This window comes from Pinus tabuliformis, chromosome 9 (assembly GCF_031772625.1).
Source record: "Pinus tabuliformis cultivar Carrire ecotype Pingquan chromosome 9, CPIR1, whole genome shotgun sequence".
Classification (NCBI taxonomy): Eukaryota; Viridiplantae; Streptophyta; class Pinopsida; order Pinales; family Pinaceae; genus Pinus; species Pinus tabuliformis.
In genome coordinates this window covers 158056020-158200198 of record NC_142307.1, presented here as the reverse complement: position 1 = coordinate 158200198, position 144179 = coordinate 158056020, and the positions used below count along the sequence as shown (strand labels likewise).

Sequence of the window (144179 nt, the reverse complement as noted above, 5' to 3'; positions counted from 1 at the left end):
TTTATGTAATTGCTACAATTTTAGTGTATACAGAAACTCTGTTTTAAAGCTGCTGTTTCAGCACTTTTTACTGTAATTTCTGCATATGAGTTAATAGAAGACTGTACTGTTTTGACTTCAAGTAGCTGATCTTTCCTTGGGTTTTGTGGATGGAGGCCCCCCATTCATAACAGCCTTTGTACAGTAAATTTACCTTTATGTTCTTGCCATTTTCTTCTTTTGAATTCAGCAATTTTCCTTTTCTTTAACACATGTACAGTTTTGATTTACTTTCATTTCCAACATTTACTTTAACTGATCAGGATTGTTTTCTGCAGGTGTTAGCCCGGGATTGTGTGTCTTTGTTGTATTTGCTTTATCTCTAATGGTATTTTCAGTTGTCATATTCATAGTTGCTGCCTTTACTCTGTTTTTCTAGCTTGATTTCTAGTTTAGTTTCTCAAGTTGTATGCTAACATATTGATGGTCTCCTTATCATAAGTTGTTCATCTTTAAGAGATCAGAATACTAATAAAGTACAACTTGCTTTGAGTAGTTTTTGACTTATATCACTAACTCTTTCTTCACTTGTTACACATTACAATGTATGTTGGAAGCAGAATGTTGGAGAAAGGCACAGTGGTGTTATAATTTGTCATCCTAGAGCTCGATTACTTTTTAGACTTATATCTAACTACTTCTTAATCGTGTTTCACATAGTATTATATGTTGGAAGCAGAGTGTTAGGAAGAGATGAACATTATAATTGGTCTTTAAAGTGGTTTTTCTTAACTTTTTATTGCAGCAGCATGAGTAGTGACTAGTGCCATTAGAAAGTGGTTCTTTGCTTTCAGTTTCATTTCAATTTCTTTCAAGCTCTTTCTTTGCAAGTTTAGAAGGTAGTTAGAAATCACCAGTAACACACACTCACTCATTTAGAAATCACCTTACACACACTATCTCTCATCTGTTTATAAAACCTCCATTCCATCTTAGGAAGATAAATTGACCACAAACAACACCCCCAAACGACAAAAAGATCTAAGAGGTTGCTTAAGTACATATAGTACACCTTCACTTCATCAGCTTACGAGCCCCGGGTTGACAATTTATGATAGCAATTTAGACAACACTAAATTGACTAAACAGTACTCCTCTTTCAACAAGAACAAGTACAGGGTCAGTCTAGGTCTTGGCTTCAATGGAAACAAGTGCAGGATCAGTTTGAAATTATGCTTCAGTGGAAATAGGTGCAATATCATTCTAAATCTCGGCTTTTTGGACCTTAAAAAGTTCCTCCCCGCCATCAATTCCAAGTTGTCCTGCAACTTTCTTCTCATGACTCTCATAAGATTTTATGCTTGTTTGTAACCATTTTTCAACTGTTGTTCTTTCCTTTGTACCCTTTCATTTTCTTTCCTCAATGTAATAACTTCCCTAAAAATTTTACCTTTTATTTTATTCTTCACAATTATTGTACCTTTAGCTTTTTGAGCAAATTTTCTGGATAAAACTTTTGAAGTAGTAGTAGGAGAAACAAAAATTGTTATTTCAAAATCTTTGACAGTAGTCTTTTAGGCAGAATCAACTATTAGGGGATGAATAGGTAAGTTACAAATTATCGATCAAAGGTTTTAATGAAACATTAACTAAAATATCAGTCTGAGGTCCACTTGTTATGTATGAAAGAGTAACATTAATCCCTTGACTTACATCAATCAAATTATTCAAAGGAAATTGTGGAGCCATATCTTCTGGATAAGAGGGTTCTAGTATAGTGGCAACAGGATCCATGGAGTGATCTTGATTTTAAATAGATTTAGAATCAATGGATGGATCTAAAATGGCAGTGGTTGGGGATTCAATAGAAGGAGTTGCAACTATGGAATAAGGTAAATTATATTGATTAGAATTAAGATACCTACTTATATGAGTTGCAGGCTCTTGTATTGTGGTAGGTGGTAGTTCCCCTAGGTTCATTGTTTCTAATAAAATTTCCAATACTTCCCATGCTTGAGCCACCTCTGGTTCCTATTCTTCATGGAAAAAAATTGTTTGTTCAGGAGCTAATGAATTTTGAGCCATATTTTCTTCAAGGGTTTCCTACATTTTTTCAGAATATTGTGTTCCTTCCACATCAGAAATTTCTTGGATTAAATTTTATTTATCTGACTATTTAGGGGATTTTAAGGAGATTTGTCCATGATGTAATTTAACTAATCTAACTAAACTTCTCCTCTTTTTGGGCAAAGAGATCAAAAATGATGCCACTCGTTTTTTTGCTCTGCTAGGTTTATGAGGAGTTTAAGTTTCAAGTTTCATAGCTTCTTGTGAGACATATCTTATCATATAGGCTTCATTTTGATTGGTTTCATTGCCTTTATCTTCTTTCTCATTGTCAGCTAAAGTATTTCTGGGTGTTTCAACAATTCCTTCACTTCCTAAGGGAATTTCTTGCTCATCCCTAAGGTTCCCTAAAAATCCTTCCCAACTCTATTGCATTTGGTTCAAATTATTCATGGCTATAAATTTAATGATTCCATGATGGCTAACCACTAAAACTTGATCTTTAGACCTTCTTAATCTACAAGAAGTTTCATGTAAAAGAGAATACAAAAAATAAGGGAGGTTTAGGACTACCTTTTGTCTCAAATGCGCCATTATCTTAAGGTGGCAACCTCGAACTACATCATACCTTTCGTAATAAGTGATGTATCGTTGAATAATGCCTGCTAGTTATTTCCAATGTTCTAGAAGTGAATTGGTGTTATACCCTCTCACTTTCATAACTAGTTCTTCCCCTAGATTCGATAATAGAAGGGTCACATTTTGTAGCAAGGTATGTACTTTGTACCATTTCTCCCCTTCTGACAAGAGGCATGTTACTTTTGCTATTATTTCTTCATTGACCTATATATGCACATTCTTTACCATCATTACCCTTTCATTCAAATTATGCATGAATTCAAGTGCAACTTCATTGTCAAATCCTTGCAAATGTCCAAAATAGTCTAGCCATCCTACACAATTGAAAATGCTACTCGCTTCTTGTGTGGCTTGCAATTGGGTCAGCTCATGTTGCACTAAATGTTTGCCTATCATTATCCATTCAAAAAGGAATGACTACAATTGGAAACAACAGAGCACAAAGTATAATATGGTAGTTGCAATGTACAGAGTATGGGAATTCAACAAAATTCAAGGCATAGCCTGTAATAAATGCCTTCTCACCCCCCAATAAAATTTGAAGGTCACTCGCAACCTTTGATCAACTTAATAAATTCACAATATTTTTTCATAATTAAAAGATAAAGCCACATTTATTAATCAAGGGAAACAATCGTAAAAAATGATTGCGTAGGATGAGAAAGGTTTATAACACATCAAATAATCATTAGGTTTAACATTCAATCATAAATGAAATAATAATGAAAACAATTATGACAACAACAATGACAATGTCAAAATGAATAAAGGGCATGGGAAGATGATGATTTGAAATCAATGGATGATTGCAAACTATTTTTAGTTAAGGAATGTCACATACATAAAATAAATGGAGTTAATAAGGGAAGATGATAGAAAATGTTAGATTTTCGAATGTCCCATAAATTTTGTCCCTGATATGTAGAATTACCATTAGTTCTCATTAACAATCAACATCATCACTTTATAAGAGCTATTTTAAATGGTACCCCATGGTATATTTTAGCAAATATAACAATTTTCCCTTGTTGATTATTTTTTTTTATCAGACAAGATAGTTAACTAAATTGTTGTCATTAAGTTAACTTTAATACAATAGGCATGGACACTGCTGCCAATAGATGTCCATAGCCTCGACAGATTTTTATTTTAACCCATTGATATGGCAGTGTCCGGACTATTAGAAATATATTCTGAGCTATCAGGTCATTTACATTTTCTTAAATGTCTGCGTAAGGCCATTTTTCTGGCATGGTGACTAGTTAATAACAATGCCATTCAAGGGAACTAATAAAGTGAAAAAGTTGTCTCATGATGAGACCTCATGTCCTTTGGCCTTAAGACCGAAGACCATTATCCTGGCTTGGTAGCCAGAACTAGTAATTTCACTTCACTAGGTCTTATGATCATGGTAGGTCGGCTCATGATGAGACCTCCTATCCTCTAGTGAATTTTTGTTATTATTATTTTTCTAATCATAAAATATTACTTAATAAATGGGGTGGAAAATCAACTCCTTAAGAGTTAGGGATGGCGTAAAAATATTTGTGATAACTACTCTTTAGCTAGCTCATCTTGCTTCCAAAAATTAATTTCTTCAAAATAATTGTAGAATTGTTTTAAAATTAGAGTAAAAAGATGTCTCCTTAGGTGGTGATAAAATAAATGTTTAATGAATACTTATGAATTTCTTACAAAATCAAGGAATTGGGTATTTTAGGAAATTAAAAAATCTAAATGATAAAATCATCTTAAGAGAATTATTCTTTTTAAAATAAATTTCTATGTGATAAACATTTAACAAACCAATTACCCAACCATCGTATTAAAGAGGGTCTTGAAAATGTTTCGTATCCCAATAAAAACAAAGATATTTACAATTACTACAACAAACAACCCATAAGTCATAGACGTGTATAAGGAAACAACAATCACTTCTAAGGAAATGACAATTGAAGAAACAACAATTGTGACTTAAAAAAACGGTGATGTGACTAATGTAACATCAACTAAAGAAACAATAGTTGTGACCTAAGAAAATGGTGTTGTGACTAAAGGAAAAATGATTGAGAAAACAACAATTGTGGAAATGGTGTTGTGACTAAGGAAACAACAATTGAAGAAATAAGATTGTAACTTAGGCAACAATGGTTGTAGTAGCATTGTAACAACAATGTTTTCAACAGTGATTGCAATGTTTTCCCAACAAAAGAAAATATGCACACCACAAAAAATTATTTACATTATGTACATGGAAATAAAATATTTTGAAGAAAATTTACATAATTGTTCTTGTGGGGAGATGCTCGGCTAAAACCTGCAAATTTTCATCATTAATGACTTCATGAAGAAAATACTCTTTTGTAAGTGGTTGATGGTACAAGTAAAGTCGGTGACCATTAACAAGAAAAGAAATATCAAAATCATCAATCGTAGTAAGGCACACTATCCAATTCTTGTAAACTTCAATGACTTCTTAAGAACCCAACCACCTCATTTGAATCTTACTTGGGAAGTCATGAAATATGGAATCATATAATAGCACCCAATATCCCTTTTGAAAGGTCTTCTTTTTAATCAAATGATCATGCCACTTGGCTCTTTGTTGTTGAATTATAGTTGTACGTTGGAGAGCGGCAAGGCGCATTTCATCCATTTCATTGAGTTATTGAAGGCATTGTTTTTGTGCTTCCAAAAGGTCCAGGCAAACTTCCTGGGAAGTTCTAAGAGTCTTAACTTCAAATTCAATTGAGAAAATAGGATCCTTACCAAAAACAAGTTGATAAGGTGAAAAGTCAGTAGTAATATGCCAGTTTGTTTGATAAATCCACAAGGCTTCAAGGAGTTTAGAGGCCCAGTCATAACGATTTGTAGATATTGTCTTAGTTAGGATTCCTTCCAAGACTTTATTTGTGCTTTCCACTTAATTATTTCCTTGTGGATGGTAGGGTGAAGTAATTCTATGCTTAATGTGATAATTTTGCACAGTTGTATATATTTTAATGGTTATGAACTGTGATCCATCGTTAGTTAAAATTTCTTCAGGCAGACCATATCGAAAAAAAAATCAAATAGAAAATTAGTGACTACCTCTTATGTGGATTTAAAGACGGCAACTACCTCAACCCATTTTGTTACATAGTCCGTGTAGACTAAAATGTATGATTTTTGGTTTGAAGGTAGAGTTATGGGACCTACAAAGTCCATTTCCAATTTCTCGAATGGTTCCAATACAAGCTATGGCTAGACATTCATTTCATTGAACTAAATGGGGTGCCCTATTATTTGACAACTACCAAAGATATCGGCATATATCTTTGCATCTTTGAATTTTATGGGCCAAAATCAACCCATTTGTAATACTTTATGCCCAATCATGCGGTCACCAAAATGGCCTCCACATGGTTTATCATGGTAAGCTTTGAGTATTCCGTAGATTTATTCCTCTATAATGTATGTACAAACTTGGAGATACACCCCTGTATGAAAAGGATAGCTATCTATCCACCAGAATTGAGCACTTCATTGAATAATGTGCTTCTTTTCCTGGGGTGATAAATGTTATGGCAATTTCCCAACCACCAAATAGTTTCCAACATTAGTGTACCATGGTGTTTTGATTGTCACACTAAACATATGTTCATTCTAAAAGTGATCTTCCATAGGTGAGGATTCAATCATGGGTGGAATTATAAACAAACAATTTGCAACATGGTTCTCCTTTCTTTGTCGATCCTTTATACTGATGTCAAATTCCTATAACAAAAGTAGCCAATGAGTCATTCTACCATTAGTAATAGGATTTTTGGTCAAATATCAAATAAAGGAATGATCAGTATACAAGGAAACTAGATAGCTTGTTATGTAATGAAAATTTTATTTATAACATAGACAACAACCAAAAATTATTTCTCTATCGTAGTGTAATTTAGTCCTACAGTTGTTAATTTTTTGTTGATATAATAAATTTCGTAATGTTTCTTATCCTATTCCTGCCCGATAATTTCTCCTATCACCACGTCAAATGCATCTAAAGATATGTGGAATGGAAGCCTACAATTTAGTCCCTACAACACAGGTGTTGTTGACACCAGCTTCTTCAGCTCTGCAAAAGCAATATCACACTTATCAATCCATTCGAATTCCACATGTCCAGTTAGTGCATATAACGACACTACAATTTTTGAAAAATGTGTTATAAAACGATGATAGTATCTATCATATCCTAGGAAACTACATATCTCTATTGGTGTACAAGGAATAATAAGTTTAAGGATTACCTCAATTTTAGTTGGATCTACTTGACTACCCACAACAAAAATAAAGTGTCCCAAAATACATCTTTTGTCATCGGCATATGGATTTTTTCATTACTAAGGCATAGTCTAGTAGCTATACATATTATAAAAACCTTTTCCAGAGTATTCAAAGTTTCATAAAATTCATTACCATAAGAGTAAATTCATCCATATAAAGCTCAATTACACCATTAATTAAATAAAAAAATATACTTGGAATTGCTATTTTAAAAGTATTTGGTGCATTACAAATCCTGAATGGTAAGACTCGGTATGCAAACATTCCCGATGAACATTTTTACTTAGTTTTATCTTGATCCTTTGGAGCAATCTGAATCTGATTTTATCTACTAAATCAATCTAGGAAAGAAAAGTATTTCTTCCCAACAAGGGTATCAAGGACTTGATCTACAAATGGAAGAGGAAAATGGTCTTTCTGTGTGCCCTTATTTAATTCCCATTAATCTGCACAAATCCTCCATTTTCCATTCTTTTTAGGAACTACAACCAACTATGAAACCAATGACTATTAGATATAGGATTTCTGGAGTTTTTGTTTGAGTATGTCCCTAAGATGTGGGTTCAAACTCCTTTTTGGTTGATGAATAACATGAGCATGTTTTTCAATATAAATGTGATGCATACATCACTATGGATCGATTCCTTTCATATATGCGTAATCCTAGGAAGAAACTTGTTTATATTATTAAAGGACTTGTATCAATTTCTCATGCTGAAGGTTATCAAGATTGGCATTAATATTCAGTTTTTTTTCTGGTTCAGTCTCAATAGGAATTATTTGATGGACTAATTTTGTGGGTATGTGATAATTGTTTGGCCCTTCCGTTAGATCACCTTGGGCTTCATTATCGAGTACAACTTTCAACATTTGACATTTTGGATGTCCTACAGTGGAGGGTTGATAAATAAAACTATTGATTGTGTCATCCTCAATTCGTCTCTTGAAATTAATAGCCTTGTCAGTGGTAAGAGTAGAAATCAATATACCTTCTTTGTACTTAGGAGGAAGCCATTTAAGATTGTCAAGTGGTGTGTTGGGTTTATCAAGTGGATATAGAATAAGACTCTTAAAGGAAATTCCATTAGAAATATTATTTTTACTAGTTTGACACCCAATGTATGCATCAGTAGTGGCAAGCTAAGGTCTTCCCAATATAAGATGGTGTCCTTCCAGCTTGTTCTTAGTATTAAGAACCAAGAAATCTGTAGGATACTCCTAAGAATCCACTGAAAAAATAATATCATCCAGGAATCCTTCTATATTTATCATGGATCTATCAGCTAACTTGAACATAATTGGTGTTGGTATTAATGTGTTTATTCGAAGGAGGGCACATGTTTAAAGTGTTATGATGTTTATAGCATATCCTAAGTCCACTAAAGTATTTGGAAATCTGAGGCCTTGAATCTAGATACTAACCATGGGGTTTCCAAGATCATTGTACTTCATGGATATCTTCCTTCCTAAATAAGGTTATAAATTTTTCCAATTACATGTACTATAAGAGGGGCTTTTAGTTTTCTTCCAGGTTTATTGGCACATAAATCTTTGATATTTTTAGCGTAAATGGGTATGTCTCTAATAACGCAGAGGAGAGGAATTTTAACACACAAGTTTCATAATTCCCCTACAAGATCGAATTTGGGATATGTTTATGGTTTTAGTATGGCTAATCTCTTTGGAAATGGAGGAGCAACATTTGTAACTTTACTGGGTTCCTGATTCCTAGGGAGTTTACCAAGTGATTCTATCTTAGCAATACTCATGACCAAAGGGGGTTTTTCTAACTGATGTTGCTCTCTGGAACAATTTTCATCTTTTGATTGCTCTAATTTCCTTAGGGGCTCCTCTAGAAAAATGGTTCGCCTGGATATTAAGTGAATGTCATTAAATTCTAAGGAGGGAGGACAACAGTTAGAATTGTCAAGGATTTCTAGAAGCTACACAGGCCTATTATTTGGATTTGCATTTGGCTATGCAGGTAGCTGAGGGTGTAACAGAGGTGGAGCGTTTGGAGGTAACTGAAGCAGTGGTTGTAGGGGTTGTAATGATGGTTGTCATTTAGGAAACATACATAATGATTGATTTATAGGACCAGAGGGGTGCTACTAGTTTTGGGGTCACATTGGCCCTTGAGTAGGTTGGTTTGACCATTGTGAGGGATATGAATTTCTTTGCAAATTTTGCCATGGTGGTGTAGAATATTGTTGATTGAACTGAGAAGATCTAAGAAATAGTTGATTTTACCAAGGCCATGGGGGGTATGGTTGAGTTTTCCAAGCAATATTGTAATGTTGTTGACCCTTCCAAGTTAGTCCAGGAAATTATTGTTAATTATATTTTCTAGAAAAAAAAAACATGGAAGGGTCCTCAAATGTAACTATAGGGCGGGCTTACCACTATCGTCATTGTGCCACAAAATACAAGGTTTTGTCTCTTCTTCGGCTTCCTTAAATACAACCTTAAATCCAAGAAGATATGGACAATGATTAGTGTTTTGGGCAAATTTAGTGTTTTATTAAATGCCTAACCCTCTAGACTTAGTAGCTAGTCTAGAAACAACAACCAAAGTAATTCACTGCCTTTTCTTTAAATAACATATAAGAGAGGTAAGAGGAGAAACAAACTTATAGCTTTCACTTGCTCCCTCTCTCCTTTGACCAATTCCGCCACTCCTTTCTGTACTTAACTCGCTCGGAAAGTACCTACACACAAACCAAGACAGAAACCCATCAAAGCATACAATAAAGATCTGTTAATTAAACATATCACAAAATCGAGAATACGATGTACATCATATAAGAACATGAATGGAAAAAGCTTTGAATCATTTATTGATAAAAGGAAAGATTACAAGCCATGAATGTTCATGCTTGATTCAATGTCTTCCTTCCAGTTTCAATCCCTTCTCGCCTCATAAAGCAACAATTCGACATCATTACAATACTCTTACTAATCTCATTCAAATAGCATTTCCTTAGCTCAAGACATTCCAACCTCCACAAGCCTTTGAATTCTTGATCAATTTATAGCTGAATGGAGGAGGTTAAGCCATTAATGGCCTTCATGAATGCTCTGCCAAATTTAGGAAGTGGTTCCATGGAGGAAGGGATAATGGATTGAGGTTCATTCATCCTCTTCCTCATCCAAATGCGAGCTCAACCAACCTGGAAACTTCCAGAAGTATCCATTGGATGAGGAATCCAATGGATTCATTTAAAAAATTCAATGAATCTCGCTTAGCGTAGGTGAAACAAAGACTAAGTGTGTTGCAGTGCACCCAGTCAATGCAGTTTTTGCATTGCAATGTAGCCTGATAGAAGGCTACCTGCATTGATCTCCTTAGGGACACTTTTTGGATGAATGGTATCATGGAAACTCTTAAGAGGTAAATATGATGTAGGTTGACCTCATTAGGGAATGAAAACAACTGAATTAGGGCTTGATGGACCCTAATAATACGGATCTGGAAGTCGGGATTGATGTGCCCAAATTGACCTGTAACAGTTTCCCCCTAAAGCATGAAGTTGAAAATAAACATGTCGAGTGAGATGCTTTACCATTTGGAGAGAAGGTTTCGAAGTGGAAGGTTACCTGCATCAGTTACAATACAAATATTATGATAATTTGATTTTTTCTCACTAACTAGCTGAGGGAAGGCATACCCATGCTCAGCATCTAAACTTTCATTACATGTACAAATATAGTCGTATACAGATATAGACCCATGAATGGATGACCATGAATGTAAGGCCATTTGTACATTTGATATAGTACTCCTGAAAATATATCGCAGCACAGATGGATGAAACTAGATCCGGGGTCTTCAATCTTGTTCAATCTTCACTCAATGTACTAGTCTAAAAATGTGAATAGATGATCTGAGGTCAAAAATGGAGAGACATCATTTGATTACCATCCAATGAAGTAATTCGTTAACAGATGCGAGAGGAATCACCGATAATGATAATGACCCTCAAAGTAATGCAGTACATTTCGTAAGGTGTGAATAAATGATTTGATGTCGAACACCATACAAAGTCTTTCAGTCAAAGGCCAATGATGTCAACCTATCGCCGAAAGCGAGAAACCTGCCATTGACGTATGCAAGCCTCAAGGTACTGAAGGGGTGTTTCTAAGTCAACTTCTTGGATGATGTGCTGGTGTCGACAAGAAGTGACTCATCGCAGGAGGGCCTTGATGTATCCCACATCAACGACACGAAACAAGGTAAATGATTTTGGAGATTTAATATCGACTAATGACACAAGGTTCAGGAATGGTGGGCATGAAAATGAAGGTTTATTGTATTGTAAAGGATGAATTTTTGAACTGAATGACTTCGCTTGAACATATCGATGACACTGAAGTGAATTGGTAGCATTGACCTAAAACAAAGTAGTGGATGGTATGATATGCCAATGGTGTGATAAGCATCAAACTAAATGACCCAACCCACATAGTCACAGTGATGAGGTGAAAGTGTCATGTTCAAGAGCGACCTGCTACCATAAATGATTCTCGGCTTTTTCCCATTTTCCCCAGTCATTTCTGACCAATACCTCTTTATTTTTAATCAATCTTGAGGAGGATAACATATGCTTGTTGTATAATTCCTCCCTTCGGGTGAATCCATCTCTATTTTATGTTTTAACGAGTCTGGCGAAGGTGAAACTCGGTCTTGTCTAGATGGATAAGTTTGTCGCTATTTAATGTTTTTAATGATTTTAACGATAAAGATAACTCGGTCCTTTTCATATTTAGAGAGTCTGAAAAGGACTAAAAGGAAACTCTGCAAGTTCCTTTTCGTAAATTTTTCTCTCAAGTCCGAAAAAGCATAAAATAATACAAGAGAGAACCTATTGATCATGTTTGATCAACGAGTACCTTTTTCGTAGTTAATCTAACTCAACCTAAAGAAGGGGTAAAAATATACTAAGTAGATATTGATTCTAATCCATTAACGAGCTAGAAATGACAAGCGCTCGACAATATTTTCATGTTTAGAGAGTCTGAAAAGAGCTTAAAGAAGACTCCATTTTGAGGAATGGGTGGTGTCTAGGATAGCAACTAGTTCCGATGATGTCAGAACTTCTCAAAACATGATGATTTCTGTGAAGAGGCTAGCTAATAAGGCCACTCATTGCAATTGTTCCTCAAAAAAGGTAAAACAACCAAGTGAAAGTGTATGATTGGCCAAAGGGATGGTGGCGATGGTATGAAAACAACCAAGGCTCATCTGATGAAAGAGGCTAATAAAATGGCAATCACAAAGGTTAAAATGGAAATGGGTTCATTTTTACGCAAGCTTGAGCCATAAGGAACTATGCTTGGATTCAATTTCATTTTTACACAAGCTTAAAATGAAAAACTATGCTTGAATTGGTTTACATGCCCCCAGCATGATGAAAGGGAGAGTCTCCTATAACCAGATGGAAGTCGCTGCGGTGAAGCAGGACAGTTATCCAAAACCTTTTTGGCTTCGTCCAGATAGGGACAAAGGTGAATGGGGTGATTCCCTTCACATAACCTATAGGAAAAGTTAACTTTACCACTAGGTGCATACCCCCCAAGCTTCATTACATTCACCTAGGTAGGCTACTCATGGCTATCAGGTGGATGGAATGAAGGTTCTTTTACGAGATCAAGTGATTTGATAATCACCCTATGAGTGATCTCAATTAAGAATTATTAAATGGAGGTATTACAGACTCATGTGTTGGTGTGTGTCTAGGTTATTTAAGTAGCGGATTGATCAGATTGCAAATACATAGACACTTGAAATGGAAGACAACAGAGAAATACAGTAAGAAAATATAAGAACACAAGAAATTAATAAGGAGTTCACCCTATCCTCCAGGGCTACATCTCCGGTCCAGCTTTCAGTGGTGGCCTTCTTTTATTGTGTCTTAAAGCGGAGAATTACAAAGAAGGAGCTCAATATGAGTCTCCTGTCACAGGATAGCTTGGCAGGGTGGTTCTTGGATTTCCCAAGCCCTCTAGAGTACACAGACTCTTGGCCTTACTAGCTTTCTTACCTCTCAGGTCTATAATGGAAGGAGCCCAATGTGGTGCTCGGTCCTGACAGATCCCCTTCAGCGATGGCTCGAATTTCTCAAGCCCTCTGGTGCTCAATGCTGCCTTTGGTCAGCTCAGCATTCTTTCTTCCCAGTGCTTTTTGCTTTTTTCTATCTTCTTTCTCTGTTCTTCCGTGTATATGTGTTCTATTGGTATGTGCATGTCTTTAAAGCCACTCGAGCTCATGGCAGTTCGATTCCTCTTTCAACTCTATCCAATCGCCTGTTACGGCTTCGCTTGGAGTTCCTTGTCTCAGCGTCATCATCAGACTCATAGGGGGCAGCCACTTGTTCTCTTGCGAATTATGCTAGCTTTCTTCGTCGATTCGTTTCTTCAGTTACGTCATGGAATGAGTCATCCACCACCTTGGCAGTCAAAGCGGACCTCAAATTCTTCTAAATCGCAGCTTAATCCCTCATTACATCCAGTTTTATCATCGGGCATGATATCAATCATTAGATCTAGATTCCCCAGATCCAACGCCATCCGCTCATTTCGCGCGATTGACTTGCTCGACCGTTAGGATGCGATGAGCAGCTATTTTCTCTCTCCTCTGCTTGCCACACATCGGGTGCTGAGTGGAATCGCTACGTTTTCACCAATTCTACTTACTGCCCAAGGATGCCCTTGATGAATACCGCCGATTGTTAGAGCGTGGATCCCGCCTTAGCCTTTAGCCTTTTTCCCCTCGGCTTCCATGCAACCAAGCGCTCGAGGCCCCTCCATTTCGAGGGTTTTTTCCCAGCAATGCGCGATTAGCGCTAGGCGCATCAAAAACTCCCTCTGTTTCCCAATCTGGGCTCCCCAGGGGCTAATTTCGCCTCCTGCACAGTCTCAATGGGTCTCAGTCAACGCGCTCTGACCGAGGTCCTCGTCGTTCCACACTGGCTGCCAACTGCCACTATTTTAGAGGTGTTTTTGATCACTACTCTTAATTCTTTACAGTATGTCCCGACCTAGTACAACCATGGTTCTTTTGATCATTCTTTATGGATCTAATTCGGATCACGACCTTCCCATTGAAAAGCTTTTGGACCACCAAAAGTTGGTCTTTCAAGCATCGACTAAGTGAGGATACTACTGTCTCACTTGCCCAATCTCAATCCAATTTGCATTGCTCGACTTCGAACCTTTGAGTCTGATTCTGAGGTACTCAACATTTCCTTTGTGCGTTGTCCTCACCTTCCTATCCATGATTGTGTCTTCCTACAATTCATTCAAATATTCAGGTAGCAGGTCATCAATAGAAGGCAATTGACTTTGCTCTTTAGGATCCTCAATCATTTAAGGTTCAAACAATCTCAAGCAATTTGCATTTACGATTGAGTATATGTGCATGTAAGCTGGTAGATCAAGGCGAAAATCATTTTCACCGATCCTCTCAAGTATCTTGAAGGGTCAATACCTGATAGGCTTTAGCTTTTTACCTTCACCTTGCATCTTGTCCTTGCTGATATATAGCAAGACCTAGTCACCAACTTGGAAACTATGCTCCACCCGATGCTTGTCATGCCTTGCCTTGTATTTGGCTTGGCTCCTTTCCAGTTGTTCCTGTACTACCTGGTGGATCTCCTGGATCTGTTCAATGAACCTAGTTGCCTTGTCCACATCACTGTGTCCATCAACGGTGGTATTTTTACCAAAGACAAAATCCAAAGGAGACCTTGGTGTGAAACCAAAACAAGTTTCAAAAGGAGATCTCTGTGTAGAATAATGTTTTGCTCTATTGTAAGCATGTTGCACATAACACAAGTGTTCATCCCAAAGCTTAGGATGTTTGCTGCAATATCCTCTAAGTAGCTGGATCACTATCCTGTTAACTACTTCTGTTTGGCCATCGGTTTGTGGATGAAAAGTTGTGCTTTTCTTCAGTTGGGTGTCCATCAGCTCCCACAGACTTGACCAAAAATTCCCCACAAATCGAGTGTCTCGATCAGATACAATAGAATTGGGTAACCCAAAATGAATCCATACATGTTCAAAGAATAGTTTTGTAGTTTGTTCAGCTGTAATCTGCTTATTACACGGTATCAAAATGCATATTTTGTTGAACCTATCCACAACCACATACAGATAATCATGACCCTTTCTAGACTTAGGCAGTCCCCCAACAAAATCCATGGAAACACTTTCCCAAGGGTGAGAAGGAACTGGTAATGGAGTGTACAATCCTAGTTTTCTACTGCTGGGATTGTTTTTGGCACACATAGTACACCCTCTCACTTATCTAGAAACTCTCTCATTCATTTTTGGCCAATAACAAAATCTTTGTAGCTTTGCAACTATTTTACTTACCCCAAAGTGACCTGATATCATAGAAGTGTGTTCCTCTCTGATTATCTTTACTCTCTCTATTTGTGGAATGCAGAGTTTCCCACAATGGTATAAGAGTCAGTCCTTCACATGATAATCCAATTCTTCTACCCTTTTGCCTTGAATCAAAGTTTCATATACATCTTTAAAGTCTATATCTTGAGCATATTGTTCAATGTAGCTTTCATGTAGTATAGAATTATGCTTAAGTATAGTAGATGCATTTATAATGGGTCTAGATAACATGTCTGCAACTTTGTTATGTATGCCCTTTTTATATCTGATGACTAAATGAAACTGTTGCAGAAAACACATCCATATGTAGTGCCTTGATTGCTACAATTTAGTTTGAGAGTGTAGATATTGAAGTGGCTGATGATCAGTATGTATTACTATCTCTTTGCCCATTAAGTAATCTTTCCACTTTTTCACACTCTGAACTAATGCATACAATTCTTTATCATATGTAAGATAGTTAACTATTGCAGGATTAAAATTCTCAGAATGATAACATATGGGTTTACCGTGCTATCTCAACACTGCTCCCATGGCATAGTCATTGGCATCTATTTGGATCTCAAATGGTCTTTGTAGATCAGGCAATGCTAGTACAGGTGTTGTACTAATCTTTTCCTTCAAGGTGTCAAAGGCTTTCTGATGTTTGCCTCCACACTTAAACATCTTGTTCAATCCTATCAAAGCATGTAAGGGAGCTGCAATTGAGGAAAGTTAGAGATGAACTTCCTCTAATATTGTGCTACTCCTAAGAAGCTTCTCACTTCTATAGCAGACTTGGGTTTAGGCTAGTTTACAATCACTGCCACTTTAGAGGGATCTATTTTCAATTCACCACCCCCTATTATGTGACCCAAATAATTTAGAATGGTTTTTCCAAATTCGCATTTGGAGAGTTTAACATAAAAATTTTCTCTTTTCATAACATCTAATGTTTGCTTAACATGCTTTAAGTGCTCCTCCCACGTTTTACTAAAAATCAGAATGTCATCCAGATACACAATAACAAAATCATCAAGAAAAGGCCTGAGTACATCATTCATTAATCTCATGAAAGTAGCAGCGGCATTGGTCAAGCCAAAAGGCATAACCAGCCACTCATACAATCCCTGCTTTGTTTTGGAAGCAGTCTTCCATTCATCTTGCTCTGCAAATCTGACCTGATGGTATCCACTGTGCAAATCCAGCTTGGTGAAATAAACAACTTCCTTTAATTGATCTAAAAGATCATCTATGCAAGGAAGGGGATAACGATTTTTTATTGTTATCTTATTCAATGCTTAGTAGTCAATGCACATTCTCCATGAACCATCTTTCTTTCTCACCAAAACAATTGGTGACCCACATGGTGATGTGCTAGGCCTGATAAAACCCTTCTCGAGCAACTCCTGCACCTGCTTCTTGATTTCAACATTCTCTAAAGCAGACAACCTATACATTCCAATGTTAGGCAATGGAACAGCTTGCTGCAAAATAATATCATGTACTATTTCCTTTTTGGGTGGCAGACCTTTAGGTTCTTGGAACAGGACATCATACTCTGAAACAATCTTTTCTATATTAGCTTGCTTCTTAGAATTACAGCCCTCAAATACATTGGTATTATCAGGTTTCTTTTCCTTTACAACCATTAGTAAGAATTATTTGCACGAATTTATCATTCTTTTCATCTACCCTGAGTTTATGAGAGTATAATTATTCTTGAGCTTATGAGCTCTTACAAAGTATTTGATTCCATCTTTAACAAGTAGATACTTATTCTCAGCCCTATAGAAAATAGCCTTTCTATCATACAAGTAAGGACTCCCTAAAACAATTCCACATATATCCAAAGGAATTATTTCTAACTCAACCTCATCTACAAACGCTGACCCAAAAGAAAACTTGAGTTTGCACTGTCTAGTCACTTGTAGTTGTGCTTTATCATTCAACCATCCTAATGGGTATGGTCTCTTGTGAGATGTAGTTGTTAATCCCAATTTCTTTACAATTGCTTCAGAAATCAAATTTACTTGTGACACACTATCAAACAAAGTATCAATCTTTTGATGTTTGGAAACAACTTGAATATGGAAAAGCTCATGTCCTTTTCTCTCATGTTCTTCATCAATAATAGATTGAGCAGAATTACTAGTAGATGCTTTAGAACTCTTACCTTTTATACCTGTGGCTGCAATGATTGTTTCATATCCCGAGTCTGACCCCAAATCTTTCTGAATAGCTACAGCAGTCTTCTTCTTCTTGCCCTCGGACTTCTTAGGTTTCAGCTCTGGATGCAGAATCCAACAGTGCTCATCATCATGCCCATCCTTTTTACAGTGAGTGCATGAAGCTTTGTTTTTCTGTGCAGTGTTAGCCTTCCATGCTTTCCACTTCTGCTTTATTTTCTCCTTGATCTTGCTTGCAATGGGTTGGGATGGTCCCCCAACTTCTGGATTTCCATTCTTTCCTCTAGCCTCTAGATGAGTAGCTTGTACAAATACCTCATCTATACTAGTGGGATTAAACATGAGGATGGTATGCCTCATGTAGCTATCTAGACCACCAATGTACTTCAAAAGAGTCTCTGGTAAGTCTAATGAAATCCATAGAATCAATGCTCTCTTTCTAAATTCTTGAGTGTACCCTTGCACACTTTTCCCTTTCAACTGCTGAAGAGTTTGCCAACTCATCATGGCTTGTTGCATGTAGGCCAATGGATAGAATTGCTTCTTGATGGCAGAAACAAATTCACTCTAGATAGAGATAGTCTTACCATGTCTTTTCATGTCAGCTTGGGTTTTTCATTCCCACCAAACCAGGGTAGTGCCTCCTAGGCATAGGCTTACCAGCTGAATTTTACTCTTGTCTGAGTCGATGTTCTTCACTCTGACATACACATCAATTTGTCTAATCCAATTGTCCAACTTTTCAGTATTTAGCTCTCCATCATATATAGGCAAGTCGAATTTAACATCTAGCTTGATCAAAGATGCTTTCTTATTATGCACAGGGCTATTAGGAGGTGTGAGAAAGTTTTCCTCTTTCCATTTTCCTTTTGAGTGGTCATGGGTATGAGACTCATCTTCTTCTTTATCTTGTTTAGAGCCTGATGAATCTTCATCCTTATGCTTTCTAAAGTCCCTATACATTTCTTCTACCATAGACTTTATATCTAGGAAACTCTCTATGAATTGAGGATCTCGCCTCGCAGAACCTTCCTCTGTCATGGTCTTCCGAGGATAGACTCTCCCAATTTTAGGATTAGTTTCGACCAACTCTCCTTCTCCTAATTTTAGCTTTGATCTAGTGAGCATTCAACAGCTAAACCAACACAATCTTGTCTAACCTTACAGCCTAAAGCTCTGATACCACTTGATCTGATAATCACCCTATGAGTGACCTCAGTTAAGAATTATTAAATGAAGGTATTACAGACTCATGTTCTGGTGTGTGTCTAGGTTATTTAAGCAACGTATCGATCAGATTGAAAATACATAGACACTTGAAATGGAAGATAGCAGAGAAATACAGTAAGCAAATATAAGAACACAAGAAATTAATAAGGAGTTCACCCTATCCTCCAGGGCTACATCTCCGGTCCAAATTTCAGTGGTGGCCTTCTTTTATTGTGTCTTAAAGCAGAGAATTAAAAAGAAGGAGCTCAATATGAGTCTCCTGTCACAGGATAGCTTGGCAATGTGGTTTTTGGATTTCCCAAGCCCTCTAGAGTACACAGACTCTTGGCCTTACCATCTTTCTGACCTCTCGGATCTATAATGGAAGGAGCCCAATGTGGTGCTCGGTCCTGATAGATCCCCTTTAAGGATGGCTCTAATTTCTCAAGCCCTCTAGTGCTCGATGCTGCCTTTGGTCAGCTCGACCCTCTATCTTCCCATTGCTTTTTTCTTTTCTTCTGTCTGCTTTCTCTGTTCTTCCGTTTATATGTGTTCTGCTAGTCTTTGCATGGCTTTAAAGCCACTCCAGCTCATGGAAATTCGATTCCTCTTCCAACTCCATCCAATCGCCTGATACGACTTCGCTTGGAGTTCCCTGTATCGACGTCATCATCAAAATCGCAGGGGGTGGCCACTTGTCCTCTTGCAAACTGCGCCAACTTGCTTCATCGGTTCGTTTCTTCAGTTACATCGTGGAATGAGTCATCCGCCACCTTGGCAGTCAAAGCAGACCTCAAATTCTTCTAAATCGTGGTTTAATCCCTCGTTACATCCGGTTTTATCATCGGGCGCAATATTAACCATTAGATCTAGATTCCCCAGATCCAACGCCATCCGCTCATTGCGCGCAATTGACTTTCTCGATTGTTAGCGCGCAATGAGTGGCTATTTTCTCTCTCCTCCGCTTGCCACGCGTCAGTTGCTGAGTGGAATCGCTACATTTTCACCAATTCTGCTTACCGCCCAAGGATACCCCCGATGAATACCATCGGTTTTTAGAGCTCGGGTCCTACCTTAGCCTTTAGGATTTTTCCTCACGGTTTTCTCGGCTTCCATGTGACCAAGTGCTTGGGACCCCTCCATTTCGAGGGTTTTTTCCCAGCGATGCGCGAATCGCGCATCAGAAACTCCCGTTGTTTCCTGATCCAGGTTTCCCAGGGGCTAATTTCACCTCCTGCGTAGTCTCCATGGGCCTCAGTCAACGCACTTTGACCGAGGTCCTCGTTGTTCCACGCTGGCTGCCATCTACCACTGTTTTAGAGGTGTTTTTGATCGTTGCTCTTAATTCTTTGCAGTCTGTCCCAACCTGGTACAACCATGGTTATTTTGATCATTCTTTATGGATCCAATTCGGATCATCAAGTGAAAGACTCGACTGGGATTTTATGAGATTTAATCAAAGACTCGACTTGGAACTTTTCTCCAGGGGACCTTGTTTCATTTTTTAATGAGCTTGACACAAGATAAGGAACTATGCTCATTGGCTTGTTTCATTTTTTAACGAGGTTGACAGAGTAAATGAAATGTCCTCATTGACCCTTGTTTCATTTTTTAATGAGGTTGACACAAGAAAAGGAACTATCCTCCTATTCCTTGCGTTCATTTTTTAGCGAGGTTGACGCAAGACTAGGAACTATCTGCATATTCCTTGTGTTAATTTTTTAACGAGGTTGACACAAGACCAAGAACTATCCTCATATTCCTTGTGTTCATTTTTTAACGAGGTTGACACAAGACCAGGAACTATCCTCGTATTCCTTTGGTTTCATGACCCATACGAGGTCATGAAGGAGAGATCTGGTTCCAATGCCCCCAGTACATGATGTACAACATCACTGAATTGATCGTGAGTTGATGTAGGTATGGAATAGGTTGCCACATAATTAATCCATGGTGGGGATGATACCATTGGTACAAAAGTACCATTTAGGGAAGATGGTTTACTAGGAGCCATATTTGGACCAGGAAATGAAAGCTCGTCAACGGTGACAATTATGCCTTCATGCAGGAAACAAATTCCTCAAAAGAGTGTTGAAACAATAGCTCCCATGCCATAAACATAGTCACATCCTAGAAATAAATTGTAATCTAATGGGCCTGGGACTACCATCATGTTTAGATAAACGATTTTTGCTCCCAAAGTAATAGGTAACTAAGGGAGGATCCCTAATGGTTGACTAGTTCCTTTGTTAAAAGCCAAAAGATTCTAGGTAACTAGTATAAGTGGCGGCGAACTGAATGTTTGCCAAGAAGTTGAGGAAAGGATACTCACGGATGCACCTTCATCTATAATAGTGCCAGATACAATCATATTACGAACCTGTACTATGATCTAGAAAGGCACATAAGAAGGAAGGCAGAATCCTGCCAGTCGATTCCAATCAAAGGAAGTGACCAGACTACTTGGAGGGGGTCCCATAGAAACGAGAGAATTAACCCCTTGAGTTACGAGAATAGGAGGATTTTCCTCCTGTCTTGATGGAACAGGTGGATTGCCCCCAAGCTCATTTGAATCTGAAGAAACAAAAAAACCTGAGTGGTATCATTTTCACTCTCTTTGGAAAAGGTACGATTTGCTAAAGGTGAAATCAATTCAACTGTTACCTCGACCTGTTGATTTGGGTTGGGTATAGACTCATAGGATTCACTTTCAGAGAGAGAGGGTTTGACATATGGTTGATTTGAGTCAGTCAATTCATCAACTAGTGAAGTATTTAGGGAGAGTTTCCTGTAACCAGATGGAAGTCACTGCGGTGAAGTAGGACAGTTATCCAACACTCTTTTGGCTTCATCTAGATAGGGACAAAGGTGAATGGGATGATTCCCTTCACATAACCTACAAGGAAACTTGACTTTTCCCTTCTCTCCATGAACTTTACTATGACCAGTTGATGGTGTGTCACCAGCATGATCTCAAGAAGTTGATGACACAGGATGATGTGAACATGAAGATGATTCTTCTAAGATTTGAGGAATATCAGGACAATTTCGAAGAAGATGGTCTCCCGCACAAATTTTGCATGGATATTGAACTTTGTGAGGCTTGACGGACGGTTTCTCATCAAATGTTGCATTCAAAGCAATGGTTGCTTGGTTGCCCTTCTGTTGAATTTGCTTCTCCTTCTTCTTCTTCCCTTTCTCCTTCTTTTTAGCCACCTGGTTACTAGTACCAATACTTTCACCAGGTGAAGAGGAAGAAGGGGAGAAAGAAACAAATGAGGAAGAAGGAAAAGGGTCAACTTTAGGATCAACTGGAGGTTGATTTTGTCTAATTGGAGGTGTACTCGATTGTGGAGAAATCACGACATTTTGAACCAAGGAGGTTGAAAACAACCATACTGGAAAGCCAATGGTAAATCCTGGAAGGGACAATGTAGCCATATATGGAGCACCAATATTTCCAAATGGAGGAAAAGGACTAGGATTCCCATCAAAAGGAATTCCTTGATCAGTGGACTCCGGATTTGTCGCCATATGTTTCAACCTAAGATCAATTAAGGAGCGAGCGTGGAGGATGTTATCCACAGTCAATTAATTTTTTATGACACTGGAACACAACTTCGCTTTTTCATTTTTAAAGAGTCTAGAAAAAACAAAAGATGACTCTAGTCGCCTTCGATGTTTAATGAGCCTGAAAGGACAAGTGCTCAGATGATCTTTTTACTTTTATAGAGTCGAAAATGAATGAAAGTGACTGCTCTGGAGATTCTAGACAAGAGGGTTTACCAAACAAATTTCAAAACTGCAATATACACCTTGGTGATAAATGAAATAGAAATTACCAAAGACTTTACATACGGTAGTCAATCTTCCTAAATGTTCTGTTCAGTGCATTACGATCGATAAGGCGGCAGACTCAGTTTCCTAGGGATAAAGGATTTCAATCTATTGGGGTCTCCCACCATATACTCGACGGTACAGGGAGCATAAGTCCATACTAGAACTTTTCGAATCATAGAGGAGGAATCACCCAACCTCAGTGAAAATGATAGCCACTAGGTTTAAAGATGTGGGAACACGTCTCTAGCCTAGACCTCTAGATGTTTTTCGCTAAGTTCCAATGCGTTATTAGATTAATTGATGTAAATTTTAGGTTGATATTGTTTAAAATTTGCCTTTGAAGGTTCACCACGAGATGTTTTCTGAAATTCCTAAGAATGCAACTAGAATGAGAAGCACTCTTTCCATTTAATTTCAACAATGAAAATCCTAGCTATGAGGGATAGAGCATACAAGTACTTTTTGAACAAGCAACAAAGAGCACAAACTAATGAAATTCCCTACACTACTCCTTTCAAGCATTCACAATGTACAAAATGCAAATTTCAAGTATTTCTTTTTAGCTTCTCTTAATATGAATGATGCAATAAGAAAACTAATGCACAAACGATTCAGACCTCTTTTCATAAAAAATGATCATTTGTGACAATTTTTTTTAAATGGAAAGGAAGATTGTACAACACTTTCGATTTTTAAAGAAATGAAGTTTTCGACACTTTAAATGAAAATACAAATCAAATGCGCAAATAAATCAATCGATTATTTATGAAGGAAGACTTTACGACACTTCATTTTTCCGAAGAAAATGACGATTTTATGACATTTTTCTATCGACAAAACAATCGATCAACTATATTCTAACTTTGACTATAGAGTGATAATGAGAAAGAAAACATTAAAGAAACATTAATAAATCCAATCAAAGTAGGGCTGGCTAGCTAAGGATATGAAAAGACTGTTTTCAGAGATAAGACTTCATTTACATTCAACAAGAAATTCAAACTGCTGAAAATTGACAAATGTTTTCAGTTCCTAGATGGGAAAACTGACCCTAAAGGGATCAATGCAGGCAGTAGTTAGAGACAGTGTGTTGAATCACATTGTATCTATGCGGGAAGTGCACTGCAGCACACTATCTCAGTCACAGAAGTGCACTGATTACTGAAGGTGATTTTATGCCTAAATTTGACTCAATTTTCAGTGAATTTAGACTTGAATTCCATAAATGACAGGAAGTACAATATGTAAAAGTTCTTTAAGAAACCAATAAGCTACTACAAGGGATAGGATTCTTCCCTAGTGAATTCGCCAATTTGTTTTGGGTAAATTTATTGTTTTATCAAAAGCCTAACCCTCTAGACTTAGTAGCTAGTCTAGAAACAACAACCAAAATAATTTGCTACCTTTTCTTTAATTAACAGATAAGAGAGGTAAGAGGAGAAACCAAACTGTAGATTTTTCTTTCTCCCTCTCTCCTTTGACTAATTCCACCGCTCCTTTCCATACTTAACTTGCTTGGAAATTACCTACACACAAGCCGAGACAGAAACCCATCAAAGCATACAATAAAGATCTGTTAATTAAACATATCACATAATCGAGAATACGACATACATCATATAAGAACATGGATGGAAAAAGCTTTGAATTCTTTATTGGTAAAAGGAACTATTACAACCCATGAATGTTCATGTTTGATTCAGTGTCTTCCTTCCAGTTTCGATCCCTTCTCTCCTCATGAAGTAACAATTCGACATCATTACAATACTCTTACTAATCTCATTCAAACAACGTTTCCTTAGCTCAAGAAATTCCAACCTCCACCAGACATTGAATTCTTAATCAATTTATAGCTGAATGGAGGAGTTTAAGCCATTAATGTCCTTCATGAATTCTATGCCAAATTTGGGAAGTGGTTCCATGGAGGAAGGGATAATGGATTGAGGTTCATTCATCCTCTTCCTCATTCAAATGCGAGCTCAACCAACCTGGAAACTTCCAGAAGTATCCATTGGATGAGGAATCCAATGGATTCATTTAAAAAATTGATGAATCTCGCTCAGCATAGGTGAAAAAAAGACTAAGTGCATTGCAGTGCAGTTTGTTCATTGCAATGCAGCTTGAGAGAAGGCTACCTGTGCTGATCTCCTTAGGAACACTTTTTTGATGAATGGTGTCATGGAAAGTCTTGGGAGGCAAACATGATGTAGGTTGACCTCATTAGGGAATGAAAACAACTAAATTAGGGCTTGATGGACCCTAATAATATGGATCTGGAAGTCGGCATTATGTGCCCAAATTGACCTGTAACAATTAGCCGAGTGTTCTTTAGAACAGATAGTGTAGATCTCAACTACATCCATCGGGCATTCCTTACGATCATGCTTCCATCAATAATGAGGGCATAAATTTTCTAATGCATATTCTACTTCAGCCTTCTTCTATTTCACCTGCAAGACGTTCAATTGTGTAGTCAACATGCTTAATATATCAGTTTTAAAATATTCTAATAAATTATCGATTTATGTGTGCATGAATCCTCCGCCTATAGTTCTACTCGTTCTATTGGGTAGATCGTGACTTTTGAGCTGAGTATTTGTGCTCCTACGCAAACACCTGATACACAATTTTACAATATCATCATACTCTTCCTTAGAAATATTTCACTTCCCCATTATATTAAATGTTTCTATCCATTCATCCTTCATTCCTCTAATTAAGGAAATTTTCAATACTTCTTTACGTAGAGTGGTGTATGGAAACCTTTGAAAGTTATACTGGAATCTCTTTATATATTCTTCTAAAGTCTCATCTTCCTTGGATGTGATTTTAAATATTTTTTCCTTTAAATATCTAGATTGGTAGTAATCTTGGTACTTAGTAAGAAATGTTTCCTTCATCTGATCCCATGAGTTAATGGTGCCACCCCCTAATCTCATGAGCCAATGTAATGTTGCTCCTTTTAGAGTAGAAGGAAACAACTTTAGTTTTTGGGGATCATTAGTGTTGAAATATCCCTGACCCATAATGTCAAATTCAAACAGGAATGCATCCGGCTCTTTTGATCCCATTCCATGAAAGTTTGGAAGACCTTGAAGTGGAATAACTTTCATGGGTGCATTGGCTTGTGGATTGATGATAGGATATTCTATGGTCAAATTTTGTTTGCCAGATAACTGCCCTGCCATTTGATTAAAAATCTTCCAGTAACCCTCGAGAATCCAAAAATCAGAGGTTACTAACTGAGAAAGGTCAGTATGGTGGTGAGACTTTGAACCTTGTCTAGGTCTTACAACACTACTTGAATAATGATTTCAATTCCCTCTTTCAAAATAGGTATCATAGGAGGATCCTCCTCGGAAGTTTAATTGTGTAGATCACTCATTTCATCTCTTCCTTCCTTTAAATTACAATACTGCCCCTCACTCTTGCTAAAAGGATTAAGATGCTTGCTTGATAAGTCTTGGAATCTCTGCTCAGATCCCACAGTTTTTTCGTGAATCTAAACTTCACCTGTAGCAGAAGATTTTGCTACTAAACGGGCAATAATAGTAGAGCCCTATAGAGATACCATTCGAGGGCCTATTGATGCTTGAGATTCTTCGTTTCAGATGATTTCGTCTATAAAGGTCACTCGTCCAATGCCAACTTAACCTTGGATTTCGGTCCTTTTTGAAGAAAATTTCTAATATTTTTCTATCAGATTCCTACCTTCAATTTTCTTCCTATTCTTGCATACTAAACGACCTGAATCTATCAGTCGAGGGAAAACACCACCGCAAATTTATTTTTACTAGGGTTCGTCTGTAGTTTCTTCCCTTTCATGTTCAATATCCAACCCTTAAGGAGTCAAGTATGCAACTAAATATAGTAGCACTCTCTTTTGACAACCTCCCCAGCAATGGTTCTAACATATTGGTGTCGTTGCTAGGGACTGAAAGGCTTCATCTTCCTCAAGAAATATTTTCAAAGTTTTAGATTTGGTTGTTGATGGTGGACAACAGTCAGACATAAGAAGGTTGAACCTTTCACTTGGCGACTCCAATAAAGTAGAACTCAATTTTTCAAGTTCCACTGGTGTATCGACATTTTCAAGATCAATTCAGTTGCGATTTATGCACCTATGAATCATTATTATATTCCAGGCTTTCCAAACTACATTCCTTGTGTAGATTGGAAAACTTTTTTCCAAGATTCAAAGATGAGGATGGAAATGATGTTGCTCTACATCTCGTTAAATTTCACATATATGTTCGCAAGATGAAGGTTCAATTTCCTGAAGATTGTCTCATGAAGATGTTCATGGCCACTCTGGAAAGAAAAGAAAGGTCATGGTATGAAAAATTACTAGCTACTAGTTTATGTTCTTTGAAGCATTTTCATACAGTATTTTTTTACAATTATAAAGGATCTTACCCATCTCTACTACTAGTTAAAAATGGTTGTGATCATTTTAAGAATTTCATTCAACATTTGGAATTTTTTTATGGAGATTATGAGTTTATGGATGATGAGATTATAGAGGCCTTTCATGAAAATCCTTTTCAACATCAGGAAGAAATAGTAGAGGACAGTTGCGATGATATTCAGGTGGATTCACAAAAGGAAATAGTTTCTCCAAGGGTTGAAAATGAAGGAGATCAACATCCTGATGAAGATAGTCATGATTCACTTACTAAGTTTCTCCAAGGGTTGAAAATGAAGTAGATCAACATCTCGCTGAAGATAGTCATGATTCACTTACTAAGTTTAATAATAATGCACAACAGGTTTGTTGTCTTGAGCTTCATGAACATATTCAGTAGTTTTCAAATAACAAAGAAAGGGAGGAGGATAGTAGATCAGTTTGTTCTTCATGCCATTCATTTTCTTAGTTTTTGTCTTATGAAGAAACTTATGAAAATCAGATCTATGAAATTTCATGCAGTGAAATCATTCATGATGATAACCACCCAAATTTGCAAGAAAATAATGAAGAAGAGTAGATTGTTTTAGACCCCTTGAATGATTCAGAAAATATTCAAGATTTTTCATCTTTGGAATTGACAAGTTCAGAAATTTTTAAATGATCTGGATCTTGGGGGGAGGCCCCCAAGATCTAAATAATTGAAATGGAACTTGGGGGGAGAGGCCCCCAAGATCTGAAAAATTGAATTACCAGAAGAAAAATAGGAGAACGCTCAATAAACAAAACCACAAAGAAACGCTTATTAAACAAATAATAACTATAAAGGCTACATTGTGGTGGACAATCCTTCCAATCAAAAAATGTGACTTGTTACTTATAGCCTTTTTTGGTTACAATACCACAAGTAAATTCCATGGGTGGTTAAATATCATGGGTTGATGTCACTTACAATACCATGGGTGAATGAATACCATGGGTGGATGCCACTTACAATACTATTGGTTAATTCCATGCGTGAATAAATACCATGGGTTGATTAATACCATGGGTGGATGCCACTTACAATACCATGGGTAAATTCCATGGGTGGACGAATACTATGGGTGAATTCCATTTTCTGTTCCGATCATTCCTCCCTCTTTAAGAAGAAATGGTCCCCATTGCATGAAGTTCCCTCGTGAGAAGCCTTTGTTGAATATGGAGAGCCATTGAAGATAATAATTTAATGTGGTTAACCCATAACCATGATGAACAAAGATCCTAGGATAGAGATACCCTGTAATGCTTGTGAAAAACTATGATACTGACAGTGTGTGGCCTAGAAAATGGACTTCGATGAAGTTTGGTTTTGTGGATGACCCATAACTATGAGAAATAAAGATCCCAGGATAGAGATACCCTATGATGCTTGTGACCAGCTATGATATTAACAGTGTGCGGCCTAGAAAATGGACTTCGATGAAGTGTGGGTTTTTGGATGACCCATAACCATGAAAAATAATGATCCAAGGGTAGAGATGCCCTATAATGCTTGTGACCAACTATGATACTAACAATGCGCAACCTAGCAAATGGACTTCGATGACAAGGATTTTGTGCGATTGACCCATAATCGTGATGTTAACTATTGATGAAGTAGCAGATGCCTACATAGCTTGGGGTTGGAGGGCATGTCTCTAAAGAACCCAAGTTGGATGCTGATTAATGTGAAGTAGGTGCCTACTAAAGCGGGGTGGGAGGACATGTCTCCAAAGGGAACCCACTCTGAACGTTGCTCCAGATTTGCAATGGGCATAACTCGGTAAATATAACTCAGAATGTATATTATAACCTGTTTTTGGAAATATAATAATCATTCTAAATCTCCCCACATGTTTGAAATCCCTATCTAGAGACTCTTGAAACTCAAATTCGAGCTACAATTGTTTTGTCGTCACAAAAGTTCTTAAAAAATAGCTGATTTTAAATCAATGATATCTCCCTCCTTCGAACTCTAATTCAGCCAATGTTTTTTTAAAATTGGGTGATTTTTTAAGAGGATCTCAGATATGTAATTAGTTTTCTGAAATTCTGCACAAAAACTAAAAAAAAAATGATAGGAGAGTCATTTTCCACTAATTTCCATCAAAAGCATTTTTGCAACATAGCTGATTTCAAACTAGCAATATCTCCCTCATCTGGACGCCAATTTGGCCGATTGTTTTTTTGAATTTGGGTATTTTTTCACAAGGAATCCAGATATATTATTTTCTTTTATAATTTTTTCACCAAAATTTTCAGATCTGATGTGCAAAGTCGCCTCCCAAAAAATTCCTGCAGAAAAATGAAAAAACAAAAAAACCTCGTTTTGCCCAAGAAAGTGTTCGTTGGAGGTCGTAGCATGTGCATGAAGTTTGTTGAAGATTGATGAAACAATTTGAAATTGAAATATGCATTAAACCTTCATTTCCATGGAGTCGTAACCTCCTCTGATACCACTGATCCAGATCTTTAGGGGAGGCCCCCAAGATCTAAAAAATTGAAATGAATCTTTGGGGGGAAGGCCCCCAAGATCTGAAAATTTGAATTTCCAGAAGAAAAAGAGAACACCTAATAAAAAAACTACAAAGATTTTTTTTATTAAAACAGATAATAATAGTAAAGGCTTCATTGTGGTGGATAATTTGTCCTTCTACAAAATGTGACTTGTTACTTATAGCCTTTTTTGGTTACGATACCACAAGTAAATTCCATGGGTGGGTAAATACCATGGTTGAATGAATACCATGGGTTGATTTCACTTACAATACCATGGGTGAATGAATACCATGGGTGGATGCCACTTACAATACTATTAAATAATTCCATGCGTGGATAAATACCATGGGTGGATGAATACCATGGGTGAATGCCATTTTCCATTCAGATCATTAAAGGTCAAGATAATACTCTTGTTGAAGTATGTGAAAAATTATTTATGAATATTCTTGTCATACAATATGTGTTCATTTCAATTGAATATTTTCACATCCATACAAATCTTGTTTCTAATAAGGATGATAGGAGGAGTGAACAAACTTTTATTTCTTCATTTGAGAATGGTGTTGAATTTTAGAACATAAAATAAGAAGCAATTGGAAATGAAGAATGTCCTTATCAAGAAAATATAGTTTTTTATGTTCTTGAAGATCCATTTTATTGGAAACATCAATACAAGCAAATTTTGTGTTTTCTATGGACCATGAGATTTGGCTTCAACTGGATTTTGAGTTGTTATTTCTTAAATTTTTATGCCTTCTCAAGGAAAGTGTCAGCAGAATTCAAGTAAGTAGCCATTTCCTTGATTGGCTACATTGGAGGGATCATATCACATGAGAGTATATATATCTTCAGTAGGTGTCGGTAGTTATCATTGGAATTTGAAACCCGAGGAGAAGGCCCTGAGATTCCAGTGATCTTATGCCATATGTAAGTTTAGTCATTAGGAAGCTAGTTAATTTCAGTTAGTCAATTATATTTTCAGTGTTTGTGTTGATTCCATTGCCCAATGGTTAGGCACATGGCCTGCGTTTTTTTCTTGGCACCTCACTAGGAGGCTTCCACCCCATTGGAGCTAATGTTGGGGTCTTATGGTTTTTTACATCAAATTTATTTTCCTTATTAATTCGTTTTCAGTTTTTGAGAAGTAGTTTAGCCTATGACTATTGTTATTGTCATAGCCTCAAACTCATTGTCTGACATATTTGGAGTTGTGAAGAGTCTCATTCAGTGGGAATCATGAGGTCACACATGTTTATACAGTCAGTCATAGTTGAAAGGGGTTTTGTGACAGTATTCATTTATCAAAACCACCCAAAATGAGTTGGTGTCAGTCAAGGTTCTGTTGGTCATGAGATCTGGTCTTTTGATTTTCCATCGCCTATAATATATAATTTTATTACCTATTTCTATCTACCCCATGCCACCCTATTTCCCCATTTCCCTTTATACATACCCCTTCATATATCATTTACATACATCATTCTAAACCTATTCTCATAATACTAATACCACTTTCCTACATTCACCATCATGGTACACCCTCGTGCCTAATGGCTCACATCATTCACATCACACCCCTCATGTCTAATGGTTCAGATCATTCACATCATACCCCTAAAATTTAATTATTCCCCATAAATCCTATACTCATTCCAATTAAAGTGAGAGCTAAAGGTAATCAACTCAAGTGACAAGTTGGTTGTTCTAATGACTATGCTACAAGACAAAAGAATAGGGGGTAATTCAAATGGTTATGTCACCTTAATATTAGGCACTGTACATTCACTATGTTAATCACCAAACATACCATCCACACATGAAACCATAGGTCGATCTCCAGTTAGCAGTTGGCAAGAAACCAGGTCACACTCACTGTGGGAATTTGTTGCGCAAGCCCTATTTTCTCTTCCCGAGTGCTGCATAAATACTTTGTTTTAGTCACCATTTTGCATAACAGTTTCCTACCACATGGAGGAGAATTTTGGGAAACTGAAATATTTTTTCTGAAGGATAGGCCAAATAACAATAACCTATTCCCAGGCCATCGAATCGATGCGAGGATCTGGTTCATGAAATATAATGCTCTAATAGGGAAGTTCATTGTGGCCAACCGAAAAAGCTTTAAGAAGCTGGATAAATGCGAAGTGACACCCTAAGGGGCATATCACCATGCAGTTGGGGCCGAAAGGGGTTTTTCACTGCCATCTTCAACTACTTATAGGACAGAAATAGGGTTCTTGATGGCGGACCCTACTTCTTCAATGCAACTGGTTTGTTTCTGAAAGGATCAGTGGAGCGCTTCAACCCAGATAAGGAGGACCTCAGCTGGGCTCCGGTGTGGATCTGCTTATACTCACTTCCAGTGGAATACTGCAAGGAAGACTCCCTACAGGCAATAGGAAACACCCTGGGTGAGTTTGTCAAAACAACGAAGGAAACGAAAACATGCAGATATACTTCTTATGCTAAAATCTACGTATACAAGAATCTCAATCAGGCTCTTCCAAATGTGGTAAGAATTTCTCACTTTGACATTGAATGGGTACAAACTATTAACTATGAACATGTGCCCTTTCGATGTCGAAGATGTCATGCCCTTGGGCATTTATTCAGGGACTGTCCTCTAACACAGAAACCCCCTCCTGCCTCGGATCCGGAAGCCTCTGAAGCAGGTGGCTTCATCAAGGTCACGAATCGCCGGAGAACCCACAAGAAACATGCTCCAAAACCAAAGGTAGCGCAAACCAGTCAACCAGGGCCATCCACAAGCAACAGTTTTGATGCCTTAGCTAACCAGACGGAAATGCAAACGAATCTGCCGGAGCCAGAATCCATGAGCGATGACCATTCAAAGGGAGGAAAACCCACAATGTCACAAGCAGATACTCAAGGTAAGGAGGCTTCGACCTCAGACAAACAAAAAGAAATATTATGGAGTGCTCAAGCCATGCAACTGGAGATCCCAAACCCAGATGCTAACTTAGAAGAGGAACCAATGGAAGAACCAGATTACTCTCAATTTATGGAGGAAGAAACAGAAACAATAGACATTGGGGATCTGGACCTTCCCGGTCTCGAAAAGGCCTGCACCACAAACAACTTCGACAACATTCCAGCAGGACAGCTTAAGAATCTGGAAGAAGTTTTATCTCGGGCACAGAGGCAGAAATATTTGGGTATACAGACAGGAGGCCCTTGGGATGGTCGATTCATAGCCAAAGATATCAAAAAGCGAGGAAGGAAAACCATTCTTCAGAGAACAATCAAGGTTGGTCAAATCTTAGTGGAATCAGGTAGGTATGCCAAGTTAACCAAGTACTATCGTCCTGAAAACACTCTATCTCAATGAAGATAATCTCTTGGAATATAAGAGGGCTCAATGGCCCCAGGAAAACCCGAATCCTTAAAAACATGATAAAGCAAGAAAACCCTCAGGTTCTATTCTTGCAAGAGACAAAGTGTGATTCCAATGCACTTGATAGACTCGCTGCTAAATTCTGGCCCGGGAGTCATAACATAGCAGTAGATGCAGATGGCGCCTCGGGAGGCCTAGCCATTATATGGGACTCTAGAGCCATCGTGCTCAACAAATTTCATGCACACAGGAATTTCCTTCAAGCAACTTTTCATATCATAGGCACAAACCAACATGGGCTCTTAACTAATGTTTATTTCCCATAGGAAACATTTCGAAAAGCGGAGATCCTAAACTCCATCTCGGCTCTCAACCAGAACAGACCACTCCCACTATGGATCGCAGGAGGTGATTTCAACATGGTCACAAGACTGGAAGAAAGAAGAGGGGGCAGATGCAGAAGTTCTCAGGAAGGATCGCTTTTGAAGGATTTCATCCAAAACAACTGGCTTATCGACCTCCCTTCTAATAATGGAGTTTTCACTTGGAACAACAGACGAGCAGGGAGCCAGCAAATCGCCTCTCGGTTGGATAGGTTTCTACTCTCTGACAATGCCATTCATCTGGGGGGTGATTTTGCAGCCTCCATCCTGCCCTTCACGGGATCCGATCACTGGCCCATTTCACTACATTGGTCTCGACCAGGAAACAATATCCGCAGGCCTTTCCGCTTTGAAGCCTTCTGGATGACCCATCCAGACTTCCACAAATTAATCAACACAGAATGGAAAAGCTTCCATCCACCTCCAGGCTCCAAAATGTTCCAATTCCAAAAAAAGCTTAAGCACCTAAAAGGTAAGATCAAGCATTGGAATCACACTTCATTTGGCAATATCTTTCAGGGGAAAGCAAACATTGAGTTGGATATGAAGCAGCTACAGCAGAAGATCATCACATTGGGCAGATCAGAGGACCTGGCAGAACAGGAAAAAACCCTTGAATTGCAACTAGCAGAAAAGGAAAAGCAGGAATAAACGTTGTGGAGGTAAAAATCAAGAATCGGGTGGCTCAAAGATGGAGATGAAAACACCAAATTCTTTCATAGCACCACAATCTAGCGCAGGATGCATAACAATATCACCCATATTCGAAACGAGCAAGGCATCAAAGTGGAAAAGCATGAAGAAATAGAGTCTGAACTTTTAAATTATTTCAAGCAAGTGCACAGAGAACCAAACATAGACAGATCTCAGGCCATAGAAAAAATTACATGCAATATCCCCAGACTTATTTCAGAAGAGCATAATCAAATGCTCCTCAAGCCTGTTGATCTCCAAGAAGTGGAAATAGCAGTGCGACAACTAAAAGCCGGCAAAGCCCCAGGACCGGATGGATTCACCTCTAATTTCTTCCATAATTTTTGGGACCTAATCAAGACTGAGGTCTGGCAGGTGGTGGAAGAGTCTCGCTCTCTCCGATGGATGTTTCCAGGGATAAATGCTACATTCATAGCCCTGATCCCCAAGGTGGATAATCCATGCAAGCCGGACAAGTACAGGCTGATAGCACTCTGCAACATAATCTATAAGATTGTCTCTAAAATTATAGCCTCCAGACTCAAGCTCCTGCTTCCACTCATCATCTCACCTGAGAAATCCGGATATGTTGAAGGAAGGCAGATCACGGATGGGATCATCCTTACTCATGAAATAATTCATTCCCTGAAGATCTCCAAGAAGCCAGGTATGCTACTCAAACTAGATCTTTCCAAAGCTTTTGACAGCTTAAGTTGGAAGTATATTGAAAAGACTCTTATAGCATTTAACACATTTCATTAAATTTGGAATTAAATAGTCGATCAAGAATTTCAAAATAACCAAAAAACTCAATTCTAGTGATGTCCTTGTAATAAAATGTCTTCAATTTTAGTGAAATATGTTTTGGTTTTGATGCTTCCTGGGTCCAATGGATTATGAGCCTCATCTCATCCTCATTCTTCTCTGTTCTAATTAATGGCATACCCTCCGCGACCTTTCATCCTACCCGTGGTATCAGGCAGGGTGACCCCCTCTCCCCTTTCCTGTTTATCATTATGGCGGAGGGTCTAGGGTGAAGTATCAAACATGCTCAGCAAGTTGTCCGTCTCAAAGGCCTCTCCTTTCACAACTCCCTTGTTTTCACCCATCAACAATTTGTTGATGATAATATGATTTTCGGGCATCCCTCAGTCCAAGAGGCCAGACAACTTAAAACTCTTTTAACAGACTTCTCGGAAGCCTCTGGTGCCTCTATCAATCACTCCAAATCTCAAATCTTCTTCTTTCATACTCCCTCTATTACCCAGTCAGCCATTTTACGCATCTTAGGGTTCTCCTCTACCAAACTTCCCTCCTCGCATCTTGGAGCCCTGCTCATAGCCTCCGGATTAAATCACTCCTCCTGGAGAACCCTCCTAGATAATATGGAAACGTGACTCTCCTCCTCGACTCACAGATCCCTTAACATGGCTAGTTGTCTTGTTCTGATTAAAGTTGTCCTTCAAGCCATGCCCTTATACCTCTTCTCCATCCTTGTGGCTCCCAAATGGGTTCTCAAAGAACTCAAAACTATCCAAAGAGCATTTCTCTGGGGTAGCAGTGGACTTCGACGCAAATGGACTCTTGTTAAATGGGAAATCGCTTGCCTTCCAAAGAAAGGAGACAGCATTGGATTAAGAGACCCCACTCACAGCAATGTTGTTATGGGAGCTCGAATATGGTGGAAATGGCTTTCGGAACCTCCCACTCCTTAGGCCCTGTTATGGACAGCCAAATATGTGGGAAATTGTCCAAGGGAGGAACTCATCAGAATATCAGAGACTAGTAATGGCTCAATTATGTGGAACTCATCCAATCAGCTCAAGAACCTCATACAACAGCACATCTTTTGGGAAGTGAAGAATGGTGATCATGCCAGATTTTGGGACGACTCTTGGCAATAGATGCCTAAACTCAGGGACCTTTTCCCACCAAATTTTCCCCTGGAATAGGATATGCACCCCCAAAACACGATAAGGAATTTTTGGAGAAATACCTCACATCAAGACTACAGAGAGTGCCTCAAAGCGACTCAGGTCATAGAACAGGGGACGAGGCAAGACCAGCAAATCCTGGATACATAATTAACAAAAAGGAAAATACAGTATTCTGAGGAAAAAGACATTCTCATATGGGTATATGAAGAAAGAGGAACCTATTCCACTAGAGAAGCATACAATATACTTATCAAGGATCAAATAAGGCCCGACCCGCTCTGGAGCAAAATATGGGATCCATCCATCTGGCCAAAAGTGTCTACCTTTCTTTGGCTCCTCTGTCATAATAGGATTCTCACATGGGTTAATCTGAGAAAAAAAAATTCTAGTGGCCCCTCCATATGCCCCAACTATAAAAAGGAAGAGGAAACCGTTGAACACATCATGTATTACTGTCCACTGGCATACAAGCTCTGGCAAAGAATCAACTTTCGTTGTCAAAAAGAAGGAGGAGCCAATGGAGATATAACTGCTACAATACGCATCTGGGACCCCCACCCCTTTCAAAGCAAGATCTTGAACTTTCTTTGGAAGCTCATCCCAGGATTTGTGACATGGGCCATATGGAAGGAGAGAAATGGTAGAATTTTCAAAAATCAATCCAGACCACTGGATGACATATGGAAAATCATTAATCAAAACATTGAAGAAACCATATCTCTAAAAACATGGTACCAAAAGGATCTCCCCACTCTCCCTCAGGAACAATCAATATGGAATAACTGGAACTTCCACAGAAAGCAAGAACAGCTGATCAAAGGAACAAAGCCTCTGAGAGGTCCCTCAACGGCGAAATGGTTCCCTCCCCCCAGGAACATGTATAAACTAAATTTTGATGGTGCATCAAAGGGTAACCCAGGGAATTCTAGATTTGGAGGGATCTTCAGATATTATAAGGGAGCTAATATCATAACCTTCTTAGGTTCACAAGGGTGGGACACCAACAACTCTGCAGAGTTAGAAGGTCTTTGGCAGGGGCTACTTTTAGCGCAAGATAGGAATCTCTTCCCGCTCTTAATAGAGGGAGACTCTCAAATCCTCATCCAGATGGTCTCGAGAATTCTACAGGGATCCCCTTCCTCCAAGATCAGTAACAGTTGGAGAATGGCTCAACGGCTACTGCATATTGAGCGCTGGTTTTCCTCCCATAGAGTGATCTCCTTGAAACACATACGGAGGGACGGGAACAAAGTTGCAGACCTCTTGGCTAATATGGGAGTTGATTGTGGGCGGCATCTACATGTTGGATCACCCGCAAATTTAATCTCTGAATCTCAACTCCTCGACTTCAATAATCTTGTGCAGAAGGAAATGCCTGAGATCGAAGAAATTCTCCCGGATCCGAGTGGCATCACCGACCTCACTGTTCTCCATGCAAGGAGTTAATGCCCAGTACTGCCAGCTGCAGAGAAGCATGGCCTGCCGGGATGTAAACTCATGCGAGCAGGGAAAGAGTATTAATGTTGGATCGGTTGGCGGATTCGCATTTATGTTCTGTGTTGATCGACGCAATATTCCTTCTGTTATAATCATGCTGCTCCATCATTTTCTTGCCATGCCTTGTGCTCAGTCACGCGGTAATGGAACCTGGTTTGCGGAGGTTGTTGGTGATGGTTTAAATCTGTTTCACTGCCGCGAGCTCCAAGCCAACTCTATCAAGGGTAATTTCTCCCCTGTTCTGGATTCATGCTATGTGTTGTTGTCTGCAAGTTTTGTAGTCGTATGTAAGTTCTGTTATATTGATGTGTCGATTGCAAGCTCTGTTGGGCATCCCTCTTGCCTCAATTGACTCCATCCTATTGGTCATCCCGTCCATACTCCATTTTTTCCCTACCTCCTGTCTGTCATCATGATTTTCTCGGGCAAGAGGCATCGTTCAAGGGGGCATCATGACAGTCGTTTGCATCATCCAGTCGGTCATGCCATGGAAACTGCGCCGGAACCTTTCAATCCCTCCCCCGTCCATGAAGCTGGGCCTTCTGTAGGTTCTGGTCATAAACCTATCCCGAACAGTGCTTTCCAAACCACGCACTTTAAATTTCAAAGTAATTTGCATAGGCCCATGGTCACTGCTCACATCACCATTATTCTCTCGGAAGAGGAAAACCTTGTCTCCCCTTTGGCCTGCATCACCCCTGATCCTTCTCCAAGCAGTGAGAATTCCTCAAACAAAGACAGCATGGAGAATTGGCAAAAAGAGAAAGCTAAACAGGAGGATTTTCTCAAATATCTTCCTCCCCTTGAAGATACAGGACCTGCAGCTGAGGACAGGACTCATGGTGAGACAGACCATGCCATGGCAATCCCTAGCAGCAATTTGAGCGGCAATGAAGGTCTGAAGACTGGTGATATAGGTCTGGATGAGAAGAAGGACTATGGCCTGGCAAAGGAGAAGTAACGCCACTTGGGACTGTCTCTTTTTGTTTCGGCTTCTGTTTCAGGCTCGTGGTCAAGTTTCAATGCAATTGTCCTACTATTTTTTGGCTCCCAGATGGGAATCTGGTGACACTTTATATGCTGGGTTGCAATGCTTTTGTGTTTCTATGCTAGCTCAGTTCTCCTTCTCGGCAACACATGACTCTCTTTATGTCTGTTATCTGGTTTCTTGCTCTTAGTAACTGGTTTCCCCAGCTCATGTCTGTAATGGGGCAGTTCTGTTCTATCAAGTGCTTCCATGCCTCGATAATATGTAAAAATATTTTGCCTTTCAGTTAATAGAAGTTAGTATTTGCAGATAAAAAAAAAAAAACAATAACCTATTCCATTGTTTGCACATGTATAATAGATTGAGAGTTCTAAATTCATCTTCAAAGCTCATTTTTCACAATTAGTAAATTTCTTGTTTTAAGTCATTTTTTTTGCAAAGAATTTTCTAGGAATATGGGGAATAATTTGAAGAAAGTGAGAGAGTTTTATCTTCCAATAAAGATCATATATAATAACCTCCTTCATATTTTACACGGGTATTACTGTTTGAGAAATATACCCAAAACATTGTTCCGTTGTACAGGCGCTATGTAGTTGTTGCACAACTACTACACACTGGTCCTCACGAGTTTTTCGAGGGTGCCAATTGTCAAAGACTAAGTTTAATGAGGTGACTCTAATTTGGGATCCAACTCAAAAAACCATTCATCAACGAGGTGTCACCTTTGGGAGGAAAACATGGAAGCAGAGTGTGTTATCCAACCGTTGCAAAACATGAATCCAGTTGTTCGTTTCTTTTACTTTTTTTTCTTCCAAAAAGACATGATTCAAGGATATGCATAATTGTTACAGGTTTAGACGCTTTGTAATAGGATAAGGTGATAATGAGCATGATGTTTTTGTTTTTTTTTTTATTTAAGAAAAATGAATGTAAACAACATCAAGTTTCCTCTTTTTAGTTTGGTTTGATCCACTTCATGGATCAAGGGTGCACTGCATCCAAACATATTTTGGTATTCTCGCATATGTTTATTTAAGATTGTAAACTGGAATGAAAGGATGTTGTACAGTATTGGTATTGATTTTTAGACTCTGGTGTAGATTAGTGATTTTATTTTAATGAAAGAAAGGCTCAAATGCACAGTTTTTTCCTGGTAATCATTGCAAAGGATACTGTGGTATGACATTTTGGATCTATGTTTTCCTATGTGCCTTTATGTTGAAATTATTCTTTGAAATTGGAGGTAGAACTTAGTAATTCTAGAATTCAATTAAATTTTCTCTAGTGTTCATTGTGTTCTTGTGTTTCAGTTGCAAATGGAGCATGTTTCCTCCTTATTCATCATATGTTTCTCTTAAATATTGTCTCATGAGTATATGTTGAATCAGTTTCTCACTATTTTCCTACATGGTTAAAAGAGTGTTTTGTCAGTTTTCCCACTATACTACATACTCTCTATTTGTTCCAAAATGTGTATCAATATCAACCCTTTGTGTTTTTTTTTTTCTCTGTAAATACTAATTCTATTAAAAAAGGTGAAAAAATATGTACAATGAGGTTAAGACCTCAAAGGAGGCTGAGGCCATTCCTCAACCAAAAACTCAGGGACATTACAGTTTAAACTGTCAACCAGATTTACAATACAGACCTCAGAGATTTGATTTTGGTCCCTGACATACTGACAAAATTTACCAGGACTACAATTATCATAACCTTCAATAACCTCAAAAACACTGTAGCGACTAGCATAGCTATTTTTAAAACAAAAATTGAAACCTGTGTTGGCTATAGTTACTGCCTGAAGCATGAGAATGAAACAGACAAGGACATTTAACTGCAAAATCAAAGACACAGGACCAAAATTGCATAACATGTGAATCAGAAGGCGACCCGTCAGAAAGGAGCAGAGATTAATCCGCATGACATGGAGAAGCTGGCATGTCCTCCCTTGCCTGGCTTGGTGAAGCTGCCCAGGTCACGAGCCCTTCTTCGTCCAGAACCGACGCTCCATCAGGATCAGTAACCAGATGTAGAAAACCAGCTGCTCTTTGAGATGGCCCGCATACAATAACATCTTCCTGAGCTGGGTTAGGCTGCTGAGGCGCTTCCAAAGCAGGGGCGTCCTCGTGCATATGGTCCGCGTGAAACACCAAACCAGTCATATCCCCAAGTAGAACACTGTCATCCTGAGAGTGTGAGGAGGCGGGGGGAGTCGAACTAAGCTGGTTGCTCTCCTCCTCTGAGACAAATACGGTAAAATTCACCGTCACCATAGGCCTGTTGAGCCGACTTTGGAATATGAATTTGGAGGTTTGATAAGAGTTATTCGGGATAAGCTTGTCTTGGTCCAAAGGCGGAGATGAGGGAGGAACTAAGGCAATGGGGGCAACATGCTAAGGGGCAGGTTGAGAAGGGCGACCCCTGTTCCATGACCAACCTCCACGACGTGGGATACCTCGGCTGCGAGGCATTGTATGAGAAGCAAAAGACCTGAAAGAACGATTGAGACAGAGTAAACCCGAAATGGTGGGAGTGATGATAAAATTCTGACGATTCCAGAGCCAAGCGATTAAGCCGACCCGAAAGACCAGACAGGGGAGCTGAGGCGGCCTAGCTTCATATAGAACAGAGTCATTAACTACAACAGAGGTGTTGAGTTGATCCATGTTAATGAGCCGAATTGTGTGCAGAGCAGCCATGCTTGCATTGATATCGAACTCACTTCGAGACTGTTCAGGATTTAATTCACCTGCCTTGAACCTGAAGCGCCCTCCTACGTCGCGTACCTTGTAGACCTTCCACCTGTCATCCGTCAGGCCAGGTGTCTGCTTGGCATAATCAATCATTGATTGCAGTTGTGATCACCCGCATCCGGGTAATATCAACCCTTTGTTTTGACTGGGCATATACATACGCATTACATACAAAAAAAAAAAAATTGATAACCTACACCATATCTCAAAATTTCCACCAATTCACAACAAGAAATTTCAAAAAACCCTTCAGATATAGTATATGTATGCCATATAATCGCAATATTTTGTTTTCATAAGTTGAGGGAGCCCCCTTCGGTTGGAGAAGACTAGTCTCTCAACCCAAGGAGGTTTGTGGTTACCTCTGAGTTTTCTCCTTTCGTCCTAGAGAGAACTACAAAGTGCTAACACCTAATAGATTTTCTTAAATAAGATTCAAATTCACTTGATTTACCATGGTTAGTTGGAAACAACATCATACTAGCTCGATTTTACCATTGACAATATGGGAACAAAACCAAGTATCAGATTCCCCTGATATGTTACAAAATGCCTGCTTATAATGAAGATTCAACCACAAATTATTGTTTTTATAATCAAAATAACGCATCTAGAAGTCAAAATAATAAAAGTAAATTAATTCCTTATAAATCCTATACTATGCCTATTAATATATCATAAATATGAAAAGACAACAAACAACATTAAAACTAAATAATATGATAAGGAAATCATAACAATTGTGAGGCCGAACAAGAGGTTATCAATGTGAGGAATAAATTACAAGAACAAGGGAGAAAAATGAATTTTGGATTTGGTTTGGTGATTTAGAGAGAGTGCGACTGGTTGTTGTATGAGTTAGCGAGGGTGTTTCGGTTGTTACATGTTATCACTCTGTAATAGAATTGGAATTGCAAGTACTATGATGACTCTACTCTTGGATCTAAATTTTTTGTATGTAGCAGTACATTTTGAAAGAAAAAAAATATTTGAAGTCTCTCATGAGTTCTTGTCGAAGGCTTAAATTACTCTTTGTTTATTATCTGTGATTTAGTTATTTGAATTAATTTAATATAGTAGCCAAAACCAAATGGCTAGGGTTGTGTACTCTATAGCAAAAATTATGGTTTTGTAGTTCATGTGTGGATGTTATAAAATCCAAAATTGTGTCAAATGGTATTAGAGCTCATTTTATTATGGGAGTTGCACCTTTATTTGCTTCGAATAATAGGGTACTAGAAATCCTTATTTGGTGGTTTCTCAGCAAGAGTACCAAAGGTACGAGTTGGGACACAGAACTTGGCTTAAGGCATGTGGATGTTGGTGAGACATTTAAAAGTTGTAAGAGTGCCACTAAGGAGAAGAGGAGTTGAACATGGAGATTCAAGGAATCAAGAACTAGAAGAGTTAAGGTGAATAATAGAAGAGTTGGAGCATAGAAGAAATGGATATGCATAAGTAGATTCAAAGCCCGAGGAAGAAATAGATGAAGAACAACATGTTGACGAGAGAGGCCTAACATCAAGGTTGACTTCATACTTGAGCAATAGAGGTAGTGTAAGATTTGAAGTTTCATATTATAATGGCAATATGAGAGCTAATGTGTTCATCAATTGGATGAGAGAACTCAAAAGATACTTCGAGTATGAAAACGTTTCGGATCCAAATTGAGTGAGATTTTCCATGACAAAGTTGAAGGGTCATGCTATATTGGTGGGATATTCTACAAAAAGAAAGAGTAAATAATCATCTAGAAATGATAAATACTTGGAAGAAGAAGGTCATGAAGATCAAGGAGAAATTTCTACTTGTTCACTACTAGCAGGATTTGTATAGACAAGTCCATAATATAATACAAAAGGAAACATCTTTTCGTGAGTACACTAAATATTTTTTCAATCTGTCACTTTGATCTAGTATAAAAGAGCCATAGCTTTAAAGAGTTGCAAGGTATGTGAATGGACTGAAATACTTGTTTCAAGAAGAAATGAGTACATATTATTTATGGCCTATTAATAAATCCTAACACATTGGCTTGAAGGTAGAGGAAAAATTGAATAGGAAAACACAACAAAAAGGTAGGAAGAGGTTTTAGAGGTAGAGGTAAAATAGGGACTAATAGAGGCAGTGAAAAGGAATAATAATCCCCTAGTGGTAAAGGTGTTAGAGGTGGAAACAGTACTAGAAGAGGCAGAGGAAGTCTCGGAAGAGGAAGGGGAAAGTATGTATTTACTTGTTATCATTGTGTAGATAAAGGGCATAAGAAATTTGAGTTCCTAGAAGGATAAAATCTGGGGAAAATCAATGTAGCAAGAAAAAAAATTACACAAGCCAATGAAGCTTTTGTTCTTGGAGAAAATGAGACTATACTTCACCAACAATAGGGAGAAAAAATTATTTTTCATAGACTATTGCTCAAGCCTGAGAAAAAAATAGTGGGAGAAACAAAACAAAGAAGGAAAGTTCTCAAAACTAAATGTAAGGTCCAAGGGAAGTGTTGTAACTTGGTTATAGATGGTCATGGAGGTATTAAAAATTTAGTGTCAACTAAAATCATGGAAAATCTAAAACTCAAAATTTTAGTCCACCCAAATCCTTGCAAATTCTCATGGTTACAAAAAGGTCAACATGTGACTATGAATAAACAATGATTATTAAATTTTCAAATTGGAAGCCTTCAAGAGCATATATTTTGTGATATGGTTGAGATGGATGCATGCCACATACTTCTCGAAAGAACATGGTTGTTTGCAAAATAATTTTACCATGATATCCAAGAAAACACATATGATTATAGGAACGATGGACAATAGTAAAAACTCGCACCAATGTTAGAAGAAACAATAGAAATTTGTGGAGGTACATGCATGAGTAACATTAATATCATGTTGTGTTCAATAAAGGAGTTTTCACATGAACAAAGAAGGGTATTTTTTTTTAACGGTGATTCAAAATGTTGTACAAGAGGAAGTGGAATTAGAAACCATACCTACATCAATTAAATCCTTGTTAGATGAATTCAAGGATATTGTTGTTGTTGAATTTCCAAAGGGCTTACCTCCCATTAGAAGTATTTCTCATCATATTGACTTGATACCTTGATTAATCTTTCAAAACATCACACCATTCAGGATGACTTCAATAGAGAGTGAGGAAGTAAATAAGTAGGTACAGGAGTTGCTTTACAAAGGAATGATAAGAGAAAGTTTAAGTACATGTGTAGTACCATAGGTATTTAATCCAAAGAAGAAATATGAAGGGAGAATGTGCACGGATTCTAGAGACATTAATAATATAGCCATTAAATATTGATTTCCCTTGTCAAGGATGGAGGATATTATGGATTTCTTGGGTGGGCTACATATTTCACAAAGATAGACTTAAAAAGTGGTTATCATCAAATCTAGATCAAGGAAGTGACAAGTGGAAGACTGCTTTCAAGACAAAGGATGGACTGTTTGAATGGTTGGTTATGTAATTTGTGCTAACTAATGCCCTAAACACATTCATGAGGCTCATGAATGAGGCATTGAAACCATTCCTAGAAAATTTGTTGTAGTATACTTGGATGAAATTTTATTTTTTAGCAAAATCAAAGAGGATCACTTGGAACATGTAATGAAAGTGTTGTAGTGGTTGAAGGAAGAGAAATTGATGATCAACTTGAAGAAATGTACATTCATGCAGGAAGAGTTAGTGTACTTTGGATTTGTGATTTCCAAGGAAGGTATGAAGATGGATTCTAGAAATTTGAAGGCTACCTTGGATTTCCCAACACCTAAGTCTACTTTTGAAGTAAGGAGCTTCCAAGGATTGGTAAGCTTCAATAGCAAATTTGTTAGGAATTTCAGCCAAATTTTGCACCTCTCACTGAGTGCATGAAAAAGGTGAATTGAAATGGAAAATAGTATGGAAATAATTTTAAGATATGAAAAAGAAGGTGACAGAGAAACCTATTTTGACACTTCCAAACTTGGACAAAGTATTCTAAGTTGACTTTGAAGCAAGTGGGTCAACAATTGGGATAGTTTTAATTCAAGAAGGCAAACCAATAGAATTATTCAATGAGAAGTTGAATGATTGATCCAGATTGGATCATTACATTATTTTTCATCCATCTCAATGCATTCATAGTGGAAAACGTGGAGGAATAAGCTCATGGGACCATTTTTACCGACGGGACCCAGTTTGGCGAAACGGGGTCTAAAACCTTCCATGAGTGCTTTGAGGAATCAAACGACATTTTTTGGAGCGTAAAACTTTTCCTCTTTAGCATTGCACCATTCGAATTTATTCTACACATAGAGACCTTTACAACATTGCAATAAGCATGTCAATCAGAGTGAGTATGCAAAATTTATGGCACTCAAAAGTTGACCTTGTTGTTTTCACACCTATAGTTCAGGAGAATATCGCGCCATCACCCATTATGCATGGAAAAGGGGCTAGCCACATGATTATGATGTAAAATACTTTAGAAGAGTCTATATTGTAACTCTAGTTAAGAGTTGATGTAGTCAAAATTAATCAACGGTAGGCTATCAGGTTGTGTTATAACTGAGCCACTAGGCAGAAGAGGCATTCCATTCTTTCGAGAGAATTTATGTTCCATATCTAAGAAAAGAAAGGAAAATTTTAGGGGCTAATATTTGCAGGTGGGCTAATTTTCTATGCCTTTTTCAAAAAAAATGATTCACCCAAATTTGATGGTATAAAACTATTTTACCTTAAAAATCGTGAAACTTTTATATAGATACTATTAGAAATTTTAATATATTTATGGAAATATCACCAAACATTTTATAGATTTCATATCATGGACTACTGAGATCTGCCAAGGTTTCCAAAATTTAAGATAAATTTTCATCATTAAAATTTTCCCTCGAGTAGAGATGGCCAGAAGATAAGAGGTAGAGAACACAGAGATGATTTGTGCACTATAGCGGCCCAAGGGCCACAAGCATTACTTATTTGTACTTGCTGCCATATTTCCATACAAAGAAAGAGAGCGAAGCGACCTCACCTTCCAATTGGGTTTTCTCTCGAAAGGATTTTTCATAGAGAATATCTTGTGTCTTATGTGTGTGTGAGATATTATTTTGTCATTCTCTACTTTTTTGCATAATTTCCATTCGCATGCATGCACTAATTATAGTTAAATATCCATATCTTAAAATTTAATTAAACTGTAATAGTGTAAATATCATATTTTTAATATAATATTATCAGATTTGTTGTGACAAATTGTCCAGTGGAATATCCACAAAAATTTACAGATCATTTGGTATCAGAGCCAATTTTATTTGGGTATTTTGTGGATATTGTAGGGATCTAGATCGGTGGGGCTGAAATTCGTAAAACCCTAATCATGATCGACGAATCTGTAAACGAAGCTTGTGATCCTACAGAGGTGAGGTTTACGTGGTTGGAAAAAAAGCTGCACATATCAACCACAATGTAAGCATCCTCATGGTGGACTTGAATAGAAAGATGAATATATTTGGAGAAGATGGGGGTTTGAATGTAGAGGACAAATCCGAACAGGGATCAAAATATTGAGGAGAAATGAAGAACTAGTCGAAGATAGGACCCAAAAAGATCAACCCAATTCGAGTGTCATGAACCAATCATAGTCCCTATTTAAAATGGAAGCAAAATTTTATATTAGGTCGTGCCACAGTGATATTGATGCTCTTAAGTTGAACCATTGGTTGTATAAATTGGAATTATATTTCAATGTCCATCATATCAAGGAAGGGAAAAAGATGTCATTTCCACAGCTGAAATTAGAGGGTCATGCACTGACTTGGTGGGAGAGCCACATGGAAACCCTGAGGTTGGAGAGAGAACCTCTAGTGACTAAGTGAGAGTATTTCAAAACCCTCATTAAGTCATAGTTTTATCCCATTGGGTATGTGGAGGACCAATGGATCTGGTGGCATTACTTTAGGCAAAATCCAGACCAAATTGTGCAGGATTACACCACAGAATTCAAGAAGATGGCTATAATGTTGGGTATCTCTCCAAAGAACCTAGATGTACTCCTCAAGTATTTGGGGGTATACAACGCCATCTTCGTGAGAAAGTGATGTTGTTCAATCCCAAATCAGTGGACAAACCTTGTGTACAGGAACAGTACCTGGAGAACATAGGCCTGAAGGGAGAGAAATTAAGTGGATCGAAGCAGAAGGAGAAACAAAAAGCTTCTAAGGAGGGGAAGAACAAGCAACAAGGGGGAAATATAAGAAGACAGCATCCACAAAACACCAGTGCAAAGATCCTAGCAACCACTACAATATTTATGTTCATTCAGAGGAAAAATCCTAGAAGTTGCATCTATATCTAAACCCGAAGAACAAGAAGAAGAATCCCATGGCCATTGATTCAAGCAACCAATTTGAAATCAGCTTGGATGTGGATGAGAATATCATATGAAAATCAGTACAGAATGAAGTGAATCTAAATATCCTTCAATAACAGGAAGAGAAAGAAATGACCAAACTATTCTATATAAATACACATGTCAAGAAGACAAAGGTTAATGCTCTATTTGACTCGGGATTGCATGAAAATCTCATTACAACACAACTAGTCAAGAAGTTGGGGTTGGAAATTTGTGATCTTCCAAACCTATATCCATTCGGATGGGTAAATAAGGATGCAGAGTTGAAGATAACAAAATAGTTTAAAATTAGATTTTCTATCAGTGTTGATTTTATTGATGAAGTAGACCTAGATGTGGTTCCCCTTGATGTATGTGGAGTCATGTTTGGGAGTGCATAAATGTACATGTGTGATGCATTATTCATGAGAAGAGCCAACCAGTATCGGCCCGTCAAGGATGGAAAATCATTCGTCATCAACGGGCACAAAGGAAAGTCAAAAATCTCACTGGTAAGTTCCAAATAGGCCAAGAAATTGATTAGTTCCTGCAAGAAGTATGTTTTGTTTTTTTTAAGAGAAATTCAGTCTAAATAAGAGTCAATAAGAGGAAAGGAATCCCTAGAGGGGTGTAATAAGAAACAAAAAAAAAAAAACAAACAATTGGAGGATTTGTTACAGGAATACAAGGATGTGTTCTGAGAACCTAAAGGCTTACCACCTAAGAGAGAAGTGGAGCATAAGATCTAGTTATTTCTACACTCCCCATTGCCAAATATTGGGTTGTACGGGTAGTCTATTATAGAAGCAAGTGAGCTGAAGAAATAGTTGTAGCAGTTGCTAGAATAGGGTGTCATTTGACCAATTATATAACCATGTGGGTCGCCCATAATCATTGTTTCGAAGAAGGATGGGACTTGGTGGATGTCTATATATTACAGGGCATTGAAAAAAATCACGCTCAAGAATAAATACCCCCTACCCAGGATAGATTATATGCTATATCAGTTGCAGCAAGAAAAGTACTTCACCAAGTTGGACTTTAAGTTTGGATATCACCAGGTTTGAGTCAAAGAAGAAGATACATGGAAGACTGCCTTCAAAACCAAGCAAGTTTTATATGAGTGGTTTTTCATTCCATTTGCCCTATGTAATGCACCTGCTACATTTATGAGATTACTGAATGATGTATTGTGCCCTTTTATAGATTCAATTGTTATTGTCTATTTGGATGATATACTTGTAACAACCCTAGTCAAAATTCCATGTAATAATGTTAATAAAGGAAAAATAATAACCAAGGTCATGGGACACATTTTCCAAGCTAAATGTTGGGAAAAACATCCTAGTGTGATTATTCATTTTGTTTATTATGGTTTATGAATTTGGCAAAGGCAATGTCAAAGGCATGAGACATTAATTGGCATTTTATTTATGAAAATAATGGAAATTAAGAGAAAAGGAAGGTGAAAGGTCATAGGTTGCATGTGAGGAGGAAAGTGAAGGAAAATAATGTAAATTGAAGAAAATAGGGGCCTCCTTAATAAAAAGGCTTCTGAGGATTATTTGGCACCTTTTGTCAATTCAATTTTGGAGCTCTCTCTCTATTCTTTCTCTCACTCTCTTGGAAACTTATAGTTTTCCTGGAGAACTTCATTTTTGGATCAAGGAAAGCAAAGGAAGGACAAAGAAGGCAAATGAAAGTAAGAATCAAGTAAAGAAGAGTAGGATCTAGCAGCTACCGCAAGATTAATTGTAGGTATCGAGTTGCATGTATGAATTCCTTGCTATTTTCTGAATGCATGGTTATGCATGTGTGTTCATGATTCTCTTGTTGTCATTGGCATGGGTTTTTCCAGGTGTGACAGTGTGCTTCAAGCTTTCCTTGCCATTTCTAGATAGCCATGATGTGATGGGGTTCTAATTTTTTTGGATGAGATGGATTGTCGGATGGATTTGAGATTGAGTGAGGTGGTGTAGAGTCTCATGACTATTTTGTTTTTGAGATCATTTCCATCCATTTTTCCTCTTTTCATCACTGTTATCAACTCAAATAAACAACAAAATAGTAGATTTTGACATGGTCAAGTACTCATATGTCTTATTTTTCATATTTATTAATGTGCCTTATTATTATGTTAAATATTGTAATAGCTATGGAATTAACATGAATCTGCAGCTGTTTTATGATTTCATAGATATCTCCATGGTTTGTCATATTCCAGTATGCCAGCCAAGCAAGGAAGCACATGGGAAGATAGGAATTGATCTCCTCCTATTTGCCTAAGCCAAATCATCAAATAAATCTCCCAGTGGCACATTCAAGGAAGCGGGTCAACGCGTGGATGAACAAAGCAGTGAGAGTTCAAATAAATCATGACTCTCCAATTTTATTTTCAAATAGAAAATTGATGAGAAGCGTTAAAATTTCCATTATCATATTAGAATTTAGATTAGGATTTTTTTTAAGTTTTAAGGCATGAAAGTCTCAAAATTGTTGGGCACGAATTCTAGATATATATATATATATATATATATATACATACAAAAAAGAAGACATGCAGACATATATGTAATTTGTAATTGATAGTTTGGAGTTTCATTACTATGTTCCTTTTTAATTAAAGAAGTATACTCATGAATATCGTGTGCAATTAGCTACTGAGATAGAGTTATAAACCTGCTGTTTTGTGGAGGGCCCCTACAGACAGTCGAGGTTCATTCATTTTCTTAATATTCAATTTAGTTCATTTCATTATTTTTCCATAATTACATTATCGTAGTTTCATTTCTTTGTAATTATTTGTTTACAGTTTTTCATTTTTTTCTGTCGATTTCAAATCATTTGCATGCTTTCTAAAATAGGACTATGTACATAAATCTCCTTCCTTTCATAAGTAATTATGTTTGTTTAGATTACATTCTTTCTACTTTTGTTTTTATTATTTCAATTAAGATTGTTAATTGCAGTGCGTAGATCTTAATATAGATTGCTTTATAAATTTTATCTTTGAATAGAAGTAATTCTTTTTAGAGTAGAAGTAATTATCTTTCTAGAACATTAGTTTAGATAGCTCTGTTTTTATCATTTTACATAGTAACTAACAGTCAATTAAAGAGGATCATGATAGCTTGTCTTACTTTCCTTTTCAAGAGTTGATTGTATTGTAAATATTTAGTTTTCATTAAGAACATAGGAACAAAGAAAATCCTTAAAAAAAACCATCCACAATCATTATCTTAATAAACTCAAAAAGGCTTCTAGCATATATAGTGCACTTGCACTTCACAAGTTTACCAACTCCGGTCGATAATTTATGTAAGCAATTTAAGAAAATTGAATTGAAGTTTAAATAGAAGTCTTGATTTCTTTAAAAAAAACATGATATGCATAGGGAAAGAAACTCTAGGGGTAGATTTCTAGGTAGAGGAAAGATCTTAATTCCAACAACATCACTTAATCCACCATGACCTCGTAGTTCCACATCATCCACACAAACTCGAATTCCATCCATAGCAGGCCAACATTGACTTCCTGAGGTATTAAGATCAGAAACCTAAAGATTCACCAACTTCTTCAACAGAAGTTGTAATCGAAGAAGATCCCATATCCCAACAACAGGAATAATTTTCCTATCTTAAACTAGAGAACAACTTCTAGCTCGAGAGTTGTAAGTTCCTATTGAAGAAGAGGAAGAAGAAACCTACTTCAAACCATTGATAGAAGAACCAGAGGAACTAGAGTAGATTGAAAACCTAATCTTAGAACCAGAATCAGAACCCTATATTATTTCTGAAGAATCTACAATGGCTAGAGAAGGGGAAGGAGAGGTACATAATTTGAATGGTGAACAACCCAGAATTGGAGGAGGAAGAAGAGGTGGAAGAGACGGAGGAAGAGGAAGAGGAGAGAATATACATCCAGAACATTTTGGATTTCCAATTCTCGGTGAAGATACAACTGTAACAATGAAAAATATCCTTCCAAACTTTCATCAATTAAGGAGCAAAGACCCTGAGACATTTCTCTTTAAATTTAAAGTCTTGCGTAGATCATATGATTATATACATGATGCTCAAAAGTTGAAATTATTCCCTGCAACCCTAAAATATGTAGCACTAAAATGGTTTATGGGTTTAGGAATAAACTCCATAAGAACGTGGGAACAAATCAAAACTACATTCTTAGAGAAATATAAGGATTATTGTATGCCCCATAATATTAAAGAGGAATTCTTTAAACGATACAAAAAAAATATAAAAATCTTGAAGATTTTGTTGAAATATTTTATTGCAATGTAAAAAGGGCAAAAATGAATAATCTAGATGAGGAAACTTTGAAAGCTCCCTTATTAAAATCGATTAGAGATGAATGGATTGATTTTCTCAATATAATGGGTAAGGGATACATTTCTTACTTATCACTAGGAGAAATTTGTGAGTTGTGTATACACATTTCAAGAGGTAAAGCAAGAACTGGGAAAAATCCAAGAGATCCTCTTCTATCAAGGATTATTAAATCTGCAGCTGGGACCACAAGTAGAGAAGAATTAGAAAATTTTCTTGATAACTTTAAAATAGATATTTTAGGAGTCTTAGTGAATAAATTGACACCCTTAAAATACAAAACAAGAAAAAAACTGAAAATGCTGCATTGTCCATTTTTTGTCCTAAGTGAAAAAAGAAACATGCCTTGAGAGAATGTCCTCTTGGTTTAAAAAGGATAGAAACTTGTGTTATTTATGTGGAAAATTGTGATACAAAATAATTTCCCTCAATAACAGGTCTTAAAGTTTTTTATCGAAGAAGGAGTGCCAAATCAGGTAGACCCTCTTTGTTTTATTGTTAAAAGACCTTGGCAGAATCCACAACCAAATATAGCTCAAGGTTTTAATCCTCAACCATTTTCACAATCTTCACGAAGTAATTAGAATTCCCCAATGCCTTGGCAATATTGTCCACAACCTTGGTCACAAGGATGGAAAAATCCTTATGGAAAATTCCATCAATATCCTCAATATCCACAATTTCAACAATCATATCCTACTTTTCCTCCACAATATTATCCTCAACCTGTTCAACAAACTCAACCTCACAATGTGAATCCACAACTTTAATTACCATTTCCTCAAAGACCAAATCAATTTCCTGCCCAACCACTTCCAAATCCAAATAATAATAAAAATTTACAACCTATTTACAATCTAGAAGGACAAAATTTTCAAACATGAATGATAACTCCACTAAATCTAAATAATGTTCAACTTAGATCTGGTAGAATATTAGAAAAGAAGTCCCACTTAGTTGTTATTCAGGAAAGTGAAAAAGAAAAGATCCCCGAAGAAGAAAAGTCTCTTAATATTAAAAAAGAAGAAACTCAAAAACAAGTTATTCCAACACATCCAAATAACTCAACCCCTATTATGGAACAACCTTCAATATCTGTTTCAAAACCATGCTTCCCTGAAATATTGAAAATTGATGAAGGAGTAGAGAAACAAATTTTATTGCTTGATTATGATATGTTAGATGAACTAAAGAGTGTTTTCATAAAGATTCTTTTGCTTCAAGCTATTAAGGAAATACCAATTTTCACAAAGACAATTGGGGACTTGAGCATAAAAAAACCTAGAATAAAGAGAAAATAAATCAAAAGAATCCAACTTGTTGGAAAAATTGCACATATCATGATGGGTATGTTAGCGCTTGAAATTTCACCTCAGGCTGAGAAAGGTAAACTTCAAGGCAACATCAAACCACTTAGCCTCGTAGCTAGCCCTATGGGGCAGGAGAGGGCTCTCTCCGGTCTATCTCAATAAAGATCTTCAATGGGCGAGATGACCAATAGGAAAACACTGATTTTAGGCTAGTAAACTGATCAAAAGGGTTGATTTGGGATTTTTAGGGTTTTTGGTGGAAAATTGGGGAAATGGCAATTTTAGGTGTGGGGATTGGACACAGTTTTCGCAGGGGGTTCTTTGGGGCGAGGTAGGAAACATTATTGATGCCTTTAATAGAGATGTATGGATGAGAATGATTGGTGAGGAGTTAAAGAGAACAAGCAATAACCTTGAATTCCCTTTAAACAGTCGAAAACATTGATATTAAGCAAACTTAAAAGCAGAGCATGACAGTCATGAGTTCTACTTTAACACTTCATTTGGCTAATGTGTAGAAGGAAAAGTAAGGAAATGATTCACATAACACACTTTCAAGTACAAAGAGAAACACACCATCAATACATGTGTCCACAAGAATCCCAAAAAGGACTGCAAAACCCTGGTCTTCCTTTGCCAAAAATTGCAGAGATACAGTGAATAATACAATAAGAGCTTCTCCCTCAAGAGTCCAACCATGAAAATGAGAAAGAGTGTACATAATATAGATCATCTAACATCTTTCCCTGCCTCTAGGGGTCGAGCTCACTATCCTAGGAGCTGTTTCAACCAATTCTAAACTAAGCACTGAAAACTAGGCAGTCAAAACAACTTGCCTCTATAAACTAGGAAACCAATTCATTCATTTAATTTTCACCTATCTCATGAATGAATCTTCTAGAAGAGATACATAAGTGTAAAAGTGTCATAAAATTACATCATTTACAACAAGGAGGATAAAAATCAACTCCAAAAAGTCAAACATAGTCAAAACTGCGTTTTGCTGAGCTGTAGGCTGAAATCCTGAGCAATTTGCCTGATGGGTCGCACGCCATTCCTGAACGGGTCGCGCGGCTTTGAAAGCACTTTTGGGGCACTTAAAGGTCTCCAAATGGGGCAAGAGTAGGCTTGTTGGAAATTTCTAGATGCTTACTTTCCAACCCAAGTGGAAATTCTGAATTTGGTGGTCATTTACCCCTCCAAAATTGCAATCTCCCAAGACTGCTTTCTGTGTGTCAAAAATGTGGCAGAAAGTCATTTTTTTCTTGTTTTTTGACTTTCTGGAGGCCCAAAACTTCATAAAATCTCTTTGAAATGGGTGAGAATGTGTAAATTTTCATGAAAAATCCAGAAATGCTGAGTTTTCCCGGAACGGAGTAGCCAAATGAAAGGGTCGCGCGGGGGGTGAGACCCGTTGAGGGGACAAAACCTATTTTTTGCCTGAAAAAACAAAAAATGACCCAAAATGCTCAAAATTTCTTGGAATTTGTGCTAGGGCTGAGCTATTTAGTGCCATGCTCATTCAAAGAGGCTTTGCCCAAAATTTGGAGTGGATCGGGCCTTTTTCTTCGTTTTTGTGCTTTGGCCAACCGCCTTGGATCTGGCGATTGCAATTTTGACATTTCTCTAAAACCATGACACCTGTGAAAAAAGTGAAGGAGGTTTTTCTTCTTTGGCATGTTATGGACAAAAAAATCTCTCAGTTTTCCAAAATTCATCTTTTATTGCTCTGGAACATCATTTGAGTGCGACTTGTCCCGATGTGTGAAACAAGGAAGTTTGTCGAAATGGAGTGAAATTAAGGGGATAGGGGGCTTCTAAATTCTTGAGGAAATTTTTGGAAGTAGGGAGGGATGTTAGGAAGCAGGGGAAAGTGGAATCTTAGAGATTGAGTGAGGGGAAGGGGTCCAAAAGGGAAAAACACAGGCCCAACCTAGAAAATTGCCAAGTTGTAGCTAGAAACTAGGGTTTGTGCAAAAATGAGGAATTTGGCGGATATAAGGGATGGGAAGCATTTAATAAGGTACTTTAAGGATAGGGGAAGGTGTATGAACATCAGGATACAAGTTTTGCCGATGATTTGACCATCCAAGAGAAATTGCCTTCAAAACCCTAGGAGAGGGAAATGACCTTACCTAGGCGCAACTGAAGCATGAACAAGGTGTACAATGACTCATTAGACACTGAGATGATAATGAAAACCCTATGAATGATGATAGAATCAGCTAAATGATGACATGGACTGACATTTGGACAACTTTAGAAGGAGTGAAAGCAAACCCTAGACCTAATGCCTAGTGACCAAATTTGCTTGAAAACTCTTTGAAATGACAAAATTTGACCTTGACACTCTGAGACCACTTTGTAAGAGCATATTTGATCACTGGAGGAAGGTTGGAAAGACCGACACTAACGTTGGCTCCAATGGGGATGGTAGCTCCTTGGAGGTGCCAAGAACCTCAGACCTCTGGGAGAGCAGACCAGTGCTTTCAACCATTGGGCAATGGAGTCAAAAACTCAAGCTGAAATGCATGACTAAAAACTGATGACTTAACAACACAAATTGACTCTCACTGACTTGATGCTTAAACACAATCGACAAACTGAAATGATGCTCAAGTTTGAGCCTATTCATCAAAACCTACTCTAACAGTTTCATTCATCACCTGATCAAGTGAAATGAAACAACCAGTGCAACCAGGTAAGTATCCCAACTGCTGTTTGAATTCTCTGCAAGTGCTCACTCATGAACAACAAGAGAGAACTACTGAAAGGCAACTCCCATGACAATTTAGAAACAGATCCGTTGAAAGATATGAATTCTCTATCCACCTCCAAAAACACTGCATAAGGATCTTGAAATTCAAGCACACTGAACTTAGCTCATCTAATGGATTACTTCTCGTTTCCTCATACCATGAATGCAAACTTTGATCTGAGCCTTGTGATGAGACCTCTGCTGAAAATGACAAAGAAACCGGCTGCCGGATCAAATTCATATCAGCACATGTTTAAAGCTCACATGTAGTCAATGGAGAAAGACTTTGACTGCAAACCTCATCCAAAACATCAGCTATTGGATCATGAAAAATTTGAAAAGACTGCTGCAATGTATCCATTGAAAATGTATGACATCCTTCTAGCTGTTCATCATTTTCTTGAGAGATTTTACAAAGATTCTGCCTTATAACCTGAAATGCTTCGAAACAAAAGGGTATAGAATCTTCCTGCATCATCAAATCATGTATTTCGTCCTCCACAACTTCATCTGTAATCTGCCCTTCAATTTCATTTGGTGGCTGCAAATCTGATGCTACAGGCTGCTCAAGAATTTTGTTATCTGTCTCATCCTCAACATTAACACTGAGAAATTGCTAATTTGTGATAGGCTGTTCATTTGAATATTTACTATGCAATCTACCCTTCAAAAACTGAAACGATTCAAAACAGAATGGTACGGAGTCACCTTGAATCATTAAATCATGTGTGTCCACTTCCAAGTCTTCAGCTGCAACTTGGCAATCAATGGCTTCCGGGGGTTGCAAATTTGAATATGTAAAGTCTTGAACAAAATTTTCATTGCTCTCAATATGATTCAAATCAAGACTTGTTGACATTTGATTTCTGATTGCATGGTAGTTATCTCTGATGAATTGAAACGAATCAAAACAAAAAGGCAAATATCCTTCACTTACTTCAAACTTTGATGCACTTTCCTCGGCAATGCCATAGCTGATATGTGATGGTTGAACATTGTTTTCAAGCTGCTGAACATGAACTTTTTCCTCCCACAAACTAGCTGCTGATTTGTCTGCAAGATTAGCTTCTGTTTGGAGAACATAATCATCATCATACTAATCAAACTGAGGAAAATCATCAGTATAAAAGACATCATCAAGCATACATGTCACATCAATAGATCTCTCTTCTCCAAGGTGATCTACAAAACAATCATTATCAGATCTATGACAACTAGGATAAGAAAGAAAATGATTTGGATCAACAACTTTTTCCTTTTCAATCAACGAGCCTTGGACTTGAACATCATAATCATTCCTTGTGTTGATATTGTCCATCATCTTTTCCACTACACTTACCAAAATGGCAAGCTTCACCTCTAGAGATGTTGACTCGGCCGGATCTATGTTTTTCATCTCTTCTTCTTTCAACCTTGCCCTTCGGATCAAGAGATGAGCTTCTACATTTACTGCACTGTTTTTCATCTCATGAAGTGTTGCAATATCCCTTTCTCTCAGCTGAAACTCCATCTCGAGATCAAAGGCACCCGGACAGTGCAAGAGAGCAGATCTAGGAGAAGGTCTAATATCAACTGGCATCGAATAATAAACTTGGTTAAATCTAGCTGAAAACTGTTGTACTGTCTCCCCTGGTAGTCTTTTCAGCTGGTTATACTCTTCTATAATCAAGAAAAGGTTCTGCCTGATCATCCACCTGTCGAGAAAAACTTTGAAAAACTGCTGGAAATCTAAAATGCTTGCATCAGGCAAGGTTTTGAACCAACTCTTCACTTTGGCTTGCAAAGAAAGAGCAAAAAGCCTAATACTAACATCTTCATCATCAACTTCAAAAAGATCTAGAAAATTCTCAACATTCTGCACATGTTGGTCAGCATTGACATTCCTACTTTCACCATCAAACCTCGGCAAGTATAGATCATAGTTTTTGGGGAAAGCATGAAGAACAGAACGTAAAATAAGAGGTTTATACCGATCTGGAATTTTACAAGGTGTAGGGGTATGTACAGCAGGTATAGAATTAGTCTTGGTCTCTTGAGATTCATCAATTTGAAGATGGTCATCACAAAATTCGGAAAAAGGATCTTGATCAAGCTCAAAGGCATGCAAATCTTTGGTTTTCACACTTTTCAAAGGGAAAGAATCAACTGCAGGCTGAGGATCTCTTCTCAAATACAATATACTTTGCAAAGCCTTCTTGACATTCTCGGGAAAAGAGAAGAAATAATTTAGAACAAAGAACAAAATGTCTTGGATGCAATTCCAACTTGAATACATGATCTGTCCATGTTGTCCTTTCATGTTTTTGCTGGTTGGAAACATCCTCCAGTGGAGTCTTTGGATCTGATCTCAAAAATGATTTAGAGTCGCCAAATGAATGATTTCAGCCTTTCAAGTGTCTGATCGTTGTTCACTATCAACAAACAGATCTGAACTTGATACATGTACTGGGGTAAAATGCAAATGAAGTGCTACATTCACAAGCTCACAGAGATTGACTGAAGCAGCGTTTATCTACTTTCGCTTATGCAAAGCAAAAGCGTTTCAAAGGCTACCTGGTATAACTTCAAGCTCCGTCTAAGACTTATGAAACAAACACATCAACCCACAAACAAGTTTGTTCTCCCCAGTATGGTCGCCAATATGTTAGCGCTTGAAATTTCACCTCAGGTTGAGAAAGGTACACTTCAAGGCAACATCAAACCACTTAGCCTCGTAGCTAGCCCTACGGGGAAAGGGAGGGCTCTCTCCGGTCTATCTCAGTAAAGATCTTCAATGGGCAAGATGACCAATAGGAAAACACTGATTTTAGGCTAGTAAACTGATCAAAAGGGTTGATTTGGGATTTTTAGGGTTTTTGGTGGAAAATTGGGGAAATGGCAATTTTAGGTGCGGGGATTGGACACAGTTTTCGCAGGGGGTTCTTTGGGGCGAGGTAGGAAATAGTATTGATGCCTTTAATAGAGATGGATGGATGAGAATGAACGGTGAGGAGTTAAAGAGAGCAAGCAATAACCTTGAATTCCCTTTAAACAGTCGAAAACATTGATATTAAGCAAACTTAAAAGCAGAGCATGACAGTCATGAGTTCTACTTTAACACTTCATTTGCCTAATGTGCAGAAGGAAAAGTAAGGAAATGATTCACATAACACACTTACAAGTACAAAGAGAAACACACCATCAATACATGTGTCCACAAGAATCCCAAAAAAGACTGCAAAACCCTGGTCTTCCTTTGCCAAAAATTGCAGAGATACAGTGAATAATACAATAAGAGCTTCTCCCTCAAGAGTCCAACCATGAAAATGAGCAAGAGTGTACACAATATAGATCATCTAACATCTTTCCCTGCCTCTAGGGGTCGAGCTCACTATCCTAGGAGCTGTTTCAACCAATTCTAAACTAAGCACTGAAAACTAGGCAGTCAAAACAACTTGCCTCTATAAGCTAGGAAACCAATTCATTCATTTAATTTTCACCTATCTCATGAATGAATCTTCTAGAAGAGATACATAAGTGTAAAAGTGTCATAAAATTACATCATTTACAACAAGGAGGATAAAAATCAACTCCAAAAAGTCAAACATAGTCAAAACTGCGTTTTGTTGAGCTGTAGGCTGAAATCCTGAGCAATTTGCCTGATGGGTCGCGCGCCATTCCTGAACGGGTCACGCGCCTTTGAGAGCACGTTTAGGGCACTTCTAGGTGTCCAAATGGGGCAAGCGTAGGCTTGTTGGAAAGGTCTGGATGTCTACTTTCCAACCCAAGTGGAATTTCGGAATGTTGTGGTCATTTACCCCTCCAAAATTGCAATCTCCCAAGACTGCTTTTTGTGTGTCAAAAATGTGGCTGAAAGTCATTTTTTGCTTGTTGTTTGACTTTCTGGAGGCCCAAAACTTCATAAAATCTCTTGGAAATGGGTGAGCATGTGTAACTTTTCATGAAAAATCCAGAAATGCTGATTTTTCCCGGAACGGAGTAGCCAAATGAAAGGGTCGCGCGGGGGGTGAGACCCGTTGACGGGACAAAACCTGTTTTTTGCCTGAAAAAACCAAAAATGACCCAAAATGCTCAAAATTTCTTGGAATTTGTGCTGGGGCTGAGATATTTAGTGCCATGCTTAGTCAAAGAGGCTTTGGCCAAAATTTGGAGTGGATCGGGCCTTTTTCTTCGTTTTTGTGCTTTGGCCAACCGCCTTGGATCTTGCGATTGCAATTTTGACATTTATCTAAAACCATGACACCTGTGAAAAATGTGAAGGAGGGTTTTCTTATTTGGAATGTTATGGACAAAACCCTCTCTCAGTTTTCCAAAATTCATCTTTTATTGCTCTGGAACATCATTTGAGTGCGACTTGTCCCGATGTGTGAAACAAGGAATTTTGTCGAAATGGAGCGAAATGAAGGGGATAGGGGGCTTCTAAATTCTTGAGGAAATTTTTGGAAGTAGGGAGGGATGTTAGGAAGTAGGGGAAAGTGGAATCTCAGAGATTGAGTGGGGGGAAGGGGTCCAAAATGGCAAAACACAGGCCCAACCTAGAAAATTGCCAGGCTGTAGCTAGAAACTAGGGTTTGTGCAAAAATGAGGAATTTGGCGGATATAAGGGATGGGAAGCATTTAATAAGGTACTTTAAGGATAGGGGAAGGTGTATGAACATCAGGATATAAGTTTTGCCGATGATTTGACCATCCAAGAGAAATTGCCTTCAAAACCCTGGGAGAGGGAAATGACCTTATCTAGGCGCAACTGAAGCATGAACAAGGTGTACAATGACTCATTAGACACTGAGATGATAATGAAAACCCTTTGAATGATGATATACTCAGCTGAATGATGACATGGACTGACATTTGGACAACTTTAGAAGGAGTGAAAGCAACCCCTAGACCTAATGCCTAGTGACCAAATTTTGCTTGAAAACTCTTTGAAATGACAAAATTTGACCTTGACACTCTGAGACCACTTTGTAAGAGCATATTTGATCACTGTAGGAAGGCTGGAAAGACTGACACTAATAGGTTAAAACAACAATTCAAAAATATCTTGAATTAGGAAGTCCCATTGTGAAAACACACATCAATGGTATAGAGATCCCAAATACATTGATTGATCTAGGAGCAACCATAAATGTCATGAGCAAACAAACTATGAATCAATTAAAACTTTCTAATCTTCAATATACACCCACACTATTACAATTGGCTGATAGATCTGTAATCAAACCTAATGGTGTATTAGAAGACATATATTTATCCTTATATTCTTGGGAATATCATGTTGATTTTATGATTTTAACACCCAAGAATAACTTAGGAGGGCATCCATTGGGAATACCATGGCTAGCTACAATTGATGCTTTCATAAGTTGTATATCTGGTGATATGCTCATTTCTGATGGTAGTACAACAAAGAAATGCACACTATATCTACTAGCAAAAACAACAGTAGAGGTTGAAAATGAAGAATTGATAGATGACGACTTTGATATAAGACCAATGAAGAAGATCAAATTTAAAATTTAATGGAAAATAATGAATCTTCATTATATTGTGAAACGGGTCAGAGTTTTCAAGAACAATACAATATTCAATATTTATCATCTCGTCAACTATCCTTGCACTCTGTGGAAAAATTTGGCAATTCTACAATTGAAATATTTCCAGGCAAAACTTTAAATATCAATAATAATATGGAAGAATTTCAAAAGAAAGAATTAATTAGGATGTTACAAGAACATTCATATTCTTATGCATGGGAATATATTGACATGAAAGGAATTGATCCTAATACTCATAAACATCAAATCTATATTGAAGAAAATGCCAAACCAATTCAACAACCTCAAAGAAGAATGAGTCCAAATTTAAGGGAGATTTTTAAGGACGAACTATAAAAAATGTTGAATGCCAATTTCATCTATCCAATATCAAACAACGAGTGGGTTTCACCCTTAGTAATTTTCCCTAAAAAGAATGGAAAATGGAAAGTGTGTATTGACTATAGAGAATTGAATAAATCCACTTTAAAAGATCACTTTCCACTTCCTTTCATAGATCAAGTTTTAGATACATTGGCAGGAAATAAATATTTCTCATTTTTAGATGGTTTTAGTGGGTATAACCAAATCCAAGTAGCCTTGGAAGACCAAGATAAGACCACCTTTACCTACTCATGGGGAACTTATTCTTACCGAGTACTTCCCTTTGGCTTATGTAATTCTCCTGCAACATTCCAAAGAGCATTATTAGGCATATTTTCTGGTCTAATTCATGATTGTGTGGAAGTGTATATGGATGATTTTACAGATTATGGAAATTCTTTAAAGGAAGCTCTTGAAAATTTAAAAAAGGTTCTCATTAGATGTAAAGAGGCAAATCTCTCATTAAGCCATGAAAAATGTTTTATGATGTTTACTGAGGGAATTGTTCTAGGACACCATATTTCCAGAAATGGAATTAGAGTGGACATATCTAAAGTAGAAGCTATTTCTAAATTATCGATTCCAACCTGTCAACGAGATGTTAAAAGTTTTATTGGTTTCACTGGTTATTATAGAACATTTATAGAAAACTTTACAAAAATTTCATCTCCACTTTTCAAGATACTCACTAAAGACTGTGAATTCAATTGGAATTATGATTTCTAAAAGGCCTTTGATTCATTAAAAGAGAAAATCTCTTAAGCACCCATTCTTAGAGGACCAAATTGGAAATTACCTTTTCATATCTCAAATGATGCTTCAAATACAACTTTAGGAGTTGTACTAGCACAAAAATACTTAACTCCATATGTCATTTATTACACCAATAAAAATTTGACTCCTACGGAGTTAAATTATACTATCACAAAAAAGGAGTTTTTAGCTGTTATTCATGCCATCAATAAATTTAGACATTATAATACTGGCTATGAAACTATTGTACATATTGAACATTTTGCAATTAGATACTTAATGAATAAATCAATCACTAATGCCAGAATCACTAGATGGTTATTATTTCTGCAAGAGTTTAATATTACTATTCTGGATCGACCTGGAAAACAAAACACAGTTGCTGACTTTTTATCAAGGATTCAAAATGATAACAATGATATGCCTGTAGAAGATAATTTTCCTGATGAATATCTTTTTTAACTATCTACTAAATCTCCATGGTTTGAAAATATTGCTAACTATTTGGCTACAGGAAAATTACCATCATACTTATCTCCTCGAGAGAAAATAAGGTAATTTAAATTAGTGCATCTTATTCATGGATAAACAAAGAATTGTATAAAACAAGTTCAGATCTGATCATCCGAAGGTGTGTAAGAGAAGATGAAGTATGAGAGATATTGAAATCTTGTCATGATGAGCCATGTGGAGGACACTTCGCTGACAAAAGAACTTCTTACAAAGTCCTTCTCTTAGGATAATATTGGCCTTCCATTTTTAAGGTGCCAGAGAGTATGTTAAGAGATGTGATAGTTTTCAAAGGATGGGGAAACATGTTCCTCTTGATGAGATGCCTCTATAACCTCAGGTACTTATTGAGCCTTTCTAATAGTGGGTTCTAGATTTTGTTGGTCCAATCAATCCACCTTCGAAACAAAAAAGGTACATTCTTGTTTGCACTGATTATGTTACAAAATGGGTAGAAGATAAAGCACTTCTTTCTGCTATTTAAAATATTGTAGTTTCATTTCTTTTTGAGGATATCTTTACTCATTTTGGTGTTCCAAGAGAAATTGTAACAGATCAAGGTACTCAATTTACATCCAAGTTGGTACAGAAGATAATGGAGGAATACAAAATCAAACATTGAATGTCTAATCCATATCATCCTCAAGAAAATGGACAAGTGGAGTCCACTAATAAATTCATTGAATCAATTCTCACCAAAACTGTGCACTTGCATAGAAGATATTGGGAAAAAAAACTTCCAGAAGCTTTATCAGCATACCGTACCACATGGAGAAACACTACAGGACATACTCCTTATGAGCTTGTCTATGGAAAACAAGTCTTGTTTCCCATTGAGTTTCAAGTCAAAACTTTCAAGACATCAGTTGAATTGTGCCTTGATTTTTTAGAAGCACAAATACAAAGAATGGAGCAAACAAATGAACTTGATGAGATAAGACAAGATGAAATCCAAAGAACTAATCTAGTTCAACAACAAAGATCTAGATGGCATGATAAATATATCAAACAGAGAAAATTCCAACCAGGAGATTAGGCATTACTATTGATTCAAACTTCAAATATTTCCACGGGAATTTTAAAACTCAATGGCTTGGACCTTATGAGATTGAAACAAGATTTGAAAATGGTGCAGTTAAAATCAGAACTATTGATGAAGAAAGGATTACTTTTCTTGTGAATGGTCATCAATTGAGAATCTACCATAAGCCATTTGTTGGGTTGTGTTATATTCTTTCCACGACTACCCCATGTGTGGGGGGTTACGCAAGGGTGTGGTAGTCCCCTTATACGAGGTCCGGGGTAGTGCCCTGGGAAATTTTTTTTGGACCCTATATTAGGTGGGCAGACCTACCTATGCTTTTGTGCACGAATTTCACACATGGTTTTGGGCATGATGGTTTATTTTCCATGTTATTTTTTAGATCCAGTCAAGGGAACTACGATTATGTTCTAATACAGGGTTAATGGATTGGGGTTTATGGATGCTTCAACATGTACATATATGTATTGTAACATTGAAAGGAATATAATGAAAAATCAATTTGGTAGTCCCGGTTTTGGGATAGAGGGGAAAATATATGTGTATATCAATTTTATGTTTTATTGCTCTCGCCATTGTTAATTTTCTGTTTTTAGAATTCATATGCAGGTAATTTTTGTACAGGTTAAAACCTACATTTGGTATCAGAGTTGTTTTGGCTTCAAGGGGACGCCTTTTCTGCTAAGGGGTTTTTTTCTCAGGCCTGTGGTAGACACTATTCGGTGGCAGATTTGTGGGATCAATTCTTGTGGTGAAAGAAGATGGTGAGCAGTGGAAAGATAGAGATTGAGAAATTTAATGGTCAGATTTTTGAGTTGTGGAAACTCAAGATGGAGGATCTGCTAGTGGATAAAGATCAGTGGATTGCGATAGATCCGAGTACTGAACCAACAACAATGTCAGCTAAGGATTGGGAAAAGTTGGATCGGAAGGCAAAGAGCACAATACGATTATGTGCCTCAGATTCAGTATTTATCAATGTATCAGGGGAAGATTCGACAAAGTCTTTGTGGTACAAGTTAGGGACTTTGTACCAATCTAAGTCTCTGGTGAATAAACTATTCCTATGGAAAAAGTTGTATAAACTAAGGATGAAAGAAGGAGACTCGGAGATAGAGCATATGAACGCATTTAAAATTGTGGTAAGTCATTTATTATCTATTGATATGAAAATTTCAGATGAAGATAAGTTCATCAGTTTGTTGTGTTCTCTACCAGATTCGTGGGATAGTCTAGTTGTTGCAATAGGTAGCAATGCAATTGCCTTGCAGTTTGATCAAATAGTTTCATCATTGATGTCATAGGAGATGATACATAAAAATGTGGAGGGTCAGAATGGTGATGCCTTGTCTGTACGAGGATAGTCCCAAAAGAGAAACAAAAATAATTCCTCGAGTGGGAGATCTAAATCTAGGGGGAGATCTAAATCTCCAAGAAAACCTGTAAAGGTGTGCTGGAAATGCAGAAAGGGAGGGCACTGCAAAAGGGACTGTAAATCTAAATCTCCTGAGAAAGGAAAGGGATTTGATGATGATCCTTCTACAATGGCGAAAACCACCTCAGATGAAGGTGGGGATGTGTACTTGGCTTCTTCTTCAAGTACACATGTAGATCATGAGGCATGGTTGATTGACTCAGGTGCATCCTTTCACTTCACTCCCCATAGAGAGTGGTTCTGCGAGTATGAGAACTAAGATGGTGGTGATGTCTTCTTAGGGGATGACAGGAAGGCTAGAATCATTGGTCATAGAAAAGTCAAGTTAAAGTTGCAAGGTGGAAGGATTAGAACACTTTAAGGTGTTCTGCATATTCCTGCATTGGCTAGAAATCTGATTTCTGTAAGAAAACTGGATGATGCAGGTGTAAAAATAGTGTTCAAGAAAGATACATACAAGATGGTTCGAGGAGCATTGGTATTGATGCAAGGAGTTTGGATTGGAACTTTGTACAATATTCAAGGTAACATTTTTATTGATGGGTGCAACAGTTTTGTGGTTCCTGAAAGTGGAGAATAAAATCTAGTGGTCTCTAGAGAAAATACCATGCTATGGCATCAAAGGCTTGGAAATATTGGAGAGAAGGGCCTTCGAATACTTCATGGTAAAGGTATGATAGAAGGTATGTCTAATAGCTCTCTAGATTTTGATTTCCGTGAAAATTGTGTATATGGGAAGCTAAATTGGGCGAGTTTCCCCTCTGGTGGTAAGAGGGAAAAACATATATTAGAGCTTGTGCACAGTGATGTGTTTGGACCTGTGTTAGTTCCATCACTAGGAAAGTTTGTGTACTATGTATCATTTATAGATGACTTCTCAAGGAATACATGGAGATATTTGATTTAAGTCTCAGGAATCCCTATTTGATTTTGGTTATGAGTCACATATTCATGCTTGAAATATGGCAAGGGGGTGATGGGCTGAAAGAAATATTTGGTTCATCCAATCTATGGTCGGGTGGTTCATGCAAGTCCCATACCAGGTTGGATTTTTCATTCATTAATAAGAGTTTCTTTCCCTTGGTGTTTCACGTGTAAATGTATTGGTTTATACGTGGATTTTATGGTTGTTGTATCCTGGTCATTTCTGTTGTTTATATGTTGGTTATAAGTGTATTTTATGACAGTGATGATCTATGGCTATGATCATGTTTGATTAGTAAATGAATGTGCAATAAATACATGACCAAATAGAAGATAATATAGTTGTTGTGATAAGCCTTCAATGCTTCTTAGTGATTCTCACCTTATCATTGGCCCATCGATTTTGTGATCCTTATCATAACGGGTCTCCTCCCATCAATGAAAGCCTATAAAGAGTAGGGAGCCTTAGTTGAGGTAAGAGTGGGTTATTGATCCATTGTTGAACTTAGACTAGTAGTAGCCCTTCAAGGATCCCCTTTTAGGACCCCTGCTAGTTTGAGCAATAATAGTACCATAATTGGAAGGGTATTTCCTATCACATGTAGTGTAGTGTACTTCGCAAGTTTACTTACTTGGATTGATACTTTAATGCAAGTTAATTTAAAGAATAATTAAATTAGCTGAAATTTTTAGTGTCGTTGTTTGGGTAATATAATTTTTGTTATTCTTCATTCTTAATGTATCTATCTATTAACTTATATTACCGAATGTATGTTTTAAAATTCAAGCAAATTTCCAACTTAAGCAACATCCTTAAGCCTTGTCAAACAAGTATGATGCAAGATCTTAATTCATAATTTCAAGCTTATGCACAACAATCTCAAAATAAATGGAACACACCCTTTCCTTTGAAACCTTTTCCATCTCAACCTCAACCTAAAAACCAATCTTGGCAACAAGGTTTGCAAGGGCCTTATGAAAGAAATCCATAATATCCTTAATATTTTCCCCAATATCCTCAATACCAATTTCAATACTATCATCCACCACCACAACCTACACAACCTTAAATTCATTTTCAATTGACCTCAAGTCAATCTCATCCATTGCCACCTGCTCAACTAGCATAAAGATCTACTCAACTACCTGCACAATTAATTCCAAACCCCGACATAAAATGTGTCAACCCAGTTACAGTGATGAAGTACAAAATTTCCAAACTTACATGATAGATCCTCTTGATTTGAATAATATACATCTTAAATAAGGAAGAAATTTAGAAAAAAAGGATCCTCGTGTTGTCATTAAAGAACATAAAGAGGTTGAAACTCATAAAAAGGAGGAGACTCCTCAAAAGCAATAATTTCTTGACAAAATAGATGACACTAAAATAAAGCAAACTTGTACTACTCCTCTAGAAAAACATCCTTCTATATCCATTCAAAAACCTCCTTTCCTAAAATATTGCAAATAGATAACGAGTAGAAAAACAATTAATTATGCCAAATTATGGCATGCTAGATGAGTTAAAAAATATTTTGCATTAAAATTCCTTTACTTCAAGCAATAAAGGATATTCCAATTTATGAAAATAAAATAAAGGAGTTATGCATTAAAAACCCTGGTAGAAAAAGAAAAGAAATACAAAAAGTCCAACTCATTAGAAAAATGCAGAAATCGAAATGGGAAAAAACTATAGAAAAATATTTATATATAGGAGTCCTATCATGAAAATCCATATTAATAATATTGAAACCCCAAACACATTAATTGTAGGAAGTGCAACAATAAATGTAATGACTTAAATTACATTGGATGAAATACAATTGACCAATCTTCAATATACACCCATTGTTTTACAACTAGTTGACAAATATATTATAGGCCTAGAAGGTATATTAGAATATGTAATTGATATCTTTATACTCTTGGGAGTATCCAATTTACTTTATGGTATTAACACCAAAAATAAAAAAGGGCAATCATCCGTTGATATTAGGAAGGCCATGGTTAGCCATGGTTGACACATTTATTAGCTATAAATTTGGTGACATGATAATTACTTATGTAATTCAATGACAACGCTTACATTATATCCTCCAACTAAAGAAATCAATGAATTTGAAAAATAATAATGCATTGAATATGTTGATGATAAGTATATGTGCAACTTGTTTTAACCATTTCATAAGAAATTTCTCATAAATAAGATGATTAGGAAAACCAATTAATTCATATATTGAATAATTCTGATTTTTCTCACATTCTTGAAAAACAAAATTATTGGATACATATGTTAGAAAAAGGTTTCCAAAAAATCACAAAATTGAAGATTTTTTTATCATGACAATCTAGTTTATCATTAAATTCAATGGTGAAATTTGGCAATACTCTTGTAGAAATTAGTCCAAGAAAAATGAATATTAATAATAACCCAAAAGAGTTTAAAAAGGAACAATTAATTAAGTTGTTGCAAAAGCATTCCTCTTCTTTTGCATGGGAATATACAAACACGAAAGGAATTATTCCTAACACTTTAGTATCTTTTCTCCTTGGATTTCCCTGATCATTGGATAGTTAATAATTATAAGGCTTTTCACTTTCCACCTATCTTTTATTCTATATTTCATAATATCCCTAAGGGTGAAAATTCATAGGTTAAGAACAAAGAAAAATTCAAATTTATGTTTTTCATTAACTTTGAGCATCCACAAAAATTCCGACATTCACTCATGTTATCCTATATGGAAGTGAAGTTTGGGGTTGTAGCATTTCAAGAGAATCATAAAGGAATATCAAGAAAATTAAAGGGTTTTTATAATTTATAATCATAAAATTGAAAAAAAAAATGTATTATGCATTCTATCCTCCTCATAGATGTTGGTCTTTCTCCCATTGAGAGTATCATTGTGCTTGGATAGGTGTTAATTTTTGGCATCATAATGACAAATTCCAATCATGGGACTAGATTCCCCTTTTCAAGAGGATAAATTTTGACTAATTAAGTGCTATATTTGGATAAGGGAAAGTGTATTTTTGAAGAAAATCCCACATGTACACAAAAGGAAAGGTAAACCCTAACAGGAAAAGGGACACCCTTGGAATCCTATCATTACAAGTGACCTTAAGACCATTATTACATCATTGATCACCTTCTTCTCTTCCTCATTAATTGGTTCACATAGGTTTGAGGATGGGTCACATAGATTCGTTCATATAGGTCTAAAATCATGGGGTCTGAAGCTCACACATGTGTTTATGGTTTTGGTTTCCAACCACAAGCTTGACGCGGGAAAATTTTGATTACAACCTGTTGTAGCAAACAACAACCCCCATTTTTATCTAGTTTCTAATAAATAGTGGGCACCCTTTTTAACTTAAGTTAGTGCTTAAGACATTTTTATTGCGTTTAATAAATGGAAAATAGGGAAATACATTTATAAGCACTTAGAAATTATTTTCATAACAACTTAACTTTTTTCCCTTATTGAAATGAATCATCAGAGCTCCCTTATCGGAGGTGAATTTTAAAAAGTATTATGAAATACTAAACTTCTGATGGCCCTAATGCCGAAGTTCCCCTTTATACTTAAACTTAAGCTATCTGGTCATTTTATATTGGGGATTCTTTATTTCGTAAGTTTTATTTATATAGAGTTACGAAAACTCTAACTCTAAAATTCAACCCCAATGCGTTTTTTTATTATTTACAAAACTTTGCATGTTTAGGATTTTTTGATATCATAAGTAAAATATATTGGCTCTTCCAAAATAGCTTTCATGATGCTTCCCTTGAATGCCTTTATATATCAAAACCCTTCTATCCAAACTTTTTGATAAAATGCTTCAAAATGACACCTCTGAAACTACAACCTTCGATATCCTTTTTTTAATGTATTCAGTTTTCTGGAGGTTCTATTTGGAAATTTACATTCAAAAAATCCTCTGAAAATTCTTAATTTCATATCAAGAATATTCATTTCGAAATTTTCTATTATTGGAGCCTTTTGTATTTTGGGGCTTCTTATTTTGGAGAATCATGATATCGTAAGTTTAATACAAATTTTTCTCCGATATTTCACTTCTAAAATCCTGTGTGGCATCCTTCACATGGTTTTCATTATATTAATTATGAGATCTAAAGAGATTTGTATGTGTTTGGAAAACATAAATGATTTACATTTAATTGACTTTGGTATGGTCAATTCGTTCCTAAAAGGGGATTTCTTATTGTAAATTTATTTTTCACCAACGTTAATTTCTTGATAATTTATGTTCTGCTAAGTCCTTGTGCCTATCTCTTATAGGAGAAATATGAGTCTCGTAAATACGAAGCAATGAAGAAGGGAGGAAAGGATAAGAATAATGTTCCTTTGTCACAATCTTCCATTTCATTTTCAAAAGACATGGATGAGAAGAATCCAAGAGCTAGATTGGTCTCTGATACAGTATGTACCAAAGATGTTGGACTCATAACACCCTCCTCCCACATCTACCCAAGTAATTGGCCAACCAAGGTAAAGATGTGATGAGAAGTTACTATGATATGATTCGACCTCCTAAGTCACCTTAAGGAAGTGGAAACGACAGAAACACACCATACAGACCTTCCACATCAACAACAAGACTCTCAGGAAACATCCCAACCTCTCAGGTAACCAGTCCCTGAGTCCCATTGATTTTTTAGAAAAATTAACCCCCACACACTCCCATGATATGGGATTGCATGCGTCTAGAGGACCCTCGATGCTCCCACAACATGGTATGTCTGTGTCCAGGGGATTTTTTGCCCAATATTGTACCAGCATCCCCGACATTTGAGCCACTTTTTCAAGCATTGATCCCATGTCACTACCCAAAATTAAATGACACCTTCATAATAGAAAAATAACAATGGAATGATGGTACAAATGAAATAACTTAAACAAGCCCTCAACTAGATCCCTACTAGCCATGACAGACTTTTCGTCAAACATATCACAAATATGTAATCTACATGTGTAAATAATAGATATAAGCATAGGGGTCTCATACTCATCTGATAATCTCCAAGAAGAATTTATTCCTCAACGCATAAGTTGAAGTTTCACCCATTAGGCCATAGATACATTGTTCATTCATTTACAAGATAAAACATGATGAATGCCATACATAGCCATTGTCATAATACATGTTCATAACCAACATAATAGCAACAAAAATACCAAGGCAAAAACAGCCATATAATCCACATATAAACCAGTACAATACTCATAAAATAAAAAGGAGAAATAACCTCATATTAATGATGCAAAGGCCAACCAGTTGTGGAACTTCCACGAACCACTTGACTGTAGACATGGTTGAGCCAAAAATCTCTTCATCCAATCACCCTCGTGCCATATTCCAAGCATGAATGTGGGATCTCATAAAATACATCAATCCAAAACCATCCAGAGCTTCCAGATGCCAACCACCTCAACCCATCAAACAGTGATTCCCCCTCACAATCTGACATCACAAAACCATCATCATATTGGTCTCTACCCAAGCCTTCTAATGCTTGAAAGTGTTTATTCTAACCAAAGCTTCCAGGACTAGTAACTCAAGCCACAGCTTACTATGGGCATCCATATCATTTGTCCAATCCGGGCTTCTAAGACTAGTAACTCAACCCACCAAGGGCTTCCAGAGCATTTTTCCAACCAAGGCTTCTAGGACTAGTAACTCAACCCAAGCTGTTACAGGGCTTCCAAAGAGTTTTTCCAACCAGGCCTTCTAGGAACTAGTAACTCAACCCAAGCTAATGGAAACATGAGAACCAACTAGAAAAATAAATAAATAAACCCATAACACCATGGCTATCCAGGAAATGGAAAGGTTAGGGAAATCCACTGTCAATCTAGGTAATCCTCCATGTCAGTGATAAACCATGACCAATAAACCACATGCACATACCATGCATGCCAAAACTAGTGAGGAAAACATATATGTTGTTATCACCAAAATATTGATCATCTAGCCTAATTTACTACATGGATTGAAGTACACCATGTAAAGCCGATTTTACCGTAGTAAAATTTCCTTCACTGTGAGAAATTACTTAATAAACCACCTTTGTTAAGTAATTTATAGTTAAACCCATGAAGAATAACTAAATAAATCACTATTTATTTGATTTTCTTCTAGGAATAATTAATTAAACTATTGTTCAATTATTATTGCTTGTCACATTTGACCCAATCATGAGAAATGAGCAGATAAATCATTAATTATCTTATTTTTCTCTAAGAATAATTAATTATTATTCTTTGTCAAATTTGACTAAATCCCTTAGGAATAATTAAATAAATCCTTATTTATTTATTATTCCTTAACCAATTCCTTGAGATGATAAATAAATCATTTATTTATTTATTATTTCTAAATAAAAGTTTAAATACTTTTTCCCTCCTAACCAAATATAATAAAATATTCCAAGTGGTTATTCCAAGAATGGGGTTAATAATATTTTATTATTGCTCATTATTCAAGGATAACTCAATATTTTGTTATAGATAGAAGGGTTTTCCATTCATTATTGGCTTTTGATTATTTTCATTGTTGCACTCACTGTTGTAACTCTAATTATTTTCATTGTCACACACCATATTTTTGTTGGGTTTACACATTATAGAGGAGAGAGACTCTACACAAGCTGAAGACATTTGAGGATAGCCAAGAACCCATCCCATAGAGGGGAATCGGTAACATTTATTTGTTCCCTTAACAGGTGTTATAATAAATTATTCTTTGTATATCTGGTTTCCATTGGATGATTCGAGTTATTACTATTTTTCTTTGTTGTTTAACTATGATTATGGCATAGATCATAATTTTGGCAGGTTTCGTTTCTATCAGTTTTTGCGGATCTACAATGTTTAGCAACCGTTTATATTGTTGATATTTTTTGTCATCCACAATCTTAAGTGGGTTCTTTTTGTACATATTTTAGAAGAAAACACTACAACATATGCAATTTGGTACCTACAATAAAAACTCGTTGCAGTTGTCTACCTCTTGTGCTTTCCTTATCTTCCTTTTCCTTCTTGCTCCAAAGCTCCAAGTATGTTGCACTCCTCCAAGAGTGCTCCAAGAAACTCTAAATGTCCAAGAGTATGAGAGAGAGAGAATAGGGAGAGAGCTCCAAAACTAGACTAGCAAAAGTTTGTGTACTAAGCCTCATAAGCCTTTTTATTAATGAGGCCTGTATTTTCTTCATTTTCCATTATTTTCCTTCATATTCCTCCTCACATGCAACCTATGACCTTTCACCTCCCTTTTCTCCTAATTTCCATTATTTTCATAAATAAATGTGCCAAAATGCCATTTTGTCTTTCCAAATCCTTAGTCAATTCCTTTTCCAATTTCCTTAGCCGTTAATTAACCACAAGTGATCCCCATCACTATGATTTTTCCCAACATTCAACTTGGAATAAGTGTCCCATCAACCGTGGTTATCATTTTTTATTTATTAACTTTTATTACATGGATTTTCACCAAGGCTGTTACAGAACCCTCCCCCTTGGGGGAACACCGTCCTCGGTGTTTAACAACACCTACAACCAACAAGGTTGTTGTAAGCAAAACATGATCTTTATAACTTAGCTCGTTGCAGTATTTACAATGATCATCCTGTTGAGAAGAAAACCAGCATTTCAACATAACAAATATAACATCATAATGACATGACACCTATACTGCTTATTGGAGCTTTATAACATATCTCATGGCAGTATCTACATCCATATACATATGTACATATGCCAAACATCACCAAAACATGTACCAAAAACATATACCAAAGACATATACCAAAACATCCACTCAACCAGCGAATAAGGATGATTACATAGCCCGCATTTGATCCACCATCTACCATGTAGCTTCATCAGGCCCAAAGTGCTTCCATTGCACTTTAACCTGCTCAATTTCTTAGTTCTAGAGTATGAGAATCTTTCTCTGTAATATATATCGAGGCTTCGGCTGGAATTCTCAATCTAGCTTCACTTGCAATACAGACCAGTCAATCACATGATCAACATATTTAACATACTTCTCAAGCAATGACACATGTAAAGCATCATAGACTTTCATTTTTGGAGGCAGTGCAAGTCGATAGGCTACTAGCCCAATCTTCTTAATAATCCTAAAAGGTCCACAAAACCAGGGTGCTATTTTGGCACATGATCCAATCTGCAAGGAGCTCTTCTTCGATTTGATGCGCAAGTATACCTATTCCCCAACCTGGAACTCCTTAAACAACCTATTCTGATATGCATAGCTCTTCTGTCTATACTGTGCTACTTTCAAATTCTTCTTGATTACCTGCATTTTTCGTTCCATGTCTTCCAACATGTCCAGTCCAATCAACACATCGTTAGTTGGATCACTCCATATGATGGTAGTATTACAACTCTGCCCATACAATTCCTCAAATGGACTCATTCTTAGTGAATCCTTGTACCCATTGTTGTAAGCAAAAACTCTACTAGTGGAAGATACTCTTTCCACTTCTATTGTTTGATGCATCACATGCATCCTCAACATGTCCTGCAATATCCTATTGACCCTCTTTGTCTGTCCATATGTCTGTGTATGATAAGTTGTACTGAAGGCCAACTCTATGCCCAAACCTGCAAATAACTTGTTCCAAAACTTGGAAGTGAGCTTTGCATCCCTATCTGACACAATATTCTTCAGAACTCCATGTAATCTGACCACGTCCCTGATGAAGACTTGTTCTACATCACTTGCTGAGAATGCAGACTTCACTGGAATGAAGTGCGCTACCTTGGTCAACCTGTCCACCACTACCATGGTGGAATCATGATGTCTCACTGTCCTCGAAAAACCTGTGATAAAGTCCATGGAATGACCTCCCATTTCCATTATGGGATCAGAATCAACTGTAGTAGTCCACCTGGATGTTTACACTCTGCCTTCACCTATTGAAAATCCAAACACCTAGCCACAAACTCTACTACGTTTCTCTTCAAATTCTGGCAATAATATAATTTCTTCACTACTGTCAATGTCTTCTGATAACTTGGGTGACTTGAATATGGTTTCACATGAAACACCCTCAAGATCACCTTCTTGAGCTCACTGTTATCTTACACATATATCCTATCTCTAAATCTAACCAATCTATCTGTCATGAGACAATAGTCCACATACTGTGCACCTGCATTTGTACCTGTACCTATACCACAGACGTAAACTTTGAAACGGGAACTGATACTGTTACCCATTTTGTAGAGATAGCAAAAAAGTGACCCGATTTCGAAAAGGGGCGATGCAAAACACATATTTTTTTAGAGCATACTTTTTGGCACTTTAAATAACCGATACGATTACCCGTTTCGTAGGGGTAGTAAAAACGTGACCCAATTTTAAAAAGTGGTGATGCAGAATACACTTCTTTCTTTTCGAAGCATATGTTTTACACTGTAAATTTTCTTATGTATCAAATATAAATATTTGTTTTTAAATGTTAGTGATTTTCATACTGATTTTGAAACGTGTTGATGCAACATACCTTTTTTAGAGAACTTAGGTTTCACACTTTAAAATTTATTATGTCCAATTTTTTTGAAATTATGATTACTTAACGAATTTTCAAGTTGTTTTATTTTTCTTTATTTAAATGTTGATTACTTAAAAAAACAAATATAAAAATTATCTCATAAACTATAAATTAATTTGAAAAACAAAAAAAAACAAAATTTAAAAAAATATATATATAAAATTAAGTAAAAATAGAAAAATCTAAAAAAAAAAGTAACAAAAAAAACTAGATTAAAAAAAATAAAAAATAACAAAAAATAATTTTAAAAACTACTAAAATTAATATTAAAAACATTTCAAAAACAAAAAAAAAAAAACTAAAATAAACACAAATTATAAAACAAAAAAATATGAAATTTTTAAAAATATATGTATGTTTTCCAGTTAGGAAAAATAGTAATAATAATAAAGTTTAAGAAAATATGTATTTTTAATTTTTAGAAAAAAAAAAAAAAAAATTATTAAGCCCTATCTTTTTAATTTAAAAAAGTAAAAATAAATTAAATTAAATTAAATAAATAAATTAAAATTTTAAACTATTTTTTCTAAACCATTTTTTTTTATTTCAAAAAAAAATAACAATGTTTTTTAAACAATTAAAAAATATATATATTTTTTTAAACAATTTTTTTTTATAAGAAAAATATATATATGTGTGTGTGTCCACCCCCCGGCCCCCCGTTGTGGCGCAACCCTGGGCAGAGGGGCTTGCTTAGAATCGCCTCCCCGCCCCATGGCTGCCCGTGGTGACGCAGCCCTAGGTAGAGGGGTCTGTGTGCAGGCCCCCCCACCCAAGGCCGCACCACCACGGGCGGTCGGAGGGCAAACACATTTTTTTTATATAAAATAAAAAAGTAAAAAAAATTGTTTAAAAAAAAATGAAAAAAAACATTGTTAATTTTTTTTTTTTTTTTAAAGTTTAAAATTTTAATTTGTTTTAGTTTTTAAATTAAAGAGATAGGATTTAATAATTTATTTATTTGTTTAAATGAAAAATACATATTTTCTTAAACTTTAAATTTATTTATTTTTATTTTGTTAACTTGAAAGGATACATATACTTTAAAAAATTTCATATTTTTTTGTTTTATAATTTGTGTTTATTTTAATTTTTATAGTTTTTTTAAATGTTTTTAATATTAATTTTACCAGTTTTTAACATTATTTTTTGTTAATTTTCTATTTTTTTTAATCTAGTTTGTTTTTATTTTATTTTATTTTATTCTTTTTTTTTTAGTTTTTGTTAATGTTTTTTTTAATTTTTATTTTTTTACTTACTTAATTTTATATTTTTTATTTTGTATTTATTTTTCCAATTATTTTATGGTTTATGAGATAAACAAAAAGAATTAAAAAAAATAAAAAATTTGTCGTTTTTATATATATTTTTATATTTGTTTTTTTAAGTAATCAACATTTAAAAAAATAAAAATAAAACAACTTGAAAAAAATTATTGTTTACAAAGATAACTTATTTTTTCCATTTTTTTTTAAATATGTTTTTCTTACTATTTACTTGTTTATAATTTTTAAGTTTTTTTTTGTTTTTTAATTCTTATCTTTTATAGGTTTTTTTGTTTTTTTACATTTTTATGATTTATTTTTTTTCTTTTTTTATGTTTTATTTTTTTTTTTCTTTTTTTTATATGTTTGATTTTTTTTAGTATATATTTTAATTTATGTTTTTTTTTTTACTTTTTTTGTTTTGTGTTTTTTCATTTTTTCATTTTTTATTTTATTTTATGCTTTCATTATTCTTTTGAAATTTTAATGTTTTTCGGGGTCATGATAAAATCTTTTACACCATTATTTCGAAATGTTAAAATTTTATCCTTGAAAAAAAAAAGTGTTATTCCAGCGTCAATGCTTTTCGTTTTCAGGGTGTTTTTTGCACAAAATTTACCATTGAAAAAAAAGTGTTATTCAAACATCAACACTTTTCATTTTGAGGGTGTGTTTTGGACATTTTTTGCACAAAAAATTGGTTTTCACTACCATTTTTAAAACATGTTGAAAATTTACCCTAGAAAAAAAAGGTGTTATTCCAACATCAACACTTTTCGTTTTTAGCACAATTTTTGATGTTTTTACAGGATTTTTTGGCCAAAGTTCCCGTTTTGAGTTTATAGTTCCTGTTTCAAAGTTTACATTGTCTACCTATACCTATACATGTACTACAGCTTGTACATGTACCTGTACTTGTACCACTACCTGAACTCTACTGCAACCTGTCCACAATCTCCATATACTTGACATCCTGTTGACCTGCCTGCAAGATCCTATCCTATAAGTTTGTCCCAAATGATCTCATAGCTACTAAGTGATTTACTGATATCCAACTGCTAAGATCATCTGCCACCATATTCTCTTTACTTTTGATTTACCTAATCTCAAAGTTGAACTCATTGATCATGGCCAACCATCTAGCTTGCCTGCCATTCATATTTCGTTGGTTAAATAGATACCGCAAACCATTGTGATCACTCATCAATACAAACCTCCTGCTACAAAGATAGTGCCTCCACATCTTCAGTGCATGTATGATCGCTGCTAGCTCAAAATCATGTGTGGGGTAGTTCTGCTCGTGTACATTTAGCTTCCTTCACTCATAGCATACCACCTATCCATCTTGCATAAGGACTCCACCAAGTCCTCTCTTGCAATCATTTATACATACTAAAAACTCTTTGTCTGGATCTACAATCTTTAATATTGGTGCATGTGTCAACAACTGCTTGGGTTGCTCAAAATTGGCTGCACACTCCTCTGTCCATTTAAATTTCTTACCTTTCTTTTGCAATGATGTTATAGGATAAGCGATCTATGAGAAGTTCGTAATGAAACTCCTGTAATATACTTCGAGTCCAATGAAGGATCTCACCTCATCTACATTTCTAGGAGATTCCCGCTCCATGATAACTCTTATCTTTTCTGGATCCACTATTATGCCATCCTTGGAAACCAGATGTCCCAAGTAGTGTACCTTAGTCTGAAAGAAACTACACTTGTTGATCTTTGCATACAACTGATGCTCTCTCAACAATGTCAACACTATTACTAAATGCTCGGCATTCTCTTCTTCCTTTTTAGAATATACCATTATATCATCAATGAACACAATAATGAAATTATCCAAATACGGATGCAACACACTATTCATCAAACACATAAAGGTATTTTGAGCATTATTTAAACCAAATGGAACTACAACAAACTCATAATGCCCTTCCTTAGTCCATAAATTTTTCTTGTAGATTTCCTCTTCTTTAATGTGTACCTGATGATATCTAAATCTCAGATCAATCTTCGAGAACAATGTTGCTCCCTTCAAATGATTAGACAAGTCATTAATCCTTGGTATCAGATGCCTGTTCTTGATGGTCACTTTATTCAACTACCTGTAGTAAGTGCACAATCTGAGAGTACCATCCTTCTTCTTTATAAACAATAACATTATGCCCCATGGTGATATACTTGTCCTAATGTATCCTTTGTCCAACATTTTCTTCAACTATAGCTTCAACTCTACCACTGAGGCGTACTCATCCTGTAAGGTGATTTTGATGTTGGAGATGCCCCTAGCACCAACTCAATAGAAAAGTCTACTTTTCTGTGAGGTGGCAACTCTGAAATATCTGCGGAAAATGCATCCTGAAACTGCTATAGAACCGGGTACCTGCTCAAAATATTTGCATCCTCAATTTCCTTACCTTCTTCACTAGAGATATGTAATATAAATAACAAACACCTTTTTTTGCGACTGCGCTTCGTGCATACTTGTCACCATCCTAACTAATGTTGCTTTCATCTTACCTTGCAAAACTCTTTGTTCAGAATTGTCATCCAAGCACGCAATGGATTTGTCATAACAATCCACCTTGGTTCTATTAAGTTACAACCAATCCATGCCCAACAACATACTGTATGATCCCAATGGCAATACATTCAAATGTGTTGAGGTAGGAATACCATTCAAATCGAATGTACAAGCTCTTACCTAATGATGAACTCGCTTCTTTGTACCTGTAGCAAACTGCACTGACCAAGACTCTACACGAACTTCTTTGTTCAAACCACACTTATCCACCGGGTTAGTTAGGATAAACATAACTATAATTAGATCTCGGATCAATCAAAATAGAAACAACACGAAGCTTACCATCCATCTCAATGGTAAATTCTTGATGATCTTCCTATCTGTTATCCAATGATTCATAGATACAAGGAATGCTCTGGCCAACATCTCCAAAAATATATGCCTCCTATCCACTACATGTCTAAGGCCTACCACCCTTATTTTGCAGACAATCTCTCTTGCGATGATCTTTGCCACAAGTCCAACACTCTATAGGATTCCAACCTGCATACTTGTTATGCACCTCAGATATATGTCCATGTCCTCTATCAAATGCATTGAACTTCTTATATGGCGTTTCATTCTCTCTATTACCTGAATCCTGAGGTCTTTCTCGCTTCTTGTCCCATTTTCCTTTGTTATTTTCATTACCTTTCCAATCTAGCTTAGTCTCAGATCTGCACTTTGATTGCTCATAGTAGTGCTTTAGCTTTCGGATGGCCTCCTCCAATGATCTAGACTCATCGAACTCAATCTTTGAATGCAATCGGTAAACCACTAGTGAATATCTGAATCTTGGCCTTCTCCTCCTTGAGGTAAGGAACATACCTCAGTAGCTCCAAGAACCTACTAGTGTACTCCTCATCTGTCATTAATCCCATATTTAGCTCAAAGAATTCTTTTGACCTGTCATCAAAGTATCTCTATGATGGGTACTTCTTCTTAAATAGTATTTCGAACTCACTTCAAGCCAATTCCTCCTCATGAATACCTTTGACATTCTTCACATCTTCCCACCAAATGTCTTCTTTACATTTGTGATTGAATGTAGCCATTCTAACTTTCATATTCTCTAAGTAATCATGCAACCTGAAGAACTTCCCCATACCAAGAAACCATGCCTCTGCATCCTGTGTGTTATCACAAAATCACTACTGAGGGCTGCAACTAAGCAAGACTTCATGTAACTCTTTCAACCTATCTTTAGACCAAAGATTAGCCTCTTTGATCAGAGAGGGCTCTCTCATAAACTTATTTATCAAATCCTTCACTTCAATAGATGGCTAACTCTTAATTCATTTATAAAATCAAAGCTGGTTGGAAACATATCAAACTGGTCTCATTGGGCTATGGAGTCTCATATATTGAATAAACAAGGAAAACATAGTTGTCTCATGGAAGTCAAGGCTCTTTGCATTACATGTCAAACATACTCCATCAAAACATAGCTTGCCAAACACACAGGAAGTCAGAGCATAAACTTATGAATTCTGAGTGATTGTGTTACAACAAGACTACAAAAGAACATAAAATATAAACCACCATCATTATATTTGAACACAACAATCCATTGAGAATCTTGAGTAAAGAACAACACTGTTTTACTATTACTGTCAAAAAAGTCTTACAATGGCCCAAAACAACTCCGTTTCTCTATAAAATGTCCAACCTTTTTTACATAAGAGTTATTTCTATATATAGCCAACCAAAACACTACTACCTGAGACTCCTCAACAAGCATGAAGGGAGCTCGGAATTCTGTCATTAATGACCTTAACTATATCATAAACAAACTAATTAAATACAAGAGATATTGTGCTGCGAAAACAGAGGACTCCATTACATTGACACTTCAAGTCTATCTCCTCGTATACTTTGCTGCGTTCTTGAAGCCTGCCACCTGTAGCACTTCAATAATAACCAACCCCAACTGAAAACACATTCAATGGATGAGCAGCTTCGGATGCCTGATCTGTAGATGATTCATCAACCCATAAGAATATGAACTCTATATTCACGGTCTCTGCCTCCCACTAGTGTTCATGCATTAATGATCATCTTTCAAGCCATTTAATCCCTTGATAGTCCCGTGTGACTGAAGAAAACTAATGATCTGGCCATCCCATAACCGAACATGTGTAGCACTCAACACCTTAGCAGCTCTATCAGAACCCTAAAAATTCGGATATAAAGTGAAAACTTTTCAACAAAAGACAAAATTTCACCTTTTCTTCGAATACTTACACCTGGCATCCTTTTTTAACATCTGACTGACCTTCTATAGTCTCCATGCTGGCATTAAGTCGTTCCTTTAAATATTTGCTGACCTCAGCATTCAAACTCAAGTTTTCAATATAAACAGTCATCTACAGCAGTTTCGTAGCGCGCTACGAAACTGCTGTAGGTAATCAAAACTAAGATAAGAACCTTAAAGCAACAATAATTTAACACAGTGATTTCTTCAGTCATTCCACACAGGTGTAAGGACATCAAAAAGTCTCAAAAAGCTTTAGAATGTTGACAGCCAAAATATACCAAAATTTAGAAAGCACATTTGTCCTTGAATCATTTAGCTAGTTTGCCTAGCTTCCCTTTCAAACTGCTGACTTCTTCCCTTAACATCTTGTTTTCTGCTCTTAAACTTGTATTCATTTGCTTCATAATTTTTGCTTGCTTCAGAGCTGGCACTGTCCACACATACGCATCAGATACCGAACTAGCTTGACTGATCAAACTTGTTTTACCCTTCATTACAGCCTTCTTATAACTTGTATATCTCACTGCCTTTTCCTTAAAAACATTTTGAACCTGAGGTATTTCTTCCTTTGTGGCTCCAGCTTGTTTCTTAATAGCAATCACATTTCCACTTTGACTGATAACAACCTTTTTATCCTTGTTCTTGCTTTTAGCTGCTTGAACTATTTCAGAGAAGATTTCAAGTGCCTCTGTCCTAGGCACTTCCAAAGGTGCTTTCTCTTTCTGAGCTTTCTCCACTTCTTTAATTTGCCTTCTAGTCACTGGCCTGCGTGGTTTAAAGGCATATTCTTCACTTGGCTCTTCAAACTTTAACCTTTTAGAAGCCTTTGTCTTTTTAGAACTTTCAGGGGAGGACTGAGTTAGATCAATATGCATTGGTGGCACCAATTGATCTTGCTCAAGTTCTAATGGTTCAATTTGAATTGGATGATCCTGCTCTAGTTCAATGGCTTCAAGTAAGTCATTTAAACTACCCTTTGAAATAGGACTTTCTTCCACAGGGACTGACTTTCCTTTCTCTTTGCTTAGTTGGCCTCTAGTTCTCACCCTTGAGACCCTTTCAACTTCACTGGATTTAGTTTCATCTTTTCTTTTGTGAGTCTTCTGTTTTGATGACTGAGGTGTTTCCTTAGGAGATGACTTAGGGGTTTCCTTTTCAGATACTCTAGATGATTTTGGAGTTTTATCTACTGATGCTTCAGGTGTTTCTTTAACTGCTGGCTTAGGAGTTTTCTTCATTGATGCTTCAGGTGTTTCTTTAGCTGCTACAGACCTCTCTGATTTCTTTGTTTTAGCTTTAGGCTTCTTAGGGTCTGTTACTTCTCTCCTAAGTTCAGCCAAAGTAGGTTCCTCACTCCTTTCTTCTCTTTCTCTTACAGGTAATGGAGTGAGGCCTGTTTTGCTTGGGAAACCGGCCATAAACACAAATGAATCCCAGTCTTTACCAATTTTTTGTAAACTATCTAACACCAGCAATTTTACTAGACCATGATGAAAAAGAGATGTTTCATAAGCATCTTTCTTTAACTGAATCTTATCACACATTTTGCTAATACTCCTAAACAAATAGAAAGGTATGTCCATTGAACTCTTACCAGTGAAGTGTAACAGAAGTTTGAAGTGGTAGGAGTAAACTTTATTGTACCTACCCTCACAAGTCAGGTACTTCTGGATGCATGTCAACAGCATAGCATAATTCTCCTTTAGATAGCTCCTTGGGACTGCTTTAGTGAGATCTTCATCTACATAAGGTGTCTTCAAAAACTCCTTACATGGGCCCATGTCAAACTTGAAGTTCTTGAACCATTCTTGGCCACCCCTCGGGATTTCTGTGACAGTGGAAATGACCTCAGGGGACACCGGAAACTCCAACATGGCCACCTTCGAATTCAGTCCAGTGAAGTTTAACGCGAAGGCCTTGGTCACTTCTGCATGTCCTCCCTTCAATTTTTCGCAAAATCTCCAGCAGCCAGCACTTCGAAATGCCTTTGCTACCTCCTCATCCCTGAGAGTAACATCTAACCCCTCCGGCTCTGTTCTCACACATTTACCAGAACGGTGTTCCTTTCTTTCCATGCTTCTTTGAGTATTTTCACACAAGGAACTGATAGTGGCTTGTAGCAGGAAAACAAAATTCAGCTTTGGAGAGCAGGCTCGCTTGCAGTAGTCCATTTAAATAAAAGCTTGAGCTTTTCATATAGCAAACACATTCATATGATATGAAAAACCCATTATGAAATGACCACCTCTTATAACATCCTCTAAACTGACACACAATTACATGAGTTTGGACCTTATGGCGTGGTAATGGCTTATCATGACACGGAGAGGGTATGAGATGACACTTATGAACGGACTTGTGACTCACTACTCTTCGGATTTGACATGCAAAGAAACAGCACTGTGAAAAACCCCGAAACCCCGATTTCGTAGCGCGGGCAGTTCAAATTTAACAGGATGCGCTACGAAATCGCTGACAAACATAGCGCTGCGAAAACACGAAAACATTATTTCGCAGTTAAACTGACCAATCACAGTCGCGCTACGAAACTGCGCAAGTACCAAAGAAATCATACACGCGCTGCGAAACTGCGCAAAGTACCAATGACATGACATGCTTTAACTAACAATGATGGAGGGTGTCTAATGACTATTCCTTTACACGAATTCACATCAATAACTCTTGAATTTCAAATTTGAAATTGACACATACCAATAAACCTATTTACAAGACTTCAAGACTTTATAAAAACTTATGGACAACCTTATATACATGAACTATAGTTCCTAGTGATAACACTGTGATTTATTCATCTCTCCATCAAATGTAGGTGGTTTGGATTTCTTAAACTTTTCCAGCAAATATCCCCTATCACTCCTCCTGTAAGGATGATAATGATGTCAATCATAATTCATGTTAGAACCAAAACTAGAATAATACCTATGTCTATCACCTCTCCTATCTAGATTATCCAACAATCTTCCATCTCTAACTGTGTAAAGACTGATATTCCATTTCAATCAAATGTAAAGACTGATATTAAATTTTATCCGATTGACAGATTTCTTTTGCAAAATTCTATCAAATAAATTCTATAAATCAAATGCATCTGCATACCTGATTCTCCCATCTGATGTTGATCACATTGCTCCAAGTTTTTTGATTTCATTACCAAACCAACTTATTCCTCCCTGCCTATCTGGGATCAACCTCTGTGGTTCCCAGATCTAGAGAACTTCGAAATGGAAGTCCACTAGCCCCCGTGCCCAAAACTCCAAGAACAGTTGAAGACTTTCCAATTTTCAGTTCCAAAATCTAGCCTCTGGCTCATCCCTCCAACAGATTTATTTTTCCCCTTCCTCTGTATATTTCTCCCCCCTTTGAAATCCTCCTTCCTCCCTTTAAATAGTATAGGTCCCTTCACCTCTACATATCCGTTCACTGCCTTTATGAAAGGATATTATTTTTTGTTAAGCAGTGGTTGATTTGTCATGCTTCTTGCCTTTAATTGAATCAAATCCCCTTACAACATCGAATGGTGTCACTTTTAATTATGACAGTTGGTACTTTAATTTATTAAATAGTATAAGACCATGATGATTATAAATATTACATATTATTTTATGTTTATAACATATCAGGTTTAATAATAAGGTTTATGGGTTTAGTTTATTTAATATACATTTTGGGTTATATATGAGTTGGTAAACATATGAATAAACTCAACTATATTTCGTACTAAGTGTATATTCCTTCTATTTATGAGAATTAGGTATTTAATTAATACTTTTGATAATTAATTCATTTATCTTATATTTAGACATTCTCTATGAATAGTCGAAATATATATATATATATATATATATATATATATATATATATATATATATATATATATATATATAGACATAGACACTAGTGCAATGTATATGATGCATGCATATGTAGCTATCATATGCATTCCTCACAAGCCTGCTAATATTGCTATGTTGTTCGCGATTTGAGATTGGTTGTTACAAACTGTGTCATCTATATCTGACTTGTGACCACCATGAGACATACTGACATATGCCCCATTAGTTTTGTCCTTCTACTCATGGTTGATCTAAATTGGTCCCTGTCACTACAATTTTGACAAACTCTAAAGCATCATTGCATTTACCTCTGCTTGTTTTTCATGTGCCTGTATGATTTTGTCATTTTCTGCCTTACACTTCCTTATTTCTTCCTTTAAGCTTAGTAGTGTGTCTACCAAATCAAAAGGGTGCTCAACACCACATTTCTCATCTGATCCATAGGGAGAGTCTAGGGAACTGTAGTCTACCATCTTGCTAGTCATCTTTGATATTATTCCTGCAAGGTATATTATGTTAGCTAAATCAAATCACAATAAACTGATGTACCTTAGCATAATTCAGGGAGGATACCTCATCTGCAAGATCGAAAAATCATCGTAATACATGTATAACATAATCATGACAACATATAGAAGTATAACACATAATCATATAATCATGTGACTATCATTCTAGCTAGAGTCCAGTCATCAATGCATGACCTAATCAACAACACATACCATGCCCTAATGCATGACAACAACCACCACATCATTGTACACTTGACCACATGTGAACAGTAACATGCATAAGCAATGCATAATTAACGACACACTCATGGCGACATACTCCAAACAACACCATTAACATTCCATGGCGACCTCACTACAACCATGACCCATACAATAAAAATGCAACAAGAACATGGTCTTAGAACACAAGAAACACATATGCAACTAACATGAATGCATGACCAACAGATAGCCTGTCTAGTCCAAGGGGTGAATGATGCTCTGATACCATTTTGTAACACCCTCCTCCCACATCTACCCAAGTAACTGGCCAACCAGGGTAAACACGTGATGAGAAGTTACTATGATATTATTCGACCTCCTAAGTCACCTTAAGGAAGTGGAACTGATGGAAACACACCATAGATACCTTCCACATCAGAAACAAGACTCTTAGGAAACAACCCAACATCTCGGGTAACTAGCCCCTAAGTCCCATTAATTTTTTAGACCAATTAACCCTTGAATTCTCCCATGATATGGGCATGCATGCATCTAGAGGGCTCTGGACACTCCCACAGCATGGTATGCCAGCGTCTAGGGGCTGTTTTTCCCAATGGTGTGCTAGTGTCCCCGGGATTTGAGCCACTTTTTCAGGCCTAGAGCCCAGGTCACTGCCCAGAATTCAATGATACCTTCAAGATAGAAAGATAACGATGGGATGATTGTACAAATGGAATTACTTAAACATGCCCTTGACTAGACCCCTACTAGAAACGATAGGCATTTCATCAAACATATCACAAATATGTAATCTACAGGTGTAAATAATAGATCTAAGCATAGGGATATCATACTCATTTGAGAATCGCTAAGAAGTTCCTCAACACATCAGCTGCAGTTTCATCCATTAGGCCATAGATACATTGTTCATTTACAAGTTAAAATGTGATTAGATCCATACATAGCCACTGTCATAATACATGTTCATAACCAACATAATAGCAACAAAATACCAAGGAAGCAACAACCATATAATCCACATATAAACCAATACAATACTCATAAAATAACAAGAAGAAATATCCTCATATTAATGATGTAAAGGCCAACCATTTATGGGACTTCCATGAACCACCCAACTGTAGATATGGTTGAGCCAAAAATCTCTTCATCCAGACACTCGTGTGCCATGCATGCCAAAACTAGTGAGGAAAACATACATACAATTTGGTACATGCAAGCAAAAACCACTGTAGTCATTTATCCCAATGTCCTCTTGCACTTTCTTGCTCTTCATTTTCATTCTTGCTCCAAAACTCCAAGTATGCGACACTCCTCCAAAAGTGCTCCAAGAAACTCTAAGTGTCCAAGAGTATGAGAAAGAGAGAATACAGAGAGCTCCAAAGCTGAACTAACAAAAGTCTGTGTACTGATCCTCATAAGCCTTTTTATTAATGAGGCCTCTATTTTCTTCATTTTCCTCCTCACATGCAACCTATGACCTTTCACCTCCCTTTTCTCGTAATTTCCATTATTTTCATAAATAAATGTGCCAAAATGCCATTTTGTCTTTCCAAATCCTTAGTCATTGTCTTTGCAAATTTCCTTAGCCATTAATTAACCACAAGTGATCCCCATCACTATGCTTTTTCCCAACATTCAACTTGGAATAAGTGTCCCATCAATGTGTTTATTATTTTTCCTTTATTAACTTTTATTACCTGGAATTTTCACCAAGGTTATTACAAGACTTTCTTTCTCGGAAGCGATTTATTAGCATTTTGAGGATGAGAATCCCAGGGTTACTCAGAGAATGATTACAGCAGATGATATTGTCCTAGTCTCGTAAGATACTCCTATTGATGTTGCCAATTATTTCTTTCATATGATTGCATCCATGCTAAGACTACTTCCTTATACAAATATGGTATGTTTGATTATGGAGAATTTGGATATTTCCAATAGACAAATTCACACTAGCAAGGGCACACTAACTAGGTATTTTTCCAGTAATGATTTGCAGAGCATGTATCACCTACCAATGCATAGTATAAATACAAAAAAGAATATGTGGGAGCTTTCATAAAGGATCATGGAAACTTATTGGAACAAATCAGATCTTAGAAAAAGGACTCGAACAAACATAAAGCAGAGGAGAGTGGTAAGTATTCAGTTGATTTTCTCGCTAGTACATTTTTCCAAGTCATTGCTATGTTATGTCAGTTTCATGCACTACCCAATGTGTCAAAATTCCCTGATGACTGGGTACCTATTATTGATGGATCCTTAGGGGGATATATATTTGATTGGGCTACTTTATTGTCTAGTAATTTGTCTTCGTATATTCTATCTTTTAGAAAGTGTCACAGTATTTCTAAGAATAAAATTCTTGCTTTGTATATCTCTGCCTACAATATGGATGCCTTATGTTTTCCAATGGATTTTCCTGCCATGGTTTGGAAATGGAATCTACAAGATCCAAAGCCCATACATCATTATCATAATGTCTTATGGGAATCAAAATATCAAGAGCCCTTTTATCAAATTTTTCATGGAGCTATGTTGCCAATTTATAAAGCCATTTTTGGGTCCAATCCACCTCAGATGTCTTAGGAGGCTGAATATGACCTTCTAAGGGTTAGGAATTGGTTCAGAGAGGTAATATTCACTTATATAAGAGTTTATGGCAATCTTTCCCATCCTCATGTCTTACCCTTTTTCATCCCAAACAATCTTTTAAGTAGAGAAATTGTGTATCACATAGTGGGATATGGAATTTCCAAGACATTAAAGGAATAAAATAAAAGGATGTGGCCATCTTTTCCTGCTAAATTTGGTATATTTTCCCTAGAAAACTATCGCCATGCAGATAAGGAAATTCTAGCTATTCAGGCTCTCAATTTACCTACTATGCCCAATAGGAAATATGATCATGTTCTTGTAGTTAAGAATTTCACTGCTTCTCAAAATCTCAAGAAATTTTTCCATGAACTAGATATGTTAGATGATTTATTTTAAAGGTCCTCTACCTATTCTATAGTTCTATTGAAAGTGGAAGAATGGTTAACTCCTCAAGAAAGAAGCCAATTTTTTCAATATCGCAGTTCTCTAATAGCTAAGCTTCCCTTATAGTTGTCACAAATCTCTCTATAACATTCATCTGTATCTACTACTCAGTCATAGACTTGTACAGAAAAATATGTGTTTCTTGTCCTCCTCAAACTGATGAATTTATTTTAAATTCTGATTTGAATGAAGCATGGAATGAATTAAATATGACTTTAGATTCCAAGAGTACAACCCAGAATCTAGTTTCTAAAATTTATACTTCTTCACAGCAAACAGTTATTCAAGGGAGTACTTGAAGGATGAATAGAAGAACAAATTAGATAAAAATGGCATTATATCTTCTATTCAATTTAAGAAGGATGTTGAGGTTATTCCTACTTTTCCCACCTCCAAAGTGATCCTAAATGTGGAAGAGATTCCTCTTCTAGACATTTTTTATATTACTCAGCATAAAAATGTGGTAAAAAAGGAAGGAAAAAGAGAAAGTGGGATTAGTCTCAGACATTGATTTATGATGAGGCCTCTTCCTTTGAATTATTATGGAGAGGATCTTATACAACCCCAACAAATCAGTTGGTGAAATTGACTCAGTTCACAGGTGCTTATGCATTAGCAATCATTGATAAAGCCATAGAAGTCCAAGAACTTCTAAAGACGAAAGAAGAAAATATTTCCTTTATTGAGCATACTCACGAGGTTGAGACACAAAAAATCAATGATCAATGAGAGAGCCAAATGACAGGGTTATAACAGAAATTTGATTCACTTAAGGTATAATATGATAAAGAATTTCAAATTAGGGATTATTAAGTCAAGAAAATACAAAAGAGGATAGAACAGTTGCATGTCAATCCAATGAGTGACAGAATTTAAAAAGGAAGATTTTCTACTTGGGAATCAACAAAAAGTCTTCTACAATAAGCTGGTGATAATTCAAGATCAATTTAAATCTATAGATTACCTTGTGGATCAATTTGTATGATATGACAAATTAATTTGAAGAAATGAATGAAAATCTGACAAAGTTACTCAATTGGATGGAAAGTGAAGAGGGTAGATATGCTAATATACCAAAGATTTATTAGGCTCATAAAGTCATTATTTTAAAAGAATGGGAGATCTGAATTAAACAGGATAAACCAGCCATTAATAAGGCCCAAAGTCTTTCCAGCGCAATTATTGAATCGATCAATGATAATTTGATGCAGACTAATCTCATTCAACATTGACCTAAAGGTAATTTTCCATATGCCAAGGTATTGTCAAATACGTGACATGAACACTACAAGAAGACCTTTGAAATGATCGATTAATTGTCCAAAGTTAGTCTTGAGAATCACTGGCAATTTCTAGTGAAGCCTCATAGCCAATGGTTAGTCCTATGATGCCTTTCAAATGTTTCCATGTAAATGCTACTATATTTGAAAAATTCTATTTTTATAGGTCAAATGAGGATCAAGCCCAAACATCCACCGAAGCTTAACAGTTTGATAGATATCTACAAACTGCAACAACTACCTATTGGAAAGTATTCTTCCTAATCTTCAGAAGTTTTTGCAACTATTTCCTAACTTGTCTATGGTTGGTGTTTTAGTTGAAGGTTTGTTAGGATAGTTTATTTGTATATTTTGTATATAAAGCTATAAATTTCCTCTCCAATATGGAAAATGGGTTCTAAATTTTTGCAAGAATAGACTTAAATTGCACTATTGTATTTAAGTTTTTCTTTATATTAAACTGAACTACTTGCATTTTCGAGATTAGAAGAGCTACAGTGTATTGGATACTACTATCATATTTATTTGTGTATTTTCTTTGAATGTAACTTTAATATGATTTTTGGTCACATATATGTGTGTAAGTCAATCTTTCATGGTCACTATTGATATGCTAGATTGAAATTCGCTTTATATTGTGACCAATGAGATCTAAAACATATGTGATGTTATAACAAATTAATTTAATTAACTATTTAATTAAATTAATTTTCTTTAATTGTGTTAATATCATGATTGCATAATGATCTATATTGTTGTGTTGATTGTGAAATCTATGTGGCACATATGTCATCAACTTAGACGGGTATAATAAGTAGTTTATAGTATTTCTTATTTCAGTTATCAATACTAATTAGAATACATTATCACCTTCCATCCCACTCCATATAATTTTGCTTAAGGGAAACTAGTCCCATAATTCCAATCAGAGCCACCATTCCAAACGGAAAATGGTTTTCTTTAAGATCCTCACCAAGTGGTTTTCCCCAATGTCGATGAAGTCATTTAGGACCATCAACATTTTTGGCACTAGAAGGAGGGCCAATTGACTATGAATGGAAATAAAGTCTCATTCCAAATCTAGAGGTCATTCTAAGAGTCACTTCCCCTCAAAGTCTCCTTCAACTTCTGTATCACATTCTAAATCCCCTGATTCTAGATCTGAGGTTGCCCAATATTCATCTCCTATCCTAACTACAAAATCCGTTGGTGAAACTTCAACAACTCTTCCAGATCAGTCTACCGAAGCTCCTGAACTCCATACTTTAATCCAGAAACTAAAGGATTTCCATTTTATGAGAATAGACTACTCAGACAGAACTTTCTGATGATATTGTCACTTCATCACTTAAGTCTTTTGTAATTCTTACCAGATGATAAAGAGAGAAGCTTGGAATTCAACCTTTTGAATTTTCATTACCAACCCATAAGAAAAAGAAACAAACATATATCTGGTATTGAGTCTTCAGCTAGTAAGATCATTTCATCTTCTCTGCCTCATACTCCCTCTATTCGACCCAGATCTTCTCAACCTACCTTACCTTCTTCCTATCACCCCTCGTCGTCTTCTTCCACTCATGTTCCTCTTCCATAATAAACCAGTGCTATTGTTGTCAGTAGTACTGTTGGGGAAACCTCATCAACTTTTAATACTTCCATAGGCCCTTCGTTAAGCACAACTACTAATGGACTTAATATAAATCCAGGAACCATTACAAGGACGCCTCCCCTGCACCCTCTTCCTAAACATCTAGAGAGATAGTTTCCAAAGTCTAATGCATACGATGGTTTACCTACAAAAGAAAATCTTGACATTTTCACATTGGAAATCAACCTTAATGGGGTTTCCGAAGAGGATCTAGTTTGCATGCTATTTCCTTATACATTTGAAGGAGTAGCAAGGTCTTGGTATTTCTCCCTTCTAGCTAGATCTATTAAAAATTAGGATACATTTGAAGAGAAATTTCTTGATAAAATTGGGGATGAAAGAACAATTGCAACTTTGATTAATGATCTATCAAATGTTAAAGCTACCCAAATGAGAAAATCAAATATTTTAACTCAAGATTCAATAAATTATTGAATAAAATCCCAATTTCATCCAAACCAGATGTTGACGTTCAGATTGAATGGTACATCGGTGCCTTACCTTCAAATATTGTGATTTTTGTGGATAGAGCTCAAAAGGTTGTACTCGTTGACAATATGAAATAAGCTCTAGCTGTTGAAAAAAGGGTACCGTCCCTTGAAATGAAATTTGTCATCGAATAAAGAAAGCAAGAAAAAAATGTAACTTTCAAAGAAGAACCTAAGAAGAAATTTTCCAAAGATTCTTTTGATGTGGAAGGCTTGTACAAGGTCCTTAAAACTATGTATAATGAGATGGTATAACTTAAGAAGAAAGTTGTCAAATCTTTGAGGAGATCTTATAGACCACTTAAGAAGAATCATCCTCCTCAACTACTTGCACAAATTTCAAATGCAGATTCTGATGATGAAGATGAAGAAATTGGATCTCCTAAAGAAACAAAGGAAGAAGAAATAGTAGATGCTCATGGCTCATGGGATTATATTTTTACTACTTCAGATAATGAAGCATAAGAAGAAGCTCTTCCAGTTAATCTCTGAAGTAAAGGACCCACAGATATCACACCAACAAGAAAAAAATTAGAAGAGCCCCAATAACTCTACCAGGGAGAAAAGTATGTCTGGAAAAACTTCTAATCAGTCCAATGATCCTACTTCGAGTACTTCTAAATCACCATCTCCTACTTCTTCTTCATCAAAGGCTTTAATATTTTCTGATACTGTTGAATACAATATAGTGGAGGACATGAAAAATATCAAAGCAAATATTTCCATGTATGAGGTTAGTAAATTGAAACAGCAGCAGAAGTTATTATTACATGAGTTAAATTCTATACTTGCATCCCCATTTCCCGCAATTGTTGTTATTTCTAAAGTCTCAAAAGGGAAAAATAAACCATCTCTTGTCCCCTCAGAAAAATTGGATTCTTCTAATGCAATCTTAATTGGAGACAGATCTAATTCTCATACTCCTCCTTTTCTTTTGACTTTTGAAATTTTTGACAAAAAAGTCCATAATTGTCTAGTAGATTCAAGTGCTTCTTATAATATCATGTCTTATTCGATGTACCTTCAATTAAATGTAATAACTTAGAAATATGTTGTATAAATTATTCAGATGGACATAACAAAAGTCAAAGTTTTGGGAAAAATGAATGGTGTATTGATTAGACTATCTTCCAATTCTAAATTATTTCAAATCATTGATATCTTGGTAGTTGATATCCATAAATTTTATGGTCGCATCTTAAGCAGGGATTGGTCTGAAAATTTACATGGTCATTGCAACAGATTGGTCGCACCTTTGTCTCCCTTACAAAGGTAAACCAAATCAAATCAAAGTTGATAGGGAGATACATATGAAGTACTATGTGACCAATTTAGATGAAGAGAATGAATCTGTGGGTTTTACCAATAACATTTTGGGAAATTACTCTTCAGAATCTTTCTTCAGCAATTTCCCTATCCAATGTTCTCATATTCCAATTGATTATGTTTCATCACAAACAGAAACAATTTCACAAACAGAATCATCAAAATGTATCAATATTGTATAATATTCTGTAAATAAGTGTGATGATTTATTTTGGACACTTTACTTTGATGGATAAAAGTCTAATGATGGAAAGGGAGTTGTTTGTATACTAATTAACCCAAATAGAGAGAAAATTATGCTTTCCTGTAGGTTAGAGTTTGAATGCACTAATAACGTAGTCGAATATGAGGCTCTGGTCAAAGGTTTTCAAAAATCTATTAGTCTTGATGTGAAATACCTTAAAAAAAATTTTTGATGATTCTGAAATTGTTATCAAACAGGTGAAGAATAACATCCAATGTGTTTCTAATCACCTTAAACATTATCAGTCCTTGATTCAAGATTTGACTTCACACTTTAAGGCATTAAATATAACTTCGATCTCCAAAATTCAAAAATGCCAGTGTATACCTTTTGGCTAGTGTTGCCTCCATACTCATTCCTCCTGAGGACTTCAGTCTAGATAGATTTTCAATAGAATTGATTTTTCACCCTTCTATCCCCGATAACATCACTAACTAGCGAGTGTTTAACGATGATAATGATATTCTAAGTTTTATGACATCATAAGGTACTTATACATACTAGATCATTGATGAAGATGAACATGATACGCATCTTAACAAGTCCTCCTATCAAAATTCTTTACCAAAACATGTAGTAAAGTTAGAGGATTTATATGACTTGAAGGATAGATTCAAGAAACCAACCAATTGTAAACTCCATTAGGACTTGGACTCTCTCCTAACAAAAGGCTCGCTTGTATACATTTTCTAAGGAGATCCAAAGACATTTTTGCCTGGAGTTACAATGATTTGAAGACATATGACACTTCTATCATCCAACATACCATACCCATGTTGCCCGATGTAAAACTGGTTCAACAAAAACTTAGAAAAATTCATCCCAATCTTGAAACTCAAATCAAGACCGAGTTGAATAAATTGCTTAAAGCTAAAATCAATTTTCCGATCAAACATTCCAAGTGGGTGTCAAACCTCATCCTTGTTAGAAAGAAGAATGGGGATATCCAAATTTGTATTGATTTTAGGAATTTGAATAGAGCATCTGAAAATCAAAACTTTCCTTTGCCTCTGATGCAACAAATATTACAAGTTTTTGTAGTATCTAAGATTATTTCATTCTTAGATGATTTCTCAAGTTATAACCAAATCCTTGTTCACCCTATAGGAAGATTAAAGACAACATTCAAAACCAAATGGGGAACCTATGCTTATCAAAAAATGCCTTTTGGTTTGATTAATGTTGCAGCAATGTTCCAAAGAGATATGGATATTGTTTTCAAAGTTTTTTTAATAAATATGTGGTTGATTATTTAGATGATAACATAATCTATTCAAAGAAAATGAGTAGTCATCTTAATGACTTAAATCAGATATTTTAAAGGTGCATGAAAATTGGAATATCTCTTAATCCTAAAAAAACATTCTTTGCTCTTAGTGAAGGAAAACTTATGGTTTTATTATTTCCAAATATGGAATCACTAAAGAACCAAAAATGCCAAAGCCATTGTTTGTCCAATTTAATGTCTTTTAATTGTCAATCATAAATTGTCAACCAGGGTGCATAGATTGATGAAGTACAGATACATTATATGTGCTAGAAGTTATTCCTTATGTCGTTATGTTCATGTTAGGGTCTAAACTTAAGATTAATATGGATATGGTGTCGTTGATTATATTAATGTCTCGATCCCTAAAGTTATCAACTAATTTCTTAAGAGTTATTCTCTATTGAATTAGTTTATGGATGATATGAGAGTGCTTCTAACTTCTACTTGTGTTAGATTATTTTGGAATTTTTGTCTTAAGTCTTTAGGCTGTAGCTCTAATTCACTAAGAAAAATCTATTCTATTAAAATAAAAAGAAGTATTGTCTAAATTTGATTGTTAAGAAGAAGGATCTCACACTTTTACTTCCTCAATCTTATCCAAACAAGATATTCTAAGCAGCATCTATACTTATGGAGCAAACACAATTAACTATTCTAGATAAAAAGCAAATGAAAGAACCGTGTTGTACTAGGTAGAAAGCAATTCAAATAGAAAATTAATCTAGGTATAAAGTAGATGAAAGTACTCATGCATACAATGATTCACTAGTGAACTCATCATACTGCATTTCTCACACAAAAATAGAGTATTCAAAGGAATGAAAAGAAATCGAATTGAATTTGGTTAAATACTTGTCACTGTTGTAGGGGCCCTCCACAGATCAGTCCATAATCTCCAATCAACGCAATACATACACACACAAAACCAGTTCTATTGCTTGTAAATGGAATTTAACAAACTGTCTCAAAATTACATCATCTGGCATGCACCAAATAACAGTTCGGCCATAGTTTTATAACAAGTCTTTAGCATAACAGTGATGAGTAATTTAAGCCTAGATATCTTTATTCTAACTAACTATATATCTAAACCTTCGATTTGCTATTCTAAAAGCAAATCGATAAGGTTTTGATGAAACTTGGATTTTATTCTCGCGACAATCCTTTGGTTGAATTTGGGGTTTGACCGTGATATCATTTGCTCATCTTGATGAACTGGTTCAAGGGGATAGGAAGGGATCCATGTTGGGGCCATTTCCTATCCATTTGTATACTTTGTCATTGACCTGGAGCTTCTAAACCTTGCAAACAATGGAGACAACTACAGAAATCTGGATTAGCTACGGAAACATACCAATTCTATAGCCAATTGCATTCTTTAACAAAACAATAGGGCATATAATCAAACATGAAGAAGAAGACATATTATTACTTACTTTTATCAAAACCTGGTGGATGTGGCATTATTTAGGTGGAAAATGTAGGAAAAGAGAGAAAACATAAGCAAAAAGGGGTGTCATGGTAAGACAATCTTTGGACTCTACATTCCCCCAAACTGGAGGTTTTGTATGCACTCGTACACTTCACCCTTGTTGGTCACTTGTGTCTTCTGCTCATCACCTCCAAGTTTCACTATTTTCCTCTTTTTGGAAGCTACTGGCATTCTAGGTTTTCTCATAAGAATTTTATATTTTAAGCTAATAATCTCTCTTTGCATCATCTTGTTTTCCTTCTTTATCTTTTTATTATTTTTATACCCTAAGCTCAAATGGATGATGAGATTGTCACTTTTTGCAATCTAGATCTCACTTTGTGCCTTCAATGCTCGATTCTCATTCTTGAGATACCTGTTCAACGTTTCTAATTCAAAAATCTCCTGCTTTAAAATGTTTGTGGCTGAGTGTTCTTGTGGTTCATTTAACTGGTTGCTCCCTTCTCCAAGACTCTGAATTGTTTCCTTGGTTGTTGTCTCCTTTCTTTCCAATGACTCTATATAGTCATATATCTCCTGCTAGACAGGGTCAATACTCGGACTATGCATTGGGCTTCTCAAAGGTGAGCTGCAAGGTGGTGATACCCTCGGTGATGATTCTGGTGACCCTTTTGGAAGACTTTCAGGGTTTTCAGTTGGCTCATTCTCAATTGGCTCATCCTAAGTTTGTTCATCCTTAGTTGGCTCATTCTCCTCGAGATTAATGTACTATGAAGTTTTGGGGATTGTTTTTTGGACTATGCTCAACCTTGTGCTCCTCCTCAGTCCTAAGGTTTGTGATCCCTGAACCTTATTTCTTTTAGTTTCTGAGTTTTCTTCTTGAGGAAGGGTCCTGATTTGTGGTATTTCTTTTGCTCTTTTGCTATCTTTCTTCCTTTTAAGATTCCCCTTCTTCATTTTCTGTAATATGTCTACTATGGGCAACTCTTCTTCTGATAATTCTAGGTGAGTCTGGGGTTCCTGCTCTTTTATCCCTTCTATGGTTCTCTTCCTTCCTCTGGGGGTCCTACTGTTGCTGGCTTTTTCTGGGGATCTTTCTTCAAAATGGTTCCTAACTAGGAAACTCTCCCAGTTATCCCCTATACTCTGAAGATGGAACTCAACTAATATCTTTATCAGGCCATGATGATACATGGTGTTTTCTATACACTGAATTTTCTTTTGAACGTTTGTAGACATTTTCTTGAGACTATTTAAGAGGAAGTAAGGAAGGTTCATCTGGTGATCTTCAAGGAAATGCATCATCATTCTAACATGGTAAAAATACATATACCCGAACCTACCCTCACAAGTGACAAATTTTTGAAGTATAAGCAATAAATTTCTCCATTTTCTCTTAAGGGCTAAGTTGGGAATACCTTTCTTGAAGACAGTGGTGTCCATATTTGGATTTTTGAGGAAGACCTTCCAATCCTCTCCATTAATTCCCCTATTCTTAAACCATTTTTTGCCGCTCCTTGGTAATTCCATAGCCTCTGCTATCATGGATTATGTTACGGTGATCTTGATGTCTCCTATTTTGGCTTCAGTTCCATCAAACGAGCGCACAAATGTCTTGGTCACTTCCTTGTGAAAGCCATTGAATTTTTCAATGAACTGCAACCACTGTTTCTTTTGTAGCAGCTCTTTGGTCTGAGGGTATCCCTCCAGGAATTTCTTCCCTGCTGGCTCAGTTCGAACAATTATCCCCATTCTGGAGGATGCTTTGCCTCAAAGACTGGTTACCTTGATAGGAGAATTGTGTTGGTAGGGTTTTTCTAAATGGCAGAAGGATGGAGTGGCTATGAAATTTTAGAGGAGTGTAAGAACAGGTGGATTATGATAAGGGTTATAGGAATGAATCAGACCATTAGGTGCATTTTGGTAATTACTTTGATGGATTTGGAATGAGGACGTGACATGACTTTTTAAGTGGTGGCTTATGATATTTTGTTAGGTGGCCATCACCCTTAAGTTATAATGATTTCGTTTTAATCTTCAGTAGTACTATGTCTTCTTAGTCATATATGCAATATATCAATCCCTATTGCTAAATTAAAGTAGCACATACCTTTGATCCACTTTTTCTAACCTTGTTTGTTATTTTTAGATCTCCTACAGGAATTTTTCTTTGTCCGTTGTCCTTTCATTCAAAGCACCAAGTGTCCTTGTAGGCTAAAAAATTATTAGGCTGCAGAAACTTGTCGTAGCTATGGAAACTTGTCCAAGCTGCAGAAACTTGTCCAAGCTATGGAAATTTGTTGATTCTGCAACTGTGAAAGAAAAACTTTTTAATAAAGGGACTTTATTATTTTCTTTTGAAAGGAAAATTTGAAGTTCCAACAAAAATTGGTTTTCACTCTAAATGTTCTGTATAAACCTGCCAACAACATGTTGGTTTTCATGTTTATACCTCTTTTTTTCCTATATATATATATATAATTTACTTATTATTTTTTCTCTTCTTTTTTTTAAAGAGTAAACTAAGTAAAAATTTCTAAGGTGGAAAAGAAGAGGAATTCTTCTTGATCATTTTCAGTTCTAAATTATCTTGGAACATTTTAACAAACTCCTCTCTTGTCAATGGCTTCTAGTACAATCTAAGTCAATGTCCATTTACTAATAGAGGAATTTTCTCTTCATCAATAGTCTTGATTCTGACTGCACCATTGTCAAAAACACTTTCAATTTCATAAGGTCCAAGCCAGTGGGTTTGGAATTTCCCTTGAAAATTTTTGAACTTTGAATCAAAGAGTAATGCCCAATCTCTTGGATGAAATTTCCTTTCCTTAATGTACTTATCATGCCATCTAGATCTCTGTTGTTGAACTAGGCTAGTTCTCTGGAAGGCTTCTTGTTTGATTTCATCAAGTTCATTTAGTTGTGTCATCCTTTGCTTATGTGCTTCTAATAAATCAAGATCTAACTAGATTGTTGTCTTATAGGTTTGGATTTGGAATTATATTGAAAGTAAGACTTGCTTCCCATAAACAAGTTCATAGGGAGTATGTCCTGTAGTATTTCTCCATGTACTTTTGTAGGCCCATAAAGCTTCTGGAAGCTTTTCCACCCAATCCACTCTGTGTAGATGTATAGTCTTGGTAAGGACATCTTCAATCACCTTATTTGTGTACTCAACTAGTCCATTGGCTTGTGGATGGTATGGAGTGGACTTCCGATGTTTTATTTTGTATTGATCCACAAGCTTCTGCACTAGTCTGGATGTGAACTGTGTTCCTTGATTTGTTACCATTTCTCTTGGAACACTAAAACGAGTAAAAATATCCTCAAAAAGAAATGAAACTACAGCATTTTCAGTAGCAAAAAGAAGTTCTTTAGCTTCTACCCATTTAGTGACATAATCAGTACATAGCAGAATATACTTCTTTTGCTTTGAAGGTGGGTTGATGGGTCCAAAAAAATCTAGTGCCCACTTCTCAAATGGTTCAATGAGTACCTGTGGTTGCAGTGGCATTTCATTTGAAAGAGTGGTTTTTCCCATTCTTTGACAAATGTCACATATTTTAACATATTCTTTGGTGTATTTGAAAATGGAAGTCCAATAATACCCTAAAAGAAAGATTTTGTAAGCAATCCTTTTGTCAGAAAAATGTCCCCCACATGGCTCATCGTGGCAAGCTTTAAGTATTTCTGGTATTTCATCCTCTCGAACACATCTTCTGATGATGAGATCTGGTCCTGTCTTGTATAACTGTTCATTTATCGATGAATAAGACGTGCTATTGTGGACTATTCTTCTCTTCTCTCTAGGAGATAAATGAAATGGCATTTTTCCTATAGCTAAATAGTTAGCAATATCTGCATACCAAGGTGATTTAGTAGATACTGCAAAAATATATTCATCAGGAAATTTATCTTCTACGGGTTGATCATTATTTTCATTTTGTATTCTAGATAAAAAGTCAACAATTGTATTATGTTTTCCTGGCCTATCTAGAATGGTTATGTTGAATTCTTGTAACAGTAAGAGCCATCTGGTTATTCTTCCATTAGTGACTATTTTATTCATTAGGTATCTAATGGAAGAATGGTTTGTGTGAGCAAAATTTTCATAGCCAATTATGTAATGTCTGAATTTGTTAATGGCATGAACTATAGCTAAAAATTCCTTTTCACTTACAGTATAATTTAACTCTGCAGGAGTTAGATTTTTACTAGTATAATAGATTGCATGAGAAATATCGTTTTGTCCTAACACAGCCCCTAAGACTGAATCTGAAGCATCTTTTGAGATATGGAAAGGAAATTTCCAATTAGGTCCTTTTAAGATAGGTGCTTTAGAAATTCTCTTTTTCAAAGTTTCAAAGGCAGCTTGACATTCACAATCCCAATTGAATTCACAGTCCTTGGTGAGTAATTTAAAGAGTGGTGATGAAATTTTTGTGAAATTTTCTATGAATCTTCTATAGTATCCAGTAAAACTGAGAAAACTTCTAACATCTTTTTTACAGTTTGGCACTGATAACTTAGAAATGAATTCAACTTTATATGACTCTACTTTGATTCCATATCCTGAAATACGATTACCTAAAACAATTCCTTCATTAAACATCATGAAGCATTTTTCATGGCTTAATGAGAGATTTTTTTCTTTACATCTTATTAGTACTTTTCCAAATTTTCCAGTGCTTCATTGAAAGAATATCCATACACTAGGAAATAATCCATGTACACTTCCACACAATCATGAATAAGATTAGAGAAAATTATGAGGACTGCTCTTTGGAATGTTGTTGGAGCATTGCATAATCCAAAGGGAAGTACTCAGTAAGCATAAGTTCCCCATGGGCAAGTGAATGTGGTTTTATCCTGATCTTCAGGGGCTACCTGAATCTGGTTATATCCACTGAACCCGTCCAAGAAGGAAAAATATTTTTTCCCTGCTAGTGTGTCTAAGACCTGATCTATAAAAGGTAGTGGGAAGTGGTCCTTTAGTGTTGCTTTATTTAGCTCCCTGTAATCAATGCATACTCTCCATTTTCCATTTTTCTTAGGAACGATTACTAGGGGTGAAACCCACTGACTGTCAAATATTGGATAGATGAAATTTACATTTAATAATTTCTACAATTCCTCCTTAACAATTTATTTTAAATTTGGGTTCATTCTCCATTGAGGTTGTCTAACCGGTCTTGCATTTTATTCAATGTAGATATGATGTATGCAAGTTTTAGGATCAATCCCTCTCATGTCAGTGTATTCCCATGCAAAAGCAGAAGAATGTTTCTATAAAATTTCTATTAACTGATTCTTTTGCACTTCTTCCAGGTTTTCATTAACATTCAAGGTTTTTCCTGGAAATATTTCTATTGAGGAATTCCCAAATTTTTCCATGGAAAGCAATGATACTTGTTTAGATGAGAGATACTCATTGCAAGTATGATCATAATGTGAGGAAGACTCATTATTTTCTAGTAAATTTAGAATTTGGTCTTCCTCCTTTACTTGTTCAGTGGTAAAAATAGGTTGTATATCTTCTTCATCTTCTATCCATTCTTCAGTATTTGTATCTATTGTTGTTCTTGCAGGAGGATATAATGTAAATTTCTTCGTAGAATTTCCATCTGAGATAAACATGTCACCTGATCTACAACCGATGAAAGCATCAGCTATAGCTAACCAAGGTCTTCCTAGAATTAATGGATGTCCTCCTAAATTATTCTTGGGTGTTAAGACCATGAAATCAACAGGATATTCCCAAGAATCTAAGGATACACAAACATCTTCCAATACACCATCAGGTTTAATCATAGACCTATCTACTAATTACAATAAAGTTGGTGTGTATTGAAGGTTAGGAAGCCTAATTGTGTCCATAACTTGTTTGCTCATTATGTTTATGGTTGCTCCTAGATCAATCAGTGTGTTTGGTATTTCAGTTCCATTGATGTGAATTTTTACAATGGGGCTTCCTAGGTCTAAATATTTTTGAATTTTCATCTTCCCCATCATAATATCTGTAATTTTTCCAATTAATTGAATTTTTTTTATATCTTTTATTTTTCTCCCTAATCTTTGTCTACTTAGTTCCTTAATTGTTTTTGCAAAAATTGGTATTTCTTTTATGGCTTGTAGTAAAGGAATATTAATACAAACATTTCTCAATTCATCCATCATGTTGTAATTAGGAAAGATAATTTGTTTTTCTACTCCTTCATCAATTTTCAACCGTTCAAGGAAATGTGGTCTAATTTATACAGAGGATTGTTCTATGATGGTAGTGCTTATTGGAAATTCTTTTGTTTGTTTTTTTTCTTCTGAGGGAGAGAGGTCTCTCCTTCTTCTGTTTCATTTTTTTTTTTGAAGATCGGATCTTGTTTCTTGAATGACAACGGGGGGTTTTCTTGTTAATACTCTTCTAGACCTTAATTGAACATTATTTAGGTCTAGTGGAGTTATTACATAGGTTCCAGGATTTTGCCCCTCCATGTTGTATACCAGTTGTTGTGGTATTTTATTATTGGGATTCGGAAGTGGTTGAGCAGGTAATTGATTTGGTTTTTGTGGAAATGGTAGGGAGAGTTGTGGGTTTTGATTCTGAACTAGAATTTGTGGTAATTGGTTAGCTTGGGGAATTTGATTAGATGGTGGTAGAAATTGTGGTGGAAGGTAAGATGGTGAGTATTGTTGATATTGAGCATAGGCTCCATAAGGATTTTTCCATCCCTGATTCCAAGGTTGTGACTGTGGCTGAGCCCAAGGCTGCCAGGCTGAATTCTAATTATTTTGTGAAGACTGGGTGAATTGTTGTGGTATAAATCCTTGTGATTGATTTGGTTGGGGATTTTGTCATGGTCTTTTGGCTATAAAGCAGAGAGGGTATACTGGTTCTAATATTCGTTCATCATTAAATAAAGCCTTAAGACCTAGTAAGGATGGACATTCCTTCGTATCATGATTATCTGCACATATGACATAGGTTTCTATGGATTTTGAATCTAAGGGACACTCTCTTAGAGCATGTTTCTTCCAACATTCGGGACAGAAGATAGATAATGCAACATTTTCAGAATTTTTCTTGTTTTTTATTTTAAGGGTGTCTATCTCTTCACTTAGGCTCCCTAAAATATTTGTTTTGAAGGTATCAATAAAATTTCCTAATTTTTCCATGCTGACTGTCCCAACTACGGATTTGTTAATTCTTGACAAGAGAGGGTCTCTAGGACTCCTTCCAACTCGTGCTTTACCCCTTGAGATATGTACACATAAATCACAAATATCTGCAAATGGTAGTTGGGAAATATCTCCTTTCCCAGTTAGGTTAAGGATATCAATCCACTCATCTTTAATATCTCTGAGTAAGAGGACTTTTAAAGTTTCTTCATCCAAATTATCCATTTTTGCTCTTTTAACATTATAAACAAACCTTTCTACCAAGTCTTCAATATTTTCATCTTCTTTTTGTGCCATTTTGAAGACTTCATCTTTAAGGTTACTAGGCATACAATAATATATATATTTGCCTAACAAAGCCTCTTTCATTTTCCCCCAGGTTGTTATAGAATGCACTCCTAGACTCATGAACCATTTTAATGTTAAGCCTTTTAATGTAGCAGGGAATAATTTTAACTTTTTAGCATCATGCAGATAGTCATATGATCTACATAATACTTAAAATTCGAAGCGAAATGTCTCTGGATCTTCGTTTCTTTTTCCATGGAAATTAGGAAGAATTGAGGGTGATATATTTTTCATTGTGAGGGTTGTATCTTCATCAAGAATAGGGAATCCAGGAATATCTTCGTTTCCTCTGCCTCTACCCCCTCCTCTACCTCTACCTCTTCCACTTCCTCTTCCTCCAATCCTATCTTCTTCGCCATGGACATTGTGTACTTCGCCTTCTCCTTCTTCAGCCATGATAGATTCCCCGGAAATAATATAGTGTTCTTCTAGTCTTTCTAGTTCCTCTATCAATGGTTGCTAAAAATAAGTTTCAAATTCCTCTTCTTCACTAGGAACTTCTAATTTTTCTCCTAAAATTTGTTCACTAGTGGAGGATAGAAATATTACTCCTATAGTTTAAGATGTAGCATTTTCTGTTGGAAATAATACTGAGAGGGGGGGGGGGTGAATCAGTATTATCAAATCAATAAAACTTTTCCAATTTCATACTCAGAAACATATACGCTACTTCAGTTAAGTGAACCCGCGTGTACACACTACTGTGTCTAAAGCAACTAGCGTATATCCAGAAATCTTATGATTCAGTTAGCTTATCTTCAGTAAATGCATCAGAACATTATTAACCACATTGACAGTAAACAGGTGCAGTATAACAGAACAGATTAGCACATAAAAGCCACACACATGAACACCATGATATAAGGTGGAAACCCAATGTGGGTGAAAACCACCTGCTGCAATTCGTCTCTTTCTTCTTTAATAAGAAAACTTCTTTTACAATGTACTGGTGCAGTCCTTTACCAGTACGCAGGCTACAACCTGCAGAGGGCTACAACCCTCTCTCGTTTTCCAACTACTTCTGGAAGGGAGCTACAACCCCCTCAGCTCTTGTACTAGCCGATCCATTTACTAGTACGTAGGTGCTGACCCTACAAAAGGCTACAACCTTCTTTCCTTCGTTGTCAGATCCGACCCTTGCCAAGCGTCCCGAACAGATAACCAGCAATACCAGATCTTCTCACTTCGTCAGACACACCTTTCTTCACACACTCTTTGCCTAATGATCTTCTCCTTATATAGCCTTAGGCCCTTCAAAATACCACGGTCCAAAACCATAGTAACACAATACCATCAACTTCAAAACTAGGGATCGACACGACCATCGAGACACCATGGTCCAAAACCATAGGCACAACTTCCAAGGACTAACCGCCATGGACCAAAGGTACGTTTTCACATGTACGCGCTTTTACTGAAGCCAACCTGCGTGTATACGCTGATTTTCCTTAATGAACCTGCGTATATCTCTTTCTTGTCATGTTGTACTAAGATCTGTCCTCTGATTGAGTTTCCATCACTTGTACCTGCTTCTGAGTGAGTTGCCATCAAGGACAACACTTGTATCATAATGCCAACAATCTCCCCCTTTGGACTTGATGGCAACCACCACACCAAGTCACTCTCCCCCTTTGACATCAAGGGCAAAGGGTGGACCAAGAAATTCTCTTCTTTGGTATACCTTCTGCTGTCCATACTCCCCCTGAGTACATGCTGAAGTTTCTGATTTGGCTCCCCTTTGTATATGCCAAGTTGTATCAATCCATCCATGCTCCCCCTGAGCAGATGCAGGTTCTAAGACCAGCAATAACTATCATTTATCATATATGATCTGTACCATACGCATAAGCCTGCAATACCATTCCTTTGATCAAACAACAAGATGTATCATTTAGTTTCATCAGCAACTTCTAACCATAATGCCAACAATGAATTATTTGAAGTATATGCTCCCCCTGAGTGTGAGCCAAACATGACCATTTCCTGAGTCCATTTTTCTGCCCTTTATGCTCCCCCTGAGCTTGAGCCAACCATGACTGAAACATTTCCTGGGTCTGTTCTGCTGTCCTTTCTACATATATGTGACTTTGTAGCCTATAACTCGCGTATATACGCGACTTGTCTTCATTATATCAGTGTATGCAAGATGGAATACTGAAATTCATCACTTTCAGATTCCCCTGTGTCTGTTGTGTCAGCTGACTGAGTTATGCCACACCTTTCTGTCTCTAATTTTGTCTTCTTCAATTCTTGGAACTGTGATGATGTATGGTCCTCTTGTTTTGAATTTTGAAATTTGCTCCTGCATTCCCTTGCTTTATGCCCATATTTTTTGCATGTATAACATCTTACATATTTCACGTTCCTTCTATTGCAGTCAATTGCTTTGTGTCCATATTCATTGCAGGCAAAGCAATATCCTCTGAAATACCTGGGATGCGATGATCTTTTGTAATGGTCTTGAACCATTCTAATTCTACATCTGGTTGCAACATGTCCAAGATTATGACATACATAACATTCAACATTATTCAGAGGAGGAAATAATCGTCTATCACTTCCATAGTTAGGAGTAAAGGATCTTCCTTGAGGAATTTCTTTCCTTGGTTGTTCCTTGTTCAGCATTTCAGATTTCTCATTAGAGTTTCTTGCCTCACCTTGTGAACTATTCACCTTCAACATATTCATGAAAACCAAGACCAGTTTTGATAGCAGGAGACCTTTGATTATTAAGAATATCGTCCAAGACTTTAGTACTATCTTGAAATCGTAAAAGCTTATCCTTTTCTTCTAATTTACCTTTCAAGATATTTACCTCAACTTGATGTTGTTCTTCCTTTTCCAGATACTGATTCCTTAGGTCTTCTTCAGATTTTCTTCCTTCTTCCACTTGTCGCTTTAGTTTGATCACTTCATGTTCTTGATCTTCAAGAGCTTCTCTGTTTTGTTCTCTTGATTTTTTAAGATCTTCTTTTAGAGAGAGGATATTTGATTCAAGTCTCTGAATAGTTATGCTCTGATCCTTTATTATATCCTGCAATTGCTCCCTTACCCTGGTTTCTGTCTCCAATTGTTCATTTAATTTGGTAACTTCTTCAGTTTCTGCATTCTTCTGTTCATGTGCCATGAGACTTCTAATATCTTCACTATTATTGGATGAAGCATTCTTCTTTTCATGTGCCATGAGACTTCTAATATCTTTACTATCATTGAATGAACTTTTAATATGGGTATAATAGCTTCTACCATCTTCTTCAGATATCTTTCCTTTGTTATGAGGGCATCTAGCAGCATAGTGACCAACTCTACCACATAGAAAACATTTGAAAGGTAGCTTACCTTTGAACCGTCCAGTTCCCCATTCAAGATTCTTGACAAAATTTACCTCATCTTCTTCCTCTGATGCTTCGAATGCGGCTTCTGATGATACCTATTGTCGCATTTCAAAAGCAGTTAAGATCCCGTGAATCTGTGACATGGTGATTTTCTGCACATTCTCCTTTTCTTCTATGGCAGATACTTTAGAATCAAATTTAGCAGACAGAGATCTCAAAACCTTTTCAACTAAGACAACTTCCTCAAATTCTTCACCCATATCCCTCATACAATTTACAATCTCATCCATACGCAGGAAATAATTAGCTATGCTTTCATTACTATGCATCTTAAGAGTTTCATACCGGATTCTGAGAGTTTGAAGCTTTGCTCTTTTTACCTGATCATCTCCTTCGTAGCTTGTAACGATTTTGTCCCATATTTCCTTAGCTGATTTGAAATGCATGATCTTCATAAATGCTGATTGTGTCAAACTACTCAATAGGACAGTAACAACTTTGGCATTGAGCTCATATTGCTTTTTCTCTGCTGGATCTATAGGAGTCGTTGATGGGAATTTGTATCCTCCTTCTACGATTCCCCAAACTTCTGCTCCAAGTGATTGCAGATATGCAGTGGTTCTTATCTTCCAGTGGGTAAAATTGTTCCCGTCAAAGACCAGTGGCCTGATGTGTGCCTCTCTTTCTGGATTAGCCATTCTGATGGATCTTTTCCTTCAAGCGATCAAGCTTCCTCTGAAGGACCTGCTCTGATACCAATTGTTGGAAATAATACTGAGAGGGGGGGGGTGAATCAGTATTATCAGATCAATAAAACTTTTCCAATTTTATACTCAGAAACATATACGCTACTTCAGTTAAGTGAACCCGCGTGTACACGCTACTGTGTCTAAAGCAACTAGCGTATATCCAGAAATCTTATGATTCAGTTAGCTTATCTTCAGTAAATGCATCAGAACATTATTAACCACATTGACAGTAAATAGGTGCAGTATAACAGAACAGATTAGCACATAAAAGCCACACACATGAACACCATGATATAAGGTGGAAACCCAATGTGGGTGAAAACCACCTGCTGCAATTCGTCTCTTTCTTCTTTAATAAGAAAACTTCTTTTACAATGTATTGGTGCAGTCCTTTACCAGTACGCAGGCTACAACCTGCAGAGGGCTACAACCCTCTCTCGTTTTCCAACTACTTCTAGAAGGGAGCTACAACCCCCTCAGCTCTTGTACTAGCCGATCCATTTACTAGTACGTAGGTGCTGACCCTACAGAAGGCTACAACCTTCTTTCCTTCGCTGTCAGATCCGGCCCTTGCCAACCGTCCCGAACAGATAACCAGCAATACCAGATCTTCTCACTTCGTCAGACACACCTTTCTTCACACACTCTTTGCCTAATGATCTTCTCCTTATATAGCCTTAGGCCCTTCACAATACCACGGTCCAAAACCATAGTAACACAATACCATCAACTTCAAAACTAGGGATCGACACGACCATCGAGACACCATGGTCCAAAACCATAGGCACAACTTCCAAGGACTAACCGCCACGGACCAAAGGTACGTTTTCACATGTACGCGCTTTTACTGAAGCCAACCTGCGTGTATACGCCGATTTTCCTTAATGAACCTGCGTATATCTCTTTCTTGTCCTACTGTACTAAGATCTATCCTCTGATTGAGTTGCCCTCACTTGTACCTGCTTCTGAGTGAGTTGCCATCAAGGACAACACTTGTATCATAATGCCAACATTTTCTTCAGTTACAACTTTAGTAGAGGAAATGGGTGAAGTTATGGATTGGATTTATGATCTTGAGATTTCAGGAAGCCTTTGTCAACCTCTGAAAGAAATTTGGGTTAGAGTTGGTGGTGTAGATTCTTGAAGTCTAGGTGAAGTGAGTGGATTTGTGGGAATTAAACTACTTCCTTGCCCTACAAATCTACCTCTAGAGTCTATATCCCTACACATATCATGCTTTGATTTTTTTTTAACTTCTATTTGTACTTCCCTGTCAATGGCACCAAAATGTTTGGCCAATTTAATGTCTTTGAATTGTTAATCATAAATTGTCAACCAAGGTGCGCAGACTGATGAAGTACAAATACACTATATCTGCTAGAAGTTATTCCTTATGTCATTATGTTCCTGTTAGGGTCTAAACTTAAGATTAATATGGAGATGGTGTCATTGATTATATTAATGTCTCGATCCCTAAAGTTATTAGCTAATTTCTTAAGAGTTATTCTCTATTGAATTAGTTTATGGATGATATGAGAGTGCTTCTAACTTCTACTTGTGTTAGATTATTTTGGGATTTTTGTCTTAAGTCTTTAGGTTGCAGCTCTAATTCACTAAGAGAAATATATTCTATTAAACTAAAAATAAGTATTGTTTGAATTCGATTGTTAAGAAGAAGGCTCTCACACTTTTACTTACTCAATCTTATTCAAACAAGATATTCTAAGCAGCATCTATACTTATGGAGCAAACACAATTAACTATTCTAGATAAAAAGAAAATGAAAGAATCGTGTTGTACCAGGTAGAAAGCAATTCAAATAGAAAATTAATCTAGGTATAAAGAATATGAAAGTACTTATGAATACAACGATTCACTGGTGAACTCATCATACTGCATTTCTCACACAAAAACAGAGTATTCAAAGGAATGAAAAGAAATCGAATTGCATTTGGTTAAAGACCTGTCACTGTCGTAGGGGCCATCCATAAATTAGTCCATAATCTCCAATCAACGCAACACATACACACACAAAACCAGTTCTATTGCTTGTAAACGGAATTTAACAAACTATCTCAAAATTACATCATTTGGCGCGCACCAAATAATAGTGCGGCCATAGTTTTTATAACAAGTCTTTAGCATAACAGTCATGAGTAATTTAAGCCTAGATATATTTATTCTAACTAACTATATCGCTAAACCTTCAATTTGCTATTCCAAAAGCAAATCGATAAGGTTTTGATGAAACTCAGATTTCGTTCCAGCGACGATCTTGTGGTTGAATTTGGGGTTTGACCGTGATATCCTGTGCTCATCTTGATGAACTAGTTCAAGGGGATAGGAAGGGATCCATGTTGGGGCCATTTCCTATCCATCTGTATACTTCATCGCTAACCTGGAGCTTCTGAACCTTGCAAACAATGGAGACAGCTACAAAAATCTAGATTAGGTGCATAAACAAACCAATTATGTAGCCAATTGCATTCTTTAGCAAAACAATAGGGCATATAATCAAACATGAAGAAGAAGACATATTAATACTTACTTTTATCAAAACCTGGTGGATGTGCCATTATTTAGGTGGCAAATGTAGGAAAAGAGAGGAAACATAGGAAAAAAGGGGTGTCATGGTAAGACAATCTTTGGACTCTACAACCATCTCATAAATTCTCGTGCCTCATAATAAGAAATCAATGCAATCTTTCCTTGGGAAAATCAATGTCGTTAAACATTTTGTTCTTGATTTTTCACGAATTGTCATGCCTCTTCAGAACATGATTAAAAAAAAAAACAATTTATAAATGGGGACAAAATGAGAAAACACTTTTTGAAACTATTAAGCAAGCAATTATTGATGCTCCTTCATTGTCATCTCCTGATTTTTCCAAGGGCTTTTTTCTTTACACTTTTTCCTTTGATCATTCATATGCAACTGTTTTAACTCAATAAAATCGAGAACAAGAAGAAGCTCCTATTACTTTTTATAGTTATGTTAGTTTCATAGTCATAGTGATCAAATGTACTCTTTCCATGTGGTTGATAGAGTCTCAGGTCAAATTATTATATTTTCAAATAAAATTTGATATCTCTCCTAGTTGTCGAAAGGTCCCAAGTCATTGTCTAGGTACCATTACTACTCCCTCCACTTGTTTAAATTCACCATCACCCATCATGGTCATTTCATCATTACTTGTCCTAGGTCTTCAAAATATTCAGTGGGTTATTATATAGGTCATGGTCTAGAATATACATTTGATGGTCATCATTATATCAGTCATCAATATCAAACAAGGGATTCATGTCATCCATCTTGGTCATGATCATGGGAGTTAAAAATTAGGGAATAAAAATAATAAAAGTAACATTTTCTTTTGAAGAAATAATGTTGCAGTCAAATCAATCAATGGTAATTTTATCAAAAAGTACACATGATGTCATTCAACCATCAAGCCAAAAAATCTAGTTTCTAAACTATAAAGGAGAAATAAAGAATTTTGACACCTCATTCTATCCTTCCAAAAGCTCCAAGAGCTCCTCTTTGCCATTTTGACACTTTACAAGGCCATCAAATTACGAATTTCATCACCAATTGCCAGTTTCATCAGTCTATTATGTTTCTGCTGCAGTTCTGGCAGGGTTGTTGCACTTTTGATTTGGAGGCCATAAGGAGGAAAGGGCAAGTTCAATATTCATCTCAGTGTTTCAAAGCCTCTACAAACAACATGCAAATCCCTAATTACCCTCATCAATCATTTCCCACCATTGCCCCAACACTCAAACTAATTCATTTTATCATTTTCCGTCACAACCCTAGTGAGTTTCTGTGCTTCTGGCCTAGGGCTATGTTTTCCCCTTTTCACCCCTTGTTTCTTACTCATTTTGAGAAATTCCACTTTCATTTTATCCCTAACACATATCCCTATCCCCCATAATTTCCTCAGAATTTATCCTGTCCTCCTTTGTTGGGTCCCTATAATACTAGTGATTACCCCATTAATATTGTAGTTTCACCCCTTATTAATATTGTTGTGCCCCTATTATCCCCATATTGTTATTACTGTGCCCCATAGAATCCCTCTATTGTTATTTTTGTGACTTTATATTATTATTGTTAGGTCGGCTGGGTTATATTGTGACTCCTTAGACTCCTATATATAGAAAGGAGGTTTTGTCATTTGAATCATCCAAGAATTTTTCATTTATGTAATGTAAAGGAGGTTTCCCCCTCGAAGAGGCTGAATTCTAAGGCGTTTATCTATCTTTTCTATCTTTTCTTGAGCTAGTTTCATAACATTTAGTATCAGAGCTCTGGATTCTAGGGTTTCGCTGCTCCAAATAGGTCATCGTGGAATTTTCGCTATAACTTTTTTCTACGATGTTTCAGAAGCTAAAAAAAAACCCATTTGAGAATAAATCGCACTGAATCTTGGGTCCAAATTTCAGATCTTTTCGCGCTATATTTGCAGAGATACGAGCTAAGGAAGTTGGTCTTTTTTGTAGACTCCTGAATTTCATTCCAAACAGGTGACTTGGGTAAAATCGTCATAACTTTCTCTCTGAGCATCGGATTGAAATTTTGTAAGAAGGTACAAGAACAGGACAGACTGTAGTTTCTTGTATATCTTTTTTAGAGCCAAAGGTCGAAACAGGGACACGTGGAACGTTGTACAAGTTCACTCTACTGAGCTAGTCTATAATCAGGTCACTGTTGGAGATTTGACATAACTCTACCTTCGAGAATCCAATTGGGATCAGACTGGTGGCATTGGAAAGAGGACACAGAGGGCTACAACAAGTCGCAATTTCAGAATTGGATGATCCAAAATTACAGAGATACATTAGAGACAATATCGAACTCATACAAAGTGAAAAAAAGGTGTGTAGATTCTTTTAAATTTTTGCTTAAGATTGGTTTGAAAAATTATTTTGAAGGAATTCAAAGGGAATAGTAGAGCATTATTATCGGTAATGGATGCCCCAAGGAAAGAAAATGAAAACACCTAGTAAGCAACCTGAAAGCCCTAGCATGACTCATGAAGAAGAGGAAGAAATGTTACATGATATATCAAAATTACAAGAACAAGTGCAACAAATGTCACGCTCACAAAAGCTAACATAAGCTAAGATAAATGGCGTGGAATCTAAGATAAAGGGCATGGAAGCTAAGATGGATGATTTGAAGATAGATTTGAAGAGAGACATGGCAGATTTGAAGACAGATTTGAAGATAGACATAGCAGATTTGAAGACAGATTTGACAAAGTTTCTACAAGAAATACTTACTAATGGTGAAAAGGTTGTAAAGGAAACTCATGATGCGAAAAAAAGAAATGTTAATCATGATTTCATAGACTCTAATGTGGGATCGAAGACGCACCATATTCCAAAAATCGATATGAGGAAGTTTGATGGCAAGGATCCCGCAACATGGATATTACAGATGGAGCAATTTTTCGATCTCAATAATGTGCAAAACACACAAAAGGTACGTATTGCAACTTTATATTTTGAACCAAATAAGTTTGTGTGCTATCAATGGCTTTGCTTTCGTAAACAAATTATCACTTGGGCAATTTTTACAGAAGAATTGACAACACATTATGAGGATACAAAAAGCAACACTTTTTTTAGCCAATTGATAAGTCTCAAACAAAAGGGTTCAATAATGGAGCACATTGAGGAGTTCCAAAAATTGAACATAAGGATAAAAAATATTCCAGAGGAGCATAGGATTGATTTGTTCATAGGGTCTTTAAAGGATAATATCCAACATGATGTTCGCCTTTGGGAACCTGATTCATTAGAGAAGGCATTCAGGTTAGCAAGAAAAATGGAAAGCAAAATTATGGCAACCAGGAAGCATACCACTCACAACTATAAAGATAGAAGTATTGTTGCCCCTAGTCTTCCACAACCTATAAGGTTGACACCACAACAATTGGAAGAAAAAATAGCAAAAGGGCTTTGTTACAGTTATGATAGCAAATACACTAAAGGTCATAAGTGTGCTGAGAAGAAATTATTCTACATAGATTGCGAAGAGGAAGAAGAAAAGGAGAAAGAAAGGTCAAAAGAAGAGGATATACTCCAAGAAAAAAGCCTAGATAAAGAAGAAATGAATCCAACCATATCTTGTAATGTATTGGCTGGAATTACCACTCCTCAAACCATCAAGATAGAAGGACAAATCAAGAAGAAAAAGGTAATAGTGTTGATTGATTCAGGAAGTACCCACAATTTTATTGATTGTAAGGTAGCAAAAGAATTGAATTGCTTCTTATATCCAGCACCAGAGTGTCAAGTGATGGTTGCAAATGGAGGAACAATAAATTGCTCTGGAAAGTGCCATAATATCAAGCTACTGATGGGAGAATATGTATTGACTAACCCAATGCTTTCCATTCCAATGGGAGGTGTCGATGTTGTACTAGGAGTCCAATGGCTACAATCCTTGGGTACAATAGCTTTTAATTTTCAAGAACTTTTCATGAAATTTTCTGTGGAAGGAAAGGAAGTTGAATTAAGGGGTATTGCAGGGAAACCAGGAAAGATAATCAGCTCTAACGGTATGACAAAGCTTCTAAAAAAGGAACAAAGGGGTGTAATTGCACAATTATGTTCTCTAGATGTTTCCACATTGCAATCATCTACTTCTCCAGATCTCCAAAAAGTATTGAACAATCATTCCAAGTTATTTGATACTCCCAAAGGTCTCCCACCTATTCGTGATCATGATCATGTTATTCATCTAATTCCAGGAAGTTTTCCTCCAAACATCAAGCCGTACATATATCCCTATGCCCAAAAGAGTGAAATTGAACGTATGGTTGCAGAAATTCTAGAGGCTAGTATAATTCAACCAAGTCAAAGTTCTTTCTCTGCTCCAGTAGTATTAGAGCACAAGAAGGATGGATCAGAGTGCATGTGTCCGGATTATAGGGAGGTCAACAAGCTCACTATTAAAGATAAGTTTCCCATTCCTGTCATTGATGAATTACTGGATGAATTGCATGGATCAATTTACTTCACCAAGTTGGATCTTCGTTCAGGATATCATCAAATCAGAATGAAGACTGAAGACATTCTAAAAACAGCATTTAGAACTCATGAGGGTCATTATGAATTTTTGGTCATGCCTTTTGGCCTTACCAATGCACCTTCAACATTTCAAGGTTTGATGAATTCCATTTTCAAACCATTCCTTCGAAAATTTGTGTTAGTATTTTTTGATGATATACTAATCTACAGTAAGTCTTGGAAGGATCATGTTGAACATGTTGACAGGGTGCTACAACTATTGGAGGAGAAACAATTATATGCAAAAAGATCCAAATGTTTCTTTGGAGTAAAAGAGGTGGAATATCTGGGTCATATTGTATTTCATGAAGGAGTTAAGGTAGACCCTAGCCAAATTAAAGCCATTAAGGAATAGAAAATCCCCACATCCATAAAGCATCTGCGAGGATTTCTTGGGTTGACAGGATATTATCGCAAGTTTGTTAAGAATTATGGGAGAATAGCAGCACCTCTAACAACATTATTGAAGAAAGATGCATTTTCATGGACTTGAGAAGCAACAAAGGCCTTCGGACATCTTAAAGAGGCAATGTGCCAAGCACCGGTCTTAGCTACACCAGACTTCACAAAAACCTTTATTGTGGAATGTGATGCTTCAAGAAATGGAATTGGTGTTGTGTTAATGCAAGATGAAAGACCCATTGCTTTTGAAAGCCGTCCAATCAAGGGAAAGTTTTTACACAAAGCTATTTATGAGAAGGAAATGTTGGCAATACTCCATGCACTTAAGAAATGGCGGCCCTACCTAATGGGAAGACACTTCAAGGTAAACACAAATCATGATAACATTAAATACTTTTTAGAAAAAAGATTATCCTCTAAAGAGTAACAAAAGTGGGTCACAAAGATGTTGGGTTATGACTTTGAAGTCATCTACAAAAAAGGGAAGCAAATTGTGGTGGCAGATGCACTCTCAAGAAAGGATGAGGACGTGGAAGCATTGTAGTGCGCCATTTCTATTATCCAACCAAATTGGATAAATGAAGCAAGGGAGGAATGGAAGAATGACGAAGAAGTGTTGGCACTTATTTGAAAGTTACAACAAGATTCCAGTACGTCTGATACATTTAGCTGGAAAAATGATTCTTTATGGTACAAAGATCACTTATACCTCTATAATAATTCCCCACTAAAACAAAAGATTCTTATGGAATTGCACATTTCTCCCTTAGGAGGGCACTCAGGATTTTTAAAAACTTACCACGCGATTAAGAAGGAATTTTTTTGGTATGGCCTTAAATCGGATATTCAAAAGTTTGTGGCGGTATGTTTGGTTTGCCAACAAAATAAAGTTGAAACAATTAAGACCCAGGGTCTATTACAACCTTTATCCATTCCAAGCCAACGTTGGGAGGAGGTTTCAATGGATTTGATCACAGGTTTACCCAAGTCTGAGGGAAATAGTGTCATCATGGTGGTAGTTGACAGACTTACCAAGTATGCACACTTTTGTGCATTATCACATCCATTTAAAGCCAGTACAATATCTACTGCATTTATGGAAACAATTCAAAAGCTACTTGGAAACCCAAAGATTATTGTAAATGACAGAGATCCCATTTTCACTGGAAATTTTTGGATAGAATTATTTTCTTTTCTTGGTACTCAGTTAGCTCATAGCTCATCTTATCATCCTTAATCTGATGGGAAAACTGAGATAGTAAAAAAATGTTTGGAAGGATATCTTCGTTGCTTTGTATCTAATAAATAGACACAATGGGTCAAATGGTTGCCTCTAGTTGAATGGTGGTATAACACTTCCTTCCATACAGCAACAAAAATGACCCCATTTATGGCACTTTATGGATATCAGCCACCATCCATCACATCATATTTAAGAGAAAATTCTAAGGTTCAAGCAGTGGAACATCACATCGAACATCAACAACAAGTCCTCCAACTCTTAAAGGATAACCTCGTGTTGACACATAATAGAATGAAACAACAGGCAAATCAACATCGCAGCGAAAGAAGTTTTGATGTAGGTGATTGAGTATTCCTACTGCTACAACCATATAAGCAAATGTCCCTCAAGCAAGCTAAGAAGGATAATAGATTATCACCAAAGTATTATGGTCTGTACAAGGTGTTGCAAAATATAGGTACTATGGCATATAAATTGGAGCTTCCTGCAGCTTCTTGATTGCACCCAGTTTTCCATGTTTCATGTTTAAAGAAGGTTATAGGCGAAAAGCTCCCAGTTCAAACAATATTTCCAGAACTTGACGAGGAAGGAAAAATTACATTGGAACCGGAAGCAGTCACAGAAACAAGAACTCGACAGCTATGAAATCGGTCAATTTCGGAGTATCTTATCAAGTGGAAGAAATTATCCGCTGAAGATTCCACATGGGAGGATGAGAATTTTATACAGAAGCATCCAGAACAACTCAAGCATTGAAGACAACACTTTTTTGAAGGAGAGGAGCATGTTGGGTCCCTATAATACTAGCGATTACCCCATTAATATTGTAGTTGCACCCCTTATTAATATTGTTGTGCCCCTATTATCCCCATATTGTTATTAATGTGCCCCATATAATCCCTCTATTGTTATTTTTGTTGATTTATATTATTATTATTAGGTCGGCTGGGTTATATTGTGACTCCTTAGACTCCTATATATAGAAAGGAGGTTTTGTCATTTGAATCATCCAAGAATTGTTCATTTATGTAATGTAAAGGAGGTTTCCCCCTCGAAGAGGCTGAATTCTAAGGCGTTGATCTATCTTTTCTATCTTTTCTTGAGCTAGTTTCATAACATCCTTTCCCTCCATTCCATTCCCTCAAGTTGTTGTGCTTTTAGCCTTGTTGTGTAGCACAAAATCCCTTGCTCCTTCTTGCTTGAAATTAGGGTTTTTATTCAAAACTGAAGACAAATCGAGTGAAGACCAGTGAAAGGAAGAGGAATGAGGGAGGAGAGATCTCAAGATATGCGCCAACTCATATGCAAGAGGTCGGTGCATCAGAGTTTATTAGAAAAGCATTTGAGTAGGCAGGTTGCCTAGGGTTTTCTCAAAAGTGCAAGTAGGTTACCACCATGAATTAACAAGCCTCTTTGATACTAGGTTCAAGAAGGATAAGGCCATTATATCAGTGGTTAACTTTCTTGTGTCATCAAAGGTCATAGCTTCAGCAACTACTATCCCTAATCAAGGCTACACCTTGCTGCCACCTTTTCAAGGCATTCTCTATGCTTCTGGACAACATCTCTTGAAATCAATTTTGAAGGGGTTATTGTTGTGGGGAAAAGTATCCGACTCGGATGACCCTATCCCTACTCTAAAGGTGACAGTCTTTAGCAACAACTGAAAGTAAAGCTTTGATATTTTCCTTTATGAAAGTACAGAGAGAAGGAAGAAAAGATTAACCAACCTGGTGTCTTTCGCTTAGTCGATCCTTATCCTCTCTCTTTGTCTCTTGTTCCCAGCTCCTTGCTCTCTTTGCCGGTCCAGCTACACACAGATCCTGCACAAAACAAGAGAGGAAACTACAAGATACAAGTACTCATAACTGATGCATGGATTAGAGTGAATCAAATATACAAGTAAATACAATACATCAATGCAATACAAGTATATAGGAGAACATGCAAAGCTTTATTGATAAAAAGTAACAGGGTTCTGAGAAGGTTACAACCATCAATGGCTCCAATCCAGCAGCACCTCCCCAGCAGCAAGAAGTCTCCTCTTCACCTCTAGTAAAACAATCACCCAATAGCTCTAACTGTAAACCAACAGCACCTCCTTGCTTTACACAAAATTCCAGCCTCCTTAGACCTCATAGAAGAGCTCTATATATAGGAAAGAAGAAGAGAGGATGAGTCAGCTTGAGACTGACATGAAGCTGCCTTGTGTCCTCTCCCTCTTCAGTTAAACTTCAGTTCTTGAGTCCACTTGGAGATCCTTGCTTACACATGGTGATCAAGTACCTCTTACTCATCACAGGGCGAATCTCATGAACCAAGTGTCAGTTTGGAAGCTTCCTGGGCAATTGACACCTTGCAGAATGACTGTGCCACTTGGCCAATCTCGCCCAGCGCAGGTAGCCTTCATTAGATTTGACTCTCAGCGCAGGTACAAGGAGGAGCAGTTGCATTCCAGCGCAGATGCTCAGTGGAGCAGCTGACATGATCCAAAATTAGCCTGTTTTGAAGTGTTTTCAGGTGGAGAACTGATTGGAAGTGCTGTGGTTTGATGACCTTGTTCTTTTAGGGGTAAGAACAACATGTTTAGGGACTGAGGATCCCTGTAATTATTGACATTTCATGCTCCATGTCGCGAGGCACAAAAATGTCTATAACAGTTATATGGAGGTTTTCTCTTGGATTAAAGACTTAGGTGTGTAGAGAACATCTTCATATTTCCATCCATGTCATGTTTAGCAAAAAAATCATCCGGGAATGCCTCCAAATCATCTTCCAAAGTTTGTTGCACTTATAGGTAATTTGTTGTGTTTCTGCAACATTTACTGTCTTTTTAGTGACCAACATAAAATTTGGATTCTGAACAAATGGAAAAGTATCTTTTGAACAAGAAAGAGTTTTTTTTTTAAACCAACCATATAAACAAAAATCTCTCCCCTTTTTGTAAAACGTTTTATGGTTAAATAGATATGACTCCATATTTGATCCCTATGTTTACAAAAAATGCAGAAATCTGACCCTACAGAAATGCAACAACTAGGTGTTGTGATTTTCCTCAGAAGGTCCAAATCCAAAATTTCAAGCATGGTTGGATGGATAATGGTATAACGTGTTAGAGTCGGTCTTTACATCCCTCCGTCAGAGATCATTTCTCTTATTGCGTTTCAATTTTTTTAGGCATCTCATTCAGCTCAATCATCTACATTCCATTAGGAGTATCGATCTTCTGACGAAAGGGCCTTGTCACTCATTCCCCTCATGTTATCTACCTACTGGCTCATGTGTGTTCATCTTTAAAAAAAAAAAAACATATACAGTCTTTTTATCTTGAGAATTTCAAAAGTTGTCTTTAGGGTTTCATGGTCACTTAGGTGTAGGGTTTTATTATGGTTTTGTCAAAAAAGTGTCAGAGTGTTCAAAAATTTCCAGCAGGCCATGAGGATGTTTCAACATCAATAAATTTCATCAAAAGTGTTCGAAAATGTGTTTCCTCAAAACTCTGTTTTGAGGAAAAAACAAAGTATTCAACATTTATTGTACTAAAATCATGTAAATTTTGTTTTCTTCATTGCAAACTTATTCATCTACACCTTGGTTTCTTTCCTTAGCCTAAGAAGATCTGACACCTACAAAATCAAGCAAAGCTCAGGTTATTAAGTTCATCAAAAAAGTCCAAAAGCAATAAAAAGTCCAAAAACAAAGGTTGAAATAAAAGCTATTTGCAAAACTTTATGAAAGTGGGTTTTGGCAAAATGAATTTGAAAAGTTCATGTATAAAACATGTCTCCAACTGTTGAAGGCTCATTTTCATTCCTAGAGCAAAGAGGACACAATTCAAATCAGTTTCTGTGAACAAGTAAGGATATTGGGCGAAAATCTTTGTAAAAATACCGGCGCGGCGCACTGAGCAGGAGGCACGGCTCACTGGGCTTCAGAACACATTGTTATTTTACACAGGCGCGGCGCATTGGGCATGTTGTGCGGCACACACAGCTAAAGGCCCGAAACTGCTAAAAATTGCTCCAAATTGCCAATAACAAACACAGATTTTCCAGGTAGAGTCTTCGTCTTTGTGTTTCATCCAATTGTGTGCTAGACTATGGTGGTTGGTGGATGGTAATGGTTCAAACAAAATAAAACCCTATGGAAACTTGTTGCTAGGGTTTCAAAATCACTGTTTTGTCACCAAAATTAACTCCCTCATCTCATTGGTCCCTTGTTTTCATCATTTCCTAAGTTTCCCCATCCCCCTAAGCTCATTAATTCCTTCTCCCAGATTCCCTTTCCCAAATACTCAAATACAAAACCTCAAAACCCTAACCCTATACAAAAATTCCCAACCCTATACATAAATTCCCAAACTCTCCCATATTTCCCTAACTGAGTTTATCCCAACAGTCCTTAATCCCTCAATGTTTCCCCTCCCTTTGCAGTCCTTTGTTTCATTGTTTTCCCCTTGGTGCCAGAACTCAAGTACATCACCAAAAGGCAGTCCAACACAATTTCATACATCAACAGCCATTTCTCCAAGGTAATTTGTATACCAGCAGTTATGTCATCCGGTCATTCATCTGATTATGAAGTGGAGACCCAAAGTGACTCACCCATGGAGGGACATGCACCCAGGAGGCCTCATAGAGGTGGCAGACATATCATAGAAGAACCAACCACCCTTACTGAATTACAGGCCTACCCTCTTGCCATCTCTTGTTTTCGGCATCAGTCATGTTATGAGTTTTGTGAGAAGGTTGCTAATGTTCAATTTCATCATGAGTTGGCTCATCTGTTTGTACTACATTTACATGGTGATCATGCCACTTTAGCTGGTGTCACTTTCACACTAACACCAGATTCCATTTCATTAGCAACCGGCATACCAAACATTGGAGAACCATGGAACAAGAGGGAGAAAATTGACCGGTAGCACTATGAACCGTACATCAAGCCTAACTTTTTGAGACAGCTCAAGAGAGTGTTTCCATTTCGGTACCTCAAAGATGAATATGTGCCTTTAATGAAACTGATCATGAAGTATTTCAGCTGTGAGGGACAATTCTCCCGCTTGTATGCTTATCACATCAGGCTACTGATGCATTTCACTCGGGTACGGATGATGAACATTCCTTATTTCATATGCTAAAATACTGAAAGGATGACCACCCTTGTGCAGCACAAGACCCCTCAGCAACAACTTAACAGTGTTTATCATTTTACTCTCATCAAGATTGTGGTGGCTCATCAACTTGGATTACAGGGCATCACTTGGGATGATTTTATCTATCGTGACTTTTTCAGAGCTTCACAGGGATCTTCAAAGGCTGGACATGTGATAGGTGGACCTTCTTATCAGCATGAAGGTCATGAGACACATACTACTACTATGCCAGTATTCATTACTTATCAGATGGGTGCTAGAAAATTATTTGCAACAACAAAGCGAGTGTTATCTCCACCTGGGGTGGAAGGGGCCTCGCTTCCGACATCAGCACCATAGGTACAAGACAAAGGCAAGAGGCCAATGCAGGATGAGGGGCCTTCAGGTGAATGAGAGACCGACTTCATTCTCATTCAGGATGACGATACAGACATGGGCCCGCAAAGTGCCAACCTTAGAGATATCATCCAAGAGCAGCAGACAGAGATCAAAGCCTTGTCCCTCAACTTGGAGAGGGCTAAGTAGATTATAAAATACTTGGAGCAAAGGAATAAGCAACTTGAAGATCAGTAGGTGATTATGGAATTACAAAACATCAGGGAGAATCGTCAAGCTACCCAAAGGAGGAGGATTGGATTCACTTCATTAGAGCAAGAGATTAATGAGGATCGGGATTCTTGGCTCGAAAGATTCAACATCCACTTATAGAGACTGTTGGACAAGGCCGATAGGGACAAAGCATTGCTGAGACACATGGCTTTCCACTACATGGCACGGAACAAGGTTTGCAAGGCACGAATAAGAAACTTAAAGGCAAAACTAAGTAAGGCATCAAAAAGGTAAAAGAGGAAAATTAGCATGATCAACTCCAGATATTGGTCAAGGCATCCTCAACCCATCATAGCTCTTGATGAAGAAGGTTCAGCCCAAATTTCAAGAAATTTAGAGCAATTTTTGCATTTTGAAAATTTTTTGCACTAAAAAACAGGGTTTTCCCCCCTATGCTCCGTGCCACGTGGCGCTCGCTTTCGCTAGAGAGCTCCAAATCCAAAAAACTTTGCATTTCTAGATTTTTCATGATAAATTATGTTTCCCTACCTATGGACAAGAAATTTTGGCAGGTTTTGAGCCCTCAAAAGGTCAAAAAACACTCAAAAAATGACCTCACTGCCCTTATTTTGACACACAGGAAGCAGTCTTGGGAGATTGAAGTTTTGGAGGGACAAATGACATCCAAATCCAGAAATTCCACTTGGGTTCGAAAGTACACAGGCAGGGCCTTCCAACAAGCTATCTTGTGATCAATTTTGACTTCGGGAAGTGTCTCAAAATCAGCTCCAAAGTGGCGCGATGCATAGAGAATTTGGGCACGGTGCATAGAGAAATTTGGCCTCATTTTCACTCTTCAGCTCAGAAATTCGCCCAGTTTTGACTAGTTTTACTTTTTGATGTAACTATTGATCTACCATGATGTAATTTGATGACCATGATGTAATTTTGACACATTTTTACTTGTTCTAGAAGATTCATTCACTAAAAAGTGAAAATTAAATGAATGAATAAATTTCCTAGCATATAGAGGCAAGTTGTTTCATTGCCTATTTTTCAGTTCCTTGTTTAGATATGGTTGAAACAGCTCCTAGAATGATGAGCTCGACCCCTATAGGCATGGGAAAGAGTTAGGCTTTTCTATATCATGTAATTTCTCAGCCATTTTCAGGGTTGGACACTAGGGATTGCTTGGCACTCCATTGTACATTTGATTTCTGCATTTTTGGCAAAGGAAAGACCAGGGTTTTGCAGCACTTGTTGGGATCCTTGTGGCTCTGTGTTTTGATGGTGTTTTTCTTCATCCAATTGTAAGTTTATTTACGTTTCATGTGGTGAGCTCCAGTATTGTAGCAATAATGCTACAACTCCTGGGGCTTCCTGTCTCTCATTTTATCAACCCGGTAGTTCGTACAAACTTGGAAGCGATGGTGCTATATGCACAAGTACTAGCTCTTGTCGCAGCTGTCACTTGGTCAGCTGGCACAAGTCCGCTAGGGCTCAAGCCAACTTCTATAGGCTCTCAGAAGAAGCTTGCTAACTGATGGACGAAAGCTATTCTCAAAGGAAAGCTACTCTACTTGACAAACTGAACTGAAAGCAAATCAAAGCATGTAAACCTAGGAAACCCTAATTTAACTAGTCTAACCTCTACAATGCCAAGAATGTGAATGAAACCTCTACCAATGCTGCTGTTACCTCTAATAAGTGAAAATGCATGGATCTAAGCTGCTTGCATCATAAAAGACATGTTTTTGTATTTTTCCTTTAAGTGAATGGAATGATTGTGATTTTGTGCTAACTAGGGTTTGGTTGTGCAGATGGGATGGAGAAGGAAGGAAAACATGGGACAGGTTGGGGAGGCTAGGAGAGGTCCCTAGGGATCCTTAGCATCCATCCACAGAGGTTCCTTGCATTCATATGCTCAGCAACCGAGTGAGTGGCCTCCTACAGGATGTCTGCAGGGGATCCTACAGGATACTCTGGTTTCTACAGGATGTCTACAAACGGCTACAGGATGACCTACCGTGAGTGTTTGAAGTGATGGAGGAGTGATGGAATGGTAGGGGGAGATGTGTAAGGTAGGAATAAGGCTGGTGATGGTTGTAGAAGTGGAGGAATGGGGATAGGGAGTGAATGTAGGGAGTAGGTTGGAAGATAGAGGGCTAGGTCAACGAAAGGGCTAGAGAATGGAAGTACGTGAGGAGTGAAAGACTTTGGGAGATAACAGAGTGGAGCAGGGGTCAAAGATGTGTTTGCATGCGTGATCAAGATGGAGGAGAAGGTGATGGAACAAGAGAGAGCTGTGTAAGTGAAACAAATGCTTATGATTGTCACCAAACCAAAAATGCATTAACCTAAACTACCTGTGCTTGTAAATTCAATGAACAGCAATCCAAAACGCGAAGGAGAATGTGCATGAAGCTGTGATGAAGGAGTGTGGTGCAGGTGTGAATCATGTGGAAGCATCTAACATAACGTGATTGTGTTTGCAGCAATCATGAAATAAAGAAATGCGTATTTTTGTGGCTGGTATAGGCTGCACTCCAATCTCCAAACGGAGATGGCAGTGGAGACTTCCTCAACCTTTTTTGCTGGAGCTCCAATGTATTATCAACCTGCTAATCTAACTAAACAACCGAAATCAATTCAACCATAAACCAGTCCTATCTATGCTCATGAAAAAGACTAATTTAACAACCTGTAATTCAAATTGCATGTGAAAATGAAAACTCAGAGTGCTGAAACGAAATGCAAACAACACTACAGCAGAGGGGATCTATGGCTCTCAGGTTGGGCCCTAACCTGAGAGCTATAGTCTCCTTAAGAAAACTCAGAGCTAGATCAAAATTTGCCTTCTTTATTCATAATCTGATGTTATGCCAAATTGGCTTACAAAAAGGAACTAAAACCGAGTTGTGCTCCAAAATTACAATAGTAATGCGAAAGTTTCAACAACCTATCAAAGGCTACGGCCTCTATACTTATGCAAAACAGTGATCCAACAAGTGTCCTTGATTTTAGGAGCTCGGCTGTCCAACTAGAGTTTAACTGCTGATCCTGTAGGACAGTCATAAGTGTTGTTCCTGTAGAACAGTTGTAACTGATGTTCCTGTAGAACAGCTGGCTAATTCTAAGATCGGAGGGTAGATGGATTGGAGCTCGGAGTTCTTGGTGGGAATCACGAGGAATGTCCCCAAGACCGTGGACATCCTCTCCTAAAAACCAGCAGTGCCACCTCGTTGTCTCGTTTTTTCGTTGTCTTTTGCTCCCTTTTAATGCCAAAACCTGGAATCATAATGCATTAGTCACGTAGATAGAGTGCCTACCCTTCTTCCTACAAACAACATGAACAAACTAAGAAATGCATGCATAAGCAATAAAAAATGAATGGTTTGAGCAAGTATAATAGGCCAAAATGAGCCCAAATTGTACCAAAATTGGGGCTCATCATCATGTATGCCATTTCCCTTCTCTCTGCTTCTAAAATTAAACAAATGAGTGACAAAAGGTAGAATTCATTAGCTTGTTTTGCTCTGCCTGTTAGTTTGTTTAATTTTCAATGTTTTCTTCAGTTTGAAGAGGATTCTTGGTACCCTCTTGCCCTCTTCAGCTCCTCAACAGTCTTTTCTATTCATTCATTTAATCTAAAGCATAAAAACTACTGCCTACCTCGCCCCAACTAGAACTCTGCAAAACTTTGGCCTCATCCATGGACCCAAATTTGCCTTTCCCCCTTTTCCAACAAAACCCTCAAAAAATCAAATCAAATCCTTGCGCTTCATACCTATCCTAAGATCAGTTGTTAAATCAGTCATCTCAAGCCCCATCGATTATCTTTCGCTGAGATTGACCCGAAGAGAGCCCTCTCCTGTCCTCGTAGGGCTAGCTACGAGGCTGAGCGTGGTTTGATGTGGACCTAGAACCTTGCCTTTTTAGCCTGAGGCAAATCTAGGCTCTAACATAGTGGCAACCATACTGGTGAAAAATTTTATTTGTTTGTTAGTGTTCTTCGTTTTATAAACTACAGACGGAGCCTGAAGATTAGCCAGGTAGCCTCCGAAACGCTTTTGCTTTGCATTAGCGCAAGTAGATAAATGCTACTTCAGTCAATCTCTGGTCTAGTCTATAAACGGAGTATCTAACTTACAGATCACCCCAGTATATCTAAGAATTCTAAGCTTTTGGATGATAAGTTTAGAATTTGATAGGCTGAACAAGTTGTTTATGTCCCTTTGATTTCTTGAAATAATAACACATTGGCTTCCAGAAGACATACCAGAGCAAATCCGGATCCTGATCCCCCTCCTGTCTACGAAAATCCTAACCTTATTCCAAGAATCGTTCGCCAAGGAAGTTCTATCATTCCCATGTTCAAAGCTCAGTCATGTCCTATTGGTTTTGAGTATCTTGAGGATCAAGAATTTGATGAGCAGTTTGAGTTGTCTTTGTTTGAAACCAAATCTGAAAGTGTTGTCGCTTCCACTGTCTTAAATCCTGAGTTTGTTCGAAATCTTGAAACTGAAAGGGCTAATAAATCCATTGATGATTACATTTTGAACCAGCTCCAGACTTCAATTATGGCTTCTAATATTGTTGATTTCTTAGAGACTGCTTCTGCAACCCTTGGGTCATCTGCAATTGCGTCTAGTTCAAGAATTCCCACCGAACCTCCTTTCATTCCTACCCTTCCCCCGCAGCCTACTATTTCTGATAAAAAATCTACAGTCGTATCGCCTCCATCTACTCCTTCTACTCCTAAAATACCCAAGATTGTTTCACCTCCACATACACCTCCTCATACACCTCACACATCAGCTGCACCTACTCCCCCAACTTCACCAAGACCGATTGCAAGCAATGGCTGCTCGTTTTGCACCTCTCGCGCTACCTCAAGTTTTGGATGACATGCCCGCAAATTATCATATTAAAATTCCTTTGTTTGATGGCACTCCTCATTGTACCACAGCTTAGCAACATGTGGATAGAATGACGGATTTCTATGATCTTCATGAGATTGATGCAGAAAACGTGATCATGAGATTATTCGTGTAAACTTTCAGCGGTGAGGTAAGAAAATGGTTCAGAGCTTTGGAAGCTAGAAGTATTCCCACATTAGAAGAGCTTCAAAGACAGTTCTTGGATCGCTGGGAAGTAAAGAAAGATCCTCTTCAAATCACTTCTGAATATACCAAGATCAAGCGAAATGTTGGTGAGTCCATGCAAGACTATTGTATTAAATTCAATGCGGTTTATAATGCAATTCCTGATGATTTAAGGCCGTCTAGAAAGTTGGCTTTGCTTAAGTTTCCGGATGTTTTTGATCCGGACATGGCTTATCAAGTAAGAGAGAGAGATCCAGCAACCATAGAAGAAATGCAAAAAATTGTCGTTAGTGTTGAGGCAAATTTGAATAACAAGATAGCTAGATTGAAAGCCGAGAAGAGAGTCTCAATAAAGGAAGAAGCTTCTACCTCAAACCAAGTGCTCTGCAAGGTAGAAAAGATGATTGAAAGGTTAACACTTGATAATCCTGAACTGAAAATTTGGAATCCTAATTTCCGTGGCCGGTAGCAACCTCAATTCAAGATCAAACAGCATGAGCAGCGAGCACAAGAACTGGCATCACAACAACAGCAAGTAAAGACCCCTCTTCAGCAGAATTTTGTTGGTCCCGAATCTGATGATGAAGACAATGTAATAGGAGAAGAAAATCACTTCTTTACTCCTGATGATATGCCCACCTTTATCACTGAAGATGATGAGTATGCAAAAAATTCAGCTGTACAGAAGGATGCAGATTTTATCTTGGCAAATGACACAACTCTTGAAGAAGAGTCGGATGAGTACCAGAGAGGTTATATGAATGCTTTGTCCACCCATCAATGTCAGTATTCACTTAGAAATAGAAATGTCCCCATCAATCCAATCCAGAAGAGAAAAGAAGTTCCAGCATCTAAGAATGAGACACCTATTGTGCCAAAGAAAGGAAAGGAAATTGTTGATCCTACTACTAGCAAGTCTCCACCAGCAAATGAAAGAGTAAATCAGCCAATTGTATCAAAAGATAAAGCTGAAAGGAAAGATGTTCCAGCCAAAGAGGTAGAAAAGACTTCTGCTTTTAGTTTAGAAAATGAAATTTCTAAATTGAAGGTATCCATTCCCTTGACTGAACTAATGAGGAACAACAGTTATAGAGGTAAAGTCTCTAAAATTTTGATTTTTGACCCAATGTCTGATATGGTGGGTGTGGAAGATGATCAACCTGAACTGATTTTTGGACCAGCATTAAATGGTGAGTCTCCCGATAGCGATGTGCAACCTTTTTATATCAGTCTGAGATTCCATGAGTTTGTGCTACATAATGCTATGTTTGATTCCGGCGCTTCCCACAATCTTATGCCGAAGGCTATTATGGAGAAGTTGGGTTTGGACATCACAAGGAAATACCATGATCTTTATTCATTTGATTCTAGCAGGGTGAGATGTATTGGGCTCAATAAATACTTGGTTGTATGTTTGGATCAAATTCCAACGAAGAATGTTTTGATGGATGTCGTTGTGGCAGACATTCCTCCCAGATTTGGTATGCTTCTTTCCAGGTCTTGGGGAGCAAAATTGCAAGGGACGTTACAACTAGATTTCTCCTATGCAACGATTCCTATGTTTGGCCAAATGAGAAAACTGTATTGGGAACAAAAAATGAAATACATGATTACAAGAAAGGAGAAACCAATTAATTATGTACATACAGATTTAGAGTCTTTTGTTTTGTATTCAGATAGTTTCAATGATATTGATAGTCAGTTAGTTGTAGCAGATGATATTTCAGAAATAGCAGAGAATTTTAGAGAAGTTTTGAAGAAATAAAGACAAGAACAGGACAATACCATTCAGCAATCAGCAAAAGATAATGGACAGCAAGCAAAAAAATACAGTAAACAGAGTTTCAACACTTAGAAGAAGAGGAAGAAGGTTTGTGGACCATGGATTTCGATGGAGCAGTGGGAAATGATGGTGTTGGAATTGGTATTTGGGTACACATTCCTTTGTCTGCTCTGAACAAAGTGCCTAGTAATGTGCGGGTATGTTCTTACAAGCTAGCTTTTGATTGCTCAAACAATGAGGCTGATTACGAAGCTTTGATTGCTGGCCTAAAAATTCTAAGAAAGCTGAATGCTAAGAGGATTGTTGTATATGGTGACTCCAAATTTGTGATTAAGCAAGTCAAAGGCGAATATCAAGCAAAGCATCCTCGAATGCGGGCATATCGGAATGTTGTTCTAGATATCCTCAAGCTGTTTTCATATTATACTTTGACGTGTGTGCCTCGTATTCAAAATAGTATTGCAGATGCACTTGCTAAGGAAGCGAGTAATTTGAAGATTCCTATGAACTCAAGTAATAAATTTGAAATCCATGTGAAACATCGTCTGACTATCCCAGACAATCAGAGATATTGGCAAGTTTTCCAAGATGACGAGGATATTGATGATTTTCTGAAAAACAAAGGTAAGTTTAAAGATACCTCAATTGATGTAGAACATGATGATGGAAAAGTTGATGTGCAGATCAATCAAATGGAAGTGTTGCAGTTTAAGGATAATATCATTCCTAAAGGCTTGATACCTTTAGAATAACTCTTTGATCACGATGACGTAGCCCACAAGCCAACATTGCAGCCAACAGAGAAGGGAGTTGAAGAGGTGAATATTGGAACAGTTGAAAATTCAAAGTTGGTAAAGCTGTCCAAAGCATTGCCCCAAAAGGTAAAGGAAAAATATATCAGTTTGTTGTCGTCCTTTGCTGATGTGTTTGCTTGGGACTATTCTGACTTGAAGACATATGACACCAATATAATTCAGCACACTATTCCTATTAATCCTAATCAAAAACCTTTCAGACAGAAGTTGAGAAGGCTAAATTCAAAACTGATGCCATCAATTAAGAAGGAGGTAAACAAGTTGTACAAATCAGGAATCATCGTTCCCATCATATTTTCTGATTGGATCTCTAATTTGGTGCTTGTACGAAAAAAGACAGGTGAGATTCCTTTGTGCATTGATTTTAGCAATCTCAATAAAGTTTCGTTGAAGGATAATTATCCGTTGCCAAAAATGGATCACATACTTCAGCGAGTAATTGGAGCAACTCGTATATCACTACTCGATGGTTATTCTGGATATAACCAAATTTTGGTCCATGAAGATGACCGAGACAAAACAGCATTCACCACTCCGTGGGGGACTTTTCATTACGCTAAAATTCCTTTCGATTTGAAGAACGCAGGTGCCACATTTCAGCGGGCAATGGATATGGCTTTTACAAATGAGAAGGATGTCTTCTTGGTTGTGTACCTTGATGATTTGACGGTGTTTTCTAATTCAGATGAAGAACACATGTATCATTTGAAAATTGTCTTTCAAAAGTGCAGAAAATATGGTGTGTCGCTGAATCCAAAGAAGAGCTTGTTTGCCATGGATGAGGGAAAACTACTTGGACACATTATCTCAAAAGATGGCATTCGTATTGATCCAGCACGTGTAGAAGCGATTCAGCAAATTGACCTTCCCCGGAACAAGAAGGAGATTCAATCTTTTAATGGTAAGATGAATTTTTTACGTCGCTTTGTGCCTAATCTTGTTGAACACCTAAGAGAGATTACAAACATGCTTAAAAAGGATAGCCAAGTGAAGTGGACCGAAGAGGCTATAAAATCTTTCAATCTAGTAAAATTGGCTCTTTCTTCAGCTCCGGTCCTAATCAGCCCGGATTACACTCAGGATTTTATATTGTTTTCATTTGCTTCGGAGCATACTATGGCAACTATATTAATGCAAAAAAAAGATGAGCATGAAAGACCAATTGCTTTCTTCAGCCGAACTATAAGAGATGCAGCCTTGAAGTACAACATCATTGAAAAGAAATTCCTTGCACTTGTGAAAGCATTGAAATATTTTCGGGTATATATTATGCATTCTCATATTTTGGCTTATGTTCCTAACACTGCTGTCAAAGATATTTTGGTACAAACAGATCCAGAAGGAAGACAAGGCAAGTGGATTGCAACTTTGCTGGAGTATGATGTGGAGATAAAGCCCACAAAGCTTGTTAAAGGACAGGGATTGGCAAGGTTAATGGCTGAATCGAATTTGCATGTCTTAGACATAAATCTGATTGCTGCTATGTCCGATGAAAATGAGGAAGGTTCGTCACTTCAGGTATCTGAAATATTTGTTCTTTCTCCGTGGTATTCAGATATCATATATGTGCTTCAGAATTTGTCCCCACCACCTGGTATGGCTAGAAACAAAGGTAGAACTCTCAAGTTAAAGGCTGCTAAGTTTTGTATTTTGAATTCTGCACTTTATTGGAAAGATCCTGGTGGTGTTTTGTTGAATTGTTTGGTGGAAGAAGAAGCGAAGCAGGTCATGGAGGATTTCCATAAAGGAGATTGTGGAGGTCACCTTTTTTGGAGAAGGACGACAAATAAAATTCTGAGAGCCGGGTACTATTAGCCGACATTGTTTGCTGATGTATTTAAGACTGTCAAGAGCTATCATAAATGTCATATTTTTGAAGCAAGGCATAAATTACAACCTTTGCTGCTTAAGCCCATTGAGGTGAGCGCCCCTTTTCAGCAGTGGGGGTTGGATTTCATTAGTGAAATTCATCCTGATTCTTCAGGTCAGCATAGATGGATCCTCACAGCGACAGATTATTTCACGAAATGGATCGAAGCAATTCCCACCAGACAAGCTACGGATGCGGTAATAATTTCATTCCTTAAGAATAATATTTTGTCTCGATTTGGTTGCCTGAATAATTTAATCACTGATAATGTAGCAGCGTTCAAATCAAAAATGATGGTTCAGTTTTGTCATAAATATCACATTACTTTGGGGCACTCAATTGCTTATCATCCACAAGGCAATGGATTAGCGAAGTCTTCCAACAAATCTTTGGTTAACATCATTACAAAGGTGCTGGAAATAAACAAGAAGAGTTGGCATACGAAGTTAGTCCATGCACTTTGGGCAGATCGAGTGAGTCAAAAGAATTCCATTGGTATCTCCCCCTTTGAGATAGTTTATGGAGTTGATACAGTGTTTCCTACCTCTCTCGCAGCTCCGATAGTCAAACAGCTTCAAGAGGCTGGTAGTGAAGACGACCCTATGCAAAGAAGACTAAATCAAATGATCCATTTGCAGCAGACCAGAGAAGAAGCTTTTCAAAACATGTTCAAGTTGCAGGAGGGAATTAAGAAAATTTATGACAGAAAAGCAAAGGCGGACAAATTTCAATTAGATGATGTGGTGTTGAAGTGGGATGCAAGGAATGAGGAAAAGGGAAAGCACGGTAAGTTTGAAAATCTCTAGAAAGGTCCCTTTAAGATTGCAGCATATCGGGGTCAGAATGCCTTTCTTCTGAAGGAAATGAACGGGGAAGATTGTCCAGGAGGGCCGGTCAATGGTCGGCTGCTCAAGCAGTATCATTTCTGAGTTGTTTCTGTTGTTTACATTGTCACTGTAAATACCATTTTATTTCAGTTTCATTGCAAGTGTGTGTTGTGGTCTTTTCTTCAGTTTGGGGCCCGAAGTGAAGGCTATAATTCTAAAGAAAGATTTCAGTTTTGGGTTCAGTTTGTCAAGTCAGTCTTTCAGTCATTTTAGTTTCATAATTGAGTCGGTTTCAGTCAAGTTTCAGTCAATAAATAAGTCAAGAGTCTTGTGTTAATTTGTCAAAATAATGGACTCCATAGCCCAATGGATGAAGGCACTGTCTATCTCTCCTAGAGATATGTCATTCTTGGCACCTCTCAGGAGCTACCATCCCCATTGGAGCCAATGTTAGAGTCTGTCTTTACATCCCTCCATCAGAGATCATTTCTCTTATTGCATTTCATTTTTCTTAGGCATCTCATTCAGATCAATCATTTGCATTCCATTAGGAGCATCGATCTTCTAACGGAAGGGCCTTGTCACTCATTCCCCTCATGTTATCTACCTGCTGGCTCATGTATGTTCATTTTATTTTTAAACATATACAATCTTTTTATCTTGAAAATTGCAAAAGTTGTCTTTAGGGTTTCATGGTCACTTAGGTCTAGGGTTTTATTAGGGTTTTGTCAAAAAATGTGTCAGAGTGTTCAAAAATTGCCAGCAGGCCATGAGGATGTTTCAACATCAATAAATTTCATCAACAAGTGTTCGAAAATGTGTTTCCTCAAAACTCTGTTTTGAGGAAAAAACAGAGTATTCAACTTTTATTGTACTAAAATCATGTAAATTTTGTTTTCTTCATTGAAAATTTCTTCATCTGCACCCTAGTTTCTTTCCTTAGCCTAAGAAGCTCCGACACCTGCAAAATCAAGCAAAGCTCAGGTTATTAAGTTCATCAAGAAGTCCCAAAACAGAGGTTGAAATAAAAGCTATTTGCAAAACTTTATGAAAGTGGGTTTTGGCAAAATGAATTTGAAAAGCTCATGTATAAAACATGTCTCCAAGTGTTGAAGGCTCATTTTCATTCCAAGAGAAAAGAGGAGGCAATTCAAATCGGTTTTTGTGAACAAGTAAGGATATTGGGCGAAAATCTTTGTAAAAATACCGGTGCGGCGCACTAAGCAGGACGCACGGCACACTCAGCAGGAGGTGCAGCGCACTGGGCTTCAAAACACAGTGTTATTTTACACAAGCGCGGCGCACTGGTGGGGCACGGCGCATTGGGCATGCTGCATGACGCACACAGCTAAAGGCCCGAAACTGCTAACAATTGCTCCAAATTTCCAATAACAAGCACGGATTTGCCAGGTAGAGTCTTCATCTTTGTGTTTCATCCAATTTTGTGCTAGGCTATGGTGGTTGATGGATGGTAATGGTTCAAACAAAATCAAACCCTACCTCCTAAATTACCTCAAGGAAACTTGTTGCTAGGGTTTCAAAATCACTGTTTTGTCACCAAAATTCACTCCCTCATCCCATTGGTCCCTTGTTTTCATCATTTCCTAAGTTTCCCTATCCCCCTAAGCTCATTAATTCCTTCTCCCAAATTCCCTTTCCCAAATTCTCAAATCCAAAACCTCAAACCCTAACCCTATACAAAAATTCCCAAACTCTCCCATATTTCCCTAACTGAGTTTATCCCAACAGTCCTTAATCCCTCACTGTTTTCCCCTCCCTTTGCAGTCCTTTGTTTCATTGTTTTCCCCTTGGTGCCAGAGCTCAAGTACATCACCAAAAAGCAATCCAACACAATTTCATACATCAGCAGCCATTTCTCCAAGTTAATTGGTATACAAGCAGTTATGTCATCCGGTCATTCATCTGATTATGAATTGGAGACCCAAAGTGACTCACCCATGGAGGAACATACACCCAGGAGGCCTCATAGAGGTGGCAGACATATCAAAGAAGAACCAACCACCCTTACTGAATTACAGGCCTTCCCTCTTACCATCTCTTGTTTTCGGCATCAGCCATGTTATGAGTTTTGTGAGAAGGTTGCTAATGTTCAATTTCATCATGAGTTGGCTCGTCTGTTTGTACTGCATTTACATGGTGATCAGGCCACTTTAGCTGGTGTCACTTTCACACTAACACCAGATTCCATTTCATTAGCAACTGGCATACCAAACATTGGAGAACCATGGAACAAGAGGCAGAAAATTGACCGGCAGCACTATGAACTGTACATCAAGCCCGGCTTTTTGAGACAGCTCAAGAGAGTGTTTCCATTTTGGTACCTCAAAGATGAATATGTGCCTTTAATGAAACTGATCATGAAGTATTTCAGCTGTGAGGGACGGTTCTCCCGCTTGTATGCTTATCACATCAGGCTGCTGATGCATTTCACTTGGGTACGGATGATGAACATTCCTTATTTCATATGCTGAAATGTAGAAAGGATTAGCACCCTTGTGCAGCACAAGACCCCTCAGCAGCAACTTAACAGTGTTTATCATTTTACTCTCATCAAGATTGTGGTGGTTCATCAGCTTGGATTACAGGGCATCACTTGGGATGATTTTATCTCTCGTGACTTTTTCAGAGCTTCAAAGGGATCTTCAGAGGCTGGACATGTGACAGGTGGACCTTCTTATCAACATGAAGGTCATGAGACACATACTACTATATGCTAGTATTCATTACTTATCACATGGGCACTAGACAGTTATTTGCAGCAACAAAGCGAGTGTTATCTCCACCTGGGGTGGAAGGGGCCTCGCTTCTGACATCAGCACCAGAAGTACAGGACAAAGGCAAGAGGCCAATGTAATATGAGGGGCCTTCAGGTGAACGAGAGACCGAATTCATTCTCATTCAGGATGATGATACAGACATGGGCCCACAAAGTGCCAACCTTAGAGATATCATCCAGGAGCAGTAGACAGAGATCAAAGCCTTGTCCCTCAACTTGGAGAGGGCTAAGTGGATTATAAAATACTTGGAGCAAAGGAATAAGCAACTTGAACATCAGCAGGTGATTATGGAATTACAAAACATCAGGGAGAATCGTCAAGCTTCCCAAAGGAGGAGGATCAGATTCACTTCATTAAAGCAAGAGATTAATAATGATCAGGAGTCTTGGCTCGAAAGAGTCAACATCCACTTAGAGAGACTGCTGGACAAGGCCGATAGGGACAAATCATTGCTGAGACACATGGCTTTCCACTACATGGCACGGAGCAAGGTTTGCAAGGCACGAATAAGAAACTTAAAGGCAAAACTAGGGAAGGCATCAAAAAGGCAAAAGAGGCAAAAAGAGAATGATCGACTCCGGATATTGGCCGAGGCATCCTTGTCCCATCATAGCTCTTGATGAAGAAGGTTCAGCCCAAATTTCAAAAAATTTAGAGCAATTTTTTCATTTTGAAAAATTTTTGCACTAAAAAACAGGGTTTTCCTCCCTATGTGTCACGCCACATGGCGCTCGCTTTCGCTAGAGAGCTCCAAGTCCAAAAAAACTTTGCATTTCTAGATTTTTCATGATAAATTGTGTTTTCCTACCTATGGCCAAGAAATTTGGGCAAGTTTTGAGCCCTCAAAAGGTCAAAAAACACTCAAACAATGACCTCACTGCCCTTATTTTGACACACACGAAGCAGTCTTGGGAGATTGAAGTTTTGGAGGGGCAAATGACATCCAACTCCAAAACTTCCACTTGGGTTGGAAAGTAGACAGGCAGGGCTTTCCAACAAGCTATCGTGGGCTCAATTGGGACTTTTGGAAGTGCCTCAAAATCAGCTCCAAAGTGGCGCGACGTATAGAGAATTTGGGCGCAGCACATAGAGAAATTTGGCCTTATTTTCACTCTTCAGCTCAGAAATTTGCCTAGTTTTGACTAGTTTTACTTTTTGATGTAACTACTGATCTACCATGATGTAATTTGATGACCATGATGTAATTTTGGCACATTTTTACTTGTTCTAGAGGATTAATTCACTAAAAAGTGAAAATTAAATGAATGAATCAGTTTCCTAGCATATAGAGGCAAGTTGTTTCATTGCCTATTTTTCAGTTCCTTGTTTAGATATGGTTGAAACAGCTCCTATAATGATGAGCTTGACCCCTAGAGGCATGGGAAGGAGTTAGGCTTGTCTATATCATGTAATTTCTCAGTCATTTTCAGGGTTGGACACTAGGGATTTCTTGGCACTCCATTATACATTTGATTTCTGCATTTTTGGCAAAGGAAAGACCAAGGTTTTGCAGCACTTGTTGGGATACTTGTGGCTTTGTGTTTTGATGGTGTTTTTCTTCATGCAATTGTAAGTTCATTGATGTTTCATGTATGCCATTTCCCTTCTCTTTGCTTCTGAAATTAAACAAATGAGTGACAAAAGGTAGAATTCAATAGCTTGTTGTGCTCTCCCTGTTAGTTTGTTTAATTTTCAATGTTTTCTTCAGTTTGAAGAGGATTCTTGGTACCCTCTTGCCCTCTTCAACTCCTCAGTGGTCTTTTATATTCATTTGTTTAATCTAAAGCATCAAAACTACTGCCTACCTTGCCCCAACCAAAACTCTGCAAAACTTTGGCCTCATCCCCGGACCCAAATTTGCCTTTCCATTTTTTCCAACAAAACCCTCAAAAACTCAAATCAAATCCTTGCACTTCATACCTAGTCTAAGATCAGTTGTTATAATAGTCATCTCAAGCCCCATCGATTATCTTTCATTGAGATTGACCTGGAGAGAGCCATCTCCTGTCCTCGTAGGGCTAGCTATGAGGCTGAGCGTGGTTTGATGTGGACCTAGAACCTTGCCTTTTCAGCGTGAGGCAAATCTAGGCTCTAACATAATGATACTAGAAAATCACTTGAGAATGTTTTTAGAGTCATTATTTTGAATAAAATGATAAAACAAGGCCTTTTTTACACCTTTCTGCCACCTTTTCATAAATTCGCTACATTTCTGGACACTTGGTTTTAAAACCAATTTTGAGGGGGCTAAAATGATGATTTTGGATGACTTAATGGTCCCAAGGTATAATAAACATCCTATGATTTTTTAAAAATCCTTCAGAAAATTTTAGAACCTCTTATAAGTCATAAAAAGATTAAGCGAAAGTTATTGCTCTTCTGCTAAGGACATTTGCTGTGTTTCTAGGTTATTTGCTACGTTTCTATGCCTTAAACTTTTTTACTGCATTGTAAATGGTAAATGTCTATTAGGATAATGTGAATAGCTATCTTTTGATTTTATCTAATTTAAATTTGTTGGTTAATGATCATTGTTGTAAAGAATCTTATAATAAATGCTTTGAGGGATAAGCTCCTTTAGTTAGCTAAAAAGGGGAAATGTTGTTTTTTATTCCCCTGGGATTTGGTAGTGGTTAGAGAGGTTCATGAATTGGTTCCTATGAAGCAGGATTCGACCCCTTAGAGGGGAAATTTTTTACTGATCTATATGTACTAAGAAAAAAAATCAGAGAGAGGATTGGATATTGGAAGCTCATACTTTTGAATTGGTGTACTTGATATTAGCATAAATAATATATAGTTGCAACTATTTTTATGGGATTCTTGTGTTGTGATCAGTGGCTATGTTTTTTATCTATTTTCTTATATATTTTATTATTAGAAGCCATCTAATTTCTTCTTATTCTTTATCTCGTGAGTTTTAAATAAAAATCATCATTTAAATGCTTTTTTTTGTTTGGGATTAGCATTTAATGTTTTCCTTCTAGACAAGTGAATTCATGCTTTTGCTCACTAAAACTCCTACTATATTCTCCTCACCATACTACAATGACAAACCAATTTGTGCCACTAATTGCACCTACGTTACCCCATCTTATGACTACAACTAACCATTAGAATTACTTGACCTAGTTCCTAAACCTAGCGCTCTCTATCCGGCAAACCCTAATCAAACCCTATTGAGCTGATACCTAGCCTAAAATCCATATATTCTCCAGTCATTTCCATTGGTTGTAAGATTTTTTTAGAGAGAGCCCTCTCTGATTTGGTAGGGCTAGATACCAAGTCAAAATTTGGTTTGTGGTTACCTCTTTGGTTTCCTTTCTCAACCTTGGAAACTAAGGAGTGCTAATAAGTTCCACATTACAAGGAGCATAATTAAATTATTTAGAAGTTGAAAAATAAGTTTTTTTTGTCTTTAAATTATTTTGAAAACACACACAAAAGTAATTGTTTCATTTCGAGCAGTGAGACAATTACTTATTCAAAAAGAATTAGGAAAACATAGAGCCAACTAGGTCACAGCCTTACAGGAATATGACCTTGAAATTAAACAAGATAATATTGTTAGAGGTCAAGGTTTTTGCAGGTTGGTAGCTGGTGCATGTGAGAATACATATGAAGATGATTCAAGTAATAGCATTGAATTATCACAGGTATGTCCTAATAATACTGAATCCCAATATGTTGATTTGATTTTATATTTAAAGAATGGTTATGCACCAGTTGAATTAGATTTTAAAAAGAAAAGGGAATTGAGATTGAAATCCAATCAATATCAACTTGTTAATGATGCCTTGTTCATAATATCTATATATCTATATATATATATATATATATATATATATATATATATATATATATATATATATAATGATTTTGTCCTACTTAGATGTTTGTAAAAGCCTGAAGTTGAAAAGGTGTTGCATGAAATGCATGATGGACCAGCTGGTGGACATTATAGTGGAGATACAACTACTCATAAAATCCTCCATGTTGGATACTATTGGCCAACTTTGTTCAAAGATACACATGCGTATGTGAGAAACTGTAAAATATGCCAGAATTCTTCACGAAGAGTAAAGAAAGTAGCCTTGCCTTCGCAACTAGACAATATTGAACAACCCTTCAAATAGTGGGGGTTAAATATCATATGTGAGATTGTTCCAATTCTTCAAAGTAGAATAGATATCTTCTCATTGCTACTGTTTATTTTACTAAGTGCGTGGAGGTAGTACCTTAAAAGGTAATCAATTTTGAGGTTGTTATTGATTTCATTGATCAACACATTATTACAAGGTTTGGCCTTCCTAATGCTCTAATGTTTGATAAAATTTTGTACATTTATGATAATGCAATTATTGAATTTTCACTAAACAAGAGTTTCAAAATTAAATATTCTGCAAATTATTATCCCCAAGGGAATGGATTAGCAAAATCCACTAAAAAAAATATCTTAAGAATTATAAAGCGAACTATAGACAAAAATCAAAAGAATTGGCATAAAGCTTTAATTTTTGTTCTATGGGCGGATAGAATAACTCACAAAGCTTCCTTAGGGACCTCACCTTACTATCTAGTTTATGGAAAAGAAGTTGTGTTTCCTCCTAATGTAGCTTTACCTTCATTAGCCCTGGTGCAATCAATTGAAGAACAACCCTGTTCTTCCCTTCAATTAAGATTATCTCAAGTATTGAAATTAGAAGAAGGGAGAGATAAGGAAAAGCATATTCATACCAAACACCAAAACACTATTAAGTCCTAGTTCAATGCAAGTTCAGTTGGGAACAAAAAATTTGAAGTTGGAGATTTGGTTCTAAAATGGGACAAAGCCCATGAGGAGAAAGGTAAACATACAAAGTTCCAGAGACTTTGGCTTGGACCATTTCAGATTGTGGAAAAACTTGGCCCATCTACTTTTATTCTTCAAGACTTACAGGGTAGGAAAGAAACCCTCCCCGTAAATGGGTTAATCTTAAAAAAATATTTTTCTTGAGAACTCATGCTTTGTTGTAAATATGTAAATAATCATATGTAATTACTGGTGTGTCTTTAAGATATTTTTGTTGAATGTTACTCTCTTGACTTTGTACTTGGTATTTTATATTTATATTCTCTAATCATTTTTATGAAATTCATATAAAAGGAAAATTATTAAGAAAATGATTATTATGTTATTGTTCAAAATTTCATAAATATTGTAATCTTTGATTTTGTTTCCATTATTTTGTGAACTATTCATAACATGAATACTCTAAAAGACTATTTACTAGTCATATTCTATAACAATTATCGAAATAATTAAATACTATGGAAAAATTTTAGCATCTTATGACTCTTACTGTCATTCATAGCTCTTAAGGAGAAGATTTACCTCCTCATCCACTAATCAAATATTTTTAGAGTGTAATTCAAAAACATTAAACTTGAAAGATAAGGGGTCTCATTAAGAGCCATCTTACCATGATCATGGGGAACTAATGTTATTTACATTATAAATCTGGTCACCAAGCCAGGATAATGGCTTATAGCCAAAATTTGTAAGACAAGAGGTCTCATCATGAGATGACTTGTTAAATATCATTAATAATTGTGAATGGCATTGTCAACACCTAGTCACCAAACCAGGAAAATGGGTTTCAAGAAAAAACAAAAGTTAAAAGTCTGAAATTAGTGTCTCTAAAATATATTCTATTGAACGGGTTACTGGTATTTGTTGGTTAAATGGTAACCCTGTCAAGACTATGGATGCCTACTGGCAGTAGTGGCACTACCAATGACAATGTATTCCATCTTAATGCAAAACTTCAAATAGTCTTTATTTCATCATTATAACTGATATTATCAAATGGTTGTCAGATGTAAATAAATTATTTCATATCAATAGGTTGTGAAGTTTACGAGTAATTACTTTTATTATATTTAGATAATTTCTTATCATAAATCTAGATTTCGACATTCTAATATTTTCATTTTTATTTCTTTATTTTTTAAATTTCATTAGTATTCTGAGATATTTGTTTCGCCTGGTGCATCAAATAGCAAACACAACCCCACATTTTTACTTAGTTTATAATAAATAATGGGGACCCTTTTTAGCTTAAGTTGGTGCTTAAGACTTTTTTCTTTTGTTTAATAAATGGACAATAGGGAAATTCATTTATAAGCACTTGAAATTATTTTCATTAAAACTTAAAGTTTTTATCTTATCAGAATGAATCATCAAAGCTCCCATATCGGAGGTGAAATTTAAAAAGTATTACGAAATATTAAAGTTTTGATGGCCCCACTGCGGAAATTTCCCCTTTATACTTAAACATATGCTATCAAGTCATCTGTTATCAAGGCTTCTTTATTTCATAAGTTTTATTAAAATAGAGTTACAAAAAATCTAACTCTAAAATTCAACCCCAATGCGTTTTTTTAGTATTAGAAAAATTTTACATATTTGTGATTTTTCGATATCGTAAGTAAAATATAATGGCTCTTCCGAAGTAGCTTTCACAATTCTTTCTATGAAGGCATTTATATATCAAAACATTTTGAGAAAATTCTCTGAAATGACACCTCTGAAACTACAACCCCCGATATCCTTTTTTTTAAGTATTCATTTTTCGGTAGGTTCTATTCCGAACTTTACATTTCATAAATTCTATGTTTAAATACTTCTGAAATTAAATCCTCCGAAAACTCTTTATTTCATATCAAGAATATTCATTTCAAGATTTTCTATTATTGGAGCCTTTTGTATTTCGAGGCTTCTTATTTCAAAGAATCGTGATATCGTAAGTTTAATTCAAATGTTTGTACGATATTTCACTTCTAAAATCCTACATGGCATCCTTCACATGGTTTCCTGTTATATTAATTATTATATTTAAAGTGATTTGAATGTGTCTCGAAAAAATAAATGATTTATATTTAATTCACTTTGATATTGTCAATCCGTTCCTCAAAGGGGATTTCTTATTGTAAATTTATTTTTCACCAGCGCTAATTTCTTGATAATTTATGTTCTACAAAGTCCATGTGCCTGTCTCTTACCAGAAAACTTTGATTCTTGTAAATATGAAGAAATGAAGAAGGGAGGTGGCTCTAAGAAGGTTCCTCTGCAACAATCTTCTGGTCCATTTTCAGAATACACTAATGAGAAGAATCTAGGTGCTAGATTGTTCTCTGAAACAGTATACATCAAAGACGTTGGATTTTCTTCCTAGGAAGCCATTTATCAACATTTTGAGGATGAGAATCCCAAGGTTACTCAGAGAACAATTACATCAGATGATAGTGTCCCAGTTTTAGAAGCTAATCCTAGTGATGTTGCCAATTCTTTCTTGCATAGGATTGTAGCCAGGCCAAGACTACTTCCTTATACA

At 36.7% G+C, this 144179-nt stretch overlaps 1 protein-coding gene across 1 annotated transcript; it reads left to right on the top strand.

The window, feature by feature from the left end:
* Positions 1-33330: 33330 nt before the first annotated feature.
* LOC149147606 (uncharacterized) lies at positions 33331-33945 on the top strand. Its single transcript, XM_089441889.1, has one exon. The coding sequence runs from the start codon at positions 33331-33333 to the stop codon at positions 33943-33945; it is 615 nt and encodes a 204-aa protein (XP_089298015.1).
* Positions 33946-144179: the final 110234 nt, after the last annotated feature.

Coding starts and splice junctions, on each gene's coding strand:
- LOC149147606 (XM_089441889.1), top strand. CDS start 33,331: ATGGTCACAAGACTGGAAGAAAGAAGAGGGGGCAGATGCAGAAGTTCT.